This window comes from Anarhichas minor, unplaced genomic scaffold, assembly GCF_050575085.1.
Source record: "Anarhichas minor isolate MPS153535 unplaced genomic scaffold, ASM5057508v1 ptg000136l, whole genome shotgun sequence".
Lineage (NCBI taxonomy): Eukaryota > Metazoa > Chordata > Actinopteri > Perciformes > Anarhichadidae > Anarhichas > Anarhichas minor.
Window position 1 is genome coordinate 4,737,206 of NW_027466582.1, and position 142,727 is coordinate 4,879,932.

A 142,727-nucleotide genomic window follows, 5' to 3' on the forward strand; every position below is an offset into this window, starting at 1 on the left:
ACAGATGACAGCGCAAATTGTGACTATGTGCTGAAGGAAAGTAAAGGCTGTAATTTGAGAGAGGAGAGGAATCACTGCTATATTTTTATGGCTCTTGACTCCAGCGATCAACACATTATTTATGATTCTGTCAGTGCAGGGTACATGGGAGGGGTTGGGATATTTTTGTGAAGGATTGTCAGGAAGGGGATGGCCGGCGATAAATCACGATGAAAAGACCAAAACGAATCATGTTAGTCCATCTCTCAAAACTTCCCTTCCCTACCTAGTGTGCGGCTCTCAGTCCCAAACCCAGTCATTCCTACTACAGGGGTACATCTGAAATACTTTGTAAAAGGCTTATTAATTCCCTTAAACAGCTGGGTGTAGTTTGTTTTGGCAAATATGACTCAAATAGGAGTAAATAGTGCATTTGTTGGGGACTATTTTCAGCCGCGGATTAATACACTAGTGAGTATTTACATCAGCAAGACGGTATATGGGGGCTTGACTCAACAAAAAATTGCAGTGGCCAGGTTTTGGATGAACACACAATACTCGTTAGTAGATTTAGATTTATTTCAAACATTTATCAAAAAATAAAGTCAACAAATCAAGAATAACCAATAAAATGATTAGTAAACATATACAGAGCATGAACTGACTAAATAAAGGCTGGGCGATAATTAAATATGATGATTTAGCTTCTTTCAATGGAATCCTATGGTGATGAAATCATATATCCAGATATCATAATACACAATTATGTCATCTAAATTGATAATATCATCAAAAACATTTTAACTTTTAGTTTCTTAAAAAAATCTAAGATAATAAAGGTAATATCACCAGCCTTATCCTTGTTATTCAATGAAATGATGGTCATTTTGAATTTGTGATTATCACAATCTATATTACAAATATGTCACTTAAGTTGAACAAAAACATTCCTTTATTTAGAGCCGATTAAATACACAGAATCTATTTCTTTCTCATTTATTTCCAACCTTGATCCTTTATGTGTGCACTCATCTGTGTGTGGGTGTGAGGCCGAATAGAAGAGCTGCAAATACTTCCCATTTATAGATCAAAAGTCAGTTCAGTTTATTTTTGTGCACGTTGCTCACTTCTTCTGTTGTTTTACAGGTAAGACAGAGAGGAACGTCAATGAAGGAAAGTTCCTTTTTATTTCTTCCTTTTTTTACATAAAATCATTTTCGGCTTACTGTTCTGTGTGGATGATGCTACAAAAGCTGAAATCCCGGTGCAGTGTTTACTTGTAGAGGCCGTGTTCAGGTGTAATTAGTCCTCTGTTTCCATACTGTAAGCATCAAACCTGTTAAACCTCAGCAGCATGTCGTATGGGGAGTTTCATTACCATTCAGAGTGAAGTTAAGAAGCAAAACACAAAAAGTCACCAGTTTCCAAAAAAGCTTTAAACATTTCAATAAGCAGCTGTATTGAAGTAGAAATGTCAGTGTAAATTGGCATTCATATTCATCATAATGTTTGTAGTTGAACCTTTATGGAGCCTGCTGTTTTTAGGACTTGATTTTGAATGTCCCATAAAAGCAAATCACCGTAAACAACAAGTAAATAACTGTTCTGCTGCACATCTGTACTGTGAACACAGATTTTCATTGCGCCATATATGTTTTATTATGTGCAGCGGTGTTGTACATTTTTGACTGAGTCTTTGTGAGAGGACAATGGTTCAGCAATGATTTCTTTTGTTCGTTTAACTGCCTCAAACATTACAATTGTGTTTTTAGACCATGACTCATCTTTTCTGTGCTCTTGTTTTTTTTTTTTCTTCTTTTTTTTGATAAGCAGTGGGAGGACAGTAATCCGTTCACTCCAGAGACAGGAGCTCTTTACCTTCTCTTTCCATCTTTTTGAATACTTTTTTCCCCCTATGACTTTGTATTGGATCTCAGTATACAGTTTTCTATGGCAGTACACACTACATCTATGATTAGCAGCTTTTCAGTGGCTGTGGTTTCTTTATCGTATATATGTGTGGTTTTGTGACATCATGAAGAAAGCATTACGCCCTCGGAGGGGAGGTATAATGACTTTTGGTCGCGACCTTTGACAAACTGCTTGCTGTTGGGTGAACCTCCTGCATCTGAGGAATTAGGCCACAGCCGCTCACTCTATCCTCCGATTGAAATAACATGCACATAAAACAAAACTGTCAGGGGGAGTGGAAGACAGAGAGGGAGGGGGGGGGGGGGGGGTATAGAGTGGAAAGATCCCGGTGTGATCACGTGTGAAAAAGGGTCAGAATGTGAGAGAATGGGTAGATTGGGTCCAGAAAACAAAAAAAATAGCACAATGTTTAATGTGCTGTGCCTCTTTTTAAAGACAACCCAGCATTCACATCAGTTAGGTAACGAAACGAAACAAACTAGAACTAAAAAAGTCACAGGGGAAACTGTGATGAATGCACCTGCAAACCCATTCTAACCTGAGTAATCCCTGCAAACCAAAAGCTGAGAGGAAGTGAGCAACATGCATCATTCTTTCAGCGATAAGGCTCCAAATGATAAGCGTGACACCAAGCGAGCGATCACCCAACACTAGAAAGGAAAGCAAACTCGCAAACACAGCTGTACACATTTCACAGGTGCCATGGCCCTGCTCGAATTCTAACTTACACATCCATGTTGTTTCTCAGTGCAAGTTCGGTCTGTCTCACCCTGAATTACCTTTGTCCCCGCTCTCACCCCGTCTCTCGCTCTCTCTCTCTCTCGCGCTTTTTCTCGTCCTTCGTCCCTCTCTTTCCTTTCTCTCCTTCTCTCCCCAGATGTCTGCTCACCAGCTGCGCTCAGATGGCTGAACGAAGCAGACTGGATGGGTTTTTATAGAGCGTGCACACACACACACACACACACCTACACACACACAGACCGGTGCAAACATACACAGAATATTACAGTGACCCGTCACAGCAGGGATCCAGAACTTTTGTCCCAGAGTTTGAAGATTGCTCTCTGTTTTAATTTTTCCACATCTTTTCACTGTCTATGACCACATCAATTTAAAACAGATGCCCCTAACTCACCAGTGACTGCAGACCAACATTGGGATATGGTCCGAGAAGGTCAGGAATTTGGCTGTTGCTCATGCTCTAATCGGATTAGTGTTTCTAGTTTTGTGTGCGTGGCTAATGTGAAAGTGATTAGACTGCAGCTTTCGGGCCAGAGAAAGAGGAAAGTATGGTAAAAAAACAGGGTTCATTGAATAAGCTTTATTAATGTTAAGTCGGTATTTCTCTCTGTAGAGTAAAAGAAAAAAGAATATATACATATATGACACATCCACACATATATACCACTAATCTAGCTAAAGTCATTGCATCCCAGAGCTGCACATTTGACTGTTCACTAATGTATCATAAGGGGCCTAAGGGACCCGGGTTCGAGCCCGGTGTCCTCGTAGGTTCCCTTCCCTCCGGGTTATCCAGCTTCCTCCCACGGTCCTAACACATGCAGCTTAGGTAATTGATGACTATAAATTGCCCGTAGGTGTGGAGCGTGAATGGTTCTCTGTGTCGGCCCTGCGATAGTCTTTCGACCTGTACAGGTTGTACCCTGGGAAATGAATGAATGGATGGATGGATATTGATATATTACTGATATATTGACAGCCCTACTAGTACCCCATGCACAAAGCTTGACAAGCCTGACTTGATTATGGTTGTTAAGCTATGATTGGACCGTGGCTGTTCAGGGGGAGGGGTTTCAAAAACTGTCAAATGGCGTCAATTCTCACATTTTACTGCTAAATGGCAAGTGTATGTTTCCAGTCTGTGTTACTGCCATGGTGACAGGAAGGACATTGTGATGCCAGCCCCTCTGACCTCGAGTAAACCGCTACCAGACCTTCTGCAGGGCTTCCCCCTGATCGACTTTTAGATGGTGACATGAATGCTAGGGTCGTTTTTTTGACCTTCCAGCAGAAAGACAAAAGTGTGTGTGTGTGTGTGTGTGTGTGTGTGTGTGTGTGTGTGTGTGTGTGTGTGTGTGTGTGTGTGTGTGTGTGTGTGTGTGTGTGTGTGTGTGTGTGTGTGTGTGTGTGTGTGTGTGTGTGTGTGTGTGTGTGTGTGTGTGTGTGTGTGTGTGTGTGTGTGTGTGTGAGGCGGGTAGAGGTAAAGAAGACGTTGAAGAGGGAGGTAAGAGTTGGGTCATGGGGCGGATGGACTGAACAGGTTTCAGAGGACGTGAAAGACGGGTGGGCCTCAAGAGTAAATATAGCTACAGTGTGAGATGAGAGAATACTTCGGAAGAGTGTCGTGGTGCGAGAGTTTATGCACATCAGGAGTACTTTCCCATAGTACCAGAGATGATAAATAGTCAGCTCAGATCATCAATCACGACAGGAGAGGCTCCCAGGCATGAAAGAGTAACGTGTTTGGTCAGATCTACAGCTCCTTGCTGACACGTTGCTCTCTCTTTCACGCCCGCCTCTCAGCTTTTTGTCTCTCCTTTATTTGCCCCCACACCCCTGACCTTTAACCTCAAAGCTCTTGCTGAGGAGCCCACATTGGAAGGCTATACATCTGTCGACAAGTAGATCAGTGAGTTTAGCTTCTGGATTTCACCTTCACTGACGTGGGACTTCTGAGTTTTCAAAGAAGGAGAAAATATATGACCGTTTGTGTTATGAAAATAATAATTATGAAGGGTGTTGTAGGATGTGCACTAAATTATCTTGGATTTTGCAGAAAGCTTCCCTCACCCTTTGCAGTACTCCCTCAATGAGAATTCAGAAAAACAGTTTTCCTCGTTTTCTTTAATTTGAAGTCCAAACACAGACATACACATCTGTAATACTATTCAAGTTAATTCATTTAGACCTTTATCGCATATAATGTCTCCCTGGGCTTTATGGTCGTTCATCAACAACACTTCCAGACTCCAAGCGCTCCATTAAAACAAGGAAAAACTCCACCGAGTTTTGGGAGAGGCAAGAAACACAAGAATATAACAAGAAAGAAATTGTAACAATTATATATAAATACACAAACTCCAGGAGCATCCTGCTAGACATGTACCTACAACGTCCCTGGTTTGACTCCATAAGGTTAACTTTGTTATATATCACCAAATTCATGAGTCATCCTCTGGGGAACATGAATGTGTTTACAAAACTTCAAGTTAATGAAATAAGGGAGTCAGCCTCTTAGACCTACATGGTCAAAATGTATGAGTCCTCGTTGGAATCCACACTTTAAAGAGAGGATTTTCATATTCCTTTTGTGGTACACACTCTCAGTAAAAACTCCAGACAACAATCCCTTTTAAATCTGCAGAGCAATTTCCGCTTGAGGCCAATTGTTCTTGAGGTTTTACCTTCCAGCAAGTTTCCTCTCTGCACATCAGACAAGCCAATTTTCAGAAGGGTACACTTGATGAGCTCAACACAAATACACTTCTTTCTCTCTGAGATTTGTGTGTGGAAAAAATATAACAAAACAATGCAAAAAAAATAACTTTTCCATCAATCTCCAAACTATCCCTGATTATCCATAACCGCCCATAACATGATCGATGGAATACAGAGGAGCAAGTGGGAGAAAAATAGAAAAAAAAAGCCAAAAGAATGAAATATTACAGGAAAGTGGGAAACAGAGTTAGAAAAAGTTTCAAACGTGGAGAAAATGGGTTGAAATTTAACAGTCTGGGTAACTTTTCCTCTTTCCTCACAGAAATGCAGACATGTTGGTTGACTCGGTTTGAAGGCCACGCTTGAATGGGTATCGTCTGACCATTACGATAACACTTTGACTATGGTTTACTCAACTGCATTTGAAATACACAATACCATGCAATTAGTAGTTCTGTTTTGAAAGGTTTTGCTTATGTACATGATCTTCAAACAACCACCGACATCTGTTTTCCAAATCGGGACCAGACAATCGGAAAAGGAATCAACTTTCGTGCTGATTGGTAATGGTTGGATTGGAATCACTGGTTTGTCTGACGGGTCAGAATGGGATGATGATGTTGGCATGCTACCCTTCTGTAACAAATTAATGGTCTGAGAAACTTCATAAATATAGACTCAGTAATTGTTTTGGAATGATATCGGCCGAAGAATGAAGGGAAAAAGAAAGAAAGAGACTGATTTAGTCTAGAATCAGGCAGCATGTCATTTTTTTGTTTTGTGACATTAATTGTATCTGAGCACCATATTTACGCTGCTGGAAGTCAAGAAGACTAACTTGATTATCATTAATGAATAGGAGCGTCATCACCGACTTAATATAATCACTTTGTTTGCTGTGCAAACATGCCAGAGAACATGCACATGCAGCGGCAAGCGATGTGCACACGCCGCTCACAGTCACACACAGAGATGGTCATGCACACTGCACGCTTTCCATGTATGCTGGAGCTTCCTCCAGGAAAGGAGAGGTACAGCCTCCTCTGTTCTCTGAGGGAAAACTATAACTTCTTCTGTTCTCTTTTATCATTAGTTGATGATAAAAAAGTAGATAATCTTGATTTATTGAGATTAGCAGGTACACCTGACTGATAGTAGACTAAGATTAAAGAATGATTCTTTTTGCTGATTTTTGGCAAATTGTGAGGTGGATAACGCTGCCTGTCTGCAGAGTAATTCATCTCCCATATACTCTCAAACACTTTATGCACCGAGCTAGTGAGACGGCTCAAGACGATCTAAGCTCCCTTTTCCTTTGTGACTGCTAAGAGTTCAAAGTTCAGGAGGCTCACACTGAGGTGCCCACGTGTGCTGACTCTCTGTCAACAGAAACACTTTGGTGCATCAATTATTGACTATGGATAACTAAGGACCACATGGAAAAAGGATTAAAACTGGTATTCATAGCGTTTTTAATCAATAAAACCTTGATATCCATCTTTATATACATATATATATATATATCTCTGTGTTGTAGCGTCTCGGGTAAATTGCCCAAACTGTCACATACTCTGCTATCAAGAAACACAAAACAATATTTAGTTGTCATAGCTTGACAGGTTGCATATCTCTCGGTTGCCAGCACCAATAGAGAGTAACGACTGTTATGTGCCAGAAGCAGAGGCCCAAGTATAGCTTGACGTCGTTATGGAGCTGCAAAACCTCTTAGGTTTGGTCCAAAGTGTCTGACTTTGATGCCAGTGACTGCGGTTTGTACAGTAAACCTGTCTCTTTCCAACAGCCAAAACTGGTTTCTTCTTTCGCCTAATTTAAACTTTAGACTTTATTGTCCCCAAGGGGACATTCCTCTCCACAGCACTGTACAAGTCAGACAAGGATACATACAACAGCAACGACATAGAGTGACAGACAACAGTAAACACTCAGGTCTATGGCTTTAGGGATCAGGCTTTTCCCAAAGCCAGTTCTTCTGCACTTCACTGCTCTGTATTTGTGCCCGGATGGGTGAGATAGTGAATCAGCCCTAAAGATTGCCTTTTCAGGTATGAACTTCTTGGATTAACTTGTGCATTACAGGGAATTTACCCTATTTAAGGCAGTTGGCATTTTGTTTCTACCTGCATTATTAATGTAATTTGCAAAACTCAATTTGTTGCAGCAGCTGAATTTGATGAAAAACAAGCAGCTGTGTCAAACTGTGGAGCCTTGGGTGAGTTTGTTTTGGTTTTCTCCGGTCGGGGAACATTGCTGTGAAACTGAAACCGGTGAACGCACAGTCGGCAGACTTAGCACAGTCTGCTCGTGTTTTTCTGACCAGCGGCACTAATAATGCATAACTCCTGGAAAGCATTGGCCCGGGCTGCTGTGTGGAGACGAGCTGTTGAGACTAAGACGGCTTTCTATGATTAATTACACATGAGTCCTTCATCACACAGAGTGCAGCCGCTAAACCCCCCCCCCCCCCCCCCCCCCCTCTTCGACAGCTTTTTCCTCCATGAAGAGGGAAAGACGTGTCATTGTCAAAGAGCCTTCAGGAAGTGATGTCACATAAATTATCAATGTCACAGAGATATATCTGATGATATATATGATGCTATAAAGCCGAAAAACGAAACATGCCCACATATGCACCGCCATTTCTTGAGGCCAGGTATAACTGTCTCCACCATATATAGCAACAAAGCTATACTTAACCACATACAGGTGTGTTTTTGGCACGAGCAGCGAGATGGCAGGTGTGTTTGCTATTACAATGTGATAATAATTATCATCACAGCCCAGTAAGAACAGGTGTGTTAGCAGGAGGCTGGGACGGAGAGGAAAGCAATAACGCTTTTACCAGGATGTGAGTACACAACCGGCATTTCTGCACCACACACACACACACACACACACACACACACACACTAGAAGACTATGAGAGAAATACACAAACAAACACTCACACAAATTAGCACCTTGGTGATTTAAATTTGGCTCCAAATGAACCCTTCAGACTGCTGAGAATAAATGCCCATTACAGATTACCGTTATTTCATCGCAGGAGGAAAGTGCAAGTCAGTGTTTTAGACTGTAATTTCTCAAAGATAAGGTGCAGCATGATGTGATAAAATGCCTATGACATTAAGTTCTGTATAAATGCACTCATGATTCATAAGTTAATAATTACATGATGATGCCTTTTAAAATCACCAATGTGTGTCGATGTGTTCAACATTTTTATTTATTTTTTACATTATGGATGGACATGGATTAAACGCACACACACACACACACACACACACACACACACACACTGTGACTGTACTTAGGAAACAAACTGATGTTTTCTCTGGCTTGCTCTTCTTTTCTGCTGCCTCACCATCTGGGGAAAAATCCATTGTACAGCATTTCAGCACCTCCCCCGGTGTTGTAAACAGAAACAGGCAGATGTGTGTGCATGTGCACACCGCACAACAACGCGCACATCTTTGAATCGTTATACTTGTGAAGGCTTTTACTCACTGCATTAATTTACCTCATCACCAACTTTAAGCCTCAATCCTAATTGTGATTCTACCTTGAATCCTAAATCCAACACAAACCTAACCCCTAACAAGTATGTAAGGATCAGCAAAATGTCACTTATTTTTCATAACTTTAAAAACAAAGACCCAGTTGTACTGCAGTCGCACTCTGGGGAAAATCTACAAAGCAGGCATTATTTTCTAAAGTGATATTTTTATGAACTCCGGGGCCAAGACAACATAAATGGCGTGATAAGCTCTGACTGCACCGCTCACAACTGCAAAATAATTTGATTGTATCGTCACAGTTATGGTAATGATGATGATAATTGCGACGATTCTATTCCTGATCAGTTTTGGGAATATTAAAGTGGGTATTATTGCTGACTGCTCGCACTCATGAGCAACTTGTTTCTGTATACTTTCAAAGTCATCGTGCACTCAAATGGTAATATATCTGTGATGCTTCAACCCAGAATGTGACAATTTAAGGGTTTGTCCCATCTTTGCACTTTTTCTGGCATCTCTGACTGTGCTAGCTAAGTGCTACTTTAGTAGGATTGTGTGTGTGTGTGTGTGTGTGTGTGTGTGTGTGTGTGTGTGTGTGTGTGTGTGTGTGTGTGTGTTAGAGAGCAATATACCAGATGTTATTTTGCAGGAGAGAGGAGACCAGCTTCTCATGGCTAGTTGTAAAAAAGATAATTGTTACAGCACTTTGATGAATTATTGAATGAAGAACCGTTTATTAACCTTTGTAACTGCTTCATAATATCAATTTACCTCTTAGTGTATTATTTGTAACACATTGCTTTATTAATGGTTAATACATCATTTACTAATGGTTTATATAGTGCAACAGAGTGAGAAATCCAGTCATAAATGGAGAACCAACATTCATAGCTGCATTATTAACAAATAGACTATTAATAGCAGCCAAAGGGATTTTTCACAACCCCAAATCTCTTCTCATTAATGGCCTTCAACTGATAACTCATTGGTTAAGGTTTCATTATGTACAAATTACAAACCCCTTCAGCCAAGCTAGCAGCATGCAGTTTGTTAGCATTTAGCTCAAAGCCCTGTTGTACCTAAGTGCAGCCTCCCAGAGCCGGTAGAATAGCTGTAGACTTTTTTTTTTTTTTAATGTTTGTTTTTTAGATTTTGCAATTTTTCAACATAATGCAAACAATTGTGCCTATGCGCCCCCTCCCTCACTCCCGTCCACACAGCAGAGGTAAACAGGGAATTAGCAAGTCGTCAATTATGAAATAGGTGATGGGAAAACACAAAACAAACAAAAATATAGCTGCATGCAGCAATACGCATAATCAATGTTGCACAGACGACTTATTGCATAATCGGATCAAAGACGAAATTGCTATTGTTTTTAAGGCTGCCGACTCATGTTCTTGTTAAAAGGGTGCCTTATTAAAAAGTGGTGCCAAATTGAACTTAATTACATTTAACAGAATTAAACTGAGTTGTTTTTCGCTGCCACATGCATGCAAACATGCTGACACGTGAGCGACGTTGCAGATCTATTTATGGATTTATTACTTAATGATTCCTGTTCTTTTTGAGAAAACAAGTCATTTTCACTGCTGTGTGTCAAATTACCAAAGCATCTCTCTGTCACCAGCTGGTTTCTGCTCCGCAACAAGACAATCTCCAGCATCGGCCCCGGTCCAGCTGGCCAAACTATTTACACTACCAGGCATAAACACTTAAGATTAGGGATGAATCTGATTTATTGGTCCAGCCAACCAGTTGTTTGGCATCTGATGTCACCGAAAACTCACTGTTATTGGCTGCTGTGAATTATTATCATTGTGTTGCCTAATAATTGAGAGGATCGAGTTTTGCTTATGGCTGCGATTCATAATCTCTAAAAGCAACTTCACCCACACATGTCTCACACTGAAAACTAGACAAGCCTTCCTGTATCACAAATACACGAACGGCACAAGTACACAAATGCAGACACACATCTCTGTGTGTCTCCATCTCGCTCTATCTCTTTTGCTCTCTCTCTCACGCACAGACAGACACACATCGTTGTTTCTCACAGTGTGGTCTTGCTTTTGTTTGATGTACTCGGTGGCCTCTGACCCCAGCTGGACTGAGCTGGATGGACTCTTGGTCCTGCTGCTGCTCCAACTGGTTCATCTCCAATGTGTGTGTGTGTGTGTGTGTGTGTGTGTGTGTGTGTGTGTGTGTGTGTGTGTGTGTGTGTGTGTGTGTGTGTGTGTGTGTGTGTGTGTGTGTGTGTGTGTGTGTGTGTGTGTGTGTGTGTGTGTGTGTGTGTGTGTGTGTGTGTGTGTGTGTGTGTGTGTGTGTGTGTGTGTGTGTGTGTGTGTGTTTGCATAGATACACTTCTTCAGATGCTATCGATTCCTTTTTTGTCACTCAGTGGTCCAAAAACACAGGTATTATGCATAATGTGTTATTTTGATTGTGCATCCCCAATAAAACACGCTGTTAATCTATTGTGTCTGTGCTGCAGCTATGCTACCCGCTGCTTCTAAATAAGAGTCAAATGAAGTTGTCTTCATGTACGCCAATGAAAACCTGTTGTCAGCACGGCACCCTTAATTCCAGTGTTTTACAAGCTGCTAACTGACCTTTTTGGTGCTATTAATTTCCTGTTGTTGTGAGGCTCAACGCATTTAAAAATTGCAACAGTCATGTGACTCCATCCAACCTTTTGCCTGTGAAAATACCCACACACAAGCCTGGGAGAATAAATAGGTTTTGTTCATTAAAACACTAGATGGCCATTTAAGTAATTTTAAAAAGTACAAAAGTACCTTACACAAAAAACTTTCTACTTAAAAAAATGTCTCTCTTGTTTTTCAAACCACATCTCTTTTAGATCTCAGACCCCATCTGTCTTATGTTAGATAGACTTCTCCATGGTGGTCCTCACAAACGGGATTATCATTTAGACAACCAAATCCACTGAGGACATACATTTGACCTTTAATTATAACTCATCGTTCCTAATAGTCGGCCTCAACAGATCCATTGGCACAAGGCGGTTAGCTATCATGGTGTCCATCTGTTGCTCCACTCTGAATCTGTCTGAAATGCCTGAAAAGCTAAATCAAATCAGAGCTGTGATAGATATGACATCCTGGACTGTAAGAAATAACGGAATCTGCACTAAATAAATCTGTCAGCGCTTATTTGAACAGATAAATCACAAAGGAATCCTTTGTCGTCATATTTCTTTGATGGCTCCTCTTAAAGTCGTAGCTGTGGTATTTTTATAAACACAAGATTCATCTTTGAAGGCGGTCCATAGCTTTGAGTTTTTAAACAGATGTGGGTTTCCCACCGTTTTCTGCCTCACATGTGCAGTCCCAAAATACTGAGTCAATAAATGCCCTCACTGTGAGTTACAACTTCTTAGAACAATCGCTCGACATTTTGGGAAATACGCTTTTGCTTTTTTAAGAGTCCGATTGATCCACTTTGATGTTTGTACGGTTAATATGAAAGCTAGAGCCAACAGGTGGTTAGCTTAGCATAAAGACACAAAATAGGGGAAAACAGCTAGCCTGACTCTGTCCAGGCTAGCCAAAAGTAACCAAATACCCATACAAGTACATCTAAAGCTCCACAAACAGTGAGATATACAGTACAAACAAGATGCAATGTGTTAATTAGTGCTCTTTAGAGGTGCTGCTAGGTGGATTTTGTTAGATCCGGAGAAATCTATGCTCGCTGTTTCCAGTTTTTTGCTAAGCTAACCGGCTTTCGCCTGTAATATCATATAGTGTGTCAATCTTCTCATCTAACTCTCGGCAAGAAAACGAATGTATGTAATTTTACTTTTACATTTCTTCGTCACTGGATTTATTCCAAACAAAATGCTGCTCTCAGGACAACAGTGCACTTTCTGAGTCAGAAACCAGGACATTGTTTCGATTTTTCATGAGCTGGACATGAGCTTTAACCTTCTCCGAAAACTGTAATCTTCCTTCGCTCACCTGTCAACACGCTACTTAAAAGCACCATAGTAACACACTTCCTAAGCTACCTGTGTTATTAGGTTAGCTCTTTTCCTTGTTGTGCAACACACTAAACCAGGGGTCGCCAATTGGCGGACCGCGGTCCGGATCCGGACCCAGACGCCGTTGTATCCGGACCCAGGACCTAAAATCGATTTTATTTTGACATAGCGCTTCTATTTTAACCGGCGCAGCTTTTTCAGCCTTTACGGCACCTTTTCAGCCTTTACGGCACTTGTTCAGCCTTTACGGCACTTCTCCAGCGGTGCAGGAAACACGCCGACCAATGCGTTGTAAATCACATCACGTGATTGACATCACTTCACACCTGAATGAACTGAATTTAAAGCTGCAGGACAATTCAGTGAAATTCATTTTTCTAAAATGAATTACTTTATTTTAAAGATGCACATTTTTGAAAAGCTTTCCGTTATGTTAGTTATTCTTTATCCAGCCCTTATTTTAATTTAAATGAGAAGAACATTTATTTATGTATTTCTATGTATTATTTATAATCCATCCAGTTAAATTTGAAAACTGAGAATAATAATTGTTAAAATATAATTGGTGTACTTTCTTTATTTGATTTGACAGTTGTTGACTACACAGAGACGTTACTACTACTAGGCTTCTTGAATATACATACATATAGATATATGTATGTATATGGCACTAAATAGCGCAAGTTAGATATTATTGTAATGTTCCAGACCTTTACACAAGGACATTTTCTCAATCTGGACCTTTTGGAATTTTAATTGAAGACCCCTGCACTAAACAGTCCCTTTAAGCCCTTGTTACGGAAGTGGATTTATTTATTTTTGTCCTTACCAGCGAGAGTGACCTAAAAGATGGCGGGAGATGGGGGAGGTATGTGTTACACTACAATAGCCAGTAAATCTCTCCGCAGTAACCACACCAGAGCACCGAGCACATGCTTATGGAGGGAGGCTAATCAGCTTTCTGTAGATGGGCTAATGTCCTTACAGTGGCTGAGACGGGGGGCCTATATTTAGTGTCCACTCTCTCCCTCTTAACAGGGGATAACATTGGCTCCATTCTCCTCTCCATAGCTCATCTCTCTCTGCTTAAGTTCATCAAGAGGCCCAGGCAGGCAGAGATGAAGGGAAATGAGAGGACACAAAACGGAGGATAAAGAAGGCATGAAGCTGTGTACTCAGTGTCACTAAAGTAACATCTGCCTTGCACACAGCAGCCTATAAAAAGCAGTGTGTTGGCCAAAGAAATTAAAGTAAAAGTTAAAAGGAAATGGAGAATAAGGCAGGGTAACATAGAGACAGACGGAAGAAAGCAAATAAACATGAAAGAGAGACTAAGGAAGATATTTCCCTCAATGTCAGCAGGGAAAGTGACATCTGGAGGCCGAGGGATTCGATTAATGCAGACCTGGAGCCAATCTACTTAATCAGTTGCCATGTGTCACTGGGGACCAAGGCTCTGCTGGTAGTAAGGTCTGTGCATGTACATGGCATCTACCTGCTGTTGCAAACTGTCTCAGCTAATGAGGTCTGGCAAACGATGAAATGACGGCTGCTGACGCTCGTTGTGACGTCTCTTGGAGGGGAAACCCGTCGGGTTCAGCTGACACTTGCTGGCAGCAGCATTCGTACCCGCTGGCATTGTGCGAGCATCTCGTGACGTTGACCTGATGAAGACTTTTCCTCTGTCTGTCAAAGCCTGGGCACAAAACAGCTAAATGCCAGAGCTATATACCTCGGCTGAACTGAGGTTCAATAAGGTAAAACGTCTAAAACAATGTAATGCAGATTGTTATGGCAAGTAGTGTGAGAATAACAAAAAACTGAATTGAACAACTCTTGTCTGCTGGTCTTTTTTTTTGCTTTTTAATTCTCAAGTTTGTCAACTTGGATACAATTATCAGATCATTCTTTTCATGCCCAAACAGGACAGCAGTTTAAAAACAAGTAGAACAGTGAAACAATCTCTTTAGAGCAACATAAAACCCCATATGAAACAGCTCAGAGCACGCATACAATGAACACAAGCTAAATCTGCATCTCAGCATAGCCGCCATGTCCACCTGCACTGCTCTTCAGCAGACAAAATAAATCACAAATTCGCACACACCACAAAATACTCAACTACACAGCTTTGAATCTGCCTGCTACATCAGCCAAACGCAAACTGTACAAAAATAGAGATTGATAGAAAAATAGGAGATCTGACATGTTTGACAGAATGCGCTGAGTGTCTTGCACTTTTTTTTTTCCATAATCATCATAAAAAAAAAGATATGTTTCTTATTGCTCATGTGATGGTCTTTATCTGTACTAATTTCCTCATTGCTTGGTGCTTATCCATGTTAAAAAGAGATGACATTTCAACAGCTATGATCTGCTAATGCAGCCCAAATTTCTACACATTCCAAACTGTTGCATTTTATTGAAACATTTTAGGCTTCATGCAGCACATTTTCTGAAAACATTCTCCTCTGCTGGGCCTCTGACTCTGCCAGTAGTATGCTTCTACTCCAACATCCAGCCCACCGACAGACATGCAGTTTGTTTTGGCCTGCAGATGTTTGCAGACATCCCTTTTCTCTTTCTCTCTTACACATGGAAATGAAACACATCTTGACAGTGCATACAGCATGTCCAAATATGTTTAAACTGCGTACAAATTATGTTGAAAAATTATCATTTTATATATTTGATAAGAAGAAGAAAATAATAACTTTCCAGTGTAATTTGAGAAAACTGGTTGTCCCTGTTTCAGAATGCACTTAAAACACATTGGTGCTTTTTTAATGTTTAATATTTATTTTGAAACTTAAAGTTGCCCTGTAAAGTTTTTGACCACTAGTAGCGCTATGGAGCGATTTAAAAACAAACAAACAAGTAGTTTAATTTTGACGGACATGAATATGTGCAACCATGCATGCAGGGTGATTTATATCCTCCCATCAATTTTACAATATTTCATGGATTACTCATCCTGCCATAAAAAGCAGTGAAGAAGAAGCCTGCTACATTTAAAACATTCCAAAAATCGGCTTTGCAAGAGGAAGAAAGTGCACTTAACACTTTTGTAGTATTAAAAGAAACCCACAATGCGTTTTGGTGAGACTAAGTGTAAACATAACTTTTTTTTTTTTTTTTACATGAAAACTTCACAGGGCACCTTTAAGTAAGTGTGAGTTGTACATGTCAGATCTGTTCATATGCATTACAGTTTCACAAGAACATTTTGAAATAGACTACACGAGACGAAGATGCATTTTGAAATACATTAGGCGCAAAACTTCCACATATCCAAATACGTTTCTTCATCGCCCACAGATGATAACATTATCTGTGATGAATAGCTTTTCGTTTTAAGCTGAGCTCTTGACCACCTTATTTGGCAATCCAATACAACTGCAGATAAGAGCAGTTCATTCTCTCTTGTTTGCTCTCTTGCTGCCAAACTGAATTCTTTCTCTGTACATTTCTCTCAAAATCCCCATCTATTTTACTCTCGTAAACATTTTTAATCCAACCTCCACCCCCCCCCTCTCTCTCTTTAACAATGATGAAATTATGTTGCTACTTCCTCTTTGATAATCAGGATGTGTGTTCGTCGAGCGGGACTGCAGATAAGAGCAGAGTCTTTAGCGAAACATGGTCAAAAAAATCTGTTGGTCTAAAACCTGCCTCTGTGTCGGAGACCTTACTCGGCATGGGTCGACTCTCTGTTCTACTGCACATTCATTATCACCTCGAACATCAATTGGACGACCCAACAGATAAAGAATCACAAAAATATCTCTTCCCTTTAGGCTTCATCTAGGCACTTAAAGAAAATTATTCCTGTACAGAAATAAAGCATGCATTGTTTTGTTGTTTTTTTTGGTCTCAGAATTCAGATAAAGTTAAGTATCAAAGTAGATCTTTGGATTTGTAAACAGTATCCAATTCCTCATTTTGCATTGTCTGTGAAAAGGAGTCTCATACAAACACAGTGCACAAAGTCAGAAGCTCGCCGGTGATTGACCATGAATCGACATCTTCAGCATGTCATGTGTGTCCTCCGCTAATCTCAGCGGCTGTATGTGAGTTAGTTATGGTTTCTCATGTAAAGAGGATGTGGATCTCGTACATGTTCATCATTTTAAATGTGAGTTCCTCTGAGCCATAACTCACAACAGACAAGAAAAATATCATCGTATACCCCGATGGTCTACCAAATCGATCTTCGATGAGAGAACCCTAAAAGTGATGGGTCAGCCTCCCTTACTGGCATCTCTCCCTGTGTGCTCAGCTCCTCCTGCTGTGGCACCCTACCCCGGGGGAAAGCCTTTCTCTGGCCCACTGCCCTGATCCAGGTTCATTGCCCTCATTTCCCCTTGATTCCTTATTCTCTTCTTTTATCTGTCTAATTTTGCCTCGTGTTCTTCCTTCTCTCATTTCCCTCAATTTCCCATCTCAAGAAAGAGATAAAACGATCAGCAATCATCCCTTTCAAGGAGGTTCCACCGGTTCCACAAAAGTCCGTGAATGCACACAGAGTTTAGTTACAGGGTAACCAGGCGGCGTACATAGGATGGTGCTGAGAAGGAATGTAATACTGGGGAAAGGATGGAGGAAAGGGGTAGATGGGCTGAACCTGCGCTATGTAATAGTTGCTGAAGTTGCCGTCTGAGACATAAGGAGCTGGCTGGTAGAAGCAGGTGACGTTGGCGGCGTTGGGGATGGCGTTCTGCTCGGCCAGGACCCGCAACGCCAGCGAGGAGATGAGGCTGAGAGTCTGACGCCTTTCATGGCCCATCAGGCACACCGTGCTCTCCTGCACCACCTCGTACAGCGTGGCCAGATAGTCATACTTCCTGTCCTCCAGGTCCACAAAGTGGTTCTGCAGGTAGGACTCCAGCTTCCGCCTCTGCTCGCTCACATCGGGGAAGTCAATGAAGAAGCGCGAGCACATGTAGCGCTGCAGCAGTTTCATCTCAGTGTCGGAAGCTGCGCGGAAACCCCGCACCAGCAGGTGGCAGTACTTCAGCAAACCCCCGCCTCGGATCTCCTCGGGGCTCCTGGTGCAGATGAGGCGCTTGCGCAGGTGATCGAGGGCGGTGGGGAAGTCGCCGTAGACGCTCTCCCCGAGAATCGTGGGGTGGAAAGTGGCAGCCATGGGGTGCTCCGAGCACTCGTAGAAGAGTAGAAGCGAGTCCAGGCGGATCTGGAAGGAGTCCACGCTGAACTCAAACTGCCGTCGGAGAGAGTCCACGAACTTGAGCTCCACGTTCTTGCCGCGGTTGTTGGAGAGGGAGATGAGACTCCAGCGGTCTGAGTCATTGCACACTTTCACCATCTTTTGCACGTAAGCCTCCTAAAACATACACAAGTGAAACATTATCATCATTGACTAAGTTTAATGCATTTCATGTTTGTGCAAGTTTTAAGTCAAGACACTGTTTGAGTTATTAGGTTCATATAGGTGGATATAGATTTAACTTTCATATTTTATGAATCAGAAAACACACAAGCATTTAGTTAAACATAAACCATCATAAAAACATTTGGCTATGTGTTTCCAATAACTTTTAGGGGCCACTGCAACATAATCAGAGCATAGAGTAGGCAACAATGATGACTGTCAGATGAGTCATACAGCCTTCTTTCTGTCTGTTAACTAACTCGTCCTCTCTTTCACAGCTGTAATATGGTGTTAGTTCTTGCAACAGTGCATCAAACACTTTTTTTTTTTGTTCTTCTGAAGCCACACATGCACTGCTGGTGATGTTTAAGAATGATTGCACTGTGCGTCTTACACAGAGATCTATTGGATAGAAAATACTCTAAACCAGGCTGAGGAGGCTCCAACAACTGGACATTAATGCTATCTGCACCAGATACAAATCTTGGATTAGGTCCGTTAGTCGTGATGTTTTGTTGATCACATCTGTTGGTGGGCCATGAGTAGCCCGGCAAGTCCTGTGTATCCAGGTAACTGAGAGACGACTTATTAATGTGGATCCAACACCAATTGGATTAGACAGAATCCTCTTTGAATTGGAAACCAACCTTTTTACTATTTGAAAGCTTATATCTCTATGCTGGTTGGAGATATTCAGGGCAGATCTCATATTCTCTGTCTTTATCACGCAATCAAACCAATTAAGTTTTGGAGCAAAACCATCAACACTGCAATTAAATTTTTTTTAAAATTGTAAGTAAAATAAATTCATGATTAAATTAGTATTAATGCGAATCCAAAGGTTTTCCTTGTTGAGCTGAATCTCGTGTGGCGGGACCTACACTGACAAATCAACAAAATATAAGACACGTCTCTATTGGCCAGTCTCGACCTTTGTTGAATACTCGATTTATGATTGGTCAATTACAGCATTCAACTATGAATAACAGAAGTTGCTATGGACGCAGACTTCATTTTCAAATAAATATATTTGCGTGAAATTAGTAAGTAGTCTTGAAATAAGCGGGATACAGCGAGCGGGTCATTATTGTGAAATAGCCCTTAACATGGAGATCTCAGAGAGGTCTTGCATCACCCTGAAGGGTTCTATAACATCATTATAACTACAATAACAAATGTTGCTTGATTGTCACTGTGGTCGAAACTGGCCAATAGAGACATGTCTTACATTTGGCCTAAGTCCCGCCCACGAGATTCAGCTCAACAGCAAGCAAACATTTTGGATTTGCATTAATCCATTTTTAATCACAAATTGATTTTACTTACTATAAAACATTTTGATTGCAGTGTTGATAATTTGAACCTACTCTGCTTGATGCATAATAAAGACACAAATACAACCCCATGAACTCAATCGTGTTAAGACTTATGTCCATTTAATTTTAAGTGCATTAAAACATATTTTCACTTTCTTCCCTGTCTGGTTTGAAAGATTAACAAACAGTCATATGATCTATAACTCCATATACTACCTTTAAGGTCACTGGTGTGATCTTTTCCTTATTCACTCCCTCTGGCAAGAAGTCTAGAAGAGAGTCCAGAACGATATCTTTCACTATCTGAAACTCCATCTCTCCTTTCAAGTCGGCGCAGAATATTAAGTCCAGATCTTTCCATCCCAGACCGCTATCCTCGTGCAGGACGTAGCTGGCGGCGGAGCCGTTCAGTCGCACCTCCCGGACATGTATCCGCTTCTCCTCCATGCGGCTCCGGACCACATTGACGATATCTCGTGGCTTCACCTCCAGAGTGGGGAAGCTCCACCGGCCGTGGATGGGGATGGATCCGGTGAGGATGGTGTCCAGCCGCTGCACTTGCTCCCAGTTGAGCACGCTGAGGTTGATGCTCTCCCCGTCCGAGCTGCTGTCGGCCACAGCAGACTCAACACTCTCGTCCATGTTGTGAAGAGGTAGACAGAAGGATGTAAACGACAAAACTTTCCACTAACTCCTGCTGGAGTCGTGGCATCAGCCAGCTGCAACTTTGTGAAGAATTGAACGTTCAGAGCCAACGTATGTCATTACAACAATGTGCTGGACGACGAAGCGTCTCTACGCAAGACGGAAATAACTAGTTGGGCGGCGTTGTGCGTGTCCTACTTCTTACATAAAGTCTGTAGTCCAGACAAATTCAATTCATTAGCTTCCCAGCCGTAAGGCTTAGTCACTGCTCAGCATCTGCTGCCCTGCTGCGCGCTCCGCTACGCTGCTGCGCTGTCGCAAAACTTTGGAAGGCAGACACCGACTGTAAAGGTCGAAACAATTGTTCCTCACAGTTTCAGCTCTTCATTACGCCCCAAAGGCTCGCTGACGCATCCATTGCAGCCGAGAAAACGTTTCATCCACCGCAGAAGTTTTACTTCTCTCCACTTTGACTCACTTTTACGCACAGATTGCGCGTCCCTGCTGCGTAACGTCAACTTTACGCACTCGTTTTGAGACTACTACACTTTTCCACTGCACACCTACTTTCAGAAAGAGGTGTTAGGCTGCTTTTCCTTTACATTTTGGCCGATTGTTGCTCGTTGGTACTGCGTAATGCCACAGAGGTCCCACTCCACAGCTGCTGGAGAAGTTGTGACCAGAGCGCTTCCCATCTGAGAGGCGTTGGGCGGGTCGGCCTGATTGACAGCCCACACTCACTAATAGCTGCCGTCGCTTCCCATAGTTACTTTGTGTGGCTGCAAGGCTGGAGACAGAGGCGTGTCTGGAGAATAGGGGTAAAGAGAGAGGAGAAGGAGACAGATTGGAGGCTGACCCCTCACCAAAACTCGCCTTGAATCGATTTTTCGGCACTCCTTCTCCTCTCCAAAAGCCACACCACACTTGTCCTATCCTTTCCATTATCAATAAGGGTGCTGATCACTTTTTTGTTGCTTATCATTCAGTTTGATCATTGCAGTGATGATGAACTCGCTCAGAAATCGGTGCAGCTTATTTTAACAAGTAGACGCCCAATATTTGATGAAGAGTGTGATGAACTTTTACCTGGTACAATCATGGTCAGGCTAATCACAAAGAATGCTGAACAGTCTATCATTTGTAATTCACTCTAGATAACAGCATCACAAATAATAAATAATTTCACCGTCATGTTACAGTTCATGTTTCACAGGTGAGAACAGGAATGCACAACGCCCTCGAGGGTTTTTCACCGACCTGCATGGTTTTTGTGTGAACCAATCAGTGGATAATTTACAAACGTACAGAAGTGCATTACCTGTATGTGTAATGTCATATAAATACAATTAACACAAAATAGCTGTATTTGAAGCATGTCTCTGATGGCACCTATGCTATGTAGGATGTAAGCCGTCTGTCAGCATGTAGGGTATAGGCCATATAGTCTGCAGGTTAGTTGTCATGTAGAATCTATCAGTGCAGAGCTTGGCGCGGATATCTGCGTCACTGCAGACGAGATCCATAAACCAGCTTACCGCAGATTAACCTGTATGTGCAGGGCCACACATTCACAGAGACACACGTATGCATGCATGCGCACGTATGTGTGCACACTCACACCTCTGCGGATACTGCAATGCATATGCCACAAAAAGCATACTGCATACAGTAGTTTTTGAATAGACTCTCTGTATACTCGTTATCTGGTAGCACGTCATCTGTAAAGCATTTGAGCCATATATCATTTAACAATATGGCATTTAGATCAAGTTTACTGGAACTATTTTAAGTTTCGGTGACGTTTGTTTATTCAGTGGTGTGTGGGAGCTGTTTTCACTTCTTGGTGTTGCTTATTTTCTGAGTCTCATTGGGTAAACTGTGAACAGAGCAGCAACTTCTAACAACTCGAAATGTGTAATAAACAAATGCCCCATCAAGAAAAAATTAAAACCTAAAAAGTTATTGAAACAATTTTATGTTAACACTTCCTGACAGTGTAGCTCTGTAGTTTGACTCAAGACAGCAGGTCAGTCGCACTCTGCACTTTCCTCATTAACTGCAGGCTCAATGGCAGGCTTACTGCTGGGGATGCTTACCATGAAGCTGCTACTTACCTGACCTCTGACTTGTCAAGTGGATGACGCTGGCCTGGTTTGCAATGTCTGACGACATCAGAGGATTGGAGAGGGGATTTCAGACAGACCCCTCATTGAACTCCCAAAACGATTGCCACATACTGTATGGGAAACAAATGTGTATGAATGAGCTAAACGTGCATACATCCCCCTTTTATACACAGAAACATGGTCGCAAATGAAACCAAGAGCTTCATTCAAAAAGTCAGACAGTGTCTAAAGTATCTCCTTCACTCTGTGCACCCGTCTTCTGCTTTCAATCTCTTAACTCCCCCCTCTGTCGGAGTTCGTCCTCACCCACTCTTCCTCTTTTTAGCTCGTTCCCCTTTCCACCATTCCCACACGTAGAAGTTCATTAAGAGATTACAGTGAGCCCGTTAGCCGAACGTGCCTCCACTCTCCTTCGTCCATCCCCTCAGTCACTCAACACCTTCTACTATTTCCATTCATGCGTCTGGATTTCCATTAGCAGAAGAAAATCTGTCTGTGAATCCATGTTGACCGAAGATGCAGTCTTTACTTTGGTCATCAATAAGTACTTCTCTCTAATTTGTGTTTTTACAGTCCACAAGACACCAGAGGAATGTCGATTGTGGCGTTTTAGTGCATTGTTGTGCATCAGCGTTTGCTGTTAACATTGAGCCAGATTGCATGAACAGTGAGATTTTTTATTTTTTTTAATTCACATTCTGTCCATTTCCCTTTGACACACATATAGTAGTCTAGATGTAGAGCACACATTAGCTGGTGTAGCTAATAACACTGTATGCATGCAAAGAGGAACCTCAACAGTATTTCCAATCAGTTTTAACCCTGACCTCAGTAAGAGACCTTTGCTGAGTAGTAGTGTAAGTCCCCACTAAACTCTTCCACAGCCACTAATGAGATTCGCTGACATGCCCTGCGCTGTAAGCCATCCTGCAGCGCTCCAAGAAGGTGCTCAGTGTGGGAGTATGTTAATGACACACATAAACTGTAAGAATATCGTGTTGAAAAGAAGACAGTGAAGTGAGATTAAAAGTCGAGATTAAATGGCTGGTTTTCATATCACGTCTCTTTATCAAAACATTAGAGTTACAGGAAAACACACATTTTTGTAATCGTTTCCATCTTTAAATGTAACTTCCACAAGAAGTTTCTCACCAATTAGATACTGACCACACTTGACTATGCACATGTTCACAGATGTGCATCGTTAAAGCAAAAACACTCATATTGTTTATGTAATAATGTTCATAAAACAGCATGAAGTAAAGATGTTTACAACTTGTGTATCATTAAAAAAAAATCCCACAGCAGATATTAATTGTATAAAAACCTGTGAACTAAACTCAACTCAGTGTTTTAATGCGGCCCAGAGGTCGATACACTCCCCCGACATACAGTATATGTTCCAACATTGTGTGAAAAGACTGTTCTGCTTTCCTGACCTGTCATGCCTGAGGGCCAAAATAAACAGGAAGTGAATTGCTCTATCTGTGACTCAGCTTCCTGTATGATACTGTGGTTGGAGATGTCAAGACCACACTGACTCTGCCCCATGTAAACAGACACATGCAGACAGACACATGCACAAACATGCATCATGAATTGTCTCTCAGCTGTGACTAAAAAACGAGTTTTATAAGCAGTTTGTTAACTAGTGCTTCCCAACCTGGGAGTCTGGGACCCCACAAGTGGTTGCAAATTAAATCTGAGGGGTCCTGAGAATATAACAGGATGGGAAAGCAGGGAAAAAGAAATCTGTCCATCTTCTCTGATATTTTCTTGTACTCTTATGCATTACTTAATAATTTCAGGCATTTCAAGCCTATTAAAGATTATTAAAAACAAAACGGGAGTAAAAATTTGACTTTAGTTGAATTGGTTACAATGGATATATTATACATATTCAAGGCTGGATTACCAGCCAGGCACTCCAAGATTATTATACTAGAAACAAGATACAACAACGATATATAAACACACAGTTGTGTGTGTTTATGTTGCAACTGCATGTGTTTCAGATCAATTAATCTGATTTATCATTCTGAGCAGCCTCAGAAATAACATGACAAGCAAAATTAGAATTAATTGTAGATACTTTGTAATATTTCTCAAATAAGAAAAGATAAGTACGTTATTTGCAGTGGATTTACTCTCATCTCACTTTTCTTCCAGTTTCATGGGGAAACTGGAAAACCCCTGAATAGTCTCAACAAAGGTCACACAGCATGAAGGTACTACGGTGCCATCTGCTGGAGTTCAGGAAACAACCCACATGTTGTACCGCATTAACTGGAGACATGCTGACTCTGACATCTCACTAGGCGGCGCTCTGTTCATACTGCTTGCACATTAAACACTCTGCCTATCCTTCCACTTTCTTATTCTCTCTTTCCCACACTCCAGACTGCACTGAAAATGTTTGCACATGTATTTGTACAGCTGTGTTGGGTAAACAGTGTCATCCAAGAGCCAAGTTAGGTCATTCTATCCTTTTAATGCGGCAAATGAGTAAAGTGCACTAATGAAATCCATGCAACCATGACATAATAACCAAAGTTATTTATCGATCATTCACAGCGTCTCCTTCTCTCTTCACATGTGTATCATATGTGTGATTCAGAGTGAGACGCAGCTCTTGTTCTGTTCAGAATAATGCTGACGTTACAGATATTGTAGTTATCTGCTGTGGGATCTAATCCTTGTGTCATTCAGGTTGCTTGACTGATTTAACCGCTGTCTCAGCAACATTTAACATGTTTGGGACGGATGACTCAAACGACTGGTGCAGCGGAGGCGAACACTTAGACTCAGCTTTGTTTTGACTCTGCCGAATGATTTATGGCGATGCAAAAAGTAGAAACAAATGCCTTTGAGGGATCATCAAAGTTGTGTGTGCACATTTCCGAGACCAATGCAATGGTTACTGATCACCGACATCATCTTACAGTCCGTACTTTGTTCATGTGCACATGTAAACAGGGTGGAAGATGACATTGTCACTGTGCTTTTGCATCTGCAACCTGTTTGCTACCATCACGAGTGGCCTCGGTCATATAGGATATGTTGAAATGGCACAGAAAATAAAAGCACAGCAAACACACACGTGCAGTCACACCCTCCTGCTGACAGACGGCTCATAAGATCAACAGTTTACAGCTTCGAGCAGGTTGAGGATGGGTTTTATGGAGATGATCTTAGTGGTGAAGCATTTTGAGCCGTGGTCAGTCATTTGGCTCTTATAGTGAAAGGTTTAAGGGTGGAGCTCCACTCCTCCGCTCTTCTGTCTCGACGTCTTTTAGAGTACAACCTTGGTGAACACTGATTCATGGTGAGGTGTTCTTTTCTTACTCCCGCCAAGTAGAGCCGTGTTGGCCGATGGGAGGGACGAGGACAGTGAATGAAACGATAAAAATAGTGTCTGGTGTATAATTGAGGTCTTGGATGAAGAGACAGGCGAGCGAAATAGAGAGAATAAAGTGAAGACTGCATGGAGTGATGATGAGTTGGACGTCAGAGAAGGCTGGGGAAGAAGGAGGGGGGCTGGAAAGCATAAACAAAGCATTAGGTGCAGAGGTGGATAAATGACGAGGAGCCTGAATTAAAATTGCTAACTCACATCCAGCATCCAGCCGGCTGGGTCCATCCAAGCCTGATGTCACATTCCGCAGCCTTGTCTATTTAGAGAGTCCTGTTTCTCTTCTCACACTGGCCCATGTTTCATCTTGACTTTGTTCCAGCTTTCTCCACCTCCATCTCTTCCTCCTGAGCAAACTTCTACCTCCTGCCTGCACTTCCTCTCATTGCTACTGTCCTTCATTGAACCAGAAAGGTATTTATTGAATCAGTAAAAAGCTACTCGTAATTTAAGGGATTTGATGCCGGTTTAACAACCTACATAACACACATATGTGGCATATTAACCGCAGTTTGTTTCTCACATGTGTTACATGTGTGTCATTCGAGAGCTAAGCATTTAATTTTAAGAAAAGTATATTGAAAAAACACATTTTTCATCGTATCCTCAAATATTCTTCTAATTATCTGGACAAAAAAGGTTTTCTGTCTGCTGCACAACAACATGCTGTGATTCTATTTTCCATCCAAGAAGCTCTTTGGTCTTTTTGTTAAACACAATTAAAAAAATTATTAAAATTTTGTTTTAAAATATGAAAGATTAGATTGTAAAATCAATATATAATTTCTAGCAAAATCCAATTATCTTTACGTAAGCTACACTGACCAATTTTAACCGATAATATCATGATATCCACCCATCAATCGATCTGCAACATCCAACGAAAAAGGTGTGTGTGTGTGTGTGTGTGTGTGTGTGTGTGTGTGTGGAGCTCTACATTCTAAGCCCGCCCACTTTTTAGCAGCCCAATGAAATGCAAATAATCTTACGCTCTAATTTACATGAAACAGAAGTTACAGAGACGTTGAAGTCTCAGTGAAACAGAAGTTTGAGCGTCTTAAGCTTAAAACCTGACTATAATTCAAGCGAGGACATATGTACCGATACCATCCTGATACCGTGTTTGGAAGTTGAAGTTGCAACTCAGAATTTCTTTTCTTTATTGTGATTCATTCAATATTTTTTGTTTCTTTTTAAAAATCACTGGGTGTATATTGTTTTTAAGAAAGGCACAGACTGGAGCTAATGTCATGTGTGTTGACAGGCTCTGCATTTTCTCATGCTAGCCGTGTCATTTGTGTGTGTGTGTGTGTGTGTGTGTGTGTGTGTGTGTGTGTGTGTGTGTGTGTGTGTGTGTGTGTGTGTGTGCTTCCATTTGTGTGTGACTGAACGATTCCAAAATACGTTTCTTACATCCAAATCTGCACCGTAATGCGACATGGCCAAAGGACCATCAACAGCTTTCAGTGATCATTTGAACTTCATCATTTGAACTCATTTCCACATTCCTGGACTGTGTTTCTCGAAAAGTATGGACTGAATTCTTTGCTGTTGCCTCATGAATAATTGCTGTGTTTATAATCAGAGCCTTTCCTGTTTGGAGCGGAGAGGAAAAAACACTTAAAGGTCGATTGCTGTCAGAGAGAAGTGTGTCCGTGTGTGGTGGGTAAGAATTCGCAAGAATTACACCGGAGGGAATATCTTTCAGCAAATATATTTTCGCAGATGACTTCGCCGTGTAGCCTGTACATGCTGAGTTGGAATAATACCTTCACGTTTTGTTCCAACAGCTGATTTATATGCATTGATCCATCCTGTTGTTTTTACCCTTACATTAAGTATCAATGAGTAACTACATCATCACACCTTTGTCAAGCTGCAGAACAATGAAAGCAACGAACAGCACATTAGCTTAGTGAGAGTTCGGGTCACTCTGCATATCAACGTTTAAAAATCGAATCAATCAAGATTTCCTGCCAGCTGGCTGATGCTGTTTTTGTGAAAGCCAATCATAGGAATGTGCAAAAGACTTGTGTGTGAAAAGCCAGATTAAGATCAACAGCTGCACGTTATTTCACTTCATTATTATTTTTTCCTAAAAATAGTCGGCCAGCTTCAGTTCAAGTATCTGCATCAGCAGTGTGAAGGACACGGTTTGTTCTCTCTGTCGCTGTTTTTCTTTCTCCTTTCATTCTTTCTCATTCCTCTTTTCCACCAAGATTGATACTGCAGTTAGCATTTTCCTTTACGGCCGTACTTGTATTTATACACTTCAATCAATCCCTTTATTTGCCCCCGGAGGGCAATTGGTAGTGAAACAAAGCACATCATCACATGATATAGAAATGGGTAAAATGAAGACACAAATGGTTTTACACAAGTTAAAACAGTGAGAAAAAAAACGAGAATAAAACATATTTAGAATTTGGATCTTGAATGGAGTTTTTTTGAAGCCAGGTTTCTTTCCAAATGTGGCACTAATTTCGACAGAATTTTCACAATCTGCAAAAGACAATGAATGCAAATGTATGTGCTTTCTTCAGCCTCTAGATGTTTGACAATCAGAAACTACAGCGATCGAGAGAACGAGGAGAGAACACACGGAGGTCAAACAAGGACAGAGACATTGCAAATCAAATGATGAGGTGACATTTTCTTTGGCTGCAACTCCAGCTGTTTGTGTGTTGTGAAACATGGCTACAAAGCGAACCATCTTTTCCATACAGATGGATCCACAAAGACAAAGGCGATTAAAATCATACAGTGGATGATTTATCCATGTGTCATTATGTGTGCAGTTCCTTTGCCAAACTGTTTCTCACCATTTCACATGACTGAGTGAAATTTTCTGCTTCACTCCCAAAATAGGGAACCCACTACTTAAACAAGCTGTCAAAGCGCATAGCATGACGTAGCACACAGCGGCTAATCAACCACACAAAGACAGAAGTAGAAAAGAGAATGACTAAGTCTGAGCAGTTCGTATTTCAAGCCAGGTAGGTTGCATTGAAATAACTTTATTTATGTTTTGCAAGTACATTTGACCACGCAGACTGTATCTGCCAACAGTCAGACTCTGTTCAATCAGCTGAGCGCTGGTAAACACATCTCATAGTTACCATTAGACGTGCCAGTACTTCATCCAAACCAGCATTTTTAATAGATGCATAAAAGAGACATGTGGTAGTGGTTTAAACATTTTAATTAAATCTGAGCTGCAAAGTTTCCACAGAAGTTGGAAATTGTCTGCTATCAACTTCTCGTATTTCTTTTGTTTGAGGTCAAACAGAAGCAGCATGCTCTGGAAATTTGAATAGTCGTGTGGATCTTCTGCTAAATCACTTCCTTATCTGAACGCTTCACCGATTAGAGGGCGTTGTGTCTGCGGCGAGATTACCATGCAAGCAAAAGTGCCCTTAAATTACACTGATGCAGGCTAGAAGTGTCACTGTGGTTTTCAAGCTACTAAATCCTCATAATCATGCTAAGAACACGTGTTATGCAAAAGCGCACCCTGAGGTAAAATGCAGTTTAGCAAAAGTCTGTCTCAAGTACACTTCCAAGAAAATATATTGGCCCCTGCCTTCGAATCAAGCCGTAACAAAAGGTAACCGGTCCCAGATTAGTTTCTGAGGAAAGCTCCTTACAGACTTTTGTTTTTCCTCAGAATTCTAAATGTACTGCATATGCTATCAATATAATGCGCTGATTTTACTTTCCAAGATGTTGCAATTACACCAAGACTGTAACTCCCCAGCTGATGAATTGTAGCTACTGACGAATGTGGATCCAATTAACTTCTCTTTTTAAGCAGGGCAGGAGTAAGTAAATGGCGCGTGACTCCAGTCCTCATTTATCACAGTGACGAAAGCTTACTCAACTTTTTCACCTTTTGGCAGACATGTAGAGAGACATTATTTGGCAACGGGGATGTGATTTTCAACAAATTATTCTAAAACTATGAGCAGGAATAGACTGCTATAACAGCCTGTTTTTTGATGCAGGGATTTGCTCTAATTTAGCCACAAGAGCATTAGTGAGGTCGGACACTGATACCGGGCGATAAGGCCTGGCTCGCACACGGCGTTCCAGTTCATCCCAAAGGTGTTGGAGGAGGTTGATTCCAGAGCTCTGTGCAGGCCAGCCAAGTTCTTCCACAACAATCATCTCTGAATGGACCTGGCCTAATGCAGGACAGGGCCTGTCACAATAAACTGTCGCGCATATAGATCAATTCCTCTGAAGCTGGAAGGAAGTCAGAGGCTTATTCAAAGACATTTTCTTGCTCACACCAGACCTAAACCTGCTTTTTGTCTGAGTGAGGACTGGCCTTTCTTGCCACGCATCGGTTTCTAGGTTTATCTAAGGATTACATGTCTTCAGATCTGTTGTACTGCTGAACATATGGTGGTCAGATTTGTGATGCGTAACGCTGAGTGATTAAAAGAGAGTAAATAAAACAACAGCACAAACCATCGACGCTTATCATGGGAGTCTATAAACAGAAACTATGGACCACACAGACGATAGAAGCGCGCACTCACTCACACACACACACACTAACAAACATACCAACAGCAGTACGGACGTCCAAGTCTGACAAACACACGCCTCCACAGATGCACACATCTGTTTTGATTTGGAATAATAGAACAACAAAACCTCCTCCTGTTGGAGTGATAACACGATAGCAGTCAGCGCACACGTCAGCTTGTTTATCAGAACGTTGCTTATTAGAGCTCAAAGGGACACGGAGGCTTCGCAGATGTTCTCAGAATGAAATGTCATCGCATGATAGTTGATTTGACTTTAAGCCGCACTTGTGTGTGTGTGAAGACTTGAAAACTTAGAGGACGATGAGTTTAGATGTGTCTCATCCTGCTGATCAAAATCAAACTAAAGGCCAGTGTAAAAAAAAAGGCAGCTGTAATTGCGGCGCAATGATAATAAGCAATGTTTATTGAACTTTTACAGATAGAGTCTTGCATTATTTCTCATAAATGGACACTTGATCCTGTTGATAAGGTTTTTGACCTATCTGAGCACTCTTATCATCACAGTTTCCAGCAACAGCTGTCGCTACACCAACTACCCAGCACCAACATAGTCAGACAAAAACGACTAACTGTTGAACGTTTAGCAGCTAAAGAGACAGACATTTCCTTCAGGAGGTAGTGGAGACCAAAAACAGAGCTCAAAGTACAGTGAATATTGAACTGGAATTGAGTATTAGGGTTGAGCCATATCTGCTGCAACGCAAGTAACTAAATGTTTGCTAACATGTTCGCTACGTCAGATGTATGAGATGATTTCAGCGTTTCAGTATCAGGTTTTGCAGGTTTAGGAAAAACTGTTTTGTTGTAATAAATGTGCAAATCATCAGTGTCTGAAAGTTATTGAAAACTATATTAAGTAACCTATTAAAAAATATAATTTCCTAGGCATTAGCATTTCTCATACTTTCCAAAAATAATAATTAAACCTCCTTCTCACCCTGAATATTGGTAAAATCAACTCATGTCCAAACTTTTATACACGTAACATCTGAAACCCATTTGTTACGTAGTGGGAAGGATTCACAGCGTCTACATCTGCTGTTAGCTAACTACACTGGCCAGGAAAGTATACACCTATTTCTGCAGAACAGCCATTCCCTTGGCCTGCAATATAAATCCTTCTCTGAGGCTGCGGAGAGACGGAAAACACAGCGAGCTCAAATTGCCCATAACAGCGATGTTCTCCATTAATTTCAGACCTGTGGGGGATTTGTTTATGTCTCTCTTAAAAGATGTCCATGCAGGCATCTATAAGCAGCTGTGGGAAATTCCCTGTTGTACGTTACTGACGAGCTCAAGCTGAATATTTAGAATTATGTTTAAGAAAACATCACATCTCATTCTAATGAAAACAAGAGTTTCTGGAAATCTACAGTACACTGTCCTGTTGTCTGTATTATTTCAGGCTGAAGCCAATGATTTAAATGATCAACACAGACTTTGTTTGAGTCACGGTGACACCCAGCGCAATCTCTTCCCCTTTTTTAACAGAAGCAGGTATTGACCATCCGTTGTCTGTGTGTGACAATTCATGGGAATAGCATGAGCTGTCTGTTTGCATGTTATTTGCTTGCAGTGTGGTGTCTTTGTGCATTTGCATTTAGAGCATTTGCATTCACCATTACTTCACTCGCATGCATCAGCACCTGCGTGAGGCCACCGTCTGCTGCACTCATGAGCGCTTCAACACGTGTGCGCATTATGTCCAGTGGTGGAATGTAGCTTGGGTATATTTACTCAAGTGCTGCACTTAAGAGTCCCTGTGAAATGGAAGTTAGAGCATCTTTAGCTTCTGTATTGCCACGTATTCCCGAGTGAAACTGAAGATTTGAGCGGTGTACAGTTACGACAGGGATTGCAAATCTAATCCTTCACATTTGATTGGTCCGCTCCCTTATCCCTAAAAGTTGCTGATTGACATAATATCGTTAAATAGGTGCATAATATGACTGGAGATGTGATCTAAAAGGTTAAATTTGCACTTTTCATTTAATCTTGTCTTTAAGTATAAATTCAACTTGTACTTTCCTTGAGTATTTCTGTTTTATGCAACTTCATACATCTCAGAGGAAAATATTGTGCTTTTTTACTCCACTACATTAACAGCTTTAGTTGCTACTCATGAAAAGTTGACTTTTTAGAGATATGTTGTTCTCGAGACATATCCTGCGTTCCCTGGAAAGTAAACGAAGAAGAAGCCACACATCCTCCGTTGATCCCTTCAGGCCTTTTTAGAAGCTGTCAGAGCAATAGTATTGTTGTTTAACGCTGATATGCAGCAATGTTGTAATTGTGTTTGGTGTATTCTGGTACGCCCTTAATGCTGTTGCATGATTGTAGCTTTTAGTGCATGCACTTTAAAACCTGTCTGTCTTTATGACTCTTAAGCAAATCACTTGGAAGTCTCCGTCTATATAAAAGAACTCTGGAGATATCAGAGCATCCAAAGGCCACGTTAAAAAATACATTACAACACCCCAACTCAGCAGGTCACCGAGTCTGAATATTCTAGTTAGACTGGTTCTGTGGGGGAACTTTCTACTTAGCTGCAAAATCCCACTTAAACTAGGAATTACAGTTGGACAGGAACCAGTAAAGCTCTATTATAAGAGAGCCAAGATAAACCAGCTCCTCTTCTCCTCCCTGCTTTTTCAGCACTCTCTCTAGCACCTGGCTTCCCTGTGGATACTGCCAGCTGGAAGAAACCTGGAGAGAGAGAGAGAGAGAGAGAGTAGGCAGAGAAAGAAAGAAAGAAAGCCGTCTTTTAATAAAACTCAATCGAAAAAGAAAGGGCAAGACGGGACAGGTCAGATTAGTAACTGGAGGATGAGGAGAGGGGAAAACGAGGGCAAATCTTAGATGCGTGAGAAAAGAGGAATGAGCAGGGAACAGTGAGTCATCTACCATCCCAGAGCAATAATGTAACTGTTATCCCTAGTCCTCCACAGACTTGACCCGACTTATTTAAAAGATTCTCACTATGTCAGCTTCTTTCCCATTGCTTGTTTCCCACATCTTTAGTTATTTAATTATCCAGGATAGTACATTTGTATTTTATTTAACTGACTAAATGTTGTATTGGTTGTAGGCCTTTAAATTAAACCACACGTTTTTTTTAAAGGCACACAGATAAGTCCAGTTTAGGAAGAATATTTTTTGTTGTTGTCTTACCAAGAGTTAAATGAGAAGATTGATACCACTCCCGTGTCTGTGTGGTAAATATGAAGTTACTCTGCAAGGAGGTGTTAGCTTAGCTTAGCATAAAGACAGGAAACAGGGGGAAAGGCTAGCCTGACTCTCTCAAGTTTAGAATCAGCACATTACTAAACTATTTCTTGACTAGGACCAGTAACTTCCTTGAGTCCTGACATCAATGCTAGCTTGCTGTTTCCATTATTTGTGCTAAGCTAAGCTAACCGTCTCCTGGCTCAAACTTCATATCTACCATACAAACATGAGATTGGTATCAATCTTCTCATCCAAACCACAAGTTTCCCAAAATGTAGAACTATTAATTAGACTGTTAAACAAAGCCAGGACTAATCTTTGCTCCATTGTAAACACTCTGATTAGATGGATGTAGCAGTGAGTTGGAATTCATCATGGTGCAATCTGAGTGACTGGAATCTAATTATAATTCAAACAGTAATTTAAAGTACTGGATGTGATTTATAGGCATATCCATAATTACGCCATCATTTATATTTGATGACTACATGACCAAACTGCATCTCTTCACCATGCTGCATGTAGTGCATTGACAGAGAAATAATTATTTTTGTAAAATGTACAAATAATCACAATGCTACACAAGCGTGTCAGCATGCACATACACTTAAAACTGATTCTGTCTCAGATGATTTCTTCCTTTGTCTGCCGAGGGTCAAGATAGCCCCCCTCTTATGACCTCAAGTGTGTGTTACAGATGATGAAAATTGTAAGCCAGCATCTTGGCAGCAGTACATACACAGAATTTCGAGGGGAAGTCATCCTTGCCTGGGAAAGGGACGCTTTCTTTGTTGAGAAGTGGCCAGAGAATACCCTGCCTGGCCCCAAAGGAGCAGCTGGGGGAAATACTGAGTCACAAACTGCACATTCACAAAGCCTCTCCCGCAGCAGTCCTGACCCTTTGGTTGGACTGTTTTTTTGTTTTGTTTTTGTATTAACAGTGGTGTCTAGACAGAGATCAGCACAAAAAGGCTTGTGAGTCGACCCGGCCTGCTGTCCACACAGCCTGAGGAGAGAACCTAAATGGAGGCGTTTCCTCAGCCTCCGAGGGCACGACCGGCAGAGTTCAAGCCCCTCTTCTCAGCCACACACACACACACACACACACACACACACACACACACACACACACACACACACACACACACACACACACACACACACACACACACACACACACAGGGGGAGACCCCCCTGGACCTCCTGGTTCACCAAACATATCAAAGTGTCAGTTCCAGTCCCGCCGGAAATTAATGAAAAGAAAGCACAAAAGGTGAAGGCTGGAGAGAGTGTAAGGGAAAGCAGAACAAAAAGATGCAGTGATGGATGAAGCCAACTATCAGGAGACACATCAGTGGAAAAACAAAGAGCTTTATTGTACATTATTTGTATGGAAAATTAAGTGAAACATTGAACAATAACAGAAATTCTCTGGAAGTTATCTTTGGAAACATACTGCTCCTGTGCGGGGGGGGGGGGCACTGTTCATATAACATTAAGGATCAACAGAATATGAGCACACAGTCAGACGAAGAGTGGATAACAAACAAACTCTTTTACCTCACTACAATTATTTGACAGCTGTTATTGACATACAAAACAAATGACGGGCTTATAAAAATGTTCCTACTTTAAGTGCATTTTGCTGATAATACGTCTGCTCTACTAATTCCAATAATTATGTAGCTTTCTTGCAGAGAGTTTGAAAGATTGATACCACTTTCATGCCTGTGCGATATGCCGGTTAGCTTAGCTTAGCATGAAGACAGGAGGAAATAGCTAGCAAAGAGAATAGAATCTGTCTACCAGCACTAATTAACATGTTGGATCTTGTTCGTACCTGTAACTTCATAGAATCTCCGTTGGTTGCCTGCAAGTTGTCCCGACCAAGAAATAGTCCGACATAACCCCCAATAAAATACTGGTTTGTATTTCTACAGTTTAAACAAACGAGATACTACGTGTTTATAAGTACGTTTTTAACTAGCCTAACTAGCTGCAACCCCCTGTTTCCAGTCTTTGTGCTAAGCTAAGTTAGCCGGCTGATTGTTGTACCTTCACATTTACCGTACAATTATTTTCCTTTACATAACATTTTCAAAGCAGAACTTTTACTTGGAGTATTGTTACAGTGCGGTATTATTGCTGATAATACAACTTTTGGCCATGAAAGTACAAAAGCACATTTTTCATTAAGCAATAAGATATACATCATATCTTTCTTTTTAAATACTGGTAATGTATTGTAATATGTATCTTTAAAATGACATGTTACAATGCATCAACACAGATTGTTGGAGACAAAATATATAATATACAAACAAAAGCAATTGTAGAAGAGCTGAAATAGTCTGCCTGAAAATGTGTTTGGATTCTAATGGTCCAAGACAAAAGAAAGAAGAATAAATCAATGACTAAATGAGGTTTTACAGCACACTCTCCCTCTCCTTACTTAGCTTTCCTCTAATCTGTCTCTATGTCTGTCTGTTGCTAAACATTGGAGACTGCGGTGGAAAATATTCCTAAACCCGCTTTGCGTGAGTCTTTTACTGCTGAAATAAATAATACCGAAAACCAGAGGTTGTCTTTTAAGTATTTATTCTTTGCGCAGAGAAGGTTCAATCATCACAACAGAATGCGTACAGTCTCAGTGAAGAACCAAGATTATACAGAATGAGCAAAGGTGGGGGCCGATGGCCAATGTTACAGACATTTTGGTCTCAGACTGATAGAAACAACAATGAAAAACAAAAGGCCAGCAACCAAAACAAGCGGCCCAAAGGCCTTGGCGGTGGAACATTCTCATACAACACAGTTAGTTATCTTTGTGAAAAGGAGAATTCTTCTTTTGCACAACAGAGACACGGTGAAGTTCAACAAAGTTCAGAGCAAAATTACTTATGCATGAATACAATATACTGAGTAGAAATATATACTAAGTAAGTAGAAATATATACTACGTAAAAAAATTACCATTACAAGACAAAATCCACATCCAGCAAGACGAATTCCTCTCGCTGGATGTGCTCCAACACAAACATTTAGCCTTTTTATTAACTGTTGTTTCATCCGACTGGAAATCTCCCTGAAAAGCTAAGATGCTCAGAGAGATAATGCTATTATCAGTGAAACAATGACATTATTTCATAGTGCTAGATAACGCTTGTGGACAGTCTTACAACACAAACAGCCACACACACACAAAAAAAAAGTGTATGATGAAGTAGAAGAAAAATATGTCTCGTGATTATGACCAAAATTAGCAAAAAAAATCTATTTACTTTAACTCTGCCAGATTTATTTGAACAAAACATCTATTTTACAGCTCTGTCTGAGGACCAGTTGCAGTCAGCGCACAGTTGATTTGAGGGAAGGGATTGGTTAACCTCAAAATGCATCATTAAACCACAAATCATCTGCAGTTCTCTGTGACAAATGTGAGATCCACATCCTCAAACTGTTTATCAGCATGAGATCTTGTGAATACAAAATAAAAGACTCATGTTTCTCTTATCTTCAAGAAGTCACTGACATCACTGGTATTTGGTGGTTTTTCAATGATAATATGATGAGACTTCCTAGAACGGCGAGCTTCCGCATTAACAACATTATCTACATGTATGTGTTCCCTTTTTTGGCACACAGTGCACATGTTTCGAGAAGCAAATGCATAAAGAATTGGATTAATGAAGCTATTTACAAATACCAATGCTCCAACAATCTTCCAGCTGTTCATGCAAGACTTCAACAGGCTGTCATTGTTGAGTGAAATAGCTGCCACACCAACCATATTTGTGATATGATATGGCATCCATAGGACAAAAAAGGTCACGATGATACTTGTGACCAGCCGGGTCGTCTGTGGGTTGTTGAACAAAGCTGCCTGGTTCACTTTCCTGTGGAGGCTGATGTATGAAAATACCAGGACAGTTATTGAAACAATTCCCGGCAGAGTCTCTGACAGCAGCACGGCCACCTGCTGGGCCGAAGATGAGAAGTGAGAATCGCAGGTTGTCCATTTCTGGTACAAGATCTGCTGTCGAACCACTAAAGATGGGATGGACAGGATCATCGCAATCAGCCAGAGCAGACCCAGCATCCTCTTCTTTCCTACCTGATCGAAGCATTTCTGCAGTTGCACCACCTGTAGGTAGCGCTGGACACTCAGCGCCGTCACAGTCAGCAGGCTGCCATAAAGGCAGCAGTAATCGAGATACACCAGGAGCTTACAGGTCACCAGGCCGAGGGTCCAGCTGTACAGTAAAGTGTAAATCCACATGGGCAGGGTGAGCAGGCAGAGCAGATCTGATATGGCCAAATTCAGCATCAAACTCTGGCTCAGACTGGACAGGTGCTGCCAGTTTGGTCTGAGGATGATCACAGCGATGTTTCCAGGAACTCCCAGCAGGAAGCAGAGGGACAGCACCAATGCAGGGATCAGACTGGTGTAGACCCAGGAGGCATTAAGTGGATGTCCAGGAGAGCAGGAGATATTAGACGGGACAACAGAGGAGTTGAGTTCGTCCATGCTGCAAACTTGCTGGCAGAAAACCCAAATACTGTGCACTGAGCAAGTGATGAAAGAAACTGTGGCAGTCTGTCACAGGAACAAGATGTTGTCCTTTGATGTGTTCAAAGAGGAATGAACAACAAACTAACTGATAGATGCAAATGAACTAAAATCGTACCCGGATATCACAAGTTCCATCATGGCTGTGTGGTTTTGCACGTGGTGTCATTTTCTGATGCATTTTCACATATTCTGTTTCCTGCAAAGAGAGCTTTCATACTATTTCCAACTAAAAGCATTTCCCACACAATATTCTCAAACGGTAATGAATTTAAAACAACATATGCGTTCTGCCTACATGCTACATATCCACTTTTGGAAATATTGTTTATCATGATATATGCGATTGAAAAATATTTAAATGAAACCTTGCATGTTTCGACAAAGTAATCTCCCCAGAAAGTCCATTAATAAGTAGCTGTTTAGTATCTGTACTAGAGCCTTCAGTCACATCATATGATCCGTCATGGAATTATATTCAAATTTCTGTTTTGGGGGGGGCACTTAAAGGATTTTGTGTCTATTTTGGCTTTAAATTTGAGAGTCAGTTCACTTTTGACCTTGGAAAAAGCAGCTGACAGAAGACTTCGTTTGACATTTGAGAAGCTCTAAAAGTCCTCAGAAAATAACAAGTAACAACGAGGCAAACTCCATCTACTGATGAATATCATGTGATACGATCGACAGCTCTAAGAATGCTGTTCCCAAGGCCAACGATGGACTTTGAATCTCAACTTGTGTCGTTTGTTTGCAATAGAAACCTTCAGGTGATTTACTGTAATTAATCCTGCTCTCCACAAACACCATCTGTCAGTATGAAAACAGTAATACAGTAATTGAGCCTTTGATTGACGTGTGTGTGCATGTTTCATTTACTAGTTGATCTTTTGACTCTTTGCCTGATTCATTCAAATCAGTATTTTTACATATCTAGCTCAGGAGCAATCAGCACACAAGTGATTATTTTCTCAAGAATATCTTTGTTTTTATTTTTGAACAAGTCAGCAAAATATACACACAAGAAATTTGCAGAGTGCACAACAGATATGTTAAATTAACAGAGCAAATCTACGATATAGGAGCGTATCGCACAATCAAGCCCCACTCATCCCTCACCTCCTCTAGCCCCATCCTCAGGCCGGAATTACATAGAATAAAAGGGTACTTCATCCCAGGAGTGACACAGGAAAAAGGTTAGAAGTCGGGATTTATATTTAGAAAAGAGAGAAAATGAAACTCAGTAAACAAATTAATAAAAAAGGATGATGGGGGAGGGTTCAGACATTGCCAACATATACAGATTGTATCACTGATAATCTACAGAATGACAAGAGACAAAAAAGAGTGAAAAAACAAGTCTTTAGTTTGTTTAAAGAATCTTAAAGTATTTCAGGAAAGGTCCCCACTCCTTTTGGAATTCATCATTTGAGTTACAAACTGTTTTATAAGTACAGCACACTCTCGCTCTCCTTACTTATCCTTCCTCCAATCTGTCTCTATGTCTGTCTGTTGCTAAACATTGGAGACAAATGCTCATTCCTCTCGCTGGATGTGCTCCAAAACAAACATTTAGTCTTTTTATTAACTGTTGTTTCATCCGACTGGAAATCTCCCTGAAAAGCTAAGATGCTCAGAGAGATAATGCTATTATCAGTGAAACAATGACATTATTTCATAGTGCTAGATAACGCTTGTGGACAGTCTTACAACACAAACAGCCACGTAAACGCACACAAAAAAAAGTGTATGATGAAGTAGAAGAAAAATATGTCTGGTGATTATGACCAAAATTAGCAAAAGAAAATCTATTTACTTTAACTCTGCCAGATTTATTTGAACAAAACATCTATTTTACAGCTCTGTCTGAGGACCAGTTGCAGTCAGCGCACAGTTGATTTGAGGGAAGGGATTGGTTAACCTCAAAATGCATCATTAAACCACAAATCATCTGCAGTTCTCTGTGACAAATGTGAGATCCACATCCTCAAACTGTTTATCAGCATGAGATCTTGTGAATACAAAATAAAAGACTCTCTCATGTTTCTCTTATCATCATCAAGTCACTGGCATCACTGGTATTTGGTGGTTTTTCAATGATACTATGATGAGACTTCCTGGAACGGCGAGCTTCCGCATTAACAACAGTATCCATGTTAATTTTTTTGGCACACAGTGCACATGTTTCTAGAAGCAAATGCATAAAGGAGTGGATTTAGGAAGCCATTTGCAAATACCAATGCTCTACTAATGCCCCTGCTGAGTATGCAAGACTTCAACAGGCTGTCATTGCTGAGTGAAATAGCTGCCACACTCACCATATTTGTGATCTGATATGGCATACTTAGGACAAAAAAGGTCACGATGATACGTGTGACCAGCCGTGTCGTCTGTGGGTTGTTGAACAAAGCTGCCTGGTTCACTTTCCTGTGGAGGCTGATGTATGAAAATACCAGGACAGTTATTGAAACAATTCCCGTCAGAATCTCTGACAGCAGCACGGCCACCTGCTGGGCCGAAGAAGAGAAGTCAGATTTGCAGGTTGTCCGGTGCTGGTACAAGGTCAGCTGTCGAACCACTAAAGACGGGATGGACAGGATCATCACAATCAGCCAGAGCAGACCCAGCATCCTCTTCTTTCCTACCTGATGGAAGCATTTCTGCGGATGCACCACCTGTAGGTAGCGCTGGACACTCAGCGCCGTCACAGTCAGCAGGCTGCTATAAATGCAGCAGTAAACGAGATACGAGAGGAGCTTACAGGTCACCAGGCCGAGGGTCCAGCTGGACAGCAAATTGTAAATCCACAGGGGCAGGGTGAGCAGACCGAGCAGATCTGATATGGCCAAATTCAGCATCAAACTCTGGCTCAGACTGGACAGGTGCTGCCAGTTTGGTCTGAGGATGATCACAGCAATGTTTCCAGGAACTCCCAGCAGGAAGCAGAGGGACATCACCAACGCAGGGATCAGACCGTTGGAGTTCAAGGAGGCAGGAGGTGGAGTTCCAGGAGAGGGCATATTAGACGGGACAACAGAGGAGTTGAGTTCGTCCATGCTGCAAACTTGCTGGCAGAAAACCCAAATACTGTGCACTGAGCAGGTGATGAAGAAAACTGTGGCAGTCTGTCACAGGAACAAGATGTTGTCCTTTGATGTGTTCAAAGAGGAATGACTTATAAATAAACTTGATGCAAATTAACTAAAATCGTACCCGGATATATCAAGTTCCATCATGGCTGTGTGGTTTTGCACGTGGTGTCATTATCTGATGCATTTCAACATATTCTGTTTCCTGCAAAGAGAGCTTTCATACTATTTCCAAGTAAAAGCATTTCACACACAATATTCTCAAACAGTAATGAATTTAAAACAACATATGCGTTCTGCCTACATGCTACATATCCACTTTTGGAAATATTGTTTGTCATGATATATGCGATTGAAAAATATTTAAATGAAACCTTGCATGTTTCGACAAAGTAATCTCCCCACAAAGTCCATTCAGTAGCTGTTTAGTATCTGTACTAGAGCCTTCAGTCACATCATATGATCTGTCAAGGAATTGTATGTTATTCAAATATCTTTTTTTGGGGGGGGGGCACTTAAAGGATTTTGTGTCTATTTTGGCTTTAAATTTCAGAGTCAGAGTTCACTTTTGACCTTGGAAAAAGCAGCTGACAGAAGACTTCGTTTGACATTTGAGAAGCTCTAAAAGTCCTCAGAAAATAACAAGTAACAACGAGGCAAACTCCATCTACTGATGAATATCATGTGATACGATCGACAGCTCTAAGAATGCTGTTCCCAAGGCCAACGATGGACTTTGAATCTCAACTTGTGTCGTTTGTTTGCAATAGAAACCTTCAGGTGATTTACTGTAATTAATCCTGCTCTCCACAAACACCATCTGTCAGTATGAAAACAGTAATACAGTAATTGAGCCTTTGATTGACGTGTGTGTGCATGTTTCATTTACAAGTTGATCTTTTGACTCTTTGCCTGATTCATTCAAATCAGTATTTTTACATATCTAGCTGAGGAGCAATCAGCACACAAGTGATTATTTTTCTCAAGAATATCTTTATTTAATTTTTGAACAAGTCAGCAAAATATACACACAAGAAATTTGCAGAGTGCACAACAGATATGTTAAATTAACAGAGCAAATCTACGATATAGGAGCGTATCGCACAATCAAGCCCCACTCATCCCTCACCTCCTCTAGCCCCATCCTCAGGCCGGAATTACATAGAATAAAAGGGTACTTCGTCCCAGGAGTGACACAGGAAAAAGGTTAGAAGTCGGGATTTATATTTAGAAAAGAGAGAAAATGAAACTCAGTAAACAAATAAATAAAAAAGGATGATGGGGGAGGGTTCAGACATTGCCAACATATACAGATTGTATCACTGATAATCTACAGAATGACAAGAGACAAAAAAGAGTGAAAAAACAAGTCTTTAGTTTGTTTAATGGATCTGAAAGTATTTCAGGAAAGGTCCCCACACCTTTTGGAATTCATCATTTGAGTTACAAACTGTTTTATAAGTACAGCACACTCTCGCTCTCCTTACTTATCCTTCCTCCAATCTGTCTCTATGTCTGTCTGTTGCTAAACATTGGAGACAAATGGTCATTCCTCTCGCTGGATGTGCTCCAACACAAACATTTAGTCTTTTTATTAACTGTTGTTTCATCCGACTGGAAATCTCCCTGAAAAGCTAAGATGCTCAGAGAGATAATGCTATTATCAGTGAAACAATGACATTATTTCATAGTGCTAGATAACGCTTGTGGACAGTCTTACAACACAAACAGCCACGTAAACGCACACAAAAAAAAGTGTATGATGAAGTAGAAGAAAAATATGTCTGGTGATTATGACCAAAATTAGCAAAAGAAAATCTATTTACTTTAACTCTGCCAGATTTATTTGAACAAAACATCTATTTTACAGCTCTGTCTGAGGACCAGTTGCAGTCAGCGCACAGTTGATTTGAGGGAAGGGATTGGTTAACCTCAAAATGCATCATTAAACCACAAATCATCTGCAGTTCTCTGTGACAAATGTGAGATCCACATCCTCAAACTGTTTATCAGCATGAGATCTTGTGAATACAAAATAAAAGACTCTCTCATGTTTCTCTTATCATCATCAAGTCACTGGCATCACTGGTATTTGGTGGTTTTTCAATGATACTATGATGAGACTTCCTGGAACGGCGAGCTTCCGCATTAACAACAGTATCCATGTTAATTTTTTTGGCACACAGTGCACATGTTTCTAGAAGCAAATGCATAAAGGAGTGGATTTAGGAAGCCATTTGCAAATACCAATGCTCTACTAATGCCCCTGCTGAGCATGCAAGACTTCAACAGGCTGTCATTGCTGAGTGAAATAGCTGCCACACTCACCATATTTGTGATCTGATATGGCATACTTAGGACAAAAAAGGTCACGATGATACGTGTGACCAGCCGTGTCGTCTGTGGGTTGTTGAACAAAGCTGCCTGGTTCACTTTCCTGTGGAGGCTGATGTATGAAAATACCAGGACAGTTATTGAAACAATTCCCGTCAGAATCTCTGACAGCAGCACGGCCACCTGCTGGGCCGAAGAAGAGAAGTCAGATTTGCAGGTTGTCCGGTGCTGGTACAAGGTCAGCTGTCGAACCACTAAAGACGGGATGGACAGGATCATCACAATCAGCCAGAGCAGACCCAGCATCCTCTTCTTTCCTACCTGATGGAAGCATTTCTGCGGATGCACCACCTGTAGGTAGCGCTGGACACTCAGCGCCGTCACAGTCAGCAGGCTGCTATAAATGCAGCAGTAAACGAGATACGAGAGGAGCTTACAGGTCACCAGGCCGAGGGTCCAGCTGGACAGCAAATTGTAAATCCACAGGGGCAGGGTGAGCAGACCGAGCAGATCTGATATGGCCAAATTCAGCATCAAACTCTGGCTCAGACTGGACAGGTGCTGCCAGTTTGGTCTGAGGATGATCACAGCAATGTTTCCAGGAACTCCCAGCAGGAAGCAGAGGGACATCACCAACGCAGGGATCAGACCGTTGGAGTTCAAGGAGGCAGGAGGTGGAGTTCCAGGAGAGGGCATATTAGACGGGACAACAGAGGAGTTGAGTTCGTCCATGCTGCAAACTTGCTGGCAGAAAACCCAAATACTGTGCACTGAGCAGGTGATGAAGAAAACTGTGGCAGTCTGTCACAGGAACAAGATGTTGTCCTTTGATGTGTTCAAAGAGGAATGACTTATAAATAAACTTGATGCAAATTAACTAAAATCGTACCCGGATATATCAAGTTCCATCATGGCTGTGTGGTTTTGCACGTGGTGTCATTATCTGATGCATTTCAACATATTCTGTTTCCTGCAAAGAGAGCTTTCATACTATTTCCAAGTAAAAGCATTTCACACACAATATTCTCAAACAGTAATGAATTTAAAACAACATATGCGTTCTGCCTACATGCTACATATCCACTTTTGGAAATATTGTTTGTCATGATATATGCGATTGAAAAATATTTAAATGAAACCTTGCATGTTTCGACAAAGTAATCTCCCCACAAAGTCCATTCAGTAGCTGTTTAGTATCTGTACTAGAGCCTTCAGTCACATCATATGATCCGTCAAGGAATTGTAGATATTCAAATTTCTTTTTTGTTTTTGGGGGTGGGCACTTAAAGGATTTTCTGTCTTCTTTGGTTTTAAATTTGAGAGTCAGAGTTCACTTTTGACCTTGTAAAAAGCAGCTGACAGAAGACTTTGTTTGACATTTGAGAAGCTCTAAAAGTCCTCAGAAAATAACAAGTAACAACGAGGCAAACTCCATCTACTGATGAATATCATGTGATACGATCGACAGCTCTAAGAATGCTGTTCCCAAGGCCAACGATGGACTTTGAATCTCAACTTGTGTCGTTTGTTTGCAATAGAAACCTTCAGGTGATTTACTGTAATTAATCCTGCTCTCCACAAACACCATCTGTCAGTATGAAAACAGTAATACAGTAATTGAGCCTTTGATTGACGTGTGTGTGCATGTTTCATTTACAAGTTGATCTTTTGACTCTTTGCCTGATTCATTCAAATCAGTATTTTTACATATCTAGCTGAGGAGCAATCAGCACACAAGTGATTATTTTTCTCAAGAATATCTTTATTTAATTTTTGAACAAGTCAGCAAAATATACACACAAGAAATTTGCAGAGTGCACAACAGATATGTTAAATTAACAGAGCAAATCTACGATATAGGAGCGTATCGCACAATCAAGCCCCACTCATCCCTCACCTCCTCTAGCCCCATCCTCAGGCCGGAATTACATAGAATAAAAGGGTACTTCATCCCAGGAGTGACACAGGAAAAAGGTTAGAAGTCGGGATTTATATTTAGAAAAGAGAGAAAATGAAACTCAGTAAACAAATAAATAAAAAAGGATGATGGGGGAGGGTTCAGACATTGCCAACATATACAGATTGTATCACTGATAATCTACAGAATGACAAGAGACAAAAAAGAGTGAAAAAACAAGTCTTTAGTTTGTTTAATGGATCTGAAAGTATTTCAGGAAAGGTCCCCACTCCTTTTGGAATTCATCATTTGAGTTACAAACTGTTTTATAAGTACAGCACACTCTCGCTCTCCTTACTTATCCTTCCTCCAATCTGTCTCTATGTCTGTCTGTTGCTAAACATTGGAGACAAATGGTCATTCCTCTCGCTGGATGTGCTCCAACACAAACATTTAGTCTTTTTATTAACTGTTGTTTCATCCGACTGGAAATCTCCCTGAAAAGCTAAGATGCTCAGAGAGATAATGCTATTATCAGTGAAACAATGACATTATTTCATAGTGCTAGATAACGCTTGTGGACAGTCTTACAACACAAACAGCCACGTAAACGCACACAAAAAAAAGTGTATGATGAAGTAGAAGAAAAATATGTCTGGTGATTATGACCAAAATTAGCAAAAGAAAATCTATTTACTTTAACTCTGCCAGATTTATTTGAACAAAACATCTATTTTACAGCTCTGTCTGAGGACCAGTTGCAGTCAGCGCACAGTTGATTTGAGGGAAGGGATTGGTTAACCTCAAAATGCATCATTAAACCACAAATCATCTGCAGTTCTCTGTGACAAATGTGAGATCCACATCCTCAAACTGTTTATCAGCATGAGATCTTGTGAATACAAAATAAAAGACTCTCTCATGTTTCTCTTATCATCATCAAGTCACTGGCATCACTGGTATTTGGTGGTTTTTCAATGATACTATGATGAGACTTCCTGGAACGGCGAGCTTCCGCATTAACAACAGTATCCATGTTCATTTTTGTGGCACACAGTCCACATGTTTCTAGAAGCAAATGCATAAAGAATTGGATTCATGAAGCCATTTAGAAATACCAATGCTCCAACAATTCTCCAGCTGTTCATGCAAGACTTCAACAGGCTGTCATTGCTGAGTGAAATAGCTGCCACACCAACCATATTTGTGATATGATATGGCATACTTAGGACAATAAAGGTCACGATGATACTTGTGACCAGCCGGGTCGTCTGTGGGTTGTTGAACAAAGCTGCCTGGTTCACTTTCCTGTGGAGGCTGATGTATGAAAATACCAGGACAGTTATTGAAACAATTCCCGTCAGAATCTCTGACAGCAGCACGGCCACCTGCTGGGCTGAAGAAGAGAAGTGAGATTTGCAGATTGTCCGGTGCTGGTCCGAGGTCAGCTGTCGAACCACTAAAGACGGGATGGACAGGATCATCGCAATCAGCCAGAGCAGACCCAGCATCCTCTTCTTTCCTACCTGATGGAAGCATTTCTGCAGATGCACCACCTGTAGGTAGCGCTGGACACTCAGCGCTGTCACAGTCAGCAGGCTGCCATAAAGGCAGCAGTAAACGAGATACGAGAGGAGCTTACAGGTCACCAGGCCGAGGGTCCAACTGTACAGGAAAGTGTAAATCCACAGGGGCAGGGTGAGCAGGCAGAGCAGATCTGATATGGCCAAATTCAGCATCAAACTCTGGCTCAGACTGGACAGGTGCTGCCAGTTTGGTCTGAGGATGATCACAGCGATGTTTCCAGGAACTCCCAGCAGGAAGCAGAGGGACAGCACCAACGCAGGGATCAGACCGTTGGAGTTCCAGGAGACGACATATTAGACGGGACAACAGAGGAGTTGAGTTCGTCCATGCTGCAAACTTGCTGGCAGAAAACCCAAATACTGTGCACTGAGCAAGTGATGAAGAAAACTGTGGCAGTCTGTCACAGGAACAAGATGTTCTCCGTTGATGTGTTCAAAGAGGAATGAATTATAAATGAACTTGATGCAAATGAACTAAAATCGTACCCGGATATATCAAGTTCCATCATGGCTGTGTGGTTTTGCACATGGTGTCATGTTCTGATGCATTTCAACATATTCTGTTTCCTGCAAAGAGAGCTTTCATACTATTTCCGAGTAAAAGCATTTCACCCACAATATTCTCAAATGTTAATGGTTTTAAAACAACATATGCGTTCTGCCTACATGCTACATATCCACTTTTGGAAATATTGTTTATCTTGATATATGCGATTGAAAAATGTCTAAATGAAACCTTTCATGTTTCGACAAAGTAATCTCCCCACAAAGTCCATTAAGTAGCTGTTTAGTATCTGTACTAGAGCCTTCAGTCACATCATATGATCTGTCAAGGAATTGTATGTTATTCAAATATCTTTTTTTGGGGGGGGGGCACTTAAAGGATTTTGTGTCTATTTTGGCTTTAAATTTCAGAGTCAGAGTTCACTTTTGACCTTGGAAAAAGCAGCTGACAGAAGACTTCGTTTGACATTTGAGAAGCTCTAAAAGTCCTCAGAAAATAACAAGTAACAACGAGGCAAACTCCATCTACTGATGAATATCATGTGATACGATCGACAGCTCTAAGAATGCTGTTCCCAAGGCCAACGATGGACTTTGAATCTCAACTTGTGTCGTTTGTTTGCAATAGAAACCTTCAGGTGATTTACTGTAATTAATCCTGCTCTCCACAAACACCATCTGTCAGTATGAAAACAGTAATACAGTAATTGAGCCTTTGATTGATGTGTGTGTGCATGTTTCATTTACAAGTTGATCTTTTGACTCTTTGCCTGATTCATTCAAATCTGTATTTTTACATATCTAGCTGAGGAGCAATCAGCACACAAGTGATTATTTTCCTCAAGAATATCTTTGTTTTTATTTTTGAACAAGTCAGCAAAATATACACACAAGAAATTTGCAGAGTACACAACAGATATGTTAAATTAACAGAGCAAATCTACGATATAGGAGCGTATCGCACAATCAAGCCCCACTCATCCCTCACCTCCTCTAGCCCCATCCTCAGGCCGGAATTACATAGAATAAAAGGGTACTTCATCCCAGGAGTGACACAGGAAAAAGGTTAGAAGTCGGGATTTATATTTAGAAAAGAGAGAAAATGAAACTCAGTAAACAAATAAATAAAAAAGGGAGATGGGGGAGGGTTCAGACATTGCCAACATGTACAGATTGTATCACTGATAATCTACAGAAAGACAAGAGACAAAACAAGTGTGAAAAAATAAATTTTTAGTTTCTTGAAAGAATTGAAAAGAAAAGAACAGTTGATTTTCATTATTAAAACACAAATTATCTGCAGCTCTCTGTGACATATGTGAGAACCACACCCCTTAAACTGACTAATCACGCTTTTTTTTCAGCTGTACAAGAACAAAAATAATTTTTCTATTTTCATTATCGTCATCAAGTTTCCACACTCTTTATTGGTATTTTGTGGTTTTTCATCCATCATACTAAACATAGACTTGCGTCATGCGAGCCTCTGCATTAACAACAGTATCCATGTTCCCTTTTTTGGCACACAGTGCACATGTTACTAGAAGCAAATGCATAAAGGAGTGGATTAATGAAGCTATTTACAAATACCAATGCTCCAACAATGCGCCAGCTCTCCATGCAAGACTTCAACAGGCTGTCATTGTTAAGTAAAATAGCTGCCACACCAACCATATTTGTGATATGATATGGCATCCATAGGACAAAAAAAGTCACGATGATACTTGTGACCAGTCGGGTCGTCTGTGGGTTGTTGAAGAAAGCTGCCTGGTTCACTTTCCTGTGGAGGCTGATGTATGAAAATACCAGGACAGTTATTGAAACAATTCCCGGCAGAGTCTCTGACAGCAGCACGGCCACCTGCTGGGCCGAAGAAGAGAAGTGAAAATCGCAGGTTGTCCGGTGCTGGTCCAAGGTCACCTGTCGAACCACTAAAGATGGGATGGACAGGATCATCGTAATCAGCCAGAGCAGACCCAGCATCCTCTTCTTTCCTACCTGATCGAAGCATTTCTGCAGTTGCACCACCTGTAGGTAGCGCTGGACACTCAGCGCCGTCACAGTCAGCAGGCTGCCATAAAGGCAGCAGTAAACGAGATACGAGAGGAGCTTACAGGTCACCAGGCCGAGGGTCCAGCTGTACAGTGAAGTGTAAATCCACAGGGGCAGGGTGAGCAGGCAGAGCAGATCTGATATGGCCAAATTCAGCATCAAACTCTGGCTCACACTGGACAGGTGCTGCCAGTTTGGTCTGAGGATGATCACAGCGATGTTTCCAGGAACTCCCAGCAGGAAGCAGAGGGACATCACCAACGCAGGGATCAGACCGGTGGAGTTCCAGGAGGCAGGAGGTGGATGTCCAGGAGAGGACATATTAGACGGGACAACAGAGGAGTTGAGTTCGTCCATGCTGCAAACTTGCTGGCAGAAAACCCAAATACTGTGAACTGAGCAAGTGATTAAAGAAACTGTGGCAGTCTGTCACAGGAACAAGATGTTGTCCTTTGATGTGTTCAAAGAGGAATGAACAACAAACTAACTGATAGATGCAAATGAACTAAAATCTTACCCGGATATCACAAGTTTCATCATGGCTGTGTGGTTTTGCACGTGGTGTCATTATCTGATGCATTTCAACATATTCTGTTTCCTGCAAAGAGAGCTTTCATACTATTTCCAAGTAAAAGCATTTCACACACAATATTCTCAAACGCTAATGAATTTAAAACAACATATGCGTTCTGCCTACATGCTACATATCCACTTTTGGAAATATTGTTTATCATGATATATGCGATTGAAAGATGTTTAAATGAAACCTTGCATGTTTCGACAAAGTAATCTCCCCAGAAAGTCCATTTAGTAGCTGTTTAGTATCTGTACTAGAGCCTTCAGTCACATCATATGATCCGTCAAGGAATTGTAGATATTTTTCTTTTTTTTAGGAGGGGGGGGGGGCACTTAAAGGATTTTGTGTCTATTTTGGTTTTAAATTTCAGAGTCAGAGTTCACTTTTGACCTTGGAAAAAGCAGCTGACAGAAGACTTCGTTTGACATTTGAGAAGCTCTAAAAGTCCTCAGAAAATAACAAGTAACAACGAAGCAAACTCCATCTACTGATGAATATCATGTGATACGATCGACAGCTCTAAGAATGCTGTTCCCAAGGCCAACGATGAACTTTGAATCTCAACTTGTGTCGTTTGTTTGCAATAGAAACCTTCAGGTGATTTACTGTAATTAATCCTGCTCTCCACAAACACCATCTGTCAGTATGAAAACAGTAATACAGTAATTGAGCCTTTGATTGACGTGTGTGTGCATGTTTCATTTACTAGTTGATCTTTTGACTCTTTGCCTGATTCATTCAAATCAGTATTTTTACATATCTAGCTCAGGAGCAATCAGCACACAAGTGATTATTTTCTCAAGAATATCTTTGTTTTTATTTTTGAACAAGTCAGCAAAATATACACACAATAAATTTGCAGAGTGCACAACAGATATGTTAAATTAACAGAGCAAATCTACGATATAGGAGCGTATCGCACAATCAAGCCCCACTCATCCCTCACCTCCTCTAGCCCCATCCTCAGGCCGGAATTACATAGAATAAAAGGGTACTTCGTCCCAGGAGTGACACAGGAAAAAGGTTAGAAGTCGGGATTTATATTTAGAAAAGAGAGAAAATAAAACTCAGTAAACAAATAAATAAAACAAGGATGATGGGGGAGGGTTCAGACATTGCCAACATATACAGATTGTATCACTGATAATCTACAGAAAGACAAAAAAGTGTGAAAAAATAAGTCTTTAGTTTGTTTAAGGGATCTGAAGGTATTTCAGGAAAGGTCCCCACACCTTTTGGAATTCATCATTTGACTTACAAACTGAGTAGCGAATCTTTTTCGAGCTTGAGACCAGACATAATGTCCCTCAGTCATTGAGTGTGGGTTGGTGGTGCAGCATCTCTCAATTTTAGTAATACTGCACGCTTGTTCAATAGAGAGACATAGGACAGTGAGTGGCGTTTGATCGGAATGTATCAGTTTAAAGAAATAGTCCCATACGTTGTCCGATAGTGAGAGGTTTAAATCCTGCTACCAGGCAGTGTTAAATTTGACAAGATGGGCATGTGTTATACCTCCCAGCTTGTCATAGAAAGCGGATGCACACATTCAATTTTTCATCATTAAACCACAAATTATCTGCAGCTCTCTGTGACATATGTGAGAACCACACCCCTTGAACTGTATATCTGCATGAGAGCTTTTGACTAATAACACTTATTTTTCAGCTCTACAAGAACAAAAACAATTTCTCTATTTTCATTATCGTCATCAAGTTCCCCACATCTTCACTGGTATTTTGGGGGTTTTCATCGATAATACGATAATTAGATTTGCGACATGCGAGCCTCTGCATTAACAACATTATCTACATGTATGTGTTCCCTTTTTTGGCACACAGTGCACATGTTACTTGAAGCAAATGCGTAAAGGAGTGGATTCATGAAGCTATTTACAAATACCAATGCTCTACTAATGCCCCAGCTGAGCATGCAAGACTTCAACAGGCTGTCATTGCTGAGTGAAATAGCTGCCACACTCACCATATTTGTGATATGATATGGCATACTTAGGACAATAAAGGTCACGATGATACTTGTGACCAGCCGCGTCGTCTGTGGGTTGTTGAACAAAGCTGCCTGGTTCACTTTCCTGTGGAGGCTGATGTATGAAAATACCAGGACAGTTATTGAAACAATTCCCATCAGAATCTCTGACAGCAGCACGGCCACCTGCTGGGCGGAAGAAGAGAAGTCAGATTTGCAGGTTGTCCGGTGCTGGTCCAAGGTCACCTGTCGAACCACTAAAGACGGGATGGACAGGATCATCGCAATCAGCCAGAGCAGACCCAGCATCCTCTTCTTTCCTAGCTGATGGAAGCATTTCTGCAGATGCACCACCTGTAGGTAGCGCTGGACACTCAGCGCCGTCACATTCAGCATGCTGCCATAAATGCTGCAATAAACGAGATACGAGAGGAGCTTACAGGTCACCAGGCTGAGGGTCCAGCTATACAGTAAAGCGTAAATCCACAGGGGCAGGGTGAGCAGGCAGAGCAGATCTGATATGGCCAAATTCAGCATCAAACTCTGGCTCAGACTGGACAGGTGCTGCCAGTTTGGTCTGAGGATGATCACAGCGATGTTTCCAGGAACTCCCAGCAGGAAGCAGAGGGACAGTACCAACGCAGGGATCAGACCGGTGTAGACCCAGAAGGCAGGAGGTGGAGGTCCAGGAGAGCAGGAGATATTAGACGGGACAACAGAGGAGTTGAGTTTGTCCATGCTGCAAACTTGCTGGCAGAAAACCCAAATACTGTGCACTGAGCAAGTGATGAAGAAACTGTGGCAGTCTGTCACAGGAACAAGATGTTGTCCTTTGATGTGTTCAAAGAGGAATGAACAACAAACTAACTGATAGATGCAAATTAACTAAAATCTTACCCGGATATCACAAGTTCCATCATGGCTGTGTGGTTTTGCACATGGTGTCATTATCTGATGCATTTTCACACATTCTGTTTCCTGCAAAGAGAGCTTTCATACTATTTCCAAGTAAAAGCATTTCACCCACAATATTCTCAATCGGTAATGAATTTAAAACAACATATGCGTTCTGCCTACATGCTACATATCCACTTTTGGAAATATTGTTTGTCATGATATATGCGATTGAAAAATGTTTAAATGAAACCTTGCATGTTTCGACAAAGTAATCTCCCCACAAAGTCCATTCAGTAGCTGTTTAGTATCTGTACTAGAGCCTTCAGTCACATCATATGATCCGTCAAGGAATTGTAGATATTCAAATTTCTTTTTTTTTGGGAGGGGGGGCACTTAAAGGATTTTGTGTTTATTTTGGCTTTAAATTTCAGAGTCAGAGTTCACTTTTGACCTTGGGAAAAGCAGCTGACAGAAGACTTCGTTTGACATTTGAGAAGCTCTAAAAGTCCTCAGAAAATAACAAGTAACAACGAGGCAAACTCCATCTACTGATGAATATCATACGATCGACAGCTCTAAGAATGCTGTTCCCAAGGCCAACGATGGACTTTGAATCTCAACTTGTGTCATTTGTTTGCAATAGAAACCTTCAGGTGATTTACTGTAATTAATCCTGCTCTCCACAAACACCATCTGTCAGTATGAAAACAGTAATACAGTAATTGAGCCTTTGATTGACGTGTGTGTGCATGTTTCATTTACAAGTTGATCTTTTGACTCTTTGCCTGATTCATTCAAATCAGTATTTTTACATATCTAGCTGAGGAGCAATCAGCACACAAGTGATTATTTTTCTCAAGAATATCTTTTTTTTTATTTTTTAACAAGTCAGCAAAATATACACACAAGAAATTTGCAGAGTGCACAACAGATATGTCAAATTAACAGAGCAAATCTACGATATAGGAGCGTATCGCACAATCAAGCCCCACTCATCCCTCACCTCCTCTAGCCCCATCCTCAGGCCGGAATTACATAGAATAAAAGGGTACTTCGTCCCAGGAGTGACACAGGAAAAAGGTTAGAAGTCGGGATTTATATTTAGAAAAGAGAGAAAATGAAACTCAGGAAACAAATAAATAAAAAAGGATGATGGGGGAGGGTTCAGACATTGCCAACATATACAGATTGTATCACTGATAATCTACAGAAAGACAAAAAAGTGTGAAAAAATAAGTCTTTAGTTTGTTTAAAGAATCTTAAAGTATTTCAGGAAAGGTCCCCACACCTTTTGGAATTCATCATTTGAGTTACAAACTGAGTAGCGAATCTTTTTCGAGCTTTAGACCAGACATAATGTCCCTCAGTCATTGAGTGTGGGTTGGTGGTGCAGCATCTCTCAATTTTAGTAATACTGCACGCTTGTTCAATAGAGAGACATAGGACAGTGAGTGGCGTTTGATTGGAATGTATCAGTTTAAGGAAATAGTCCCATACGTTGTCCGATAGTGAGAGGTTTAAATCCTGCTACCAGGCTGTTTTAATTTTGACGAGATGGGCATGTGTTATACCTCCCAGCTTGTCATAGAAAGCGGATACACACAGTTGATTTTCATCATTAAACCACAAATTATCTGCAGCTCTCTGTGACATATGTGAGAACCACACCCCTTGAACTGACTAACAACACTTTTTTTTCAGCTGTACAAGAACAAAATATTTTTTCTATTTTCATTTTCGTCATCAAGTTTCCGCACTCTTCACTGGTATTTTGTGGTTTTTCATCCATCATACTAAACATAGACTTGCGTCATGCGAGCCTCTGCATTAACAACATTATCCATGTTCCCTTTTGTGGCACACAGTGCAGATGTTTCTAGAAGCAAATGCATAAAGGAGTGGATTCATGAAGCTATTTACAAATACCAATGCTCCAACAATGTTCCGGCTATCCATGCAAGACTTCAACAGGCTGTCATTGTTGAGTGAAATAGCTGCCACACCAACCATATTTGTGATATGATATGGCATCCATAGGACAAAAAAGGTCACGATGATACTTGTGACCAGCCGGGTCGTCTGTGGGTTGTTGAAGAAAGCTGCCTGGTTCACTTTCCTGTGGAGGCTGATGTATGAAAATACCAGGACAGTTATTGAAACAATTCCCGGCAGAGTCTCTGACAGCAGCACGGCCACCTGCTGGGCCGAAGAAGAGAAGTGAAAATCGCAGGTTGTCCAGTGCTGGTACAAGATCGGCTGTCGAACCACTAAAGACGGGATGGACAGGATCATCACAATCAGCCAGAGCAGACCCAGCATCCTCTTCTTTCCTACCTGATCGAAGCATTTCTGCAGTTGCACCACCTGTAGGTAGCGCTGGACACTCAGCGCCGTCACATTCAGCAGGCTGCCATAAATGCTGCAATAAACGAGATACGAGAGGAGCTTACAGGTCACCAGGCCGAGGGTCCAGCTGTACAGTAAAGCGTAAATCCACAGGGGCAGGGTGAGCAGGCAGAGCAGATCTGATATGGCCAAATTCAGCATCAAACTCTGGCTCAGACTGGACAGGTGCTGCCAGTTTGGTCTGAGGATGATCACAGCGATGTTTCCAGGAACTCCCAGCAGGAAGCAGAGGGACAGTACCAATGCAGGGATCAGACTGGTGGAGACCCAGGAGGCAGGAGGTGGAAGTCCAGGAGAGGACATATTAGACGGGACAACAGAGGAGTTGAGTTCCATGCTGCAAACTTGCTGGCATCTGTCATACTGTGCGCTGAGCGAGTGATGTTGGAAACTGCGCAGTCATTTAGAGGAACAAGATGTTCTCCTTTGATGTGTTCAAAGAGGAATGAGTTACAAATTTACAGATTGATGATAATGTATCACAAGTTACCCAGGCCAGTCCGTGACCCCAGTGAGAACTCTATTGTGTCCCCTGTTCGGAACTTGTGACACTGGATGACCAGCTGTCCTTCATTGCCGACATCGCTGGGACAACCGACTCCTGCCGATTCAATCTCCACAATATTTGGATGATATGTCTGTTATCGCACCCAGGAGGCAGCGAAGGTTCTGGTCCATGCTGTTCACATCTCACGCCTAGACCACGCAACTCCCTCCCTGGTGTGCCTAAATGTGCTATCCTAACTCTGCAACTCATCCACAATGCAGCAGCCCGGCTGGTCTTCAGCCTACCCAAGTTCTCCTCTGCACCCTACCAGTGGATGCTTAAATCTTGGCCCAGATACTGCTCAACAAAACCCTGGACTGTTTGCTTTCCTGGCTCCACAATGGTGGAACAAGCTCACCATTGACATCAGGACAGTGGAAACTCTACACACCTTCTTTCCCTTCGTCTTTCGATCCGTTATTGTTTCTAAATGTAGCACTTGAAGTCGATCAGGTCATTTGTGGAAGCTGATATACTTTTCTCGATTCTTGCAATTTGTGGGTGCCATCCACAGAGTGGAATGCACTTATTATCTAGGCCAGGAGAATCATGCCATTGGTTGTGTGCGTGTGTGTGGGCGTCTGTGAGTCTGTCCCTGGCTAATCTTGCATTGTGCTGCAGCAAACGTCTTAATATTTTGGGTGCCTAGTTACAGCAGCATGCTCAAGTACCTCTCGTGGTTGTGGTGACTCACATTTCCTCAAAACACCTTTAATTGCCTGTTTTATTCTGCCAATGACTTCGTGCTGACTCCTCACTCACTACTCTTAACCCGCCCCGCTAGTGATAACACGGCTGAGTGCATCTCCGAACCCTCAATCTGCAACTCAGTGCCCGCAGTGAGTCTGCCGTGTGTTTGGCTAATAGCTAACAGAACTACCAGTGCACACACTTTTATTGTTTTGTATGGTGTGTTTTGCTAAAGGCTAAAGGCTAAACTAAACCCTGCTATCCTTGAAAAGTGCAAAACATCATCTGTCAGTATAACGGTAACCTCATAATTAAGCATTTGATTGGTATGTGTGTGTCTGTCGGTGCATGTGTGTGTTGGTGTTGCAACATCTAATCAAGGAGAAAGGTGGACTTACTGCTCTGAATGAACTCTTGTTGCACCAAGCAAAGAAACACTTAAATAAACCAACAGACGTCAATATACAGGTTCCCCCAGATCTAAGAGATGTAGCGAAGTGTGTGTGTGTGTGTGTGGGTCTGGACTCACTGCAAATGTCACCTGACATAAATCTAAACTTATATTTTGGACCGCAAAAGCACCGGATAAACACTCTCAAACACAACAGTTTGTCTGTAAATCTCTCTGTGAATAACTTGACATCTAAATTAATTTCCTTCTAACCATCACTGTTCTTTGTGTATTTCCGACGTTATCACAATATTTTGCGGAATCTGCAAAAAATACTCCAAATTCTCTCCACATGGCTCCACTTTTGACCCAAAATGTATAAAATGTATCATCACATGATCAAAACCTTCATTCATGCTTGCCCCTCCTGGCTGACTCCCCCTTTCTGTCTGTTTGCTCGTTGCTTTATTCTGCATCAGAGTGGGATGTAGATTTCTAGGATCTTGCACAAAGCTTCTCCTCGCGCTCCAGTTGTTTTTTTTTAGCCCATTAAATGATGGAAGCCAGTCAGCTGGGAGCTGTTTGTATGGAGAGGTTTTTTTATTGATGCAAAAGAGGACATTTACTGGAAGTTTTGGGGTTGTGTTTTTTATTGTTTGGAGGTAGGAACATGCTTGACAAATCTTCTCAAACTAAAGTCAAATCTTTCCTTGTTTACAAAAGCCATGTTTTCTCTGTATCTTTTTTTCTTAATTATCTTGGGTTTCTGACAGGCTTACTTCTTTTCTAAGCTGTGTATCTCTTTGAATAAGCTCATAGAATAAGATGAGACCTCTTGACTTTATTTATACCAGAAAATAGTCAACTAATGTCAGAAATGAATTGATGTTGCATGTTGTAATAACGATAGCATTACCAGCATTTTGAGCTATATATTCCACTAATTCAATTGCAGACACCTCATGTTAATTCAAAGTAAAATATCTCCAGTAACTCTTTGCTGTTCAGTGGTGTATTGTTTAGACATTGCGCTTGTGCGCCCTCTTCTGGCTTTAAAACCAACATCAACGCTACTAGTATGAGATGTGGGAACAGACATAGAATTTTTCTCTTCACCTGATAACAAAATTAAAACATGTTAAAAGGCTTTGATCCATGCTATTTCTATCTTGGTTTCTCTTTCTTTTCAGTGGGATGGGATTCAATCACTATCTGTGTCTGCTGCTCTGTGCAGCAGCCCTGACAGTTTCTGAAGTTTTTGGTAACGATGAGAACAGCGAGGTGCACAGGTGGACCAGGCAGAGCCTCCCGGTGCTGCTGGACACACACACACAGCCTCTAAACACGCCTTTGTTCAGGGGCCAGGAGGAGGATGAGGAGAGAGGTCGGACAGAGACACTCTGTGGAATAGAGTGTCAAAGCAGCCTACCACCTATGGACCAGACTGAGCAAGAGAGGATTCTGGGATATGAGACAATGCATGAGAACGGCACTCGCACTCATACAGATATCAGTTTGCAGGGTTTTAACAAGACGTCTGCGGGAACACCAGCCCACTCACTAGCTCGCACCCGCAGGAAACGACAGGTTTTTGGAGCAGATGGACGCTTTGTGATCTCTGATTCGCATTTTATCACCAACTATCCTTTCTCTACCGCTGTTCGCCTCTCCACAGGCTGCTCTGGAGTCCTAATATCCCAGAAACACGTGCTGACCGCGGCACACTGCATCCATAATGGGAGGGACTACCTAGAGAGTGTCAGAGGCCTTAGAGTAGGGGTGTTGCAGCTCAAGACCAAGAGAAGGAGAATGGGTGGGAGGAGAGGAGGGCGGCGGAGGCGTGGGAGGAAAGAAGTGGGGGAGAAAGTTGAGGAGCAGATAACGGAGGAAGGTGAGGAGCACAATAGTCTTGATGAAGATGTAGTGAGAGGGAGACAGGGAGGCAAAGGCAGGAGGCGCAGGGGAAGAAAAGAGGGTGAGGAGGATGTAGCTGATCATAGTGACCTAGAGAGAGGAGGACGAACAGGGAAACAAAAAAGTCTCAGTCGTATGAGACGTAGTGCTGAACCCAGGAAGCAGTCCGTCTTCCGTTGGACACCAGTTAAACAGACCAGAATCCCTCAAGGATGGATCCAAACCAAGAGCTCCACAAGCTCAGTGTCCCCTGACTACGATTACGCTATTCTGGAGCTGAAACGACCCCTTAAACAAAAGTACATGGAGCTGGGAGTGGCCCCCTCTGCCACCCCTCTGGCACGGATCCACTTCTCAGGCTATGATTCTGACAAAAGCCTGCTGGACAGGCGAGGAAATGAGAAGGTGGTTTACCGGTTTTGTTCGGTGGCAAACCAGTCTAACGATTTGATGTACCAGCACTGTGACGCTCAGCCGGGCGCCACAGGTGCAGGTGTTTACGTTCGTCTGAGACAGGAAGTGGGAGAGAAAGGCAGGAAGGGGAAGTGGCAGCGGAGGGTGATTGGGGTGTTTTCAGGCCATAAGTGGGTGGAGGGGAAGGGAGGTGAGGAGAGGGATTTTAATGTTGCAGTGAGGATTACGCCACCCAAATATGCGCAGATCTGTCACTGGATCCATGGAGATCCAAATCTCTGTAAAGAGGTTTGACTGCAAAGCGATGGATCTAGAAAAATATTATTTTGTTAGTTGCAAAGAGACTCAGAGATCTGGGCCTGTGTGTATACAACTTAAGAGTCTTAGGAGTGGTCCTCAACTTTGACTAATCAGTTGAATTTATTTTAATATGAAATAGGACTTAGAAGCTTTGTACAAAAAAATGCTAACTTTTAACAAATTTTTACTCTTAGCAGCTTTATACATACCGACCCAGGAATGCTGAGCTGACACCAGCTGAACACCTCAGTGACAGTTTGTCAAGCAAATCTATAATCCAGGAATCCTGCACTTGTCCCTAGTTCTGGATCTTGATCCTATTCTGCCATTTATCAGTTAATTTAGAAGCTGTAGGAAATCCTTACGAATGAATCAAAAATGGCTAAGAACATGAGAAAGTATTTGAATTTGTTTGAATTAGTTAAGTTCTTCAGTTTGTGAGAGAAATTCACTGTTACCTTTTCTAAATGCCACACTTGTTTGTCTGTCTCTGAAACACCTAACTTATATAACTGAAACTGTAATTATGTGAAGGAGAAGACACACCCTGTTTTTTTTCTCCTATGTTGCACCATTATCGTTTTATAAGTCGGTAAATTACTAAAAACATACTGGTCCTCATTTCACTATACATGTTAAAGAAATAGTAACTCTACACAACATATATATGTATTTTATGAAGTATTGTAATTTTGTCTGTTATCGAACAGAAATGTTTTTGCCACAAACACATTTTCCTGTCAAAAGTGATAATTCATGCTGATAACAAATAAAAATGTTGAATTTTCAAACAGGTCCTCAAAATCAGAACAGAGATAAGTGATGAGCCGTGAGGGTAGTTTGGATCAGTGTATTTGTCTTTTATTGCATCTCATTTGGACTCACATGCAGGTGGGGATGAGGGAGAAAGAACGATGCCGTCCATCATAACCTCCAAAAAAAACAACACAGCCTTCATTTGAATACTTAGCAAACATTATTTATCCACATTGTTTTTGTTTTTTTATGTGTCATAGTCATCTTTATTTTCTTTCAACACTTCGTTAATGCCACAATGGATTAAGATACAGTCACTTTTGGAAATAAACAACACACAAAACATCCAGCATATACTTGAGTGCTTTACAGTGAGAGTCCTCAAGACTTCCAGTGGCAGTACATTAACAAATGTACCGACCGCTGCGGCGTCACTCAAAGAGGCCACATCCCAATCACATACACAAGTGCCTCCTTGTCCCTTTGATTTCCACCCTAACATTAAGTCATCTTGTGTGGAGACCGAGACAAGGAAAGGAGCTCTCTGAGAGTATTAGAATGCATCCTAGATTGACCAGTGTTGCATGCTATGATGCAGTATCACTCCACACCAGCTGAGGGCACAACAGGGGCAACGTTTCCATTCAATACTGCCTCCGATTACAGATTGAGAGGTATATACAAAGAAGGCGGGAATTTCTTTTTTTTGTCTACTTGCCTTATTTTGAACCATTTGACATAACTAAAAATATATGATACTTTTGTTGTCTCTCAAAATAAAGATTAAAGAAAATATGTATAATCTAACATTTTAAGTAGTCTAAAATGCATAAATCAATTTGAACACATTTGCATGTTTCATACAATCCTTAAAAAAAAAGAAGAAAAAAAAAGGTTAAACTGAACACAATTCGATGTGCTCGATGATAAGTCCAGATTTACAGTGCAATTTGTTTTCAGATACATTTTGAACTGTTCTCTAAAAACTTGAAAGTAGACAGGTGGGGGGGGGGGGGGGGGGGGGGATGAATGGCCAAGCAGATATAGGTACAACCAAGTTTTTAATGACATAAACATAGCTCAGTATTAGTTTGGACAACAGGGGTAGAGGAGTGGGAGTGGGGGTTGGCCAGTGAAGTTACACACACTGAACACAGTCCACATTTAACAACACAGTCCTCGTCTGGGAGATGCGCAAAGAAACCAACATTTATCCACCATTCCAAGTCAGCTGATATGCGAAAAACCAGAATGAATCTAAATACACATTTATTTATTTTTTTGTACGTTTTTTCATAGTATATTAAGTAAAGGTTAACACTGAATTACACACACACACCCACACACACATAAACAGAGTTTTGTTTCTCGGTAACTAGGGTTCACATTCACAGTTGTGCTACAACATTAGATAAGGAGGGCAGGGGGGTTTTTTTTAGGGTTCGCGGCTGGTACGAGGTCAGAGGGCAAAGATCGTATAGATGTAATGGCTGGTTGGCTGAAGGGGCTGGGGCATGACTGAGGGGAAGGCAGTGGGGGAAGTGCAGCCATCCACATCCACAGAGCTCCAGACACAATGACAAATCTACAGAGGAGGCAGAGAAAACGAGAGCTGATTAAAACAAATGCTCCTGATAAAAATAAGTGAAGTCAAATTATGTATGCTCTGAGAAGAAAGAGAGGGAGATTCAGAAACGTGAGGTTTATTTTGAAAAGACTCATGTAACGAGTGAAAACTGACACGTCCAAAACTGACGCTAGAGGGGTACTTAGCATCAGAGTTTGAGGCTTACCGCCTCAGACCAAGCATCTGTGTTTGACGAGATGAGAGTGAGAACTTGTCGTCCATTAAGTTGGGGGATTAGCAAAGAGAGGGAATGGTCAAAACTGAAGCAGCAGAGGGAGGGATACCCCAGTAGTGCGGGTCAAGCTGGATATGTATTGTAATGCAACCAACAGTGTCTTTTCATTGGAACCTCCCAGCCTGGTAAATTACTGTTTCCACACCTCCAGTTTGTTACACCAGCTTCCTTTTATAAATTTCTAGTCTCCAAGGCCGAACTGATGTTACCCTGATACAGCACTATGATATCATCAGAGGTTATCCTCTCAGACCTGACAAAGCTCTCGTCAGAGCAGTAGAATACATCATACGACTGCTTTCAAGGGCTCCTTATGTTTGCAGCTTTCTATTTTCTGTTTCTGCATACCTTGGGGATTTATAGGTCAGTCCGTCTACATGAAGTCCTTAATGTTGAGGTCATCCAGAGCGTTCCTCGGTGGTGGAGGCTTTCTGGGGCTCTGGGCCGCTCCGGGAGACATCTGCAGACACAATTTAGCACTTAAACTCCTTTGGTCAGAGCAGCTGTAACCTTTATGTATGAAATTGTCATGAGCGTGTATGATCCATTTCAGAGTGAGCGTGTTACCGGTGGTCCAGGGGTTGCTCCGGTGGCAGGGAAGCTTGGCCTCACCATTGGCATCATGGGAGCTCCTGGTGCCCCGGCCTTACACAGAGAAAGATGGAAGGAAAAAGAGACAGTAAGACACAATGGCGGCCATATGTTGGGTGTGAGGGCCACCGAAAATGGGAATTGCCCATAAATGTCCAGACTGGTTCGGGGGCATTACTAGACCATTACTGGACTGGTGGTCTTACCATGCTGAAGCTGGGGTGAGTCCCCATAAAAGGAGGAACACCCATGGGTACGGTCTAAAGGTATGGAGGGGAGGGAGAGGAGGTGTTGGGATGTTACTACACTACATATATGATAGACACACACACACACACTCTCTAAAACAATACACAAACACAAAAATTACACAATGCGTAAAAGAAGTCTAGCAATACAGGACAATGATAGTTGAGACACGCAAAACTTGGACAAAAAACACTGGCACACAACAAGAACAACACAACAAGGGCCCTCATTTAACCTAATAGTTAATAATAGTCCTTGATTTACACATGCACAATGATTTAGAGAGCAGAGACGAAGCTTTTTTGCTGGTAGCCTTCAGATGAGTAGGACATTTCTGTTGTTGCCAAAAGAGACAACTGAAACATCCAGAAGAAGCAAACGTGTCAATGAAGCGGTTCAGCTCTGAATGGGAGAACCGGTTGGCTTGCCTGGACTTTAACAGGCTTAAAAGAAATTTAAGAGAAGAAGAAGCTTCCTAATTTGGCACTACAATTAGCCACTTCATCACTCTCCAGCAGTTATTCCAGAAAAATAAATATCTTGAGCAAGACTGCATGTTGAAATCTGCTTAGTATTTGGTTTTTGGTTTGGACCATTTTCAACCAGTGCATGTGTTCTATTAGAGGTGAAATCCACCAGTAACTTATAGTTTGCTATAAGTCTTGTTTCCTTTTCTTGACTGCCCCGTAAGCTTCTCAGTTTCCTCGGTCTATATGATTGGACCTGGAACCTGGAGAGCCAGATGAAGGCAATGTTTGTGATTGCTGCTATGCCCTGTCTGTCGCTGCCATGCGGCTCCACTCCATGCTATAAGACACAGACAACATTTACCATGGGAGCACCCCAACAGGGGGGAGCTACCTGAGGTGCCGCTGGGTTTCCCATTGTGAGATCTGAGAGAGAGAGAGAGAGAGAGAGAGAGAGAGAGAGAGAGAGAGAGGTACTGCAAACTTACTGTCTTCATTTAAGGACATTATAACGACCACACAGGATGAATAAAGGGGTTACAAAATAAGTTGAATCAACACAATAGTTAGAGATACCCTTCCTAGCTTTTTTGATAAGAAGACCGATACCATGACATAAAACGGGGTGAACTGTCATTTTTACACTTTGGTTATTGTACGGATTAAACAAACAACATATTATGTTTTAATGAATGAGCTATATATATGTGCTGCTTTGTTACTGTTGACAAGAACCAGGCTAACTGTTTCTCCAAAGTTTCCAGTCTTTATACTTAAAGCATAAAGTATTCCTATCCAGCGGACAGACATTGGGGTGCCATCAATCTTCTCATCTAACCCTCACAAATAACAAGCGTATTTAAATCAGCATCTAAATGACTACTTACTACTTGCCATGTTGGCCATGGAGGTGTCAACATCCCCCGCCTGAGGGGTCAAAGTGGGCTTCATTACATCCCCTAGTCCATCAAATACTACAGAAGGGAGGAGGGGGGGGACGGACAAGGAAGGAAAGGAAGGGAGATATTAGCGTCTCACACCAGCATCCTAGGGATTACCATGACAACCGATAGATGTCTCCATGACAACAGTGGGAAGAGAGGGGCATTGGAATGTGAGCTGGAGAGCAGGTTAATACCACCAAAGAAGAAATTAAATTACATCAACAGCAAATTGTAAAACAGACAATTTCAGTGTATTAAGATGATGATAGTTTGTCATTTATTGCAGCCTGTGTGTAATCTGCTATTGGAGACATCTGTCAGGTCGTCTGCTGTATACTATGGTGATTTGTAATGTGGGCATAGGTACCACAGTACCACATCGTACCATCAAAACAACATGCACAATGTCAAGAATACATTTTCAGTGCTTGTTGGTAAATTTGAACTATATCGAGGGTTTTACTGTCTGTGATTGCTGCAGGAATGAAATTATGATGAGAGCAAAAGCACTGCAGCTACAATGAAGCTGGCTTAAATTAAACAAGCACTAAATAATACTGTTACTTCACACACTCTCTGTAACCGTCAAGCATCTCGTGGTGGAAGGGACAGTGCAGCTGAGCTTGCCTGGCACCTCACCACTGCAATGCAGCAGTGCACTGTGGGAAATTAGCGTGTTAAAGAGCAAGGAAACTCACCCAATCAAATGGCAGGAAGCAAGCAATGAGCCAGCCCAAGAGCCAGATGGAGAGGGAGAGTGAGGAGAAGAGAAAGAGAAAGAAAGAAAGAGAGAGAGAGAGAGAGGGGAAATAAAATGCACAGATGCCAGAGAGAGAGAGAGAAAGGAGGTTTTAAAGGAGCCGGTGACAGTGAAACCAGTTTATTGCATGAATGATAGAAAGAGAAGGGGGAAAAGGGAGTTAGGCTTTAAAGCAGTAGTATTGCAGACCGTCAGATATACAACATGGAGACCAATGACACGGGACAGGTAATGACTGGGAACCAGGGTTTATGTTGCCGTGGTAACAGTTACCACGGTTACCCGGAGGAATCGGAGGAAGTCCCCCCCGGCTAATGAGATGATGCAATGATGATGTTAAACATAACCGTAAATGGACATAGTTTGAATCTATAGAACTCAACAGTGACTTTGTTTTGATACTGAACCAATGACAAGCAATCAAAAGAAAAAATCACAACTTAACTGAATAACAATTAGGTATTCAGTGTGATAATCAGCGAATAATAAAAACAAAAATGTTGATTATCTAACAGCAAACTATTTCATTAACCATTACCAGAGTTAATTGAAACAGCGACTGACTGACTTCCACAAAAACAGCCATTTTGTCAGGCAAACAGTTGAACGGAAGATGTCAATAAAGTTGCTGTAAAGTACACGGTATTGTAAGGACAATAACAAGGCATCATGCAATTACAAATGAATTAACAACAGCTACAGTCATGGATGGATTGTGAGGCAATGGGCCCCTGAGCACCCCCCTTCCCAGACTGAACAAACGCACATCAACAAATGATGTTGTGCCTCTTTCAACAACATTGAAAAACTCTGAAGCTGAACTTCAGTATTTAGTTCACTCTGGAGACGAAGAACCTCACTATACTAAATGAAGGAAACCATCAAAGAAAGCCAAAGATGCAAGACATATTTTCTTCAAGCATTGATTTAAATAGATTTACTGATGTAACTGTACTTTAATGAAATGTTACTGAAGCATCAGAATCATGTGTTAGAGTTGTATACTGGATTTGGTTAACAGACAGTGAATATAAAAATACTATGATCAGGATGAGAAGCAAGAAACAACAGTCACCTCATGCTGGGGCTCTGGCCCCCTGACCCCTTGGCCTGTGCTCTGTAAACCCGTTATGTAATCCATCCATGGCTACAGCACAGTGTGTGAGGGAATACCAGCATATGAAAATATGTTGCAGACATTTCACAAAAAATATTTCCATTTCTGTTGCATGTCTGTAACATGATTGGATTCCCTTCACTGTACACACTATTCATGCAGCATGACATATCAATTTAATTTTTTTACCTGACATGAGTTCAGCACCGGGGGCAGCAGGAGCAGCAGCGGCTGTGGCATCTCCTCCTGTGGACTCTGGCAGGTCAAATAAAAATATACCATACCATGCCAGGTCAAAGTAGGATGATGAGCCATTCCCATCGCAGCATAAGGGCAAAGAAGGGGTAATAGTCAGCCTTCGGCTTCACGCTGGTAATGCCAAACAAAGTGCTTAGAGTTAGATTGGAAGGCTGAACACAAAAGTCCATGTATATTTCAACAAACCAGGAAACTTTGCTTCAAGAATTTCAGACACACACTCATATGAACACGTCTCCCATAACGCCGTATTCATTTGACAGTCGCAGTAAAGAATCCATGTGCATTTTCAAACAAGGAAAGTAAAACAAAAAAAACATTTGTAGCTTTCAGTTTATAAATAAATTGACTATTTCAACATGATCAAGCTTCATCTCAGGCATCTGCTTGTAATACTTTCATGATTGACTCATAAAGAAGAATTCCCATTGTTACAACATGTATGTGAGTTTCAACACAAATGTACAACATAACTACCCGGTATTTCTGACCATTGATGAAGCCTTATATCAATATTAGTTGTTTAATCTGATCTTCCCCAGATTCTACTCCTCTTCTCTGCTGATGCATTCATGAACGGGGGAGGCAGAGTGAGGCCAGGCAGTCATGTGAGTTACCCACCACCAAACAGGTTCATGATGGCTCCCGTGTCAATTTTGGCCGGGGGTGCAGAGCAGAGGATGGGGGCAGGGGAGCTGTATACATCCGCTGGGGAGGTGGAGACGGTGTTTAGAGCCCAAACACACTCTCACACAAATACACACAAACCATTGACTGATTATAATGCATGTTATCAATTGCAACCACAATGCACGCAGTACATGCTGGAATGGGAAAGTAGGTAAGAGTGAAACATTTCCTTCAGCTCAAAAGCTTTTAGCTGACCCGTTAGAGAGCCATCTCATTTCCTTTTCTTCCCCTTTCCTAATCAAAGCCAAGGACAAAGCTGAGAAACAGACACGGCAGGACAGGATATGAGAGGGAGAGTGCATGAGAGACAGCAGGAGTAGGTGCAATAGGGTACCTGCTGTAAACAAGTCAACACTGGGAGGGGGGTCTGCTTTGGTGAAGCTCGTGTCTGGCATGGAATCAAAGAGATCTAGGAACACATGCGCACCCAGAGACAGGAATATTAAAACGCTCAAACACTTTAAAAATGGTGAGGATGCTCTGACTCACGCACAGCAGCCAACTGAAAAAGGCCTTCAATATGTGCACATTAGTCTGATGACACCAATGAAGAAGAACAAAAGCGAGAAGAAGATGGGGAAATCAGGAGGATGCTAATCAATATGAATGAGAGCACTTAAGAGGCTCTTAAGATTAATACCGGACCACACACATCTCTAACATTTACCGCTGAAAAGGTCAGTCACAGGGTTGGCGGCGCTGGGAGCTGAAATGGTTGCGATGGTGGTGATGGCGCTGGATGCAGAGGTGAAGAGCGGTGAAGGGGAAGGGGAGGGCGGAGGCCGGGGCACCACAGAGCTAAAACAGGCATCCAGCGAACTACCCAGATTATTATTCTCCACTGTCATCATGCCGAAAAGGTCTAGACCTGAAGACGCTGCGTTGGTGCCGCCATCCGGGGGAGCAAAGGGGTCTTTTTGGGGAAGAAGTGGGGGGGGGGGGGGGGGGGGGGGGTGAGGAAGAAATGTAACACGTGAACAGGAAGGGAGGATGTTAGTCAGTGACTTTCATACAGCGCAGAACAGACACGTTTTATGTGATGATGATGATGAAAATACTGCTGTAAACATGAAAGTTGAGGAGAAAAAGAATCTGAGAGGAATTAAAGGAGAGAATGTGCAGAGCTCCAACACACTCCTGGTGTTAGTGGAAAATAGCATCTGTGATGGAAAAAATGAGAAACAAATGGAGTGAATATAAAACACCTTCACAGTGTATTAACCAGCCGCAACCTAACTACAACTGAAACCAAAGGACTGCCACGACCTTCTCCATAACACAAAATGCACATATAAGATGCCAAAAAGATAAGAGACAAGTAAGACCATTGTCCCCGATCGCCATCATAACAACAATTCTGTCCAGACACCAGCAGCAATGAACAGCAAATCTGTATGCCTGCTGTCCCCACACAACGCCTTGGGATGAAACCCTGAATACAACTTGAGACCAACCAGAAGTTCACACATACACGCCGACACAAACAGGTCTGTTAGTTATTAAACATCTGTACATTCACAGTCATTGCACTCAAACCAGTGGTGGAAAAAGTATTCAGATCCGCGTTTAGGATTGTGGGGGATTTATTGCCAGAAACTGAATATAACAGGCTATTCATAAGTATTTTTGCATTAGTGCATCACCTGTTTATATCTACATCAGGTCCTCTTCAGAGTCTGCCATTTTGCACCACCATGTTTCTACAGTAGCCCAGAACGAACAAACCAAACACTGACTCTAGAGGGGGCCTTTTACGGTTTTTAGGTTACCTGAAGGCCACCGTAGGTTATCCGACACACTTGGAAAGGGAGGAGTGAGTTGATGGGTATTCATTTGGTTGCAATTTTTCAGCCTCAAGCGGTAGATGCCACTAAATAGACTGCTCTTTTAAGTAAAAGGAGCACTACAGCAATGTAGAAATATTCCATTATGATACCTATTTTAAGTAGTAAAGTTGGATTCAATTGCCTTGGCTTGCAAACATGAAATCCTGTATATTGGGTTTTGAGTCTGTGTAAGACTTCAGCATAACACTGGGACACTAAGGTAGGGGGGGACCCCCGATTGCTACTGGGTTATTCACATATAACATATATTTTCTCATTTTTAATCGATTACGGGAAAGCAATATTCATTTTGTTATTTATTTTTAAATTCTCAATACTTTACAAAATATTTGTAGAAATTTAATTTCACATTTAAATCAAACAAATATATATGTCTATGTCTGCAACAATTTTGTCAACTGTGTTACTAACAGAATATCCCCCTGTCACAAAACAATGGTTTGTCCCGAAACCATGTGACCATGTTTCTCTCAGTGGTGGCCATTTTGAATACATTCTGGTGAGCATCCTCTGATTTTGATCTGTAATAGTGTATTGTGAAAGAGTGAAGGCCTATTAAATGACTATGTTGGGTACATGTATGTGGTTTACAATTCTTTCATGATTCTTTTACATTTTCTTTTCATATAGAAAACATGGGAATAAAGAAACAGCCGTGTAGAGCTAATTCAATTGCTGGTACTTTGTATACTTACAGTATACACTACTGTCCTGAGTTACTTTACACCACTGACTCAAACTCACTCACACAAACAGACACACAGACAAACTTTCTGTCACCCACCAGCTCCAGCGTTGGCAGCAGGGGCGGACGTGGCGGCGGCCCCACCTTCAGCTGCAGAGGCCTCGGTGGCAGGAGCAGGTGTTGTAAAGGCATCTGGAGTTCACACAAACCCCAGCAGAGGACAGAGACGCCCAGAGAGACAGAGATAGATGAAGAGGTAAAGATGAAAAGAGAAAATCAGGAGTCAAGAAACATGAGGAGGAAAAGAGAGCATGAGGAAAATAAAGGTACGCTTTGAGCATTATCAGCACTTGTTGTGACGCTAAGTTTTCAAATGTAAAACATGGTAGCTTGCTGCATTGATATAGGACTTTAATGACTGACAGGTGAATGGACAAATGGGAATACAGACAGGAGGCACTACAGCAAGGGTTAATCTACTAAGCCTGAAATCTACAAATGTTACAGCTGCCACCTGTATCTGTAGCCACGTGACAGGGTTTGATAGAATTGCTTTTCACTGAGATCAAAGAAAAGCATGTCTGCCTATCAAACAAGACGCATGTGGAGAATGAATGTAGCAGTATGTTTACGTGCAAGCCGAAGCCATAATGCAGAAATGTCTGTGAGTGTGTGGAGTATTTGTGCAGTATTGTGTGTGTGTGTGTGTGTGTGTGTGTGTGTGTGTGTGTGCAAAAGAGAAAATGAGATTGTTTGTTTCTGTATATTATCATCCTGCATGATCTATTTTGTATGGAGGCCCAAAGCGGTCATTATTAGATAAATAAATTATTATAAAATAAAATAATCAGATGAATACATTATGCAAAACTAATGAATGGACCGGTAATTTATGACATAAAATACATTTACAAAATGTATTGTTTTCATACTACAGTTTTCATTTCATGAAGTCACTTTTACCAATGGCACTTTGATTTCACACTGAATTCTATTTCATCATTTTCAGAATCTTGAAACTGAACAACTGCTACCAATTTTTACTAATTTAGCCGGTTAGTTCTATTGATAATGGGAGCAGCTAGCAGGTTATTTCACAGTTAACCACTTCAGTGTTTTGATTCAAAGGATGTTTCCCAAGGAAAGACACACAACTACAGTGTTGAGCAGAGAGCAAAAAGAGCAGTCCGGCTAACTGGAGCTAGCTAACACAGCTAATCTTCACTTTGATGCTGAGTAATGATTAAAGTAAATAGAATATGCAGCCTTGTTGTGTGAAATAAAAAGGAATTAAGGAATCACAGTATCCTATGAAAAGTTTTTCATGCCTTTTCCTACGAAAGCCAGAAACACGTGTCAATTTCCGCTGAAAAGGAACTTCCGTTTTCACAGGAAAGTCAGTTAGGTTCAGGCAACAATAATACGAAAAGATCGTTGTTTGGGTTAGAACGCTTTCGATTGTTGGACCCATCCACCTCCCCTCCTGCCCTCTTTATACTTCCTCGTTCAAGATTACGTGGATAACATAAAAATTTCACATTATTTTTCGTAGCTTTTGCTATGAATGCTGGATGAGACCAGCCTGAAGTAATTGTGTTTATTTACAGCAGCAGACTCCAGTTTGTTAATTCCGAATAACTGTAATGTTGTTGTTGCACCAGCTAATGGGAGCTAACTGGCTAAATCTGGTAGCAGTTATAGAGGCTGGAGGCATGTGATTGGCTCAAATGTGAAGTAGCGGGTTATTGTCAATAACACTTTCACAAAAAAGTCACATTATGAAATGAATTGTGACATCGGATAAACGTCTGTTAATATATTTCAAAATAGTTTTACACAATTGTTTCATATGCTTATTTGTTTCAGAATGATTTATGTATTTTACATTCAATTCTTTTTTAGGCACACTAGGCAGTTGATAGCTGAAAAGGATGGAGGTGTGCTTCAATGCATCATCAAGACCTGACTGTATTGATGATGCAACTTCGTTAGCAGAATACAGACAATATCAGTGATAAATCAGCAAGGTTCTGTCTACATACTGTGTGTGTTTGAGCATGCGGTCGTCTTTGTGTTATCATATTTGTGTGGTGGTTTTAGGGTTGAGCTTCCCAGAGTGATTCTTTCGTAGAGAATTTTCTGGAAGCCCACTGACCTCCCAACAGATCCATATTGGCGGCGCCAGGGGAGGTGGAGGCTGCTGTGCTAGTGGGAGGAGCTAGAGAGACTCCCGGTTCTGCCGCTGCAGGAGTGGGCGTTGCTGCTGCTGAGGAGGGGTTGGGCTCTGCTGTGAGGGTGGGTTCAGATAGCAAGGAATCGCCCATTTCTGCGAGTACCAACGGGGTGTTCGAAATCCACAAAGAAAGGTACCAAAATAAACCCCAAAAGAGCAACCAAAATAACCAGTTGAGTCACCGTTGAACAGTGAACAAAAGCAATCCAAAACAAAGGTCCAATTCAAATGAAAACCAATTAAGACATTTTGGAGTTGACCAAGCAAAGCAAAATCCAAATTTTAACCAAATTAAAGTTAAATTATCCAACACCATTCGGTCATAACCAACAAATAAAAAAACAACCAACCAAAAAAGCCCCCGTTGTAAACCGAAAACAGACAATGGAGTATGTGCAGGGAAGGGAGAGAGAAGGCAGAGAGAAACAAAGACACTACTCAGACTAAAGAGAACAGCTTGAGGAGACAAACAGGAACATTTGTACATAATAGTCTATCTATAGGCCTATGTTCAATTTTGATTAAAACATTAATATTGTTTCCAGGTCACCTCAATTTGAGTTTGTTCAGAAAGAAAGTCAATGACATTGAGGTGTCATGGATGAGGATTTAAGAAGACACCAGGCTAGACAAGAGGCTGGAGGTGAAGTGGAAAGTAGAGTGACGCTCACCTGATCCAAGAAGATCTATGGAAGCAAAAAGCAAAGAGAACAAGGGAAATACATGTTAGTTCATACCCGCGCTAAAACCGATTTTGACAGTTTATTAAAGAAAACAGATTACTTATATAGTGGCTTGATATACTGTTATATAATGCTAGAATGTGTATTTGCATTCTTTCAGATGAACCAGCAGCTGAGTTTACAGGAAGGAGGATGACTTACCTCCCCAAGACGTGGGGGCAGCTGATTGTCCTGAGGGACCCGAGGAGGACAGTGGGTCCAGGTCCAACAAGGAACTGGAGAATGAGGTCGAAACAGAGAGCGAATGACATTTAGTTCATCGTCCTTTACAGAAGGTAATTCTTTTACATTTGCTCTTTGCAAAAAGAAGTTAATGTTACTGTTATCAGACACTAACATGACTAAATGTCTACGACCATTCAGTGAGGCTGTTAACATCGATTGTTAACATTTGCTAACAAGCACTAAACACAAGCTTCAGCCAAGGCCAATAGGAAAGTCCATTAATCACTGTAGCAAATTTCATGGCAATCAATCCAACAGTTGAAATGTGTCGACCTCATGGCGCTCAACGAAAAGTCATGGGATCACCAAAGTCAGCGGGATTCATCCGCTGGGAACCATGAATGCAAGCTAAATGATAGTTGTTGAAATATTTCTGTCCGGACCAAAGTGGTGGACCAACCAACCGGCATTAACATCCCTAGAGCCACAATGCTAGTATGACTAAAAATAAGACTTTGTAGGGTTTATCAAATACTCCCAAGGCCAAATAACCGCTGCAAAATGAGCTCTTAAGCCCAGTTTTCAAAGTTTGCAACAACCATTTATTAACAAACGTTCAGAATCATAAAAAGGCAGAGAAGAGAGAAGAGTTCACAGAGTTTACTGGCACTCACTCTTCAGCTGGCTCAGCAGCAGCAGCAGCAGCAGCGGCAGCACTCTCCCCAGGAGGAGGCTGCAGCACTGGAACAGCGTTTGAAGATTTGGCTGGAGTCGATGTTGGAGACACATTGTTCGTCGGAGACCCCTGAAAGATAGACAGGGAAGCCCCATTTTCAGTGGTGCATCAGACTGGAAGAACTCAATAAAGATATGGACTGTTTTGAATGTGCGCCTCACCTTTGTTGGAGACCTGAAAGAGTGAGAGAGTAGAAGGAGTCGTTAGTTCTTGAGATTGAAACAGACAAATCTCCTGGACACAGAGGGAAAATTATTTAAAGGGTCTATTTTTAAAGGTAAAAAGAATAAATAATAATAATATTTAGAACAAATATGTGGTAATATGAAGAGTTGTTTACATACTCTAATTGTTGTAATCAATTTAACTTTGGAAAATAAAAACTTCATATTCTAATTCACATTGCATGCCAGGATGTGATGAAACACAACTTACTGTTTATCAAAACATGTGGTTCTCACATGTAATCACATCAATACACACATTTCCACAACTTAGTTAGTGGTGGTGTAGTTATGTTTCTATTCACATGAAGATCACCTACATACTGTAATTCACATGTGAATGATATGTAAGTTTATACCGGAGGGGGTGGAGGAAGTGACAGTAAAATAATTCTACACAGTTTTCTAAGAGGTTAGTAAACTTCAAACAAAACATGCAGAAATTGCTCACCCTTCACTGTTGATTCCAAATGAACATAAAGGGGGGTAAAAGAGAGGAAGGGTTAAAGGAAATTGTAGAATTATAGCACTTGTTTTGTTTCTACCAACATTTATCTTGGTTAAGATGGAGTTTCTCAGATCTCAAAGTATTTCACTTCAGTTCTTTTGTGATCATAATTCTTCTAATCTCCACACAGTGTCATAAGAAGCACCCAAACTGAAATTGTCTTACCCCTTCTTTCCACCCTTCACATCTTCCAAGCCATTCATGTGTGTTTCCAGACTCTCCAGGATACTGCTGGGAGCCTGATAAAAAACAAAAGTAGAGTAATTAATACATAACCTTTTCCACTTGTCTCCTACATCGTGGTGTCAGGCTGTGCAAGTCCAGATATTGAAAAACAGAAGAAAGTGGTAAAAAATGAGAGCGACAAATCCCACTGCAATACCCACATATGCATGTACAAACACACACACTCGTGATTTGCGTCTGAAATTCAATTAGGATCAACATGCCGACACTTCATCCTGTAAACAGGCACTCAGCCAGGGCACCCTGTGTTTCTGTGGTTACCGGGTCCTCGAGAGGTGGAAAAGGACAGTCTTCGTCATCTGAGTCCGCTAGATCCACTACTACCCCCGGGTGGAGACACTGGGGTGGGGAGATTTAGGGTGGGTGAGTCGTGGGTGTTTCTGTGTGTGTTTGGGGTGGGATGAGTGGTATTCATGTGCATTACATTCTTGGTCGCAATAGATAGATAGAGAGATGTGTTTTAACTCACGTAGTTGATGTCAGGAATGTCGTTTTTGTCAACTCCGATTGTCTGTTGAAGGAAGAAGAGTTTAAAATCTGCATTGCCAAACTTTACAGTCCCCACACTGCTTTGTCATGACGTGTGTGCATCCCTATGACGGTGGTTTTAAGTGCTATTGGTTGCCTCTTACCTCGGCCAGCTTCATGAATTCCCCAATCTTTGTCACCCTGGTCAGGAACCTCTTGTAGATCTCCAAGGCCTCCTTACAGTCACTCTTCTTCATCTTGAAGTATTTCTCTGCGAAACAAAAGTTTTGCACATTCAGATTCTTTGCGGCGCACGTTTACAACTTCGAAATGCCAAGTGAAAGATACTCCTGGACTACTGACCTAATAGGTTGATGACTCCGTCGTTGTAGGACGCAAACAGTTTGACCAGGTCCTTGAACATGATCAGGAATGCAGCATTGATGATCCCATTGTTAAGCTCCTTGGGATGAACCTGAGGAAAAGGGAGAGAGCATGTGAGAATTGGAAGGCCCGGGAAAAACCTCTGTCTGGTGTTCAGATATCAAGCCAAAGTCTGACTCACATCGAACTCCAGGAGTGTGTCAATCTGAGTCTGCAGAACAGGCATGCCTTTCAACAGCTTCTCAGTGGTCATGGTCCTCATCACACCCTCAGCACTGAAAGAATACTACAGAGTGTTAGATGCTTCACAGGGATGAGAGCAGCCATTGGACATAGCACAATCTATTTTTAAAAAGCCTGGACGGTAGAAAGTAGAGGAATGAGTAAGCAAAGGCCTATAAGCACAACATCTCTGAACTCCATGTTTGACTCACCCTTTCTTGACTCTGGTGAAATCAAAAGCCATCTGGCGGTAGGCGAAGGCTTTCTCGTTCAGGTATCGTCCATACCGTCTGATGAATGTCGACATATCATAGCCTAAACGGGAAATGTATGCCAGAAAGCAGACAGGGTTCATTATTTTGCTTTTTCTGCTAGAAAAAAATCTGAAAATAAATTGGTGTTCGTTTTCGATATTAAAAAGATTTCATAATTTTTTCGCTTCACTTTCTCTTCAGCTTTCCTCGGCACAAAAAGAAACAGTGGCTTCTTGCAGCAGGTAATGTAAGACTTTTTCACAACACAAGAAGACAAAATCTCGGTAAAACTCACTTTCAACTAATCTGTTCAGAGAAAATCCTAAAAAAAAACAACGAGCCTTAAAAGCTGAAAACGAATACTAAAAATGCATGAAATGTCGTGAAATTCAGCCAAAACCATTAAGAACTGCAAATCTGTGACAACAAAATGTATCGATTTACATCGATAAATACTTTGCAGTTAACAGCACACAGCTGCCTTGTTGCAAATTTCTTCTTTTATCCCACATGGACATGACAACATTTCAAACACAAAGGGAATCTTTGGGATAAAACAAGCCCTTTGTTACGTTCTTTAGCACATCTTAATTTAGGTTGTAGATTAAATTTCTCATATATTTGTCAAAGAAAAAAAACAAAAAAATCCAGGGCATGTGCTTACTAAGAATGTAAAATAAAAAAACATGGTAATAAAATGTATGAATATGAGAGCCCAAATAAACATGAAACATTAGACATTCGAGACAGAAATTCCAGCATCTGTTTGCATGCATGTGTGAATGAGTTTGAGTGTGTGATCATGTCTAGTACCTCCCTATGTATTCGCCAGACGGCTTTCATTGTGTTTATCTCTTCCTGTTGTGTTTTTTTTGCCAGATACTGTGATATTTTTCTTACCGTGAGCGCCGGTTTTGTCGATAAAGTTGCTGAGGTTAAACAGAGAGGTCCTGGAAGCCAAGTACTGAATGAACCTCTGAGGAAGAGAAAGAAAACATGATAAACATTAAACCATTGTCAAGGTAAATGGAGGAAAGAGATGAAGTCAAAGCTAAACACAACAACAAAACACATTAACACCTGTTTTAAATGGAATTTCACTGTGTCACATATCGCAGCATTTACAGATCTAAATCCATGGATGATTGCTCAACCACTGAACCCACAGGGTCGTTACTTTGAGGAATTGTGGTCAAGGCCTATACTTGTCTAGCTCGCCTCAGCACCACGCACAAGTCAATTATCAAGACATTTATAATACATTTGAACTGGGAGATGAATTGGCAAATCCATTCAGTCATTTCCATCATTTATTCCCAAAAACCCCTCCAACAATTACATCATTTGTATTCATCTCTGTGGATTTCAGCTTGAACTGAATTGCAACAGATGTAGTTGTTCTTCCTGGGTCTAACCTCATTGCCGTGGACACACATGTGATGACTGGTGACCAGGGCCTTGAAGACGACCACCCAGCTGGCATTGGTGGCTCGCTCAAACAGCGTGTCAGCCATCTGAGGGATGTTCACGTTGGTGGTGTTGGTGGCTGACACCAGGTCTGCAACACATCCACAAAGAAACATTATTATCATTGACATCGTGTGAAAATTGGAGGTCTGATGACATGAAGTAGGTTTCTAGACGTGGAAATTGCATACAAGGTGGCACGTAAGAAGAGAGCCACTGGTGGTTTAGTCTTAGACAAATGCCAACACAATCTGAACAGCTCTGATTAAACTTTCATTAAGTGGGCAGGCTCAGTGTTCACTGCAGAGCTGCTCTAGACACCCATGAGAATATTAAGCCAGGAGAAAGACCTGATGTACATACGAAATGATGTTGGTGCACGAGCCCACACACACACACAAAGCACACGCACACTGACAACGCAAAAAGACAGAATAATGCCTTGTCAGCTCCCCTCCCTGGATGCCAGTTCAGACACTCAGACTGACAGAGAGGGTTCCAACGGTGTCCAGACCATTGCATCAGTACAAGGTGAAATATAAGTATTTTCTACCAAACTCTCGTCCTCCTCTCGAGGATGAAGAAATGTACTTCTCTGGGTCAAACACGTCATTGCGGACAGTGACTAACCTCTCATTTCTTAGTATGTATAGTATAATTATAAGTATGTATAACATACTTCATATGAGGCATCAACATTTTCTATCATTTTGACTCTTTTCTTTTTGACATATAAATCCCGCTCAGTATATTTCTGGAAAAAGAAACAGGCATTTGCTGCAACCATTGCAATCTGCATGTGAGCAGGCCCCTGACTTCAATAGATAATCATCACATCTAACATTTGATTTATTCTTTGTCTGGTGTGGGAGTTTCTTCTTAGAGAGAGGGAGAAAGAGAGACAGAGAGAGGCAGGCTGACAGATGGCCACAGAAAAAGCCATGCAAATATAAAGAGGCCGAGAGGATTTGGTCCTTTAGAAACAAAAGCATGGATGATATTTTACTAATGAGGTATATTGCAGAACGTTTGCCAATCATGCAGCACTACTAGAGGCCCTGAAACATGTTTGACATGCCTGACACAAATAAATACAGGGGCACATATTGCATTTGTTGAGGGCACAGTAAAAAAATAACACCATCTATTTTTTAGTCCATCCCCCTGACATTGACAGCTGAGCAGCAAGGGCAGGTCTGAGTGTATCCATACCGAGTGCCAAAGAGAGGAATGCAGCAAATATTGGCAGGCACCTCTGATAATGGAAGATGGGGAAGGCCGTTATATTGAACGGGCCTTGGCCTTGCCTTGAGTAGGTGGATACCAAACTGTAGTCCAAAAATACAGCAAAAGGGGCGGGGCAAGAGAGACGCAGGAAAGAAGAGAAAGAGTCTGTTGAGGAGCACTACTGTACACAAGAGCGTGTAAGAAATGAAGAGTTGGAGCAGCGAGGCTGTTCAAGGACATAACAGCCTGGCAGGTTGGGGGTTGGGGTGGCTGGAGGGGTCGTAAACAGATTATTGCTAATCACTGGTCCTGGTCTTTCTACGGTTGTTGTCTCACTGCCCATCCCCCATACAGCTCACATACATACACACCTGTCTTGACACCACCTGTTTCACACAATGCTCACCATCTAACACGTCTCGGCTTATCGTCACCAGTGCCGTCAGTCAGTGTGATGATTCCGGTTTATTTAATTATCTTCCTAGCACAAAATGTAGTAGACAATATCAGCGTGAAGAGCCCTACATTAGCGCTTTTATTTCATCCTCTACTTGAGAGTTTTCTTATTTCCCCCCCCCCCCCCCCCTCATTTAGCTTAACTTCTCTGTGAAATAGCTGAAGATTACATCTCCCTGCAACCTTTTCAAATGACACACACACACACACACACACACACACACAGACATGGTCTACAATGGCGGAAATATGATTATGTAACATTATCATGTCCCTGGCACAGCTACAAGTTAATATTCATACTAGCACGATGAACACGGCGCAATCCACTACCATTCTCAGACCATCAGCTCATAATACCCAATAATAACTATGCATGTATGTTATTATATCTGTTTACTGTTGTTTAACGGGCCCATCTTATATAGTGGTATAATCCACGCTTTCTGTTTATAGTATCACACCTGAAACTAACACATACTGATTTACAAGTGTGTGTGTGTCTAATGAGGATTGACTGAGCTAAATAAAGACTCTGGACGGTAATCCACGGCCCACAGGAGAGCTCTAAGAATGAACTGAGGCCTCATACTGTGCGAGTGTATGCATGTGTCTTTATCTAGTCTGGGTCTGCGGTAACCGTTTTTTATAATTGCTAAACAAACCACTCTCGTGGTAGCTGGAATATTCCGGTTAAAATGATACAGAACTCACTCATTACCAGTGACCACAACAGTGAACACCAATTAGTCTCACATTGATGACATGAAGTCATCAAGAAATGATATTTTTACACAAGATGCAACGTGTTGATTGGTGAGCTTTAGAGGTGCTGGTTTGTGGATTTGCTGTTTCCAGTCTTTATGCTAAGCTAAGCTAACCAGCTGCTGGCTGTAAATTCATATTTACCAGACATATAGGAGAGTGGTATGGTCTTCGCATCTCTTAGCAAGAAAGCGAGTAAGAGTAAATTTCCAAAAAGATGAACTATTCCTTTTAGGTCCTGCAACTAATTTAATTTGACTAGACATCCAGAGATGCTAGCTGTGGCTCCAATAAAAGAGTCTCATACTTACACACCATACTATAGACAGGACACATGATCTAACTACACTCGTGTACATGTGGTCATTAGCTTCCCGTACATTCGGTGCATTGATTCCGCTCCTCTAAATAGCTATTTCTACGTGACCTGTCTATTTACAACATAACCTCAGATTAATTTAAACCCACTGCCTTTGGTGTTGAGTGAACTCTGCTTTGTTGACCTTGCATGGACCACATGTTCTCTAGAAATGTGTAACACACACCCTCCAGTGTTCCTTTCACTATCCACTGTTTGACACAGTAGATAGTCGCAGTCTGGTATGGCATGGAATATGAAATTCAAAAGCAGGAAATAACACACCTTTGACACCGCAGTTTCATCCCCTGAGCTGTGGGCCCCATATAGCAAGAAATCAAATGCAGGCATCAAAGCCAGAAAAAGAAAAAGATGTTGGCTCTCCATACAAAGGAAAGTCCTGCACATACATATTACCTTTGCAACCTTTATTTTGTAGGTGAATCATGTTTCAAAAGGCACCTGTGACACACTCTCATTCACATCAACCACATCAGGCTGTTCATCGTTCACGTTTTGCCACGTACGATCAGAAGAGTAATTGCCCTTTTGTCCTCTTGAAGATGCATTGTATACATATTCATGTTGACCCGCACTGAGACACCATTACAAATACAATCAGTGCATTAGTTCTAGTTAAAGAGGTATACAGTCATTATGATTGTCTCTCCATATTAGAGATGACAGGCCGGCCATTTGTCCTCTTTCTTCTCACAATTGCCCTCCGTCATTATAGTGCCTTCCCCTAACACTCTCAATCTGTTGCCATCGCAACTCCACTGAACCACCACCGCCGCCTCCGACGACATACACACGCCCAGCCCAAGGGTCAGTAACTGGGTTGGTGTCACACTGTGACAAATTAAATAAAAATCCACCTATAAGCTCGACCTATTGGCTTTTGTATATAAATATGTGTGTGTGTGTGTGTGTTTGTGTGTGTGTGTGTGTATCATCAACGCTGTTTTTTTTACACACAAGAAGATTGTTGAATTGCGCTAGAATGGAAAACAGCGTAACCTCATAGATTAGAAAACCCATATATGTGTTTACTGTGTAATCTATTTGTAGCTGTATCGTCTCATACATAACGTGTATAAGAATATTTCCACGTGGCTTGAGTGTGTGTGGTAAGTAGAGGCGGTCTCCTGTAGTTTGGACAAAGACGTCATGGCTTGTGACAGTTTGCTCAACAGTCCAAATCTGAACAGTCAAAAGTTAAAGCCACACAGAAAACAAACGCACGGGACACAATAGAGAGAGCGAGGAAGCAATGGTCTCTGGTGCATTGCTAGCATTAGCATTGTCACCTTTGGCTGTGTAAATAATGCAAGGCAGTCATTGGCTGATTATTAAATTATTCAGCAGGGGAGCGGATCACAAGATATAAGGTCCCTACCCCAAGACACAGGACCAGACCTGGCCAGCGACCACACAGACACAGACGGACACAAAAAGACAAGACATGAAGAACCGTTCAGACCACCCCCGTCATCTGTATGCAGTGCCACGCCACTGCTTTGGTCTGACTCACTATTTGTGTAAGATGACAGTGATTAATCACAAACTGTCATAAGATTGCCCCTGCTGTCATCTGGAGATGTGTCAATAAAGCTGTGAGGTTTGATCATGTTATTCAGCTGTGACTTTATGGCCTAAGCTCACTGATAGACTATGTGCAACCCAAATAGGTCTCTTTGCATTTTCAGACATTATCTTGAAATTTACATTTTAATTCATGTGTAACACTTACACTTCCTTCGTTATCCAGACCTGCAGGTCTTCAGCAGTTAAGGGAAGTGGTTTTGCAGGAGCACAGCAAAGGAAAATTAAATGGTCTTGTTCTGAGGATGACTTGTCATTCTGCCTTAAAATGTGACCTTTTCTCCCTCCCCTTTTCTCTCTCCGTGGGTTTCCATCACCCTTACTGGAGGCTGACACAATAGGTCACCAGAGGGGTTACCGCCTTATGGCACCACACCCATTTAGGCTAAGATAATTAACAAATGACTGGCCATGGTTATACGCCTGTGGTGGCATGTGGTCTTAGTGGATGCGGTGTGTTATAGGCTAGGCCCTGTAACGCCAGCCCGTGCAGTAGGAAAGAGGAAGAAGGACTACACTTACACTCCAGGTGCTTTTTCTTGGGCGCCATCACTTCATGAGTGGTGGCTTTGCAGACAGCCCGGGCCATATCTGATCCCGTTAGCTGGTATTGCGCAGCGGCGATGCGATCCGTGAGGGTTTGCCCCGACATTTTCTCTCCGTTGAATCGACCACCTCAGGAATGTATGTCGCCACAGGACGATGAAAAAAAAAATGTATGAATGTATCCCGGCTGCTTCCCGGTGGTTCAGTGAGCGAATCCCGTGCGTTCCTCTTCCCCGATTGATATAGGCCTGTGACCTTCTGTGTGGGCGAAGAAAAGCACACAAAATGAGCTCAAACGCCACTACATAAACATTATTTTCGCATCAAATCGCGCGGTCACGTTGATAATATGCGCGGTGACATGAGTAGACTTACGCAAGGTTGTGAATTCCCCTCGACTCGTCCAGGCTCCAACCGTTCCGTTCAGCACCTTGGACAGCTAATGCCACTCGATTATGTAACACTCAACTGGCAATGAAAGCTATTTTCTCAGCCCGCAGCAATTATTTAAAAAAATAATGAAATAGGCCAATGAAAAAATTGCGGTGCAAGCGAGGCGCCTCGGAGTGTCCAAAAAATATTCTTGGGAAATGACGGAATGTAAATCAACACTCCATAGGTCGGTCAAATATCCCGTTTGGAGGGGGCATCGGGTTTGGCTGTCTTTCCTCCCGCGTCAGTGGGTGAATAAAATGCTTTCAAAATAAGAGAAGAACCGTTATTTCCTCATTGGTTTTCAGATTGAGGTGTTTGTGTGTTGGGCCACTCGTCAGATCGACAGAAAATGCGCACCGCTCCCCGGTGGTGTCGCCAACACTGCGCAGTGCAAGATGCTCAGGAAGAGGAAAAGACAGAAGGGAATTTCCTTTTTTTCTCCCCCCCTGTCGTTTGTTGATTTATTTGGCCTATCTATACGTCCTAGACTCAACTCCACCAGCGGGTTCTTGGACAGGGTTGGATGACACACGTCGCATCCCACATCTCTTAAAGGGGAGTCACTACATAAGAAACGTAAGGGTTAATATACGAGCGTGACTGTGGCTTGTTTGCTGCTGCATGTAGGCTATGCACCAGGTTTGCACGCACAGCGTGCAAAATGACAGATGATGAAGGAAAAACATTTTCTGTAAGATATAATCAGACCATATAATTGCCTAAATATGCTATGGCAGCCTATAGATCTGGGTCTAACCGGAAAAGGCACGGCGTACGTACGTACGTACGTGCGTGACGTGCATCACGTGACTTACACTGTAGCCACGTCGTCAGCCGGAAAAACAGGAAGTGTTTCATTGCCGACGCTAAACTGCTGAACACCCACAAAACTAAACAGTAAGTGAATTAAAAACAACGTATTGCTCTTTCATTTGTAACTTCCGGTGGTCTCTCACGTTCAGCGCTGGAAGCCCCAGTGTTTGCTGTCTGTTAATGTATTTCAAGTTCGTTAATGTAAATGTAAGTAAGTCTCAGTCAATTGTTATGATTCAGTTCATTGAGTTGCTCTATTTAGGAAGCGACAGACTGACACCCTAATTTACTGCAAACTTTGCCCTCCTCTTGCCCTTTGACATGTTGTATAACAACGCATAACAACGTATAACAACGCCTTATTTTAGGCGTTGATTTCAGCCTGCGTTTTAAAGACATGTTCGTTATGTGTCAATGAATCTAAAAAGGCTCAAAAGATGTTTTTAGTCTATTATCTATATGAAAAAAGTTCAAATGAATCCAGCCCAACCAGCTATAACATAACAAGTACTTCTACTTTTGATACGTTCGATGATAATACCTCTGCACTGTAAATTAAGCAAGCATTTGCTTGTTTTATTTTTGCATTGTTGTAGTGGAGCTTATTACTTCTTCCACCACTGTCTGGTCTGTTTATGTCTTTATTATGTGTTTCAGAGATGGCCCAGTTTCAGGAAGTGTCAAAGCAGTCTGGTCTGCACCCTAAGCCTGCAGGGTTGGTTTTGCAGTATGGTACTGCTGGTTTTAGGACCAATGCGAAATTACTGGACCACATTATGTTCAGAATGGGACTATTGGCCACCTTACGCTCCAAAAAGACCAAAGCCACCATTGGTGTCATGGTCACCGCATCACACAACCCTGAGGTGAGAAAGACATGCAGAAATATTAATGTGTCTTTGGGTCTTGCTATAGGTCTATGATTTAGTTTGTATTGTGTGTGGATATTTCAGATTATTGGTTTTATATTCCAATCATTACATTGTTTATTTAACCTTTCTTTTCATATTCTTAATTGAAAATTGTCAGGTTCAACCTCTCTCTATATCTTGGCTAATTTCATGTGATCTTACCAGAATAAACAATCCTATAAACACATCACAACCCTAAACGTCCTCCTGTCTCTTTCTTGATATCTGTACTTGTGTAGGAGGACAACGGGGTGAAGCTGGTTGACCCCATGGGGGAGATGGTGACACCGACATGGGAGGGCTACGCCACCCAGCTGGCCAACGCCGAGCAGGAAGACTTGCTCGCTGCTCTGAAGGACATTATAGAGAAGGAGGCTATAAACATGAGCCAGGAGGCGAACGTGTTTGTGGGCAAAGACACCAGGTATCTGATCTTCTTCGTTTGGATTTCTTAGATACACCTAGGCCAACCGAGTAACAATGCAGAAAGCTAAACTAACTCACATTTTTATGACTTTTTATGCCTCTTAGTGTTGACAGACAGCTAACCATTTAAAACACACACGTGTCATCTAACTATAGAAGCAGCAGTGTGAGCCTTTCAGAGGCAGTATTGGATGGGGTATCTGCACTCTGTGGTCAAAGCAAAGGTGGGGTTAATTAAACTTGTTTATCCTCATATTAAACTCGTTTGTTTCCTGACTTAGTTGTATTATTTGCTCTTTATCTGCCCTCTGACTCTCTCATCTGATTCCATCAGACTATGGTTTGGTGACCACCCCGCAGCTCCACTACATGGTTTGCTGTCAGAACACTCAGGGTAAATATGGAGAAGCCACAGTGGAGGGATACTATAAGAAACTCTGCCAAGCTTTCATTCAGCTCACAAAGAATGTAAGAAAACATTATTCAAGCCCTGTACATTTGAGTGTGTGTGGTTTTTGCAATACATCCATCCATCCATGCAGGAATCAGCCATTTCTCCGTACCTCCATCTTTTTCTCTCTGGTAGGCGTCCAATTGTACAGACGACCAGAAGCACCTCTCTGTGGACGGCGCTAATGGCATTGGGGCCCTAAAGGTGCGTGAGATGGAGAGTCACCTGAAGAGGGAGCTGCACCTATCGCTGTTCAACGACGGCAGTACCGGAAAGCTTAACCACCAGTGCGGGGCTGACTTCGTCAAAGTGCAGCAAAAACCTCCAACAGGTGCGACTGTGCTTTCTAGACTTGTCAGAAGAAGCAATATAGATTCATATTATTTGTCAAAAAAAGAAAATATTTTTCATTTACTTACTAAATATAGTATCATAAAGACAAACAGTAGATGTTCATATAATATCATAGATGCAATATTTGACCACTAGATGGAGACTGTTTATCACAAATTGCTAAAATAATTACTATAAATTCTGGTCTTACACTCGCAGTTACACTCTTAATATGACATCTTTGCCAAGTTCTGTGTCCCTGTAGATGCAGCTTTTGTTGGAGAAGGGCCAAATAAACCTATTTAACCAAGAGAAAACTTGAACATCAGAAAGATGGGTGCTGTTTTTAATTATCTCTCTCTCTCTCTCTCTCCCTCTCTCCTCTTCTCTCTCTTTGTAAAGGCATGAAGATGAACTCGGGGGAGCGCTGCTGTTCCTTTGACGGCGACGCTGATCGAATAGTTTACTACTACACTGACTCTGAGGGACAGTTTCACCTGCTGGATGGAGATAAAGTGGCTACTCTCATCAGCACTTTTCTTAAAGAGCTGCTCACACAGGTATACTCACAAATGCAAACCCGTCAAGGATAAATAAGCACAAATGTACACAAACCTATAATAAATAGTTTGTTTCTGTTCATACAGGCTGGTCTAGACTTGGAGATAGCAGTGGTGCAAACTGCTTATGCTAATGGAAGCTCAACAAACTATTTGGAAGACTCTATGAAGGTGAGAAAACACAAGTGGAAATCTTTTATTTCTTTTTTATATGAGTAAGTTCACACATTTTCGTGTGACTTAGGTGATCGTGAGGTGTACTAAAACTGGAGTGAAGCACCTTCATCATGCAGCCAAGGAGTTTGATATCGGTGTGTACTTCGAGGCCAACGGTCATGGAACTGTGAGTAGATCAGCCACGCTTAAACAGATCACGTGAATCCCTAAGCTAGCACAGTATTACAACACATTCATCAATAAATGTGTCTTATGAATCTGAACATGGTGTAATGTGTTGTGGCATGATGTGTTTGTGTTGCTGTCAGGTGTTGTTCAGTAAGGCAGCTGAAGAGAAGATCCAGCAGATAGCTGAGGACTCCAACACCAACGACGAGAGGAAGAGAGCAGCTCTCCTGCTGCAGAACACTGTCAACGTCATCAACCAGGTGGACACGCACATAAAACACATTTCACTCGACCGTTAAAGCAAACGCAGCAGTATTATTAAAGTCACTCCCAGTTCTGATGTGCTACTCTGTGTTTTTATCTTCTACAGACTGTAGGTGATGCCATTTCTGACATGCTGCTGATCGAAGCCATACTAGCCATCAAGGGTATGACTATCCAGCAGTGGGACTCCATCTACAAAGACCTGCCAAACAGGCAACTCAAAGTCAAGGTACTCATGCGTTGATGTACAACATTTCTGATAGCAAATCCTGTGGGGAAATTGTTTGTCTTTGCCCCCTTCGAAGTGCAGATGCTGCTACAAAACAGGCCTTAAAAAGTCTAGTTTTAAATTTTTTGGATGAATTATATGTGAAAATATTCTACCTAGATTAAAAAGTATGCCTCAGTTCTCTCTCTCCATCCTTGTACTTGAGTGCTGCTTCAGCTGCAGTTTTAAAATTACAGCTTTGTTGTGATTTCTTGACTTGACAAGTTCGTGAGCATGAAATTAGGCCTCTTTTCTGGTTTTGACCAGCAGCAGGTTTTACCCAAACATGACATCCATTATGAGTCCTCCAATTTCACCATCACAGCCTTTATTATTATCAATAAAAAAGTACTTCAATTTGATATACCTGTGACTGCAGTAGCCTTTGACTTGGTAGGGTGTCGGTGTCTTGCTCAAGAACACTTTCAAAGACTCCAGGAGAGCAGAGTTGTTACTTTAAGCACTTTTACAGTTTTGTACGTACTCTGTTCTCCTATCTGTACCACTTCTTCATGGATGTACTGTGCATAAAAAGTCATAAACAGCTGTATCTGGGCTTTATTTTATTTTTTTCTGCAGGTGTCGGACCGCAGGGTGATAGACACCACAGACGCAGAGAGACGGGCAGTGAGCCCAACAGGACTTCAGGAGGCCGTCGACAGTTTAGTGAAGAAGTACAGTCAGGCTCGCTCCTTCGTGAGACCCTCCGGCACCGAGGACGTGGTGAGAGTTTACGCCGAGGCAGAAACACAGGTGAGACTTTCTTTTTGGTCCTCTTGCTTCTTTTGTCCTGTGATACAAACCGGTATTGTGTCTGTGTTTTAGGAGAGCGCTGATGCCCTTGCTCACGAAGTCAGCCTTGCGGTTTATCGTCTCGCCGGGGGAGTGGGCGGGGAACCCAAACCATTGCACTAGAAACACTTACGCACCGTCACACAACACTGACTAATCAATCTGTGCTTCTTCAATGCAAGCCAACGTAAGTTGTAATTTGTCAAAATTGTTTCTGTTTGGTGAGTTGCCAAATAGTTTTATACAGTTAATTGCACTTGGTACTTTACTCTAGTTCACTCTATTTCTTTGTATTTATCTGTCATTGGGGCACACAGGGGGAGACAATGAAGTGGTTTTATGTTACTTTAAGTAGTGCTTCTCATGTAATGTCATTGTGTTTCAAACAGGCTGCTACGTGCCTGTAAATATGGGTTTCTATGTAATATAAATATGCTACTTTACCTTATATATGCCATAGTTAAAACATAAATTGTCATTACCAACAAATTTAGAAAGTCTTAACTTTTGGTTAATATGTAACTTCGTACTAAATGGAATCTTTTTGACTGGTTACTGTATCTAATTTATTTGAAATAACAAGTTTACACGAGGGAGTTGTACCGATTGGTCTTGTCCGTTGGAAGGCATTTGTTACTTTGGTTTAAATAAATATTGGAAACAAAGAAAAGAGATAGTGTTTGTGTAAGTGTCTCTTTTGATTTAAATGAAAACCACAACTGTGATTGCTTGCTGTTTATTGTTACTTTGAAAGACACATTTCTGACACACAGGAGGATTAAATGGGCAGAAAAGCAGTGTGAGAATTAGGAGCACTGGACATGATGTGTAGCGTTCTTAATGTAAAGTATCCACGGAGGGTGAAATCAATCCTTTAAAATGGCACATGCTGCATCAGTACGAGTTGTGTTTTCTCTCCATTTCAAAATTGAATGCTGAATAACAAAATAACATAGAACGTTGTTGCACAGCGTATAGCTAGCAAGGGTCTCGAGGTGAGATCTGGGGTAGATGAGCAATCTATTCTTCATCTGTGTCGTCCGCTGCTCCAGAAATGGTGATGGTGCGCTCCAGCGTGTCACGCTCATAAGTGTCCTCATCTGTCTTAACTGTTCTGGGAAAAAATGGATGGAGAAATAAGAAGTTTTACCGTATCGGTAAGAGATTCTGATTGAGAACAAAATACAAATGTTTGTTATTATTATTAGTATTATTTTAGATGTACAATCCCAGATTTATTTTAATATTTTTTCGTGCAAAGGGTTATACATAAAATAGGGACAAAATAGGAATAGACAGAAACAGAAATATAGGCCAAACAAGGCAAAACAAAGCATAACAAACTTGTGTGTATATTTGAAACTGTTAGAGAAGAGAGGGAAGCCTGAGCAAATACTAGTAGTAATGATATTAATGAATAATATTGATTAATAATAATGATAATGTCAGACAATAGACATTCCGTTCCAAAGTCACCCTCTACCTGATCAGGACAGTCCTCCTCTCAGACCTCTCAGTCGCCTGCTCCTCTAAGTGACCGTCTGATGAGGCCACCTCCACCCGGGCAGCAGCCGGAGCTTTCTCAGCCCCGCTACTGGTCGTGTCGCCGGAGGCCCCGTCTAGCTTTGAAGTGGCTGCAGGGGCCGAGGCAGCGTGCATGCAGACACCTGAGGTGAGATGCAGTCCTCCAGTGAGGGACAGGTTTCGGACCATGGTGTCCAGACGGCTGTCTTCCACCTCAATCAGCTTCCTGACAAATTAACAGAGGGGAACGAAGTTGGAACGAATGCCGCATTGCGAATGGAAAACTACCCTGCGTGTCTTGTGTTTTCTACCAAATGTAAAACAGTCAGGTTAACATACTGTGGAAATGGCATGAGGGTACGTTTTGTTCACCTGTAGGTGGTGATCTCAATTTCCAGAGCCATCTTTACATTTAGCAGTTCCTGGTATTCCCGCAGCAGCAGAGCGATCTTCTCTTTGGTCACCTTCAGATCCAGTTTAATCGCCTCTATACGCTCCTGTTGCAAGAGAAAGAATACAACAGAATCGCTTTATTTTAAGGCGTTTGGGGCCAGAGGATGACTAGAGAAGGTCTTCATATTCACATCATGTCACCTGTAAGTCCTCCTCCTCCTTCTTCTTGTACTTTCCCACTGCATCACGAATCTGAGCCTCCAGATACTCATTCTTTGTCTTCAGTGCCTCCAATTCACGTTCCTTGTTGAGAAGCTATACACACACATAAACACACACACACCTGTTTTATGCTAAGAAGTAGTTGTAGTCACCATAAACAAGCACAGAGCATCATACTCACATCCTTCTTATAGCCTGCGATTTCCTCTCTAATACTTCGAGTGCTTCGAACGTGTTTGGTGGAGGCGCTGCTCAGGTTCTGAAACTTCGTCCCGTACCAAGTGTCCATTTCCTGGAGAACAACAAACATTAACAGTGTTTCAATGCAACGACCTACCATTATTTCACAGTTCCTTAATGTGGACTGTTGAACATTAGAGTTGTTGAAGTGAACATGGTTCATTTTTGCACCCTACCTGCAGGTTTTTTGCAGCAATGCTGTCATACTGAGACTGAATCAGTTTGAGAGCAGAGGAGAGGTCCGGGAGGCCAAAGGTTAGGTCCACCTTGGTGGTTGCTGAATAGATCATTTGCACCAGCTCCTCAATTTCCTTTCAGCAGACCACAAACAACCAGAGTTAGAGGATCAGCGATAGAAAGGTTCACCCCACCACTCTGCACCACTCGTCAGTCACAGCTTTCCCCTTTAGCTTCCCATGAGTCCTTCACACCATGCTGATAATTGCCACGTTTGCGGCGTTACTCACTCTATCCATCAACGAGGTCTCTTCTAAGTTTAACTTGTCGTTGCAATAATTACCAGCCCATTAAACCATTAATGATAATATGAAAGGCATGCCAGCCACCAGCCACTGACTCATACACATAGTGTGCAGTGGATGGACAGACAAGCATACATTACCTCCTTGTGAACTCTCTGAAGGAAGGCCAGCTCAATCTCCAGGTTTTCCAGCTGTTTCTCCAGCGCAAACCGTAATGAAGTTGATTTATCCACTTCCTGGGACATTGAAACACATCTGGTTTGAATGGTTTTGTGAAAGGAAGCCAGTTCTGTTCACAAACCTTGTAAATGAATTTAAAGCTTTTCATTTTCACTATAAGATTCTTACCGGACGGAGATTCTCAATATCATGCTCCGCCTTTTTCCGGGCATTCACAGCCTCATCGTATTTGGCCTTCAGCATCTCAAACTGGCCCAACATTGCCTCCTTGGCTGCCAAAGACATATCCTACAAATAATGCAGATAATGGGGTGAAAATGAGCTCCAATGTTACCAAACCTGGCTTGTACAATAATCACATCAAACCATGATCTAAATATGTTGCAGTCAGGAGATGTGACCTCCCTCACCCTCTGGATTCTTATTCTCTCTGCGCCCCTGTTGAGCTCCTTCAGCTGGGACTCATACAGCTGCCTGAGGCCTGATGGTCTCACATGGCGGCTCTTCAGGGCCTCAATCTCAGCTTCCAGCAGCTTGTTTTTTGACTCCAGGTTTCGCACCTACAAGAAGAAATGCCAGAGACATAGACATACCGGATGATTACAAGTTTAATTAATGTACAAAAACAAAGTCAGTACAGTATTTTTGTGCATGTGTTGCATTTTTTATAGTGCCTTATGGGAGAATAATTGAAGAAAGAGTTCAGGGTGGAAAACACCATCAAGAAGTCAGATTGCAAAGTTCACATGTCAAGAAATTAATATGATGGATTTCCGTGGCATTTAAGGAGTGAAACAAGAGCACATGTGTGTCTGTTTGCAGTTGGTTCTCTCACCTTTTCAATATACACTGCCAGGCGGTCGTTGAGTGCTACCATCTCCTGCCTCTCAGTGGTGCGGGTCGTCATAAAGGCCCGGTTCTCTGCTGCAGCCGCATCCAGGTCCAGTTTTGGCCCTAGCCCCATGGACATGCCAAAGCACAGCGCTCCCATACTCACACTGCTGCAGACGGGACCGGAAATGAGTTTCAACTTGAATAATAAATTTGATTAATTTGATTTTATGGATGTTTTAATTTTTTTTTTTTTTTTTTTTTTTTGACACAATTAATTACGACTGAGTGTAAGTCAACATAATCAGTGATGGAAAGTAACTAAGTATTAAGTACGAGGTATACTTGTACTTTACTTTATACTTCTACTCCACTGCATTTCACAGGGAAGTATTGTACTTTTTACTCCACTACCTTTATTTGATACATTTAGTTACCAGTTTACTTTGCAGATTAAGAGCATAGCAATACAAAGTATAATCAAAAATACATTATGATGTGTTTTTTTTGTGTGTTTTTGATAAAGATAAGACTTAATTGAAACCTTGGTTGAATTCAAAAGCTCCCTGGCATAATAAATAAGCCAGACCTTTACCAGCTGTTACAATAAAGTAGCATAAACAATAATATATTGATACTCATAATTCAAAATTATAATATGCACTATTCTGAAATGGACTGTAAATTACTTTACTTTTGGCACTTTAATTTTGATGCCAATACTTTTGTATTTCTACTTAATTAAAAGATCTGATATTACCCTGGAGGTGACTCACCTGTTCATGCGAGCCTTGTTTGAGATGGCTCTGCGGCCCATCGTCCCACTCCGGGTGAAACTGGCCGACCGGTGGCGGGTCCCCCTTCGGGTGGGAGAGCGACTGGACACCCGGAACTGGTAGGCAGGAGGGGCAGCCAGGGTCCCCTCGAAATGCCGGCGGTATGAAGACATCCTCTCTGGACTGCGGCTCATGTTGACGCTCCTGTCAGTTCTGTATTAACTTTAACTGGGGGACTGGAAACTGGTCACTCGCACCTTTTGGTCTGTGGTGGGGTCTTTATATAGACTAACGTTACCAGCCCTTCCCTAAACACTAGACAGGAATGTTGAACCTTCCCAACCCAAGAATGAATGTCCCTACAAACATTTATCAAGGTTGCGTCAATTAATTTATTACAGACGACAGAAATGATCTTAATTTTATTATCTGGTGACTAACATGCATAGGAATGTGCGTGCCCACATTTACTGGACATATTAAAATAAACTAACTTTTTTAAATAAAAATGATGCGGATTCAATGAGAAATATATATATATATATATACTTGTAGTAAAAAAGTATTTTGACGTTTTAAAGGCGGAACTAAAATTCCGGAACCATTCCATGGAGTTCTCCGTGCTTCTTCGGGACGTTTGTGATGTCACCCCAGTGTCTGCTAGGCACAACAACATTGCCTCTGCTGTTCGCTTCTTTGTAGGAAAGAAGTTGTATCAGTAAAAAAAAAGTGTCCTTCTCTACCTCAACAGCTACGACATGGCGGGAAACTTCTGGCAAAGTTCTCATTAGTAAGTTTTTATTTAAAACGTGACTTGTTACGTCTTTATTTAGCAAACCAACGTCTGTGTTGTGAGGCCTAGCGTTAGCTGTGTGCGGGTTTATCGTAAATGTCTCCTGAACTGTTGCTACGATATATAGAGACCAATTTTAATGAAGACTGAAGAACAAACTTATTAAAGACAAAGGTTGTTGTTATTTATATTCACTTTTATAATCTATGCTTTGTGACAGCAACACAGAAGGCTAACGATTGATTTATGCTGCTGTGCTACCCGCTAGCTTGGTTGATGACAGATTAAATAACCAACATAATAATGAGAATTTTGAAAATACATTTGTTTGTTTAATTTGTTAAAGTCTGCAGTGGGTTCTGGACAAGCAGGACCTGATGAAGGAGCGCCAGAAGGATCTGAAGTTCCTCTCAGAAGAGGAGTACTGGAAGCTGCAGATATTCTTTGCTAATGGTATCTGTTAAATTTGAGTTTTTACAAGAAATTACACAACATCATATAAATATGTGACTTCCTGTCCAACTTAAATGTAGTCATCTTATTTTACTTTACGTTATTTAATGTGTAATTGTGTCTCTTTCAGTGATCCAGGCTTTGGGGGAACACCTGAAGCTGCGGCAGCAGGTCATTGCCACTGCAACCGTTTACTTCAAACGCTTCTACGCCAGGTATCGCATCATATGACATAAGAATACATATTATCTAGGACTGTGGTTGTAGTCATTTGGTTGTACAACTCAAATGTCGCTCTGCCGTTACAGCTGCACAACGTTTGGCAAACTTCACCGACATTCTTCCCAGCATAGGTGAAGAAGTCTGTCTGCTTGGCCATCTTATCCACATTGCTAATGCTGTTGTTTTCTTTATCTCCTTTTGTTTGCAGGTATTCCCTGAAAAGTATAGATCCAGTGCTCATGGCGCCTACCTGTGTTTTCTTGGCTTCTAAAGTTGAGGTAAGGAAAATTCTGTGGACAAGAATGTTTGGTAAAGTAGTAGCTTCTGTTGTATATGTGCTCTGTTTATCCGTTCTGTGCTCAACACTGTTACGCTCACTCAGGAATTTGGAGTTGTGTCCAATACCCGGCTAATCTCTGCAGCAACGTCTGTGTGTAAGTCGCCATTTTTTTCCTCAAATATTTCCTAAACTTGAAAACAGTACAAATCGCTCAAAATTGTGTTTCTTCTGCAGTGGAGACGTTATAATTATGTTTATTTTCTCAAACAGTGAAAACCAGGTTTTCCTATGCCTTTCCAAAGGAGTTCCCTTACAGAATGAATCATGTAAGTAAAATGTTTGAGTAACAATCTATTTTATGCATTTAGATGCTGTTATCCAGAGCGAACAAAAAAAATATCATTTAGAAGTAACATTTGTTAAACAGTAATTGGAGCAACGTAATGAGGAAAAGTAATGTCTTAACCCTGTGAACAATCTCTCTCTGTGTGTGTGTGTGTGTGCGTGTGCGTGTGAGTGAGGGATGCGCATGACATATGCTAGTTTGAATGTGTTCCTGCTTCCTCTGCAAAGTTATTTATGCCCTGCTTCGCTACATTACAGCGTACCAGGAGCCCTTTGCACTGTAACACAGTGTTGCCATGTCGGAGTCCATCAATACGGGAGACTCCACAACTAATGTTCGCAAACCTATGATACAAGTCCTATTGCTGTGGGAGTTGGCTTCGACCACAGCTACCCGTGTGCGTGCATCGGTTCTGCATCTCCACCGAGTCGCCAGGACCTCCCTGGGGCTGCTCTGACATGCTGCCTGTCTGAAAGCTGTGTAAACTATTATTTATAGTGAGGCACCGCGGTGCGATAAAAGAAGGGAGTGGTTCACAGAGCAGAGAATGAGTTAGCGGGGGTGCTGCAACTCCTGCGCATCATTTTTCATGTCCAACCTGCAGACGTAGTAAAAGTGATTGTGGCCCGGGGACAAACGGGGAAATATAACAATAAAGCCTAGCATTGTTGAGGGTAAATAATAAAGTTTGTGTTCAAGTGTAAAAAGTACACATGTAAAAAATAATTTAAAGCAAAATATAGATTTATATTTAAAACTATTTAAATGTGTGTGTTTTACAGATATTAGAATGTGAGTTCTACCTTCTGGAGTTGATGGTGAGTGGAGAGAGCTTTGTGTCATTGCTGCTGTACTGTAAGCTGTATTCTTGATTAAATGCTTGGATTACTTATTGTTATCTTTTTTTTCAGGACTGCTGCCTGATAGTGTACCACCCCTACAGACCACTGCTTCAGTATGTGCAGGATATGGGACAGGAAGACATGCTGCTGCCCCTGGCCTGGTACGATACTGTCTGTGTGGAGTTATCCGTCTCTTTTGACGTCTTTGAGTCCTAGATTTAGCTGTTGTTGGTAGATTTACTCAGTGTGTGTGCTGTTATCTATCTGAACCAGGCGAATAGTGAACGACACATACAGGACGGATCTGTGTCTGCTCTACCCTCCCTTCATGATTGCCTTGGGTAAGATTAGTCCCCATGCATTTCTCATTGCAGCTGTTTAATGTAGTTACTGACTTAGAATAAGAATATTAGCTGCGACATGATCAGCTCCTTTCCTCTCACAGCCTGTCTGCACGTTGCCTGTGTGGTACAGCAGAAGGATGCCAGGCAGTGGTTTGCAGAGCTCTCTGTTGACATGGACAAAGTAAGAATATCACATTCTCAAAAAAATCCCGTTTTACATGTTTTAGAATATGAATTAATTAAGGTCGAGACACATGTATCAACTTTTCTCACAGTGTCACATACTTCTGATAAATACTGGGAGAGAACCCATTTCACTTTGGGACTATTTCGTATTGAGCAGCTGTGGATCCACATACGTTTACTTCGGTTTTTGTTTTTCTCTCAAGATCCTGGAGATCATCCGTGTCATTCTGAAGCTCTATGACCAGTGGAAGAATTTTGATGACAGAAAGGAGATCGCTGCCGTGCTAAACAAGATGCCGAAGCCCAAACCTCCTCCGAACAGGTGAACATGACTCTGCTCTGTGTGTAAACCTGTAGTTAAGTTAAGGCCCACTTTTCCCCACATTCATCACCGCCTGCCGTTATGAATCTTAATTCAATGTGTTCAGGGTCGTATTTCCTCGACACACGCACTGTGGAGATTTTACTGGCGCAGGGTTGTCTTGTCTCTCACATCACTATCCAATTTTCGTCACTGAATCCAAAGAAGCGTTGGCTGGCTAGCAGCGGCAGAACACGTTCGTCTTTACCTGATGATGCATCGTGATTGAACTGGTCATTGACTTAATGCATTTTAAATTGATGCTTTATTTTTTTTTTTGTGAATTCTTGAGCACATTTAAAAATAGCTGGCTTTATAAATTAGGAAGTAATTAGGAAGTAAACCTCCACTGAGCACAAAGCTGCTTTTACTTGGTGTCATAATACAACTACATTTTGCTAAGCCGCTCACCTTCCAGTCCTACTATATCTCCGCTGTGTGTAATTATTTCTTCCGTCTGTCTACAGTGAGAGTGACCAAAGCTCCAATGGGAACCAAAGCAACTCCTACAGCCAGTCCTAGCGTGGCGTCTCTTTCTGTGGGAATCCATAATGCTGATGTAGAGAAGGGGGAATCTTTTAAATGTCACACAGCACGACCGCTGTGACAAAAAATTTAAAAAAAACACGTTTCAGCCAACCCGAGATGCCCCTTCTTCATCTTTGACCAACAAACTGAGAGCCACGTCTTCACTCTTCCCTTCTATGAAAATATTGGATTGAGCGAGTAGCCACTGAAATATCTCGAGGAGGCTCTGAGCTCTGCTCCGGACTTGAAAACTTAAAACTGAGGAACATTTAAAGGTAAAAGGGGGTGGGGGGGGGGGGGCTGTGAATGTGGCAAAAACATGATAGACCAGATGTGATGGTTCAGAAGAAACCTGCTTTAATATCGTTGTGATGATCCTGACAATCTTGAACATCCCCGAGGAGCGACTCCTTTCACGTGGCGCTCCGTGGGATTCGAGAAAACTTGATCACAAGTACTGTGTGTGTGTGTGTGTGTGTGTGTGTGTGTGTGTACACAATGTGAGTGGCCAGTCTGGGTGGGTTTTCATTCCTCAGGGATTTTAGTAGTCTTCTCTGTAAAATGATTGGATCCTGTGCAGATCTGATTGGATACCACCCTGTTGCAGCTGTGATGTGATTGGACACCCTGCCCTGTCAGGTGTCTGCTGGTTGATCTTGAACCATGGCAGGAAGAATCCCACGTGAGGTGCCTCGTTATTGTAGAAATGAATTCTTTGAATACAATGATTTACTGTTTTGAATCATGACAACTGCGCCTCGTCCATCCCCTCCCTCCCTCCCTTTTGTAAATAGCCTTATAACTCTTATTCCTTTCATCTTTTGGCTTAATTAAGGAAACGTAAATGGAAATCATGAGCCGGTTTAGCTTTGTGCTCGTGCGTCAAATATAAGGGCCCTTTGTTTCCTTCACCATCATGATTCTGTTGCAAAGCTTATTCTTAATTTTCATCTATTACGCTTTAGTTGTAGATTGAGTTGCCTAAAGCTATGTTTAGTACATTTTTTCTGTTTTTAATTTGTCAAGAAATGATTTTTTTTTTTTTTTTTGGGCCAAAACGCAAATTACAATCGTTCTAGATTTGTTGCAAACTTTTGGTTGTACATTCTTATTTTAAATCTACCATCTGCCATCTATTGAATTGCTTTCTTGTGGCAATATATTTGTGCATATACCTGTATGTGTCTCTATATCGTTGTGATGTAATGCAGTGGGAGCTGTGTGTGGCTGTACTCAAAACAAGGTGCTTGAAAAGCCGTACAGAATGAAAGCTGCTGGTTACAGAGAACATCGTGAAAGCACATTGTCCCGTTCAGGCCAGCTGGAAAATGCATTTTAGGGTTGAATGTTGTTGCATTGCTCGGATGCATCTTCAATAGTTTTTCCCCTTGATGGTTTCCTGAATGTCTTATTGTCACTATTGGAAAAACAACTGAAACGGTACAGAAACATGGTGTTAAATGACACTAGCCCTTCACTTTCACACACTGAGACAAGGAGACGAGACAGAGAAGCCACTGAGGCCACTATGATGCAGCCTTGTTCTGCTTTGCCGTCTGACATTTTCCTTCAGCGGCCTCCATCTGTTACACGACATTACTGGGCTTGAAAATGTAAAGGGCTTCACCACGCCTAAATAATCCTACTAGTTCTGGTAAAAACACATTTTCCCAAATTGTTTTATTACTTGAAAGTCTGTTTATTCATTTTGGAGGATCATTTATGGTAATAAAAATGTATGATGTGCATAACAAAGAGGTTCACTGCTGTTATTCAAGCTGGTCTTTGGGGGAATCTTCCAGCATGTTACAAAAGTCTCATTCAGCCCCATTACCTAACCTCAATGTCACTTCAACACTGGCTGTGGTAGGACCCCTAGTGGCAACAACAAAGAATACCTAACATATTCAATATCAGTTATGACATTTCAGAAAAGTACATGTTTAATAACAGAGAGGTTGGAGTTGAAGTATAGGCAAAGTCCACACAATACATTATCCAGTTTCCCCTGTTTGTGGTTAAGAATATGTGAGTTAATTGACTTCATGGCATCAGAGGATGTATTTACCTGTAGTTGCCTGCAGGAGATGATGGTACCATGGGGTACATTCAGTACCCGTGACGTCACACTAGGTGCATGAAGCCAGCAGAGAAAAACATTACGGAAAGCTGCAGCATTTCAAAATAAAATCATTGGATTTTTGTTTTTTGTTTTACTTACAAAGTAAAGTGGCAACACTGAATGGGGCATGATGCTGTATGATTAATGCAGTATGGGTTGGTATAAATCAAGCAAAACAATATTTGCAGCAATACTGCCTTAGCAAAGGGATAAAGGATAACTTTTACTTTTTCAGACAACGTTGTAGGGGCATGATTGTGTTCTTTGTATGTTCGGGTTCATTGTTTTTCAAATATATTTTAGTTTATATTATTCTACTCTGGTCGTAGCAAAGCCTAAAACACCTAATTTCTTTCTTATTTAGTAGTTCTATTCCTTACATTTAACTCATACAAATCTGTCCTTGCTTGTTTTGTTACATAGTTATTGTGGTCATATTAGTAGCAGTGGCTCTATAGGCCTAACATATGTATTACTTTGTATTAGTATCGTGCTCACTTCTCAGTATCAATCAAAAAGGTTTGATGTTTGTCAAATTATCACAACTCATCAAAAGTAAACCAAGGACTGTTGTGTCTCCTGTGGTGTCTGGGTCAGTTTTACTGGTTAGTAATGCTCCACTGTGCCCATTTCTAACACAAACTACATTATGGACATTTAGGGTGCAATAAAAGAAGCTGTATTTACTTGTTGATGTACATTTTTGCTGGCATTTTGAGTTAGGCCTACTCGTGTCCCGACACATCCACGAATCAACTTTTATTTTTGAAAGGCAACCGGAAGCGTTGTTTATCTGTCTAACTTGATAGCGTTAGGTGAGAAGCTGCATCCAGCGAGCTCCAAGCGGGCTGCGGAGGATGTCGACCCCGCTACGGGGACAAGCTCCGGGCGGGACGCTCGTGTCCAGTCGGCCGCTCCTCGCACAGTCGCCCCGTACCCGCAACTCTCTGCACCCATGAAGCCCCCGCTGATGAAGCCCCGAGCTGCCAGAGTGAGGCGGAAAGTGGCCCGAGACAGAGAGCATGTACTGGCGCGTCGGGTTTGCCTGGACGCGGTCGTGTGTGGTCGATCTTAGCCAGAACCAGAGCTTCTCCTCCGGCCTGCTGGGCTCCGATGAGCAGCTCTCGTTTTATGGGTACATCATCGCCTACCCACTGCAGGACTACGGAGGGATAATGTCAGCCCTGGGATCGGACTCGTGGTGGCGGAAGACGCTGTATTTGACTGGAGGTGCTCTGCTCGCCGCCGCTGCTTATTTGCTGCACGAATTGCTGGCCATCAGGTAAGCAACAACACGGAGGCCGTCAGAGGTGTCCCTGTGTAGAAGCTGCAGAGCTCATCACCTTCCACGCTCGGGCCTCTTGGGCCACGATCAATCCGAAAACCCACTGCTCATCTCATTCATGTTTTCACTCTAAATCTCTGCAGGTCTTTATTTATTTTTCTCTGGGGTTTTGATGTTACTTAATCTCATCAGGCTGGGCGGGGAGAGAGCGGAGTCAGTGGAGAACAAGGAATCGTGAGTGGGTGGATTGTTATGTAACGGAACACCCCCCCCCCCCCCCGACTCCCTCCTCACAAACGCACATTAGGGCATTTCAATCTTTATTGGCGTATTTTATGTGGATTAATGACAGAGGTGAAGCAAGGGTCATGACTTTCGGGCTTGGTCATTCAAAGCAAAATGATAATAGCTAATTTATAATATTTGTCAGAGAGGTTCGTCTTGTGGCCTTTTTTTCAAGCAGCTCTATTGTCACATGAATTATAGACTTTGACAGCGGGTCACTTTCACTTGTCTGCATCTCAAGGACGAGGTGACATGAAGCTTTTAGGTTGATCTTGTGCTTGCTTTATTGAGACTCCCCCCCCCCCCCCCCCTGCTCATCACACACGTTCCGGTGTTTGGTTTCAGGCAAAGCACTGCAGTTATGTGAAAAAAACAACCTTCAATGTTAACAGTTTAACGCCAAAACCCCAAACATACTGATATTTACAAACGGAAATGGTAAAATGTAGGATATGAATGTATTTGTGTTTATTGTTATTGATTATTGACTGTCAGGTCTTTTGTTTTTAACATGTCTCGGGTTACGGCAGCCAGATCCTACAGCAATAGGCCTACAACAGTCAGTATCAAAATAAAAGCCTTGTTCGAATATTTAAATAAACTCTAAGTGAAGTGATTTTAGCTCAACTGACAGCGTGTGGCATTCTACATTATAATGGTATACTAAAGCTGTCTGTGATGCGAGGTTGATTTTTATACAGAAATACAGGCTGTTCATGGTGCAGTTAAATATTCGATGGGATGGACTTCATCCCGACTGGCGGGTCAGCTTTCGGGACATGCAGCTCTGGCTCTATAGGCTTTTATTGTATGTTAGCCTCATTAGGTTATTGCACCAAAACCAGCTTATTGAAGAGTGGTCGGGCATTTCAGCACCACCCTGAAATAGACAGCTCCTTTACTCGGAGGCTTGTTTTTACGTTTCAGCACTTCACGCAGCGGACAGCTCCCTTTAATTCTGCATTGTGCCCACGTGAATTTGTTGCCATTTGCAGGGCCTGCCCCTGTCCGTGAAATAGCCCCCAATAGTACCCATGAATGCACCGTAATCTTTCACCGGGGTGTGATTCATTATTTTGACATTGCAGTTTTCCTTGGCTCGTATAAATGACAATTACTTAGGGCAGGTTAAAGGACCTTGGTTGCAGATGATTTGATTTATTCAATATGATAGCCCAATCCATCTCCTGCTACACACACACATACACACACACACACACACACGTTTGTTGTTTTCTTGCGTGAACTGCAGCTCTGTCTCCTCCACACAGAAAAGAGGAAGAGCTGGACTCCAAAGATGCCATCATACTCCACCAGTTCTCCAGGCCCAAAACTGGTGTCCCCTCCTTGTCCCCTTTCTGCCTTAAGATGGAGACCTACCTCCGTATGGTTGACCTGCCCTACCAGGTACAGCTGTGGTTATGAGTCTGCACTACTGTTTTTCTTTTATTCTCCTAAAGTCTATGTTCACAATTGAGTGTGAGGACTTTTTAATCCCATTTTATTTCTTCCAGTTAGTTTTTAAGTAAAATTAGATGTTTTGTTTTGATCTGATTCAAATTAAATTCACTTAATACCGATCACCAACTACTGTCTCAATCTGTATATTCTTCCCTGAATGTTTTCTCGCAGAACTACTTTGATGGGAAGCTCTCACCACAGGGAAAGATGCCGTGGATTGAATACAACCAGGAGCAGGTGTGTGGTACGGATTTCATCATCGACTTCCTGGAGGAGAGGCTGGGCGTGAGCCTCAACATGAGCCTGACTCCACAGGAGAAGGCCGTGTCTCGCGCCATCACCAAAATGGTGGAGGAGCATTTCTACTGGTGAGGAACCCCCATAAAGTTGTTGTTGTCTTAGAACAGTGCAGTTTCACTGTAAGGAGCAGGAGTGGGACATCTTTTCAAAGAGGATTCTTTTTCACTCATTATTTGAAATGTAACTAACTTGGTTGCAGGACGATAGCTTACTGTCAGTGGGTGGACAACCTGGAGGAGACCCAGAAGATGCTGTCTGTGAGCGGGCCGCTGAGTGACCTGCTCAAGTGGATCCTGAGTCATCTGACCGGTGGAATCGTCAAGAGGGAGATGTATGGACACGGGATCGGACGGTTCTCTGAAGATGAGGTGTACGCCCTGATGGAGAAGGACATGCGCACCCTGGCCACTCTACTCGGTGAGAAATCTGGAAAAACATTTTTTTTAAATTTATATCTAATTTGGAAGATTAGAATCTATTATAATATATTTGTGGGGTTTATTGTGATTTGCAGAAAATAATGTAAATTAACCAAAACATCCCAGCCTTTTGAACTATGTGAAAGTCTTCAGTACAGCACAATTATTATATATATTTATTTAGCATTTATGATATACAGACGATAGCTTTGTAATTGTGAGTTGTGTGTTCACATGGTTTACTCTGTAAGCAGACAAACGGCTTTATTGGACAAGTCGAGCATCTTTTCAGTGTGTGCCATGAGAACTATAACCAGGACGTGATGTTTGTACAAATAGCAGCACAATACCGACCTCCTGTGGGGACAAGTTAGCATTGCAGCACATAACCTCTGGAAGTAGAGCTGTGGTGGCAAGTTTTGAAACATTACAAATGGTGCTTGCTAAGGTTAAAGTTTCATAACCCTAAAGGCCTCAATTGCTCTCTGATTCCGTTTACTTTGAGGCCAGAAGTGATTAGCATAAAACTAAAACACTCAAGTAAAATACAAGCTTATACTTCAAAATTGTACGTACAGTAAGTACTGTACTTGAGTAAATGCACTTTCCACCACTGACGGACAGAGCCAGGCCAGCTGTTTCCCCGTTTCCAGTATTTATGCTAAGCTAAGCTAACCAGCTTCTGGTTTTATATTTACCGTATAGTTTTATCAAACCTCTTGTCTATTCGGCAAAAAAATGAATAAGCGCATTTTCCCAAAAGGTCGAACTAGTCCTTTAAGAGGAAAAGAAAGTCTCTACATATTAATTGTATTTGTGTGTCGTCTTTTTTTCTGTGTGCTGTTAAAAGGTGATAAGAAGTATCTTATGGGCTCGAAGCTTTCAACAGTGGACGCCGCAGTGTTCAGTCACCTGGCTCCTGCTATGTGGACGCTACCAGGAACGCGGCCGGAGCAGCTAATCAAAGGTGAGTTCACCAAAATAGCAATCCACAAAATATGTGGATAAATGTGTATATGGTACATTTTTTTATCTTTTACATCTGTATGAAGTAAGAAACTCCCTGAATCCATTTTTAATGTATACACTGTAGGGTCGACGTCATTAAAACATGAATTAAAATTGTAACTGTTGCACTCAACATATTCAAATATATTCTATCGTACCTTAAAAAAGACGTCGCAGCAGAAAAACACCGCAAGTTTGAAGCTGAACAACGAAAAATCCTTCCTTGATTAAAGCCAAGCAGTGTCTACTCGTGACCCCAATAAACTCTATTGTTGAGTCGCACAACAATCTTGTTCTTTCTCTCTTGTTAATCATAATGTGACTCTCAGTTTGGAAAACACTGGACGAACATATTACGTTAGTCAGGCCTGCAACTAATGATTATTTATTGATTCATCTGCAAATTGCTGTCTTGATTAAAGAATTACCCATCACAAATATGATGCCCCTCATATTGTTTTGTGCAATCAGAACTCAAAAATGTAAAGATAATCCATTTATCATCACATAAGACAAAGAAAAGAAGCAAATCTCCGCAATGCAGAGGGTGATCAGAGTCATTGTCAACAAACACATCATTTTAGCTCTACTGTTTGTAGTGTTTTGTTCAGAGCGCTTCACTCAGATGTCTGTCTTCCTCCAGGTGAGCTCATCAACCTGGCCATGTACTGCGAGCGCATCCGCCGGCGGTTCTGGCCCGAGTGGTTCGTGGACCTGGAGGACTTCTGCTACAGCGACACCACAGAGGGCAGCGACTCTAAACTGGCAGATTTGGGCCTCTACTCCTGCACGGACACCTTCCAGGACGTTACGCACACTTCACACACTCACACACCAAAGGACCCTCTGTCGCCCGACAGCGACCCCACCGGTCACTCGCTGTATGACTCTGACATGGACACGGAGTGCTCTGAAATGGACCAGCTCAAGTGTTGACAAAACATACAGGTGTTGTAGGCTACTCACCACATGTACGCACACCACAGGAAGGAGCTGCATCCCACCTCTACACATGCCCCCTACCTCTGTGAGCAGAAAATAACTGGGTAGTATTGTTGGTGTCTCCTGTGGCAGTGGAGAAGTTGAGGTCCAACTTGCACACTGTAGTGGAGGAAAGATGGGGTCAAAAGGAACCAAAAAGTGACAGATGGAGAGGAAAAAGAACGAGAAAGCGGAACAGTTGCAGTGGAGGGAAAGCGAAAAGAGAGGCAGAGCAAGATTCAAAACCAGGAGTAAATGACGCCGCTGCTGAGAAACTCCTCCACGTGGTCGACATCATCTGCAGTCACAACTTCTCCCTGTTTTCACGTTGCCGGAACAATGGCAACTAAAGGTGTGGCTGACCCCCTTTGTCCACCCGTAGCAGCTCGCACCACCCAGCCTTGTGTGTGTTTTGACTAACCGAACCCTTAACGCCTTGTATTGATACGACATCGACACGTAGGGTACTGTACAGGGATTCATGCGAATGAAGTGTAAATATATAAATGGGTTCGATTTAATAGATAGAATATTTGCTTATATACGAGTATAAATAGTATAGATAGCCTGCAAATAGAGAATTATCCCCTCTGTAAATACTGTAGGTGTTTCTCCTTTGTGTTTGACACAATGACTCTAATCGTCTTGTCGTAGTCTTAATGAATACCCCCTCTGCTGGTCTAGGATCAGTATGAGGAGCCCTATGACCTCCTGTACTGTATGTATCTGTCCACACAACTGGGATATTACAGTAATGCCTGCTGCCCAAATTCAAATAGTGCAGTGAAACTCTCTTTTGTCTTATTAAGACAATTATTTTGCCAATTTTTTTATTTTCCTACGTTAGAAGCATAATGTGATGACATACATTGTCATTGAGGACAGCAGCTTTAGGTCAAACAGACATTTTACAAGCATTCAAGCATTAAGAGCGACGTCTTAACAATCATGTAGAAATAGATGTATCGTCTGAATGAAAGTGCATGGCTGGTACGTGCCAATTCAAATCTCCATTTACACTTCGCATAGATACTGTTATCTACATGTCTTAGCTGGCTCATTCATGAAGTTTCATGATGCAGTTTGTTCGTCGGTGCCTCTGACCAAATCAGCCAAACAAAGATGTAGCCGATTAATCCTGAACCTTTCAGCCGTTTGGTTTTTATGAAGATTCGAAAAATGATGGAATTGCTCCAAAAATGTCATGTGACTCAATAACAGAGCAGACGCAGGTTAATGTTGTGCTACGCTGCGTTGTGTTTGGGGTGTGTCATGGTTCGGTGCAGGTTTTCTGTGTGTTTGTCTCTCAGCAAATGCACATTTACCAACATATTGTATGTTGAGGCTATAATATGGATGCAAGCAAGGGGTGTACGCACTACGTATGCGCACGGATGAGCCACCCTTCTGTCTGTGAATGATGACACACTGATGAGGTTTCACAGCCGAACCTACACACACACACACACACACACACACACACACACACACACACACACACACACACACACACACACACACACACACACACACACAAACTGTCATGGTTAGGTGGCAGGACTTTGCAAGTGAATCCATTGGAATGAATTGAAATCACTGCAACATGTTGCCACTTTAAAATGCTAGGTCTTAATGCAGATTTACAGAATTTGAAGAAGCATAATCTGTTTCAAGACAGTGCAGCACAGAAATGTCAGAAAGATGTTAGTGTCTCCTTTACATCATTCGTCCACTAGAGAGCACTGATAAGTTTACTTCAACTGCAAAATGTCACACGCTCAATAGACATCTTCCAATTATTTTATGACCGAATTAAGGAAGTATTATCAAAAATGTTTAAAAAAATAATATTGGCCAAAATATTGCTAGCAGATATTTTGTTTTAACTCTTAACTCCAGCATCAGTCAGGCTCTCCGCGTGAAGTTGCTACACAAAATGCAATTCATAATGAAATAAATTGTAGCATTATAATGTAGCAGTATATTGTGAAACAAGTAAGACGTCACTATGACTCCGGTGTCATCGCCGGTTGTTGAGGTGAGACGACGATGTTGATGACAGTGGCATGATGCGGAAGAATATAACGATGTTTTGATGACGGCAATGGTCACCATTTACCTCTCCCACTTCATTTCAAGGCATTCTGGATTCTGTGTTTAACAAAATAATATCAAATACATTAGGCATACATTCAAAGCCTCTAGTAGGGAGATGGTAAAGCCTTTGTGTGTGTGTGTGTGTGTGTGTGTGTGTGTGTGTGTGTGTGTGTGTGTGCTGCAGATGAATTTAAGTACAATAATAGAGTCTGAAAAAATGTCATTCTGTGTCTTAAAACTCCTCGTCTGCATGTTCTTGCCTTCTCTCATCCTTAGTCAGATTATGGAAACTGACTCCTTAAGCTGTTTACTTTATATCAGTGCCAGCATATGACTTATGTTCTTATATGTCATATGAATTCATTTAAATTTATATATTTATTAGTTTCATATTGTTTATGTTTATTAGTTTTGATGGTGGATGTGCTTGAATTTGAAAATCAATAATATTGTTATTTATTTTGCACTTCTGTTTGCACATGTTTTTCTTCTATGGCCGAGAGTCAATCAAGTGTGTTGATCTGTGTATTAGTGCGATACTGTAGGTTCTCTGACTTCCACTGAACAAACTGCATTTTTTCATTGCCGTAATTGCATGTATGTCCATGTGTTGAGATGTCACGTGGTAAATGTTATATCCATATCGTAATATCGATGTCATTGTGTTAAGATATTACAGTCCCTCCTCTGCTGCCAGTGCTACTTTTAAAAGTGGAAAGTTTTACTCTGCAGAGCTTCATGTCCTGTTGAAACCATAATATATATATTTTGAGGTAAAATACCAAACTGACTGCGAGAGCTCAGATCAGCATGGTGAGGTCAGCCATCCTGCTGATGATCGGTGTCACTCCTGTAAGCTCACCCATTACAGGAGAAACTGTCCTTCCAGATCAGCGGCTGTTGGCAACTTCATTGTCTCAGTGTTCTTCAGCAGTCAGAGGTCAGGGGTCAGGGGTCGGGGGTTCAGCCCGGCCGTGTGTGTGTGTGTGTGTGTGTGTGTGTGTGTGTCGCTCTCCATGGAGATTTCTGCTTGTAGACTGTAGAAGCCATATTGTCTGTGCTGAAACACTTGTGCGATCTCATCAAACTGTAAATTAGAGAGCCATGGGGGAAAAAGTCAAATGAATATAACATGATCTAAAAGAAATCACTCTGTACTCATTAAAAAAAGATGCTTGTGAATGTATCATACCTAGAGATAAAAAGCTGTATGACAATGGATGACTCATAATATTTCATTAAATATAGCTGTGGTATTTTCCTCTTGTTTTGCTTCAGTTATTGTGTTTATTGATGAAATGTGCATGAAGAGTCATATCTCCTACACAATTTGGAAAGTATGGAATTAGATTTTAGTCATTTCCAGGTTTCCTGGGTCAGGAGGGAAAAACGTGCGTTTATATTTGCCCCTATTCTGTTTTCTAAAGTTTGAGATTCAGATTTTTTTTTAAATGAATCAATCATACAAACAGCAGAGTGGTTTTCATGGCGTTTGGAGCAGCAAGCCAGTGCAGCCAAAATGTTTACCAGTGAGTGAGAGCGAGCTTGATGTTGTCGAAAGCGAGGACAGGAGTAGGCTGCGACTGAACACACACTTAGAGCTGCCTTTATGACTGTAAGTCACAGCCATACCATCATTTTTTCCGATGTTTCGACATGCTATTCTATGACTTTGACATGTTGAAAAAAGTCAGAAAAAGTAATGGTATATAGTATGTCTGAAACTGTAATATTATAGTATACTGGAAAAAATCATAGTACAGTACGATAAAAAAGTCTTCAAAAATCCATAGTACAGCATGTCGAAAAATCAAAAAGAAAGTCATAGTATAGCATGTCGAAAATGTATAAAAAGAGTCATAGTATAGTATGTCTGAAAAAAGTCAAAAACGTAATAGTATAGTATTTACAGAGAAGTCTGGAAATTTGACTCTGGAATAGTTTGTAATTTTGAAATGGAAAATGAGTAGGAACCCTGAAAAAAGCCGTCTATATCAACTCTTAGAGGTGGGTATGCTCTGGCATATATCTAGCTCATAATCCCTGTCCCTCTGTACCCGTATTACAATATAAAGCCCACCCAACAATGCTGAAGAATTAGCTTTCTGCCCTTTTCTTTGTGCTTGTGCTGGAGCTCTGGAGGAACGGAGAGGGGAAAAAAGAGGGCAGAGAAAGAGAAAGTCGTGGGAGCACCACTGTAGAGACCGAACGTGGTTTGGGTGAGGAAAGGGCATGAAGAGAGAAAGAGACAAACAGTTGAATGATATTTCATGATTTTGGCTCACATGTGGCCATTGTGCAGAGTCCCAGGGAGATGTCCTCCCACACCAGACAGAGGAGACAATTCAGAACTGACAATGACACCAGAGTATAACGCCTCTCTGGTGAGTCAGAGATGGCGTACAGTGTCAGGGGTAGCATCTGTGTGTGTGTGTGTGTGTGTGTGTGTGTGTGTGTGTGTGTGGCTGGCTGGCTGTCTAACACATGGTCGTGTGCATGATATGTGAGGTGGGACATTGTGTGCTGGAAGAGTGAATGTGTCTTTGTGTTTGTGTGTGCGTGTGTGTGTGTGTGTGTGTGTGTGTAAAAAATGAATAATGCAAAGGATGCCTGTACGAGCATGAGGGCCGGGAGGAGGGCAGATGGTCGCTTGCTGATAGGACAGAATCCAGGCAACAGGGTCCTCCAGAGAGTTGAGTTTAGACCTGGTGTAACACACACACGCACATGGACATACATACACACATACACTCACACAACCCACAAATATTCAGGTTTCTAAAATATATAGAATTTAAAATATTTTTCTAAAACGTATATATATATATGTGTATTTTTTTCCCTCTTTTTTGCCTTTAAATTACACATTTTGTCCCATATTTCATAATAAAAGCCTGTTTATTACAAGTATAGATAAGACGGTGAAACAACACATTTCTAGTTGTTCACAAATGGATTGGAAATCAATTAAAAAAACATATACTAGGAATTTTTTCATCGACTCTGGCATTGTTACATTCCTATTATTCTTAAATTAGTTTATTATTATCACTATTATTATTATTGATTTGTACAGATTGTAAAGGCTCTGAACCAAATGTGTTATTTGTGATGTTGGGCTGTATAAATAAGATTGTCATATATATTATGAGTCATAAGTCAAGCAGCTGTGTAGCCGGGATTTATTGAGATCATGAGTCCCCCAAGCCCCCCAAAAATAATCTAAATATTTGTATATTCTATACTTAGGTAGTTTTTTCCATGGACCAAGTATTTAAACGAAATTCCTCTAATTCCTTCTATCTACTGCTTGTAATAATTGTTTCTTTGAACTTTGTTTCTATATTTTTCCTTTAATTATTAGATTAATTAGACCAGATTATAGAACGATATCCAGGAAACTTCCTCCACACACTGCCAATAATTATATTCTGGTGGAGTAATGAAGCATTGTGATGGAAATATATTGGAATCAACCTAAGGAGTGTGTACGTTTTTAACTGTAGAGTATGACTTCTATTATGTAATAACCTCACTAAATTCTCAGAATAAAATGCAAAGACTAGGACTCAGACTCAGTGTAAAGCTACAGCCAGCTATAAATTAGACGTTAGACAGGATTATTGTCACATAAAAAAAATACCAACATTCATTGTTGACGATGAATCAACCACCCTCCATCCAACCCAAGCATGCATTGAAATACTAACAGCCACTAGGGGGCATCAGCAGACTGTTTCTGATTTGGCCACCAATCAGCTCAAACATGCAGAACATATGAAACATGGGGGGAAAGCAAACATGAGGAAGGAGATGTGCTGAAGAGTAGGAAACCTCATTGAAGATCAAATTAGACCAGAAATCTTACTTCAGCAAAATACAGAAAAATGTGTGAAAACAAGGGTGAGGTTCATTGTTACTCTTCTAAATGGACACTGCAGTCACAGGTTTCTCAGCTCTCTTTTTCAAAAACTATTTTAATTCCCACTCAATATTTCAGTGTTATTTAGCATTATTACGATTATTCAAAAATATTTCACATCAAAATGATAAATATATGTTCATAATTATTTTTCTATGTATAATGAAGGCAGATGACACATCATAAGTATTGTTTATAATGCATCACCTTCTGTCCAACACCTGCAGTTAGGCCTACACTATCCTGCTGTGCAGACCTCTTCTCCAGACAGGCATGTGTACAAATAGAAAAGCTTCAATTGTTTTGACATTCTGAATTACGTCTCGTCATAACCGTCAATTAGTTTCCACATTTATCCTGATGAAAATATGAATTATTAATAACTACGGTGTGTTTCAATTTCAGGCCATTGACCGTCGGTCTGAGCATCTTCACGCATAACTCTCTTCACAACAGTGTCAGGGCAGATCAGCAGTGAACACTTTACCGAAACAGCTGAAGGACGATTTTAAGCAACCGAGACGGATGATAAAATCCATAATTAAAATACAAGGCCGCCTTCAAGAAATAAAATAAATCAAAAGGCTTGTCGCCAGAGTTGCGAATTTCCCTGAGGCATAATAACGTGCAGAGACTGCAGAGTTGTAGAAAACAAATACGATTTAATGACAAAAAAGCATATAGAAATTGTGCAATCATTGATTTCCTTTTCCTCTTCGTTTGATCACAGATTTCAGGTCGATGCTATTTTGTTTTGGTTTTGATTTTTTTTTCCCACCTTAGAAACTCAAATTCAGCTGAAGGATTAGCCTACTCGTGATGTAGTCACAATAATGATAAGGTTTTTTGGATTCCATAAATTTAGGATATTATATAAATTAGGGCAAATTATTAGGTATACCATTTAATAAGGAAAATGCACTGGTGGACGAATTACAAAACAATGCGTAAAATATTGCTATGCTTCATTTTTAATGATTGGCGATGATTTATTCAAAAAATTGTCTCTGACATTGTAAACTGGGTCTAATACATTCAGACAGTTTTTGAAATGCAAAACGTCTCGTGGAAATTGTCCACAATTCATATTATCAAAATATCACATTTTCTCCCTGTTCATCTGAATCCTTCAGTTGGATTTTAGTTTCTCAATGTTGTATATTTTTTTAGATTTCAGTCAGAGAATTCATCCCCAACTCGTGGATTTTCCTCAATAACCTGCCACTATCAGATCAGGTTATTAATCACAGGATTTAAGTGGCACAAGAACACGTGTCTGTGTTTGTGCTTTGGCACAGAATGACAGAGAATAAAACAGAGCAAACAAACAAACAAACACACATACAAACAAACAAACAAACAAACGAAGCCATACAAAAAAAACGATTTGAGATACATCCCACAAATAGTCTTCTCGGTGGATGAATGAGTCATACAGTAGTAGTAGTAGTAGTAGTAGTATAGCCACTGCGGCCAGAGCTGGTACCAGGATATATTCAGGTTTTTTTTCTTCTTAGTAAAAGGAAGGCAAAATGGGCTGGATTGCTTTGAGTGTTCCAGCCGGACAGTCTCGGTCTTTCTCTTCACAGCATTTTGGAAAAGTACAGAAATAACAAACAGCTAAAACACACTGTAAACAGGCGCACAGAAATCTCTGCACAGAAAGAAAAGCATTAAAGTAAACCAATACTCAGTCTCTAAATTGTTATCATTATTGTTATTATCATTATTACTACTTTTATTATTATTATTGATATTATTATAATTGTAGCTGACACTACAATCAATACAGCACATTACAATTTGATTTATAATAATAATAACAATAATAATAATAATAATAATAATAAAAGCAGTTGGCTGGTATTAGCTTGAATTTTGAACATTGTACAGCAGGTTTCTGCCATTTCAGCCCTCTCTTGCCACAAGCCGCGAAGAACCCCTGTTGCTTTTGTTATGATGGAAAGATGGCGTTTATTTACCCACACTGACTGCGACTTATTATCGAGCCCGAAGCTTGTTTCTATATCCCCCCCTGCGGACACCTCGTGTCCACATCTCACTCTGCCTTTCTTTAATGACACATTACATAACGACACATTGGCGCCTCGGTAGAAGGCATGGAAAAGCATTTCTTATCAATGTCGCTGTATTTTTTTGTTTTTTTTTTGGTTAGCGCACACCAGCCGTATCCCAAAATGCTTGGCAGTTCCGCGGCATGAAACATCTCCATACAGCTCACTGCTATGCGTATTTTCAGTGCTTGAGTGCCACTGTATATCCCCACTGTGTGTGTCCGTGGGTCCAACATTTAAACTGGCTGAGGTCCAGATCCGTGCGGTCCAGCACAGAGAATCAAACAAATAAGGAGGCATTATTCCTCCTTGAGTGGTCTGTTTGCTCAGAATAGCGGACTAGGGTCACTGCACAGGAGTCTGTCCTCCGTGATGAGGAGGGGTGTCCCCGTACATGTCCTCTCCTCCTGGTATCTGTCCCCCAGCGGGTGTCATCCTCTTCTCTTTCTGCCGCCTGTTACAAAACCAAACCCTCACCACCTCCTTCTCCAGCTGCAGGCTTTCCGCTAGGGAGTTGATCTCCGCTCCTCCCGGTTTTGGACATTTGAGAAAATGGCTCTCCAGAGCCCCTTTGACACCCACCTCGATGGAGGTCCTCTTTTTTCTTTTCCTTCCCTGTGCGGCGATTTTATCCAAGCTAGTTGGGCTCCCCGAGGTGGAGTCCGCCTCCTCCAGCCACTTGTTCAACAAGGGCTTGAGTTTACACATGTTTTTGAAGCTGAGTTGAAGCGCCTCGAACCTGCAAATGGTGGTCTGAGAAAAGACATTTCCATAGAGCGTCCCAAGAGCCAGTCCCACGTCCGCCTGGGTGAAGCCCAGCTTGATACGTCGCTGCTTGAACTGTTTGGCAAACTGCTCCAACTCGTCGGAGGTCGGTGTGTCCTCGTCTGAGTGGTCCTGATGGCCCCCGTGCTGGTGATGGTGTGAGTGAGACTGCTGGTGGGCCCCAGGGCCGCCTCCGTGTTCACTGAGGTGCGGACTGTGGCTGTGGTGGTCCTCGTCCCGCAGGGGGTGGTGGTGCATCCCCCCTTGCTCTCCCCCTGGCATCAGTCCGAAGCCGGACTGGGAATACACCAGGCTCTGGCCCTCAGACGTCGCCATACCGGGGATGTGCGTTGTGGCTGTGCTGGTTCGCCATGCTCTGGCGTCGTGATGTGCCTGCTGGTGCGCTAGGTGAGGGTGTCGCTGTTGCTGCTGCTGTTGCTGCAGACTGCTGGAGTTCTGCAGCTCCTCTCGGTCACTGTCGTGCAGTACGGGCTTCACGTCCTGCTCTCCGAGGGGACTAGATGGCCAGGGCGCCCCGCTGTCACCGTGAGAGAGCGCCGTTATCCACTGATGCGCGTGGCTGAGCGGATGTCCACCGCCCGGTAACGTGCTATAGTCGTTCTGGAGCAAGGTGTGCGCGTCCCTGTACGCTGCCGCCTGCTGCATGCTCCCGGACTCCGAGTGCGGCGGCGGCGCGCTGCTGGGGGTGGTGAGGACGCTGTAGTGGTTGGATGTTGCGGTCGCCATAACTATCGGAGCCAGAGTGATAGCTGGAGTTAAAAGGAGGCTGCCTTTGACAGTAACTCTTTTGCGCCACGGGGCAGATAGGCGTCTCTCTCCAGCATCTCCCGGGCGCTGTGCCAAGGGGACGCAGAGGCGCGCACCTGTGGTCCGCCTCGCTCCGCTCTTTATTGGCCAAGAACGGTTGACAGATGTGGTTACCCCTGACAGCACCCCGCTCATTGGTCACGGGAGATTGTACAGAAACCCCAATCACTCTGCCCAACAATACTAGCACTCCTGCAGCATGCATGAGTACAAAGTGGAGGGAGAAATCGGGCTGCCGAGAGTAAATAGAAAAGACTGAAGAAGCTCGTACGAAAAAGAAAAAAAGTTCTTAATTAACATTGATCTGGGTCAGTGGGTCACGTTTAGTAGTTTCGTGCGTCAAACCAGTGCGTAAAAGTTGCATGAGCTATACACAATTTGCACATTAATTGCTGTATTGAAAACATGTATGCGCTCAAGAATATAGACCATTCAACCTCCAAATATTATAAACTACCAAACCTTGATTTGGTTCAATTTTCCTACATTTGAAGTAGAGTATTTGGGATATTTTTGCGCCATGAAGCAGTAAGCAGTGATCGTGGGGAGAAACTTACAGCTGCCTCTCTGCCCTCAGGACGCTGTCCAGAGAGAGGGGCTGCGTGCTTCCAGGGCCTCTGCCCCGTTGCCATGGCGAACGCGCTGAATGGAACAACAACGCCCACGTCACAGCTGCAATTCGCTCCTTCTTTTCGTTCCGTTCCAAAGGGCTCATTGGGGCCGCGCGCTCGGCCGTCGGGACAAATAATGGGGGCGAGCGGAGAGGGCAGCTCGGGGCTAAAGAGAGGAGGCTGAAAGAATGGATCCCTTAGCCTGCGCTGAGTCCACCGTGCCCCCTTCCACCTGCTTGTTGGGTAAACTTTGAGACGGATGCACACACAGTGGCACGCGAGGCTCGGGTTCCCAAACCTCCTCCTAAAACTGAAACAGGGCTTGATTTTCAATATTTTGAAGGAGAAAAAATGTCTTCCCTCTAATGCACAAAATATAGAGAAGGGCTCCCAATTTGATAAGAACTTCAAAAATATCTGCCTCATACAGCGGTGAAAACCAAACACTTCAGTGCTCCTTTTGTATTTCCATTTTATACGTTTATACTTATTTCTACTTCTACTGCTCCATTACATTTCACAGCCAACTATTGCACTTTTTATTCCACTACATGCATTTTCTAATTACTTTGCAGACAAAGTGGATACATACAAAACAAATGATGGCCTTATACTATGTGATGCATTGTCTTTGATTACCCAACATATACACAGTTGCAACTATTAGCATATACTAGCTAGCATATATATTAATTTTACTCTCTCAAACAGTTAATTCTATTTAATCTTATTTTAAATACACAGTGATAATGCAAGTTTTACCATAAAGGTGTTGATTCTGATGATGAGACATGTCTGTCTCTTGGCAGTGTTGGTAAGAAAATAACAGTGGAGCTGGTTAGTGAAAATTCATCAAAGCATTAATTTTTCATTATCTGCTGGACCTATCTTTAAATGAATGCAACGATACTGAAACTAAACTAATCCTCCTTCTGCTGAGCCCCCCCGAAACCCTTTTAGACCCCTGGGGGGTCCCTGGACCTACTTTGGCAACTACTGGTATTTAGGAGATGTGATTTTATTGGCTCAAAGTGGGACAACGGCTGTAAAATATAACAGCTATTTAAGAGGTTAAAGGAACCTCAAAGGATAACAAAAATATGCAAGTTTCACCTTCAAGCAGAGGTGCTATGCAACATCTTGGGCACTAATCAAAATGTGTATATTTTTTTTGGGGGGGGGGTGTAAAGTGACAATATAATTCACTTTACACCGTTAATTAACGACCATACCATGGTAAGATTTCAAATGAAGAGATAGGTTAATTGATTAATACTTTGAATGTAATCAAGCCGAGGATGCACAGACATAAACTGACGCACATTGAATTATGGGATCGCAAGAACACTGGATTATGATCAGGGTGTAATTCTGAGAATTACCAAATGTGTCGCCAGGGGTCTGGCAAGCCGTGTGTTGAGAGAGGCAAAACATATTACCCTAATAGACTAATATGCAAACTACTGGCTGCCCAATTACAGGGCTTAATAACGCATAAACGATGCGAATCCTGTTCTTACAAGACGAAGAGGTCGCTGTTAATTCAGTCAAAGGGCTGGGTATGCTGTCAACACATGCAGAGGTTCCACACACATATACTGTCTGTGTTTCCGTGTCCCTCGTTCTGTATTCAAGAGTGAGAGTTAATGATGAAGAATCTGAGCGTTAAATTAACAGTAATTATATGGCCCCAGTGCTGTAAAGATTCAATTTCTTCGCAAGCCTAATGGGCCTAAGTGTCCCTATGCGCAAACAGAACTCTCTAAGAGATATTTATGATTGAAACACACACAGACGGAACAAAAACAAACACGCACACACACACACACACACACACACACACATTGTCTACACCTATAGCATCTGTGGCTTTAAACATCTTGATTTTAAGAATGATTTATTTCTGGTGTAGAAGCGCAGCACTGGAACTGTATTCAAGTCAAATCCAAATGTGAAAAGCCACTTTTTTGCTCTTGTGTAAATAGTGCAACTTGTTCTCGGGCATTAGTTTAAGAAAGAGTGGTTCAAGCGTGAGGTGCAGCCGTTTTATGTGAATGAATATTTGCGAGAAAACCAGTATTCTGGTTGCTTTCACTTTCTCCAGACCAGTGTGCTACTGGCCCATGTCCCTCCCCCTGTGGGAACACTAACGCAGGAGTAACTGGGGAAGGGGGGCTTCTTTATGCTGCTGGACACAGGGAGATAATGGCCATTCCTCCACAGCTGGCCCAAACAATCAAAGGGAGAGGGGGCTCGAAGGATTCCAGCTTTAACCAGACTATTGTCTGGGATAATTACATCTGAATGCAGGACCCCAAGAACTCACCTCCCCCCTGAGCAAAACCTGCACAGAATACCCCAAACAGCCCTTCAGGGATGAGGGAAAGTGCACAGTTAGAAGGCACACACACATAAATATATAAACTCTGAACTCCTTCATTACTCCTTAATGTAAGCACACAAGCATACACACACACTGTGGACACGTTCATTACTTTTACACACTCACATCCCCAGCAGGCTCTCATCAAAGTGTTGTGTCTCTCTCACAAACACACTCGCATGTGGCACTCAGCATTAGATCAGATCTCAGCTTGCTGCTCTCAGAAGAGATGAGGAGGTCTTAGAGGACTTAGGTTGAATAGAAAACCCACTGAAGAGCCTTTCCCCAATGCACCCCCATAATCCCAATCTATACACTCCCTCTTCCCCAAAACCGCCAGTGCTCGGCCCCATCTGTAGCCTGAACTGTGTCGCCTCAGCTCGGTACATCGCAGTTTGTGTCTGTGAAATCTGCAGCACGATGTCAGGATGTCCTGATTTGGTGCTCCATCTTTTGGTTTTGCAGTCAGAAAATACATCCAACTTGTTTCCTGATACATTGATTTCTTCAGATATTATGCGCACTGCGGCGTGTCTGTTGCTGTGTATGTTTGAGAGAGAGAGAGAGAGAGAGTTGTGTGAGACAATCCCAAAAACATACTAGAAAAGGCTCAAATTGAATTGTGCTCGCTAACGCTGAAAGGTGCAGGTGCAAACACTGTTAACCGTGTTAAAATGTCTTCAAATGTAAATTGCTTGCATCTGAGATGTTGAATGGGAGTTGCAATTTAAGTTGCAGCACTTCAAGCGGTTGAAGTGTCAACTGAAGTGGAAGCACTGAAAGGGTTTGAATTGGCATTTGAAAGTGAAATTGCTGAAAGTATTTGAATTTTTTTCCTTTAGCAGTGAAAGCAGTTTAACTTTCAGTTGAACAATGAAAGCGTTTGAAATATTTAAAAAGTAATGAATGCAGTTGAAATAATAACAGAAGTTAGAGTGCCAGAGAGAGTTCAAGTACAATGGGAATTGTTAGTTGGTTTGTAAGTAATGACAGCAGTTTCAATGTCACTTTGAGTCTTTGAGTTGTCAGTTGAAAAGTACAAATCAGTTGAAGTGTCAGTAGATGCAAAGATGCAGAAAGTGGTTCAAATTTGTATTTCAAATCTAAGCTCTTAAACTTAAACACTTAAGTGTGTATATAAACACTGAAAGCATGTCATTTAAAGTTGAATCTCCACAGATAACTAAAGTGCGCTGTCAATATGGCAATATTATCCTCGTCATGCTGATAGCATATTAAAATTAAAATTGAAATTGAAATAGAAATAGAATAGCCGTGTCAGTTGATATGTAAAGAGTAAAATCTGTTGAAATGTCATTTGAAGAGTAAAAATGAGATGAAGTGTCAGTTGATGTGTAGAGGGCTGGGCGCATTTATAATTTCTGCTGGAGCTTTTGATGTGGTAGTGATAGGTGAAGTGTGTGCACTGTTAATAGTGTAAGTAAGTGCAATACACACCAGTGCAGACACTAACCCAACCAATCCCTTTTATCTCTGCTCTCTTAGCTTGTGGGTGTGAGTTAAGGTTTGTATGTTATGTGGACTTACACAACATTTTCCCTGGACACGTTTCACATTGTGTGTGCGTGCGTGTGCGTGTGCGTGTGCGTGTCTGTGACAGTTTCAGGGTTAGGAGGTCTCACTGGTGCTCAGTTTAGCATTGATTTATTCTCTTTCTCCAATTTATTTCCCCTTCGCCTGATCTGCCTCTGGGAGGACAAATGGAGGAGAAACGCCAAGCACAGTAACCATCTCTCACATTCTCTCTCTCTCTCTCTCTCTCTCTCTCTCTCTCTCTCACACACACACACACGCACACACACATACAATAAACACAATGACAAATGTTTCCACGAGTAGAAATGCACTTACATTTGTATTTCTGCATTAGGCTGGTAAGCAAATGTGCGCACACACACACACACACACACACACACACACACACACACACACACACACACACACACACACACACACACACACACACACACACAGACTTTTAAAGCTTAGGTTCTCTATTTCTAGTGTTATTGTCCTGGACCAATCAGAGTGGTGACCATTAAGGATAACTATAAATTCACAACACTCCCCAACTCCCAAGGTACCAGGACTCCTATAGGACTTCCCATGTTGTCCCATATAACTGTCTTCAGAGAACCCATAAAGACATAAAGGGACGCTCCTACCTCTAGGTGAGTGGTCATAATTCACCTGCAGGTATTTTTACCGTGACATTGCTGTCGCGGTGCACAGATTCATCTCGCCTCCTGGTTTATAATGTCCAGAACAAACTCCAGATAGGAAAAGCATGAGTGCAGTCATATTTTACGGGCAGCTTGATGTCCCAGCCTACTGTAATGGCTCAGTGTTGGAGGAGGAGGAATGAGTGGGCTCGTGGCCCTGGGTACAGGCTTAACACCTCGCGTCACTTCTTTTTTGGGGTGTAATAACAAACCTCTCTCTTTTTCTACCCAAGTAGAAAAAAGCGCATCAGAAACAGGGGAGCGAGGGACGGGAGGAGGGGCAGGTAGGTCGTTAAACCCACTTGAAAGCTCAGCGCCCTGATCGATAGTCTTGGACCAAGCAGGGATTAAAATCAGGCTAAGTCTGTTCCAATCAATACTGATGGCTAACCCTGGGGTTAAAACAGGAGTAAATCTCCATACTTGTCCATACACAAGTCGGCACTATGGCCTACAGTACAGATAAATCTAAAGCTATCCATGCAAATGGACACACAATGGGTTACCGTGCGAGTGTAGTCGATATGAGTGAGTGCTGTATGGGCTTTCAGCAGCGACATATCTAGTTGTATCTGTGTGGATATACACTCTGTCTAGTTAGGAGATTGAGGCAGTAAATCTGGACTCGTCGATGGGGATGAGCAGAGTGAGTGAAGCTCTCATAAATGTGTTTGAGGATGTGCAGCATGTGTGAAAGGGAGAAACAAACAGTATGCGGTTATACACACAGCCCAGCAATAACAGAGGAGAAAATGACTTATAGACAGAGAGCTGACATGCATGATTGACTGTTTCACACCCTAATGGAGGACGGACATCACTGCTCCGATTGATCTTACAAGCACAGGTCTGCTTATCAATTACCGATACCAATCAATGTAGCTATGGACAGACAACAGCAAGGAAACACTGTTGCACTTCTAACCTGTATTCAGATCAGCTAATTCTACCCATGCAGAGACTTGTGTCTCTTTCGTAAATGGTTATCTGATTCCACTAATCATTGGAGACAGATTTCTGACCACAAAACAGTCAAATTGATAACGTCGACATTTTGGCTTTCTTGCCGAGAGTTGGATGAGAAGAACAATAACCACTCGTGTCTGTACGCTGAATATGAAGCTACAGCCAGCAGTCGGGTTAGCCTAGCTTAGCACAAAGACTAGAAACTGGGGAGAACATCTAGCCCCGCATGACACCACAACTTGTCGTTTTAACGCTTCATTAAAGATTTAACTTGAGCTTTAGAGGTGCTGCCAGGCTGATATTTGTTCCTTTCTAACTCTCAGCAAGAAAGCTAAAATTTGTCTTATAGGCATCAACAGTGATTTTCATATTTAAAAAACAAAGTATCGGTTGTTTTACAAGTCTTTAAATACATTTTCTGTCTGTACTGAACCTGAAACACAATGACAAATACCTGACACTCCCGTTTCAAACCGTTCAAACCAATTCTCCAAAAATACAGGCACATTTTCCGCTTTTCACCCAGACGTCAATTCAAAATCACACTTTAAAAAAAAAATGCCTGCACACAATTTACAGCATTTGACACAATCTTCATAACTAATGTCTCTTGTGTTCGTGCGGACAGCATTGTCCTTCAAAAATGCCAAAGCGGGATGATCAATTTGCCACTGCGATGACTCACAGGTGCAAACACTAGTTACTAAATTGGTCAATTACAAATTATAGCAGGGGTGCGAAGGTGAGCTCTCCTGTTTTGGAGATGAAGGGATGGCAATGGAGGGAGAGGGTAAGATGAAGGAGAGGAGGATGGTAAAAAAAAAGAGGAAGAGGGAGTTGCATCTTGAATGGAGGTCTGGGCCAGTGTAGTGAATCATGTGAAGCAGGGCACTTTCACTGTCACTCCCATTATTTGTATTTTCAAAGTGAGGATATGCAAGTGAGCTGAACTTTACTTTATTGTGTAACGTTTTACTACTACTACTAATTATAAATGGCAGGACTTTTATTTATAATGGAGTATTTATACATTGTTGTATCACTCATTTTATTTAAGTAAAAGACCTGATTACTTCTTCACTGGTATCTGCAAAGCTGGGTATTTGTATTTGTGTCAATAGATTTTATTTTACTTCTCTAAATTTAGTTACAGTAGTTATATTACGATATATTAAGTTGTATTAAGATATATTTGTGAGTTGTATTTCAGATAGGCTACCAGATAGAATATTGTCATTTGTGTTGTTCATTTATTCTGCATCAACCACACTTAGCTTGCTTCTCCGTCCCTCGACCAGAGACCCCAGCTGTCCCTCCACCACACGGTGTCTGCAAGCTAGGGTGGGGGCTGAGGGAGCCCTCTATTATATGGACCTCTTACTTTTGTGTCGCCCTTTTAAACACTCTCCCAAACACACAGAACCCCACCGCACCGCCCAAACCCGCCCCCCGCCTATTGCAACATGCTGCACCCACAGCTGGGCCCAAATGTGAAAGCTGAAGTTTGGAGAAAGTAAGACATGTTCTCCTGGATTTATACCGGAAAAAAAGGGCAGTTTTTAACCTCATCTCCTGTAGAAATGTGCAGCAAAAAACGTTTTGTACTTTTGTAAGGCAAGGCAAGGCAAGTTTATTTGTATAGCACATTTCAACAACAAGGCAATTCAAAGTGGTTCACATAAAACCATTAAAAGCATCAAAACATTTGTTCAGTTCTGACTCTGGGAACAGAAAGTAGACCAGTCCCGGACGACCTAAGGGGTCGGGATGGTTCGTAAGGTAGCAGCAGATCAGAGATGTATTTTGGCCATAAACCATTCAGTGCTTTATAAACCAACAGCAGGATTTTAAAGACGATTTTTTGTTGGGCGGGAAGCCAGCGCAAAGACATCGGAACTGGAGTGATGTGATCCACTTCCTTGGGCTTAGTGAGGACTCGAGCTGTACTATTCTCTTTGTCATCATTCTCAGTAATCTACAATCAGTCCTAGTAACCTTATTTGCACACCTATTATCGACCTACTGAAATGAATGACAGTGCTACCAATTTGTCTTTAACATTGTCCAAGGTGAAAATGTAAGGTGCAATGAGTCCTACCAAATTCTAATGGCGCGAGGCTTTACTCTAACCACAACTACATTTAAAGATCTTGTCCTGAAACCGAGCCAAGATGTATGTCCGGGGATCGAACCAAGATGGATAGGGGGAGAGACCTCAGGGAGCGATAATGGTTGTTCTCAGAGTGGTAATCAAACTAATCCCTGTCTTCTTCTCTTACTTGTTTTCAATTCTAACACACAAGCACAAATGACGTATCTGTCTTTCTTATCAAGATTCTTTTGACCCCTCTATGTCTTTACTTTGCAGTGACAGTTTTCAGGGAATTACATGTTTAACATCCCTCAGTATTCCCTGTCTCTAGAAACCAGGATAAAGATTTGCTCAAATTAATTACAGTGTCTCTCAGCATGTGGAATTTGTGTTACTCCTAATGAATATACACAGAAACAAATTTGAATCAAAGTGGTGTCGTAGGTCTATATGATATTTTATATTTTCAGGGCCGTACTTCATGTTTATTTCGCCGGGAATTACACATGTAGAAATATAACCACTGCTCTGAGTGGCAGATACACAAAAGTGAAGGAACGAAAGCAAACATTGCTTTTTGTGAAGGAACACAAGCTGTACACGCTCCCCCCCCCCCCCCCCCCCCCCCCCCCCCCCCCCCACCCCAATGCATATCAAATGTGTTTCGGCAATTGGAAGGCATAATTCAGGGTGGAAGAAAAACAGGGGAGCTACTCTTGGAGGCAACCTAGCCAATTAATTTGCAGCTCAGATCTCAAAGCCTCACTGGAGAGGTGCTAGGCTACATACTACTCGGCTAATTTGTGTAGCAGGTCTGTATTAAATATATGCATGAGGCTAATTCGGTTAGTGTCGTAGCCCTGTAGCTGTGGTGAGTGCGGCGCTAGCTCCCATTAGCGATGTTTCTGCCTTCAGTGGAAATCAACAGCAGTCGAGGCCGACTCTGCTTTTTTGCATAAAGCAAACAAAATTAAATTGACTTCGCTAAATCAAAGTGTAGTGCTAAATGTGACTCTCTCGCTGTCTCTCTCTATCTCTCTCTATCTCTCTCTCCCCCACTGTCGCTCCCTCTCTGTGTGTCCGTCTGTCTGTCTCCCTCTCTCTGAGGGATAAATTACACCAGAATCATAAAAGAGTAAAAAAAAATTACAGAGGGAGAGGAAAAGAGAGATTTTAGTCAAGTGGGATTCCCCCTCCCCAAACATCCCAGCATGCTCTTGCTTACTGAGATGTTGGCTTATGTGTCTCCAGCGTGTTGTGAGTCTCTCTGATTTTGTCTGTCTTTCTGTGCATGTCTCTTTGGTTGTACGATGCGTGTATTTACAGCATTTGTGTGTTCTTATCAGCCTGATTTCACAGGAAAAGTCACACTTATTTATACGACAAATCAATGACATGTTTGTGATATATAAACAGAAGCGGACCAAATATGTTTTTGTTTTGTTTTTAACTTTGATGTTAAATAAGACCATGACCAAAACCTTATCCAGCCTTATTCACAATGATATCAACCAAAATGTTTTTAATTAAATTATAACCTTTAACCTTGAATTTGACACATGACCATGTGGAAATGTCTTTTCCTTCTGACTTGTTTGGTACTGAAGATGAAAATTAGAAGGAATGGATGCTTGAGCATGCAGCTATATGTGAGCTCATTTATTTTCTGTATTTTTTATTGTCAAATTCAGGTACCACGGTCTGTGCATGTCAAATGAAAAGAAAGACAGAGTGTGTATGTGTTGCATTGGTGTGTGTGTGTGTGAAATTGAGAGAGAGAAAGAGAGAGCTCCTTGCAGTATACCGCAGAGCCAGTCTGTAAAAAAAAAAAAAAGGTCCGCTTGGCTGTTCCTATTGAACTTGACCTGCGGGCCAGATCAATGTGTGTGTCTGTGTGTGTGTTTATGTGTGTGAGAGACAACCACTGTGTGTGTGTGCCTGTGAGTGCGCACCGCCAGATCAATGTGTCTCCGTGTGCCACGGAATGAGAGAGCACACTGATTACCCAGGGGTGGCGGGAGGGAGGGGAGGAGGAGGAGGAGGAGGAGGGGGGGGGGGGGGGGGGGGGGGGGGGGGGGGGGGGGGGGGGGGGGGGGTGAGGGAGGTGGGAGGGATGAGAGGATGGAGGAGGAGGATGATGATACAGAGGGGAAGGAGGGAAGGAAGGGAGGGGGTGATGAGATTGAGCAGAGGACAGAGCTGAGACCAGGATCAGGAGAGAAGCTCAGCTCATTTCATTTTCATTTTCCCTTCATTTCACTGCGAGCTGAGCCGTGCGTCGGGGCATTCCACATGGATGGGGTGCCAAAATGTAGATCTGCAGCCAGATGGCATAGATCAGTCGGGAAATAGCAACACAATCTAAATGGAATGGGATGGTTGGGGGTCAGCGATCCATACTCCTTTTTTTCCTTTTTCCCAAGCTTTTCTTTCGTTAAATCACCTGAACATTCATGAACCCCGAAACTCACATGACCAGAGAGATTCTGATTTACAAGGTAGACAGAAAACTCTCGCCACCGTCAAGGCCACTGGCAGTATTTCTTTATGTGTGCATGAAGACATCTGCTGTCTGTGTCTTCCCCCATTTGTCTTGTTTTTTTTTTATGTTTTCATCGTGAAGAGCACGAAGAACTGCGGCCCAATCCTCAGCACTGCAGGGGCTCCTCTCATCTCTCTCGCTCAGTGTAGTTCCCGTCGCTAGCAGTTCTGTTTGAAAACCCCTGCCCAAGTCCAATCAGCACGTAGCCAGTGTCAAGTGTATGTGTGTGTAAGAGAGAGAGAGAGAGAGAGAGATCAGGTTTTCAGTGGAGATGGGAGGTGTTCTGCTGTCCTTTTGAAGGGCTATAGTTCATCTGTGATGTATTTTGTATGTGTATATATACAGCCCATGAGAATTGTACACCACGTCCCAAATGTTTGTGCGCATGGGCCCAGGGGACAATTTAAAAACCTTTGCCAGTTCCTCAACCACTTCCAGATTTTGTGTTTAATGAATATGTGTAATGTGAAAGAGAACGGAGAGTGTGCACCTCCATTCACACCAACTATTCGAGTGTGATATTGCGCAGGGTAAGACCTTTATTTTCAATGACGAGTGGCACAACGCCATCACTTTTCAAATAAATTGAACTTTGACTTCCAAATGCGCTGTCCTTCATAATCGTGTCCAATGTCGTTCCAGCATTGACAAGCAGAGAAATACATTATGGTGCCAATTGTACAGCAGAGAAGGACGAGAAGTTATTGAATGTTTTGACGTACGGTAACCCTGCTCTTTTATTCTTACAGGGACTTCTGTAAAAAAATAAAATCTCAAGCTTGGAGGAAAATGATCAGAGAGGATGGGGCTGCCAGGTTGTAAAAGCAATATTGTGGTTGTTTGATTCTAATGTGGTACTTTGTAGGATGAGTAATGATGAAGGTAATGCTTTTCGTCTTTTACTCATGCATGCTAGTGCATTCACTCTAACAGATTAAAGGTTGTTATTCCTAACTTGAATCAAGGGTGTCATATGTTGTGAAAAATGTGTGATTATTGAGTTCAGGCTGTATAAATATAAGAAGAAAGACCTTTGGTCATCCTATGAGTCTAGTTTCTTGTGGTCGCTCATATGATGAGGCGTTTTCAGACCGATAGTTTTAAGAACATAGTTGTAAGACATAGTTCAAATACCTTTGCATTGTGTTTACACCAGAAATAGGAACGATCATAGTTCTTAGAACGGCGCTTTAAGGGATTGTTTTAGCTCCTTATTCAGAGTAGGTACTCTCCCAGCACAAGAGGAGCCGGGAGTGACGTAGGTGTACATTGATTGGATGAACCATAGACTGAAGTGGACGTAGTCACCGTAACGTCACATATTGGTTTGTGTATTACAGTTTTGAAGCCTCGAGTTTGGCATTTTGGCCATCGCCATCTTGGCTTTTTGCAACGAGAAGTGAAACAAGAGGGTGGAGCTAAGTACAACCGAACGCTGAATAAGACATTTTTAGGAGACCAAAATGTTCGAATTAACTTTCATGAAGTTGTAAGACAATATCACGGACAACCACCAGACTGGACAATGCTATATAACAAGCTAGAACACATCTCAGAAGAAGTGCTTTAAAATATGCTCTTGTTATGGACTATCAAAATGTGTCTGTGCATATAAAAAAAACACAGTCATCACTGTCGCTTTCTGCTGATAGGAGGAGTTTTATTGAGGCTATTATGACCAGTCCATATTAGTCTTCTCTCTCTCTCTCTAGCACACGCACACACACACCCTCCTCCCTCTAACCCCTGTCTGTGCAGCTCTACCTCAGGAGGAAATTGAATTGGAGACTTGACCCACCCTGACACAGGGCAAGCACCATTGATTTGTATTGAAACATGAGCCATCGATAATGAAATTGCTTTTGATTACGTGTGTTTGTTTCCCTAGTGAACGGTATGAACTGGATTTGATTGTCATTTCAGTCATCTTCATGTCATAATTTGAGTTTTACAAATAAATCCCACACCTCATAAATAGCTGGAGAAACCATTTCAATTCATACAAATTAATATCAGATATTTACAAAATGAAATTGGCTAGGGTTCCTGTGCTGACGCTATTAGGCTGAATGAAAAACAAATTTAGTTTGACTTTAATTAGAAAATGTAATAGTTATTAATATTATTTATAACATTTATGAGCCTTGTGTAACTATTCATATTAAATATCAAAACTAATTTCAAAGTTTTGAAGTTCATTCATGACTCTGGAAACATTACTTGCCCAAACTATTTCACCTCAAGGTCCATAGCTATTTTGGAGCTTTCAGTCATGACACATCATCAGAAAACGGGATTTGCACCATCTCCTGAACATTTTAGATGTATAAATATCTATTTTATCTAAGCACTAACTTATGTTAAAGTGCTCAGGAAAAAAGTAAAACAATTCCATTACACTGAGCAAATTCCACCTGCTGATGAAGAATATGCTGTTCTTGAATGCTCCATGGGGTGAGATTGTTTTGTGTTCTGACGCAGTGTGGATTGAAGTCTCTAAGATTATGCTGTTTGTGAACTGTTCCAAAGTGTGATTTTCTTTTTAAATCTTGTCAGACTGTTTACTTTCGTTTTTAGAGGACAGAGGAAGCTTAAAGGTGCTCAATACGGAATTCAGAGCATTTCTATTACCTCAACATGGCTCTCAACATGGAGACGGCTGAGCCAGCAGCTCACAGCTAACGATGCTAACAGCGCTAGTTGTGCAACTAAGGTAACAGTGCTGTCAGAGCTAACAGTGTTTATCTGCCGCAGGTGGGCGCCATCGGTCGGGACGGCGTTATCAGCGGTAACCGCCGTATGAGCGCAAAGCAGAGCAGCAGCCATCAGCTACCAGTGGGACACAACAGAGAGACTCGCTAGCATTAAAATGCACAAACGTCCGATCCAGCTGTGTCATCAAAGCACAGAGAAGCTCGGATTACAACACACACACACACACACAGAGGGAGAGTGAATTCATTCTCTGCTCAGGTAGACATTACTCCACTATATCTTCACGTTTCACAGAAACGGTGCAACAAAACTAAACTTTTCCTTCTTTGCGATCCCATTAATGATCCTGTGACCCCTCAGATTAATCTTGCGACCCCTTGGCAGGGTCCCAACCCTTATGTTGGGAACCACTGACTTAATACTATCATGACTCTCGACAAAGCACCTCTGCCCATTTCAACCTTGATTGTGGTAACGACCACAAAGTGCTCCAAGGAAATGTGCCGCCTCTGTACAAAAACACATGCAGATGCATGGACACAAACATACAAAAACACACACCAATGCTTTTACATAAGATAATTACAAACACACAGCTGAGGTACTTACCATCCCACACATACACACTCGACTGATGAAATCCAGTGCAGAGAGGCTGTGGTGGTGCATATTGATGCCCGGCCAAGAGCTCCCTGCTGGGCTTAGCTTGATCCCCATGCGCCCCTGGATGGCTTTGGAGACCTACTCTGTGGTTAACCTGCAACATATATCCACACACACATTCAGATACACACACTTCCCACAGGGCCGGGCAAAGCTTCAGCTCTGGTATGTTTTATGAGCCTGAATTTGGCTTTCAGCACGCAGCTACAATTCACTGTCACAAGAAAACAAAGCGTGGCGACTTGTGTGTGCGGGTATCTTCACACATGGGTGTGTGTGTGTGAAGCTGTCAGTGCTGTTCGTAGCTGGGACTCTCACTCTTTCCCCCTCTAACACATGCTGATAGACACTCATATTTCCTGTGGTAACAAGCGTGAAAATGGCCTCATAAATCCAAAGTGGTTTTACAGAGACCACATCAGCAGCCTAAAGAAGATGTATTATGTAAATAAAACAACAGGCCATCAGTAATGCTGGCTTGTTGCCGCCACCAGATCATAATGACTCAGTGGGAGACTTATAGAGGAATACAGCAACAGTTCGATTAGGCGTATTGTCGTGTGTGTGTGTGTGTGTATGCAAGCCCCCACGCAGACACTCCTCTGCTACATAATTTGATATTCCATCATAAGTCTCCATCCCAGCATGGTGTGGCTCTTTGCAGCCTGCCATGGTCCAACGATCTGTCAGCAGAGCAAAGGGAAAGCAGGGCCAATCCACTTCCTTGGTGTCAAGCACAAACATACACACACCAGTCACACTGTTTATTAAAGGTGAAGGAGCGAGGAAAGGTGTGTGTATGTGTGTGTGAAAAGAGTGTGAAAGCTTGCATACAAACATAATGTGGAATCACGCACAGAGGGTGTTCAGTGTGCGCTACAGTGGTGCTTTGATACAAAAACAAAACATACACACACACACACACACACACACACACACACACACACCACACACACACACACAAACACGCCCTAACGGCTCGCCTAGCTCCAACCCGTGATGGATTGGCTGCACTCCTGCCGTGACAGACGAGCGATGGATGGAGAGCTGAGAAGATGAAGGGAAGAAAGGGTCGGAGGGCGTGTTTGTGTGTGTGCGTGCATGTGCGCATGTGTGTCTGCGTGTGAGGGTGTGTTGTAAGAGAAAAAAAGAGCTGAGTGCAGTGGTCTTGGTGCCAGGGAGGATCTTACATGGGGCCAAGCAGATCATTTCCTCCTCTGCAGCACGTGTCATTTCCGCTAAACAAACAGCGCATCTGTGGACAGGAGAGAGGCTGGAGGCCTGCCCTGTCAATCTCTCTCTCCTCGCCTCTCCCTCTGTCCTTCTCTACCTCCTCTATATGTGTGTGTGTTAGTAGGTGTATGTGGAAACAAAAGTACAGTATCAGTACTGTCGTGTCAATCACGGGCGCACAAACATTGTTTCTTTGCTCTAAAATGAATGCAGAAGTAATTGATTGGGTGATGGACAGAAATCACTAAACAACAACTTTGATTAAAGATCAGTTTACTCAGCATGAGGAGCACTACTCAGCCCGATACAATTGTTGTATAATGTTTGTTGTGGGTCTGTAGGGAGCTCTGTAAAGTAGACGGATAACCTATGTTACTAACTATTGTAGGAGAAATGTGATTAGAAAGACAGCGGTATTTCCCAGTCATGAAATACACTATAGAGTTGCATTATGGGTTTTTCACATTGACTAAAAACAATGAGGTGTCGTGCAGAAAACTACTGACAAACTACAAACATGCAAGCCACATTTCCACTAGATTACTTTGTGACATGAAGAAGGTAACCATGTGATCATCACTGATGGAGGCATGATGTTTCTTTCGAACATAACTTTCCAGTGTTGTAAAATCGTTTCGCATAGTATTACAAACTGCTGTGCACAGTTTTGATGTTTGATTTCATCATCTCACAAATACCTGAAACTACAGACCCCCATCAAAGCAGCTGTTTACAGTCGGAACACCCAGTGAGTCATTTATCAAGCAAAAATAACAAACAGTATACGGTTCCAGCTTCTCAGTGAGGGATTTCTAGCCTCTCTTATTATAGAATTCTAAATTTAATATTTTTTGTTTGCACCTAAGACGCTGTTTAAAGATGTAACCTTAAGATGTGATGGGGATGTATCACCATGTCCTGAGAATGAAACAAATTTAATAAATAATTTAATTGAAATACATATTTAACAGTTTTTGTTGCATGTTATTCGTCTTTCCGCCCCTTTTTCTCTCTGTAGTTTAGCTTTCAAATAAAAGTTAAAATGTCCCCCCACAAAATCAACACTTCATTTAATAGCAAAAATAATCTTGCAGTCCTATCTTGCTTCAAATACATACTGCATATACATTTGCGTGTGCGCCTATGTGCGAGTGTGTGAGTATGTGTATACAGAACCGCCATGTGAGCGCATATCTCACCTGTCATTGCTGCAGCAAATAGTCATGTTAGGCATTGTGTCAGACATGATTTGTGTTTTCCAACCAGGAGTGTGTTGTGTGCAAACCACCAATTACATTCGCTCCTAATTACACACTTAAAGACGTAATTAGGCCTGCCTGTTCCATTGCTACACAAAGAGATATCACACAGTGCACCAGGAGGGAGAAGGTTCACACACAGGCAAGAAAACACGCACACACGCGTGTTTTAATTAACATATTAATCGTGCACACTTAACATATATGGAAACCAATGGGGAAACAAATATAATGGGTCATTATTGGCTTTACGTGCTATGGGTTGAGTTTTCACAATGGAGAACTCAATGCACTGCAGCTGAAGAAAATATATGCAAATGAATAAAACTCAAAGAACAACATCTTCATTACTTTAACAACATAAATGTCACGTGAGAAAAATATGCTGCAAATTAATAAAACGAGCAAATTAGGACCCAAGCGCAAGATTTTCTGTGTCACTCACTCATCAGATATTAAGAGATAATGGCCAAACCATTTGCGAGTGTGTTTATCATCATGCGCATAGTGTCCCTCAGAAACTTGTGTGTTAATTCATGTTGTGTTGTGTGACTTGTAGCATTTCTGCTTGTCTTTTGTATTTGTAGAATTTATTTTTAAATAACATGTCTATGTTTGTTGTTCAAGGTAGCAAATATACTTTAATACATTTGTTTTCTTGGACTAAACCTGCAAAATATGAGTTTTGGGATGTTTAGAGGTATTAGAAAAACAACACTGATATATCAGCACTGTATACAAGTTATTAGCAAACAGTTGCTTATTTACACATCGAGCAGATGTGTAAATAACTTTCATTCTCTTTTTAGTTATCCACTAATTCCAGAGAGAAATATTTGGCTCTATAGCTGCTGAATGCTCCACTATGTTCCCCAGCTAGCTGCTAACTTTGTCTGTTTGCTGTTTGGTGCTGAACGTTTCTCATAAGAGGCGCCTGCTACATCTGTAAATGACACTGGTGAGAGCAGTGAGAGTGAATGGGTAAGTTGTGAAAATAATGAGTTGGAAGATGCTAAAATGCTCCATAGACTCGGGTGGTGATTCGCTGTGGGTTCATCAGCGACCCCTTTCACATACAAATAGTAATTTTTATTCATTTTAAATATAAAAATATTGATTAAAGCAGCTATGAAGTACTGTGTGTTTAGTTCTCCTGGTCGCCGTAATTTCGAACAAATTGCATCAGTCAGAATGTCCTTGCATGCACTTTAACGTCCCCCGTCTTCATCCTCCTTTGCCTCTGTCTAAACTGCACTAGCTAATAAAAATGTTACCTCCTTAGAATAATCTTAAAAGTCAATAAATGTGATCAAAACAAAGATATGCTACCCGGGGAAATCACAGACAGAAGCAAACAAACACACCTAATCGTTACCGCAACAAGCATGCTGGGGCATCCGAGGCACCGAGCTACAAGAGGAATGAGGCACGAGCCTTCCTCTGAACCTTGAGATATGAGCGGTGTGTGTGCGTGTGTGTGTGTGTGTGTGTGTGTGTGTGTGTACTTAGCAGCCCTCACTCTCTAGCTGGCTGCTTAAGAATCCAGTCACATCTCTTGCTAGCAGGCAGGCAGTAAGGCGCTTTCACGCTCACAGGTTTGCTTTGGTTGGGTCTAATACCCCTTTCTCTCTCTGTATGTGTATGTATATTTGTGAGTGCATGTGTGTGTGCGCGTTCACATGAGCATATGCTGAAATCTGACTGTATGTGTGTCTTATACTCACGACTTCTTTGTTTCTTTACTTTCTGTTGTGTGCGACGGTTGTGCGTTCATGTTTATGCCGTGTGTGTCTGTGTGTGTGTGTGTGTGTTGGCTTTCGGCGGCACTGATAAACCCACTTAGACTCTCCCCTGATCTGTTCGCTCTGGGCTGGCAGCCCCCTGTCTTGGCTGACACACACACACACACACACAGACACACACACACACAGAGCCCTCTGCTTTAGCTGCTAGCTGATCTGTGACGGCCTGCCACTCAAACGCAGCTCCGCTGAGACACTGCACAAAGGAGGAGAGGAGGCTGGGAGTAGAGGGAGGAAGGGAGGAAGTGGTGGAGGGGTGGAGGGAGAGAGAGAGAGAGAGAGGGTATCAGTGTCTTTCTTTTGGGTGCCTGCTAGCTCCCGCTCTCTGGCTGTCTCCTTATCTCACTGCTCCTCACTCTCCTCCACCTGACTGGCTTTGGCAGCAGACCTTCACTCCCCAGCTCCCCTCCCCTTCTCTCTCCCTCTATTCCCCTCTCTTTCTCTCCCCCATCAATATTTTCCACCTGTCTTTATATTCCTACCTCACCGAAAGCTAGTTCATCTCTCTCATTTACTTCTCATGATGGGAAGACTCAAAAGATGAAAGAGAAACTGCAAAGAGAAAGAAAGAGAGGCAGAGCATGTCATGTAGACATTTTACGAAAGAAAATCCACTGTATGGAAGAAAGAAAAACATGGTTTGACAATGAAATATATTGATATGAAGTGAGAGAAACAGAAGAGGCGAAGACAGAGAAGAATAGCAGAGATAACCCGTAGTTTTTTGGGTTCAGGCTGCATCAGTGGAATGTAGCTGAGATATAGTAAGCCATCTCCAGCAGCTCAAGACATGCTGTGCAGCTCCCAGTGTTTGAATTTAAAACCCCACACATCTCCTCCCTTACCATAAAGTAGCCACACAAATAAACAAGGGTTTGACTTTACTGAAAAAAGTATTTTCTCACTCGTAGTGGTATCGGTAGCCATGCGGATGGTTTTGATTTTATCTGTCCAGGGTTTAAGCAACAAGTCCTCCAAATTAAATAACAAAATACCTAATTTGTCTGTGCCCTCTAGAACAACACGGAAGCCGTTATCTGATCTCAGGCCACTATCGGGCAGGACTTGTGCCTTGCAAAATAGCTGCAAATCAACGCTAAAGAATGAATCAGTTTTATGATGTGACAATATGGGAAAGGTTTTGGTTAGGTTTAGGGAAAGTGTTTAAACAACATCTTTGTTAAGGTTAGGGGAGCTTAAAAATCATAAATCATTTTTTTTTCACATTTACCACGGTTGACATCACTATGTGTAATGTGAAAGGGGTTGCTTATGGTGATAAACCCACCAATAATTATCACTCAAAGCTGAGCTGCACTTACCCTGTGTTACACAGCGTTTTAGCATCTTTCAGCTCAATGTTTTGGCTTTACAACCCGCAACTTCACTGGTTTGGTTCCCTCTCACCACTCTGTTCAGCACCGTACATCAGACAGAAGTCGGTGATTAGCTGCAGAACATACAGAGCATGGCAACTAAAAGGTCAAATATTCCCTTCAGGAGTTGGTGGAGACCAAAACAGAGCTAATAGAAGAGTGAATATTGGACTTACACTCGTCAGGAGGCCAGAAACACGACTCCAAATGAATGGTAACGTTGCTATGTGTCTGCTGAATGTTTAAATAGGCAACTGTTTGCAGTAAAAACTTTAAAAGGGAATAATATGTCAATGCTGGGTTTACAGCTCGTTGTGCGCAAGTGAGCACAAATGGCTTAACAATTAGTACAAGTTTACAGGAATAGAAAAGGTAGTTTTGAAACATCTGGAGTGGGGATTTCCACGTCAACATGTGACTGGGAAATCAACACTACAGCAGCTTCTGCCACTGTGTTTTATTAAGGTGAAGTTTGTTATAAAGTGAGAAAACTACGTGACAAAACAATCCTGATAGTGAAAGCTTCTATATGTGGCTGACCAGAGGGAGAAAGATAAAGGAAAGGCACAGAGCGGGAACGCAAAGGACAAATAGAAACTGAGAAACAGAAAAACAGGGCAGTGATCCCCAACAAGCCAAGACTAATGACAGCAACAAAGTTGGCGATAAGATTGAGGTGGAGTAAAGAGACAAAGGAGTTTGTGGTGGAAGCGAAAGAGCGTGCTCAGCAATATAGATCCATAGCCCTAGGTTAGTGAAGACAGAGAGAACTCTTCATCAGCACCTCGAGTGCTGCCGATATCGCTGAGTCATCCTCGCTCGGATATACAGCTGCAGGATGAAAAAAAGAAGAAGTCCCGAACATCATCACCTCCATTATCACTCATCGGCCTCGTTGTTATGACTGCACAAGATAAAATCCATCATGTGTATCATTCAATGTGAGAGAAAGCCAACATATTCACTTTTAATTCACTTTCTGAATGAATCAAACTGTTGGTGCAGTTCATCCCTTTAACTATTCTTCCCAAAGCCAAGTGGGAGACGCCTTGGGCTGTTGGGCATCTTTCCCAGCGCCAGTCTCACACCTGCCCCTGGCAAAAACAAAATAACTATGCAAAACTCTCTTTCGCTCTTGTGGGCTCCCTCTCCTTGCTTGTTTCCTCTTTCCTTCTTTCAGTTTTTAATTAAACAGAAGTAGAGGGCTGAGAAAACCTGCTTCTAATTACACAGCCGCTGCCTCTCTCTCTCTCTCTCTCTCTCTCTCTCTCTCTCTCTCTCTCTCTCTCTCTCTCTCTCTCTCTCTCTCTCCCTTCACTTCTCTCTCTGTCTTCCCTCCTCTCATAGATGGGCTGGAGCTCCGCCAACAGCCTGTGGAATCACTTACCAGCTACCACGACGGGGGAGAGGATGCACGCATGTCGACGTGTACACACACACACACACACACACACAAATGCAAGAAATCACACGCACACAGACACTTTGGGTCAAATGTGTGCATGCACGGATGCAGACAAACCCGTTTCGCAAGTCACAAATGTGCAAAATGCAGACTTGCAAACACACAGGCAGGTCACAGTCGAGACATCCTGACACGCTCTTGCAAACCCATTTAGCGCCTTTGCTTTCCCACTGTGTCTGTGTGTGTGTGTGTGTGTGTGTGTGTGTGTGGCAGGCGCGAGGGTGATCAGCTCCCTAATGAGAGGGAACAGTAATCATATTTCCCACTGACACAAACACAATGACAACATCTGTATCTACTGTGGCCCGCCCTCTCATTCTTCTCCCCCCCCTTTCCTCCATTGCACAGAAGCTTCCCTCCCCTCTCCTCCCCCCTTTGCATTTTTCACCTCAATCCCCTGCTTCCCCTTCCATCATGTTCTATCACTTCCTTCTCTCTGATCTCTGTCCACTTTTCTTTCCTTTCTGGAGCGATAAAGCAGACATGGAATACATAGAGATAGAAAGCTTGGGACTGACATCCCTCTCACCCTACTCTCCTTTGCTTCATCTCTCCCTCTGTCTCCCTTCATCAAACTGGGTATCTCTTTTCTCCTCTTTTTCTCTCTCCTTTCCATCTTAATACAGCGCACTCTTATTTAAGCTTGTGCTTTCAGGGGGAGGGTGGCGGCGGCGACACTGTAATTCAACAACGGTTTGTCCAATCCATCACACAGACAATGTACACACACACACACCGCTGCCATGCATCACCTGCAGGCGAGTGTGTGCATTATCTGGATGTGGTGTGTTTGAGTAAGAGAGAGCCAAAGAGTGAACCTGTAGGAAGCACAAGGGGCAAAGAAGGGGAACAGAGGGGGGGGGGGGGGGGGACATGATGGCAGAGATAGCACAGAGTGTAATATAAAGGCAGGGAGTCACATCCTCAGAGGAAACACACAATAAGTGAGGGAGGGGTAGCTTGATGATAGGAAGTGTAGAGGGAGCAGATAGAGACATGCAGCTTTAGCTGAAGTAGCTGGACAGCAGGAGTGGGCGGGACACAGAAGCCCCCTCTGCTGCAATCAAGCCTCTGTCACCATCTGGACGCCATTTTAAAACCATCAGTTCTGGCTCCCCATGTAAACAAGGGCGCGACCCCAAACATGCTCCCCTCACTAAATGGGCTCTTTCTGGCAGCTGCAGACCCCAAAATGGCTGACCTTGTAGGGTGCGAATTGGAGCCAGAATGGCTGACTGACTGTATTACAGGGGAGGACTTCTGTTCCTCATTACTGCAGCATTTCCGACTGTGTACAAAAGATGTTTGGTTGTCATTTATCCAAAATGTGTCAGTAGAAGTGAGTTCAGCACTTTGAGGACGGATGACTAAGGAAAAGCGGTGTCTGGTTCAATAACATTGTATATTTGTTCCAATGGAGACAGATAAAGAAATATGTGATGGATTATCAGGACAACTCAATAAATCAGAGATTTTTTTTGTTTTAATGCAGAACCAAGTAGCTATTTCAAGATACATAATAACCATGGAAATCAATTTAAGATGATTTAAAAGTGGAATCTAATCTCAGATTTGTATGTAGTCTCAGTCGAAATGGTCCAAATCTTTCCATTCATCCAGCAATAACTCTCAGGGCTGCAACTAACAATTATTTTGTTAATCTGCAAACGATTTTCTTGATTTTTTTTGCTTCGCATAAATTGACAAAAAACAGTGAAACATGCCCGCCACAAATGAGAATTTCTCAAAGCCCAAGTTGACGTCTTCCATTGATGTCTGTTTTTTTTCTGACCAACAGTTCAACATTTAGAGATGTTTAATTTGCAATCGTCGAGGACTTGGAAAACCAGCAAATAATCATATTTAAGAAGCAGGAAGCAATTTTATTTGGCATTTTTTATTAATTTTTTTTTTATTTCATTGATTAATTTGAATAGTTTTTGTTCCAATAACAGTTAAATAGGAAGTTCATTTAGAAACATACACACTATCACTAAGGCAGCAACAATTTGAAGAAGAAACAATGTGAAAGTGAGATTCTTGCTACAGGGCAACAAAAAGGTCCACCTCTTTCTCCAAAATAAGTGTTAGCAATTGTTGCTATTCCACTAACAGGTTAACTTTAATTTCCATTTAGATTAACAGAAACAAATAAGCAAACACGGATCATGAATGGCAGATTATTGAGAATTAGGATGTGCTTACATGGGTGCGGGACAGCGATAGAGAGATAGAGTCTAGGACAGTGAAAAACAGAGGGAGCGTGTCAGAGGGATGTGTGTATTCCTATGGGGGATTGTGTGCGCGTGTTTGTGTGTGTGTGGGTGTGTGAGCATGTGTGTTTGAGAGCAACACAAAGAGAAACAGTTGAAGATCTGATGCAAAGTTCAGACACATGCACACATGCATGTATGCATGCACACACACACACACACACACACACACACACACACACACACACACACACACACACACACACACACACACACACACATCGCAGGCAGAAGTGTGGTAATGACATGGAAATGATATGGTAATGATATGGTAATCTAGCAACATTATTCTGCCCACCAGAGACTAGGAGGGAGAAGAACCTGCCACAAACACACACACACACACACACACACACACACACACACACACACACACACACACACACACACACACACACACACACACATTCACACACACACATACACAAGCATGTGTACAAGCAAGCGTACACACCAACGCGCAAGGATAAGATGAAATCTATGGACTGACATGGGTGAAGAGGGTAAGACCAATGTGGGGGAAGGGGTGTGCCGTTGTCAAAATGATGATAGTGAGAGAAAATGTGTCTTTAGTTGATTATACACCATTTTAGCAGTAAATTATTATCTATCGCAAAATGCACTTTTCAAAACTTTCAAAGGAAAATCAGTGCTGTACTTTGAGGGGAAAAAAATCTACATAATAAGAGTTTGACAAAAAAAATAAATCTTAAATTTGCAATTTCCGAGATTGGGAGCATATTGATTAACTCTCAACGGCTCTCAACATGTCGACAGTGAGCCGGCGACTCACAGCTAACTGTGCTAACTCCGCTAACATTGAAAACTATGGCGAAAGTGCTGACGAACTGTGTTTACCTGAGGGGGAACTGGAGGGATGGGTGCTGGGCTTCTGCAACAACGCTGTTGGGATATAGAGCATATCTATTTACAAATAAACATATATAGAAGGAGAAGTCGACAAGAAAATAGAAACAGACTTACAGTATCAAATGGAGAAGTTGACCATAAAGCAGTGGACTATTAATAGACCTTTTATTACAATGGCTGCAACTTTCTACACTGAATACTACACTGCCACCCTCTGGACAAACCTCTACACTGTAATCTGGATGGTGGTTAAAAGGAAGTGTTGCTTAGGAATTTAGATCCGGTGAGTTTAGCCATATATTATATATAAACTGTCTATTAAAAAAAGATTACATTATGGAAAAATACCACTATGCACCTCATGAATAAGACATCACTTTAACCTAGTATATGTATTGTTCAGGTGAGTCGTGAGTTTTTTGTGACCATAATGTACTTTATGGAATATTGCCACAAGATTATAGTTTTGTTGTGGTCATATATTTTTCAAATCTACTGAATTACAATAGTTCATTTACATATAAACATTTCCAAAAATCTAACAAAATTGATGATTTAGGTTGTGATAGAGAAGTGAAGTAAGTACAACAGATTGTAAACAAACTTGAGCATTAAAGTTAATTCTTGACATTGGAAACCATTGTCAATAATGCGCATATACAAGTTTTTTATCTGAGCTTTCAACTACATCTTGCTGTCTTCTTCAGTAGATGGTGGTGGCTCAGTTGTTATTATATCAGACTTCTAACTGTGTACAGAGTTTACTGAGCAAACACCTTTTAATGAAGAAGACAACAAGATGCTCTGGAAAAACAGCTGGTGAGCGGACCTTAAGTGAGGATGGGAAAACAAAGCTGCAGCTTCCAAAGATAAACTTCTGCTAAAAAGGTTTTAACACCAACATCATCATTCCTTCCCTTCATATATTTCTCTCTCCGGTTGTCAGTGTTTCCCTAGCTGCTCCCCTTTAAGTGGCGGTGATTGACAGGTGGGCTATATCCATGCAATATCACCCAGCGCACGTTCCTATTCCCTCCTGAAGCCTTCATCCACCGGTCAAATTAACCTTCCGTGCCAACGGGAGGGGGCCCTGCGTGGGCCAATCAGCAGGTGATTAGGCCGGGGGTGGGAGGGGTGAGGGGTCACCGTGATGGGGCCATCGCAAGCCTGATTGGTTTCAATCAGCAGCCAGCCGCAAGGACAGCTGGGAGCTGAGCCGCAGTGAGCGCTAATCAACGCGTCCCACAGTGAGGCATGAACAGTCACTACACACACACACACACAATGTCACACGTAGACACAAGTAGATTGATGTTGGTGTATACACACTGACAACACAGACATCACTGTGTGCACACATTCACACAGAGACAAGAAACACACACCAATACACACAGCAAGACATGGGAAGCAGAAATGAACAGTCAAGACCACAACAGATAAACAGAAAATCCCATAATGGAAAACCAGAGAAGGGAGAGGCAGAGAGACAAACTCAGAGCAACCCCAGAATCTCACAGTAAATTGAATGACTAATTGCATTGGATTTGTTAATTTGACCACTGGCACATCCGATAGGGGCCTGTGACATTGGTTAGCAATGCTCTGTCCTACAAACCATAACAACACCCCTTCTATGATGTCTTAAATTAAATGTGGAACAATTCAGATTTTCTCCGCTTTGTCTGATGTTATGCTAATTCTTGTTCAAATCGCAGTAAAGCACAGCATTGATCAGATGAGATAGGAGAAGTCACAAAGAGCATAGTATAGCTCCTCCTCGGTGGGTTAAAAGTGGAGAAGACAGACTGATCTGCTGTGGTTTCTATTTATGACGGTGAGTGTTACTGACTTCTTTGGGTGGGATCACTGAGAGGAATGTCTGCAGAGCTACAGGAGGAGTGGGTGTGTATACTGCATTAGCATTATAGCAATAATAATAATAATTTGGTGATTTATGTTTGACGTTTTATGTTTGGCCTTCCACAACATGCCACAGACTTTCCTTTTCTTCTCACACAAAACTCACCTGATGAAACCTGACTACTTCCTTCAATATTCAGAATAAGGGGAAGAGGAACATTGTTGAATTGGTTGTCCAGCTGCACCATGAGCCATTATCAGTTTCACTTCTTTACAAAAGATGCCAAACAAAGAGTGTTCTTTTGAACAGATCATCAGTCGAAATATTTCAGTCTTCCCGCTTTCAGAAGGTGAAGATTACAAGAGAAAAATACCAATTTCACAGAGTCTGCAATGTATTAATCATTTAATTGTTCATGAGATTTGAAGATTTGCTTTGACTTCAAGAGTTTTTCTTTTCAAGACTCATATTAACTAATGTTTGTGGAAAATGAGCTGAACCCCAAGAGAGACACTCTTTATTCTCAACTATCAAATGCATTTAAATATAAAACAAAATGCTAATGAAATTATCACAGAGCATTACTGTTAACAGGAGGTATTGTACATCAGCAACAATGTAATAATTCTCCAAAATATAGCACCAGTAAGTATGAATTTGCTTTCACGCTGAGAGTTAGATGAAATGATTGATGTGACTCTCGTGTTTGTACGGTAATATAAAGCTACAGCACAAAGTCTGTCAGCTCAGCTTAGCATAAAGACTACAAACAGGGGAAAACAGACGCATCGGTTGGGTGTCACTTGGGGTAGTGGATGTGTAAAGCAACACGTTGGCTTTCTTCTTGTTACTGTAATATTAGGCTAGTCCTGTGGCTGCATGAGAATGATTCAGCAGAAGGTTAGACACATTAAACAAAATGTTTTAATTAGCCAGCTCTGCTGTAGTTTAGCGATGCAAATTATGTCCATTATGAGGAAGGAGAATTGTGGTGACAATTTAGTGCAACCATGCTTGATGACAGCAGTATGATACAAGTCCAGCATCTCGTCCAATTTAAACTGGGCAAGAAGAAAAAGCAAGGTGTAGGGCTTTACTAAAGGAAGTAAAGACGCCTGCTCTGCCACTTATTTTCAATGATTGTGTTGACTGCAAATAAACGTACTTCCTTGTCTCCGTTTGGCTCATTTCCTATATGTTCTTGCTCGGACAAAACACACAGAAATCCAACTTCAGAGGGTATTCTATGAAGCAAAACTGAAACTCCTACAGGAATTGGGTGGAATCTCCTTGTTTTTTCTCATTTACCTCATGTAACTATATTAGTTTTATTAATTTCAAGTTAGACTACTTTAGAACTTGACTTGAATGAATGTACTGCTGAGATTTCACTGAACTCATTAATTAAAGTTTTAAAAGACTTCCCAGCATGCATTGTTTGAGTTGACAATCTCCAGAAACCCTTCTTGTTTTATGGTTTGAACAAAACATTTATGATGGGAACTTGTAGTGTTTTTTGACTATATGCTAATATACAATTTATGTTCGCAATAATGATACAATGCTAATCATAATGATTATTATTGAACTCTCCTTTACTTTTTGTTTTTGTGCATCATACTTACAATTATAAATAAAATATTTTTTATT

General features: G+C 41.9%; 14 protein-coding genes and 1 pseudogene across 16 annotated transcripts; 4 read left to right on the forward strand and 11 right to left on the reverse strand.

Annotated features, from left to right (window-relative positions):
- Window positions 1-14,756: 14,756 nt before the first annotated feature.
- Window positions 14,757-20,954, reverse strand: LOC142942082 (terminal nucleotidyltransferase 5A-like). Its single transcript, XM_076084258.1, has 2 exons — window positions 19,837-20,954; window positions 14,757-18,256 (listed from the first exon to the last, which is right to left on the reverse strand). The coding sequence occupies exons 1-2, from the start codon at window positions 20,260-20,262 to the stop codon at window positions 17,441-17,443; spliced, it is 1,242 nt and encodes a 413-aa protein (XP_075940373.1). The 5' UTR covers window positions 20,263-20,954; the 3' UTR covers window positions 14,757-17,440.
- A 16,132-nt stretch (window positions 20,955-37,086) lies between these two features.
- LOC142941881 (leukotriene B4 receptor 1-like) lies at window positions 37,087-38,115 on the reverse strand. The gene has a single exon (XM_076084007.1). It carries the CDS (start codon window positions 38,113-38,115, stop codon window positions 37,087-37,089), a length of 1,029 nt encoding a protein of 342 aa, XP_075940122.1.
- Window positions 38,116-40,310: 2,195 nt separating this feature from the next.
- On the reverse strand, window positions 40,311-41,219 carry LOC142941882 (leukotriene B4 receptor 1-like). Its single transcript, XM_076084008.1, has one exon. It carries the CDS (start codon window positions 41,208-41,210, stop codon window positions 40,311-40,313), a length of 900 nt encoding a protein of 299 aa, XP_075940123.1. The 5' UTR covers window positions 41,211-41,219.
- Window positions 41,220-43,409: 2,190 nt separating this feature from the next.
- On the reverse strand, window positions 43,410-44,318 carry LOC142941883 (leukotriene B4 receptor 1-like). The gene has a single exon (XM_076084010.1). The coding sequence runs from the start codon at window positions 44,307-44,309 to the stop codon at window positions 43,410-43,412; it is 900 nt and encodes a 299-aa protein (XP_075940125.1). The 5' UTR covers window positions 44,310-44,318.
- Window positions 44,319-46,493: 2,175 nt separating this feature from the next.
- Window positions 46,494-47,389, reverse strand: LOC142941884 (leukotriene B4 receptor 1-like; annotated as a pseudogene).
- A 1,666-nt stretch (window positions 47,390-49,055) lies between these two features.
- On the reverse strand, window positions 49,056-50,058 carry LOC142941886 (leukotriene B4 receptor 1-like). Its single transcript, XM_076084013.1, has one exon. The coding sequence runs from the start codon at window positions 49,971-49,973 to the stop codon at window positions 49,056-49,058; it is 918 nt and encodes a 305-aa protein (XP_075940128.1). The 5' UTR covers window positions 49,974-50,058.
- A 934-nt stretch (window positions 50,059-50,992) lies between these two features.
- LOC142942275 (leukotriene B4 receptor 1-like) lies at window positions 50,993-52,926 on the reverse strand. Its single transcript, XM_076084539.1, has one exon. The coding sequence runs from the start codon at window positions 52,915-52,917 to the stop codon at window positions 51,961-51,963; it is 957 nt and encodes a 318-aa protein (XP_075940654.1). The 5' UTR covers window positions 52,918-52,926; the 3' UTR covers window positions 50,993-51,960.
- Window positions 52,927-54,912: 1,986 nt separating this feature from the next.
- On the reverse strand, window positions 54,913-55,827 carry LOC142941887 (leukotriene B4 receptor 1-like). Its single transcript, XM_076084014.1, has one exon. It carries the CDS (start codon window positions 55,816-55,818, stop codon window positions 54,913-54,915), a length of 906 nt encoding a protein of 301 aa, XP_075940129.1. The 5' UTR covers window positions 55,819-55,827.
- A 2,477-nt stretch (window positions 55,828-58,304) lies between these two features.
- LOC142942396 (inactive serine protease 35-like) lies at window positions 58,305-59,732 on the forward strand. The gene has a single exon (XM_076084694.1). It carries the CDS (start codon window positions 58,305-58,307, stop codon window positions 59,730-59,732), a length of 1,428 nt encoding a protein of 475 aa, XP_075940809.1.
- An 851-nt stretch (window positions 59,733-60,583) lies between these two features.
- On the reverse strand, window positions 60,584-83,559 carry LOC142942370 (clathrin coat assembly protein AP180-like). The gene is made up of 23 exons (XM_076084663.1): window positions 82,947-83,559; window positions 82,548-82,829; window positions 77,563-77,705; window positions 77,048-77,123; window positions 76,106-76,208; window positions 75,853-75,946; window positions 75,651-75,762; window positions 75,452-75,558; window positions 75,289-75,330; window positions 74,739-74,812; window positions 74,517-74,522; window positions 74,003-74,015; window positions 73,780-73,910; window positions 73,082-73,155; window positions 72,869-72,883; window positions 72,120-72,290; window positions 70,064-70,156; window positions 66,674-66,739; window positions 64,551-64,637; window positions 64,028-64,089; window positions 62,924-63,001; window positions 62,705-62,816; window positions 60,584-62,079 (listed from the first exon to the last, which is right to left on the reverse strand). Exons 2-22 carry the CDS (start codon window positions 82,675-82,677, stop codon window positions 62,730-62,732), a joined length of 1,764 nt encoding a protein of 587 aa, XP_075940778.1. The 5' UTR covers window positions 82,678-82,829; window positions 82,947-83,559; the 3' UTR covers window positions 60,584-62,079; window positions 62,705-62,729.
- Window positions 83,560-83,744: 185 nt separating this feature from the next.
- On the forward strand, window positions 83,745-88,843 carry pgm3 (phosphoglucomutase 3). Of its 2 annotated transcripts, none has more exons than XM_076084656.1 (13): window positions 83,745-83,903; window positions 84,477-84,685; window positions 84,970-85,154; window positions 85,313-85,380; window positions 85,491-85,624; window positions 85,743-85,938; window positions 86,343-86,500; window positions 86,588-86,671; window positions 86,745-86,843; window positions 86,986-87,105; window positions 87,216-87,338; window positions 87,957-88,130; window positions 88,203-88,843. In XM_076084656.1, exons 2-13 carry the CDS (start codon window positions 84,479-84,481, stop codon window positions 88,290-88,292), a joined length of 1,638 nt encoding a protein of 545 aa, XP_075940771.1. In that variant the 5' UTR covers window positions 83,745-83,903; window positions 84,477-84,478; the 3' UTR covers window positions 88,293-88,843. The 2 variants fall into 2 exon arrangements, with proteins under 2 accessions (XP_075940771.1, XP_075940772.1); XM_076084657.1 differs by lacking the exon at window positions 83,745-83,903 and adding an exon at window positions 83,933-84,026.
- A 46-nt stretch (window positions 88,844-88,889) lies between these two features.
- On the reverse strand, window positions 88,890-95,754 carry ngs (notochord granular surface). 2 transcript variants are annotated; one of them, XM_076084659.1, is made up of 11 exons: window positions 92,818-95,754; window positions 92,046-92,211; window positions 91,621-91,770; window positions 91,379-91,498; window positions 91,171-91,266; window positions 90,725-90,859; window positions 90,490-90,600; window positions 90,288-90,401; window positions 90,066-90,190; window positions 89,653-89,919; window positions 88,890-89,278 (listed from the first exon to the last, which is right to left on the reverse strand). In XM_076084659.1, the coding sequence occupies exons 1-11, from the start codon at window positions 93,009-93,011 to the stop codon at window positions 89,275-89,277; spliced, it is 1,482 nt and encodes a 493-aa protein (XP_075940774.1). In that variant the 5' UTR covers window positions 93,012-95,754; the 3' UTR covers window positions 88,890-89,274. The 2 variants fall into 2 exon arrangements, with proteins under 2 accessions (XP_075940774.1, XP_075940773.1); XM_076084658.1 differs by having other exon boundaries at window positions 88,890-89,283.
- ccnc (cyclin C) lies at window positions 93,445-98,927 on the forward strand. Its single transcript, XM_076084661.1, has 12 exons — window positions 93,445-93,607; window positions 93,957-94,063; window positions 94,194-94,278; window positions 94,494-94,563; window positions 94,668-94,719; window positions 94,836-94,891; window positions 95,694-95,729; window positions 95,823-95,914; window positions 96,027-96,094; window positions 96,199-96,278; window positions 96,487-96,605; window positions 97,112-98,927. Exons 1-12 carry the CDS (start codon window positions 93,576-93,578, stop codon window positions 97,164-97,166), a joined length of 852 nt encoding a protein of 283 aa, XP_075940776.1. The 5' UTR covers window positions 93,445-93,575; the 3' UTR covers window positions 97,167-98,927.
- A 143-nt stretch (window positions 98,928-99,070) lies between these two features.
- On the forward strand, window positions 99,071-108,391 carry faxca (failed axon connections homolog, metaxin like GST domain containing a). The gene is made up of 6 exons (XM_076084660.1): window positions 99,071-100,576; window positions 102,136-102,271; window positions 102,497-102,693; window positions 102,825-103,042; window positions 103,895-104,011; window positions 104,696-108,391. Exons 1-6 carry the CDS (start codon window positions 100,317-100,319, stop codon window positions 104,986-104,988), a joined length of 1,221 nt encoding a protein of 406 aa, XP_075940775.1. The 5' UTR covers window positions 99,071-100,316; the 3' UTR covers window positions 104,989-108,391.
- A 5,081-nt stretch (window positions 108,392-113,472) lies between these two features.
- On the reverse strand, window positions 113,473-114,853 carry pou3f2a (POU class 3 homeobox 2a). The gene is given in 2 exon segments (XM_076084459.1): window positions 113,473-114,671; window positions 114,674-114,853. Coding segments are annotated over 2 exon segments (1,263 nt in total). The 5' UTR covers window positions 114,738-114,853.
- Between the last annotated feature and the right edge of the window lie 27,874 nt (window positions 114,854-142,727).

Coding starts and splice junctions, on each gene's coding strand:
- LOC142942370 (XM_076084663.1), bottom strand. CDS start 82,677: ATGTCGGGGCAAACCCTCACGGATCGCATCGCCGCTGCGCAATACCAG. Junction 70,157..72,119: donor CAATATGGATCTGTTGGGAG/GTCAGTGGGCTT, acceptor TGTGAACTCCAG/ATGCCTTTACAACACCTGCT. Junction 63,002..64,027: donor CCTGTTGGGGTGCTCCCATG/GTAAATGTTGTC, acceptor TCTCTGTGTAAG/GCCGGGGCACCAGGAGCTCC.
- LOC142942275 (XM_076084539.1), bottom strand. CDS start 52,917: ATGGACAAACTCAACTCCTCTGTTGTCCCGTCTAATATCTCCTGCTCT.
- pgm3 (XM_076084656.1), top strand. CDS start 84,479: ATGGCCCAGTTTCAGGAAGTGTCAAAGCAGTCTGGTCTGCACCCTAAG. Junction 84,686..84,969: donor CCGCATCACACAACCCTGAG/GTGAGAAAGACA, acceptor GTACTTGTGTAG/GAGGACAACGGGGTGAAGCT. Junction 86,844..86,985: donor AGGCCAACGGTCATGGAACT/GTGAGTAGATCA, acceptor TGTTGCTGTCAG/GTGTTGTTCAGTAAGGCAGC.
- ngs (XM_076084658.1), bottom strand. CDS start 93,011: ATGAGCCGCAGTCCAGAGAGGATGTCTTCATACCGCCGGCATTTCGAG. Junction 91,771..92,045: donor TGGCAGTGTATATTGAAAAG/GTGAGAGAACCA, acceptor TTCTTCTTGTAG/GTGCGAAACCTGGAGTCAAA. Junction 90,601..90,724: donor TTGCTGCAAAAAACCTGCAG/GTAGGGTGCAAA, acceptor GTTGTTCTCCAG/GAAATGGACACTTGGTACGG.
- LOC142941883 (XM_076084010.1), bottom strand. CDS start 44,309: ATGGACGAACTCAACTCCTCTGTTGTCCCGTCTAATATGCCCTCTCCT.
- LOC142942396 (XM_076084694.1), top strand. CDS start 58,305: ATGGGATTCAATCACTATCTGTGTCTGCTGCTCTGTGCAGCAGCCCTG.
- faxca (XM_076084660.1), top strand. CDS start 100,317: ATGTACTGGCGCGTCGGGTTTGCCTGGACGCGGTCGTGTGTGGTCGAT. Junction 102,694..102,824: donor GTGGAGGAGCATTTCTACTG/GTGAGGAACCCC, acceptor ACTTGGTTGCAG/GACGATAGCTTACTGTCAGT. Junction 103,043..103,894: donor CACCCTGGCCACTCTACTCG/GTGAGAAATCTG, acceptor TGCTGTTAAAAG/GTGATAAGAAGTATCTTATG.
- LOC142941882 (XM_076084008.1), bottom strand. CDS start 41,210: ATGGACGAACTCAACTCCTCTGTTGTCCCGTCTAATATGCCCTCTCCT.
- LOC142941886 (XM_076084013.1), bottom strand. CDS start 49,973: ATGGACGAACTCAACTCCTCTGTTGTCCCGTCTAATATGTCCTCTCCT.
- LOC142941881 (XM_076084007.1), bottom strand. CDS start 38,115: ATGGACGAACTCAACTCCTCTGTTGTCCCGTCTAATATCTCCTGCTCT.
- LOC142942082 (XM_076084258.1), bottom strand. CDS start 20,262: ATGGACGAGAGTGTTGAGTCTGCTGTGGCCGACAGCAGCTCGGACGGG. Junction 18,257..19,836: donor TCACACCAGTGACCTTAAAG/GTAGTATATGGA, acceptor TGTATGTTTTAG/GAGGCTTACGTGCAAAAGAT.
- ccnc (XM_076084661.1), top strand. CDS start 93,576: ATGGCGGGAAACTTCTGGCAAAGTTCTCATTA. Junction 94,064..94,193: donor GCAGATATTCTTTGCTAATG/GTATCTGTTAAA, acceptor TGTCTCTTTCAG/TGATCCAGGCTTTGGGGGAA. Junction 95,730..95,822: donor TCTACCTTCTGGAGTTGATG/GTGAGTGGAGAG, acceptor CTTTTTTTTCAG/GACTGCTGCCTGATAGTGTA.
- LOC142941887 (XM_076084014.1), bottom strand. CDS start 55,818: ATGGAACTCAACTCCTCTGTTGTCCCGTCTAATATGTCCTCTCCTGGA.